This window comes from Octopus sinensis, linkage group LG20 (assembly GCF_006345805.1).
Source record: "Octopus sinensis linkage group LG20, ASM634580v1, whole genome shotgun sequence".
Classification (NCBI taxonomy): domain Eukaryota; kingdom Metazoa; phylum Mollusca; class Cephalopoda; order Octopoda; family Octopodidae; genus Octopus; species Octopus sinensis.
The window spans coordinates 21,353,041-21,497,219 of record NC_043016.1 but is presented as its reverse complement, the minus strand read 5'-3'; the positions used below and the strand labels follow the sequence as shown (position 1 = coordinate 21,497,219).

At 34.4% G+C, this 144,179-nt stretch overlaps 2 protein-coding genes and 1 long non-coding RNA gene across 6 annotated transcripts in view; all 3 read right to left on the bottom strand.

Moving 5' to 3' along the window:
• Window positions 1–2,598, bottom strand: part of LOC118767268 — a 12,590-nt gene extending 9,992 nt beyond the window's left edge. The window contains exons 1-2 of the long non-coding RNA XR_005003172.1: window positions 2,566–2,598; window positions 162–165 (exon numbers count right to left, since the gene is read on the bottom strand). This is a non-coding gene — a long non-coding RNA (uncharacterized LOC118767268). The remainder of the gene's footprint in view (window positions 1–161; window positions 166–2,565) is intronic.
• Window positions 2,599–26,417: 23,819 nt separating this feature from the next.
• Window positions 26,418–118,511, bottom strand: LOC115222470 (nuclear pore complex protein Nup98-Nup96). Of its 3 annotated transcripts, none has more exons than XM_036511690.1 (41): window positions 118,259–118,511; window positions 101,553–101,603; window positions 97,817–97,849; window positions 93,588–93,716; window positions 91,980–92,096; window positions 88,484–88,564; window positions 82,904–83,055; window positions 80,821–80,986; window positions 78,879–79,177; window positions 77,862–78,015; window positions 70,159–70,194; window positions 67,550–67,705; window positions 66,359–66,428; window positions 64,261–64,375; window positions 63,691–63,834; window positions 63,120–63,268; window positions 62,913–62,963; window positions 62,552–62,623; window positions 58,536–58,614; window positions 56,357–56,561; window positions 54,052–54,191; window positions 53,556–53,669; window positions 53,316–53,426; window positions 49,454–49,664; window positions 46,939–47,061; window positions 46,115–46,246; window positions 43,036–43,287; window positions 41,812–41,936; window positions 40,517–40,661; window positions 40,233–40,325; window positions 40,018–40,136; window positions 38,554–38,733; window positions 38,273–38,409; window positions 35,341–35,601; window positions 34,722–34,877; window positions 32,071–32,200; window positions 29,157–29,280; window positions 28,847–28,986; window positions 28,385–28,482; window positions 27,152–27,247; window positions 26,418–27,015 (listed from the first exon to the last, which is right to left on the bottom strand). In XM_036511690.1, the coding sequence occupies exons 2-41, from the start codon at window positions 101,590–101,592 to the stop codon at window positions 26,934–26,936; spliced, it is 5,217 nt and encodes a 1,738-aa protein (XP_036367583.1). In that variant the 5' UTR covers window positions 101,593–101,603; window positions 118,259–118,511; the 3' UTR covers window positions 26,418–26,933. The 3 variants fall into 3 exon arrangements, with proteins under 3 accessions (XP_036367583.1, XP_029648546.1, XP_029648547.1); XM_029792686.2 differs by having other exon boundaries at window positions 41,812–41,939; window positions 118,259–118,509; XM_029792687.2 differs by lacking the exon at window positions 70,159–70,194 and having other exon boundaries at window positions 41,812–41,939; window positions 118,259–118,508.
• A 5,802-nt stretch (window positions 118,512–124,313) lies between these two features.
• On the bottom strand, window positions 124,314–142,255 carry LOC115222583 (RWD domain-containing protein 4). 2 transcript variants are annotated; one of them, XM_029792864.2, is made up of 8 exons: window positions 142,044–142,255; window positions 141,127–141,262; window positions 136,080–136,142; window positions 135,764–135,844; window positions 133,385–133,494; window positions 131,410–131,455; window positions 130,095–130,217; window positions 124,314–124,591 (listed from the first exon to the last, which is right to left on the bottom strand). In XM_029792864.2, the coding sequence occupies exons 3-8, from the start codon at window positions 136,101–136,103 to the stop codon at window positions 124,394–124,396; spliced, it is 582 nt and encodes a 193-aa protein (XP_029648724.1). In that variant the 5' UTR covers window positions 136,104–136,142; window positions 141,127–141,262; window positions 142,044–142,255; the 3' UTR covers window positions 124,314–124,393. The 2 variants fall into 2 exon arrangements, with proteins under 2 accessions (XP_029648724.1, XP_036367436.1); XM_036511543.1 differs by lacking the exon at window positions 142,044–142,255 and adding an exon at window positions 141,365–141,637.
• Window positions 142,256–144,179: the final 1,924 nt, after the last annotated feature.

The following is a 144,179-nucleotide window of genomic DNA, read 5'->3' as shown; positions in this document are numbered from 1 at the left end:
GCCCCTGCAATCCTGTTCTGATTGTCGGCATTGGCACCTTTGTTGCCGTAGCTTCATCAGGTCTTGTTTTTGCATTTCCCAAGGTGTCAGGGTTGATCTCAAAGCTCTTCAGTGAGACTTTGAGCATATCCTCGAAGCACTTCTGTCCACCTTGTCTGCACTTGCCTTCTGTCAGTTTGCAGTAAAACAATCTCTTGTGGAGTCATATATCAGGCGTTCAAACAAGGTGGCGCCTGATCACCTGACTTGCACTCTCCTCAGCAGTGTCTAAATGCTTGGCAGATCAACTCAAGAGAGAACCTCTGTGTCATGGACTTTGTCTTGTCAGGTGATTTACAACAGCTTTCTCAGGTAGTTTATGTGGAAGCAGTTAGCTTTTTGGCATGGTGTTCATAAACCATCCAAGTCTCACAGGTGTACAGTAGTGTAAGCAGTACAACTGCTTTTTATATCTTCAACTTGATAACAAGCCTAATATCGACTTGATGACAAACCTCTCCCAAATTGATTCACATAGCTGCACGAATGCTGAGCTTCCTTTGGCAATGCATTTAACAACTTGATTGTCATTGTTCACAGATCTGGAAAGTCTACTGCTGAGGTACTTGAACTTAGCAACAACCTTCAAGATTTACCTTCACAGTGATAGTTAGTTCCACATACAGCTTCTGAGCAAGAAATTTTCCACTCCTCTGAGCTTTGCCTGCACCTTACTTTTTGTGATGTTATCGGCTGCTTTCTTGGAAGCTGATATGCTGTCTTGCTAAGATAATCTGTTGGTTTCACACTTTTGAATTTCTTAATCATTGTGTTGAACTAGTCGTGGTGTTTACATGTGTTCTGGCCCAGATGAGTGAGTGCAGTGTTGTACACCACACCTTTAGACACCACTCAGTCTTTCCTGCTCCCTTTGTTCAAGCATCAAATTGGCTTCACTTGCTGTCCAAGTCCTCACTGAGATTCTGTTTCACATTGTGCCATTCAAATTTGCTGATGCTTAGTTGTTTGTTTGCCAGCTTCCCTTATCGTCACTGCTTGGGCTGGATGTCAAGTTTTGCATGGATGAGTCTGAGATCAGTCCACCATTCTGCACTACACATAGCCTTTGTTACCTTAACATCCCTCCTGTCCCATCTCCTGACTATGACAGAGTCAATTAGATGCTAATGCTTGCTGTGTGAAAGCATCAAGCACATCTTTTCGCAGTTGGAAAGGTACAACACTGAAGCTCAAGAAGATTTATGACAAGTATGTTCCAATTTTCTTAGTGCAAGACCCTATTTGTTTTGTTCAATCTTCCAAGAATGTCATTTTAAAGAACTAACAAAAAAGACCATTTTCAAATTCTTCATTTCTTTACTCAATCCTTTTTGCCTCTTGCTGTTCAGTACATGTTTAATTTTTCATGAAGCCCTTGTACAAGTCTGAATAATATCAAAATGTGATAACTATCTTGCATCAGATCTTTTCCTAAAGATGATACCAGTATATTTCATTGATGTGTAGAAGTACGCAAAAGGAATACGGACACTGAACAAAATCAAGGAATTTTACAATCTCTAGAGTAGTGCTTCTTAAAATGGGAGGAGGTGGAAAATGTTTTATAGATATTGAGTGCAGAGGACAGTGGAAGAGCAATAGATACATCTTTTAATTGTCCTACCTCTTAAAAATATTTTCAGTTATTATTTTGTGTAAACCATCTGATGATATTAGGAAACCAAAATGTCCTTTGACTATGTACAAGAAGTATTTTAATGGCAAGCAATTTGTTGGCAGCTTTTTTTTTTGTAGTGTATGTAAGTTTTTCTTACTAGGGGACCATTGAAAGACTGTTTGTAAATGAAAGGGCGCAATAGTATAAATCATGGTGGTGCTCCAGCATGATGGCAGCTGCATGGCTGAAATGCATCCAGCATACACAGACACACAAACCTTTAGACACACACACATCAATGTACACATAACCACATACACTCACATACTCAAGCACATGCGCGTACACACATTAAAATGAACACAACCTGACGTACTTCTCCACGGTCACACACACACACACATATATACAATACACGCACACACACATACACACGTACATACACACACACCAGCACAGATGCCCACATATACCTCCAACAAACGATACTCATGCAGATACGCACACACTTATACACACATGAGCACAGACACACACACACATACACGCACGTAAGCGCACACACGCACACAAGCACACGCACGCACATTATGCCCACACAACTCAAAACCCCCACACACACACACATATACATTCACACAGACACACACATACATACACATATACATACATACATACATACATACATATATATGGGGTTGGCTGTATTACAGGCGTGTGTCAGTGTATGTATGTGTGTGCCTGTGGATTCACATACACCCACACCAATTTTTTTTCCATCAATCTTTCAATTATAACGTGTGTGCGTGCATACATATATATATACACACATATAAACCTCTACATTTGTACACACATGCACATGTATACATACATTCACTCGCACGCACACACACACACACACACACACACACACACACACATATATATATATATATACAATACACGCACACACACATACACACCTACATACACACACACCAGCACAGATGCCCACATGTACTTCCAACAAACAATACTCATACAGATACGCACACACTTATACACACATGGGCACAGACACACACACACATACACGCACGTAAGCGCACACATGCACACACACGCACATTACGCCCACACAACTCAAAAAAAAAACCCACACACACGCATACACAAATTCACATACACACCGATACATATACATACACACAATATATGCCTACACGCGCACACACACATACGTATACACATATAGGCACAGACACACACACATAAACATGCGCACACATATGCACGCGCACACGCACACACCCAAAACTCACAACCCCACGGATACACGCATATACATCCATATACGCTTACACACATACAAACGCACACGTACACGCACACACAACTACATGCACATATGACACGCACGCACATACATACACACACACACACACACAAATGAACCCATACATACATCCCATACACACGGCACACAATTATACATACATGTATACACACATACAAGCACATATGCACACATACACTAAGTAAAGCACAGTTATTCGCCACACACCCAAACTCTACGCATACACATACGAACACACACATACACACGCACACTACAAACAAAACACACACACGATACATATACATACATGCACACACACACATACTTCAAAGTAACAGTACTGACCTGTGGCAGGGACAAAAGACACCACTCCTTATTCTACTAGCCCTACTACTAGCCCTTTGTTTACAGCCACAACCATACACACATACACACACACGTGTCATCATTGCACATATACACACACGCAGACCTCCACGCACGCACATATCCACACTTACACACACATTCCTCCCTCTATCATTCTGCTGTCTTTGACAATACTACTCTTCTGTCTTTGAAAACATCTTTCTTCACCCTTTTCCTTCCGGTCTTTCAAAATATGACCTCGTGTGTACCGTTGGCGATTTTTTTCCTCTGTCTTCCCTTCTCTGGATCTTTCCTTCTCCTATGTTTCCGACGAAGAGCTCCGCTCAAAACGATAAACCCTCCTTCTTTCCTGAGCGTCCAATAATACTATATTTGTTTCACGTCCTCGCGTTGTTGTGTTTTTTTTTGAGTTTTCTAGTTTGGATTAACTATATATATATATATATGTATGTAGTGAATCTTGCATGCATGAAGTGAATTTGATCCACCATAGCCAAATTTAAATTAACACTGCAACAGAACTGTTCCCAAGGTGGAACAATGGTTTTTCTCTGACAGCAGTTTTACATTTTCCAGGTGCCTTCACCACTTGACCCTTTAAGACCACCAATTAAATCTATTGTTCTCAATGATATATCTATCCTTCTGGATCTTTATATAAGCAAGCACACCTCAAACAAAAATCAGTTCGTCACAGTCATGACGACTCAATGTAGTTAGTCACCTTGTGACAAAGTCGTGAGTTGAGAGAGAGCTAACATCAGTTAGTGAACCGACCACTAGAATCATGGAGGCAAGCAGACAAAACGGCCAGAGGGAAAAAGAAAGACAACGTCCCACACTCACTAGCTCCAATTCTGTTCTCTTACAACATCATTCTATCTCTCTCTGTAATTACTACTAAACAATGAAGAGGACACAAACTTTACTTCACATGCTTTTGGATGTATCAAAACCTGCCCATCGAGGCAAGATATTTGTAACATGCAATTATATCAACAAACTTTTTATCGTTGCATCTACTGACCATAACATATCATAATATTGTCTACTAATCAATTTAAAACCGTTACATATACATATCATCATCATATATATATGCATGTATATATATATACACACACAAACATATAAAAGAAGAAAATGGAAATTGGGAAGTTAATAATTGTTTTTAATTAACAGCAAATTGGTCATCTTCACTTACAGCTGTTTCTATTCATACTCAATAAACATTAAATTTACATTTATGCAACATGAGCATAATATTATCAGAAGTAAAAAACATGTACCTTTGGATGCTATATATGTGTGTTTGTGAATTCATTTAAGTAGACTAAGTCTGAGTCTGCTAAAATGAATTCACAAGCACACACATATAGCATCCAAGGGTACATCTTTTTTACTTCTGATAATATTATGCTCATGTTGCATAAATGTAAATTTAATGTTTATTGAGTATGAATAGAAATGGCTGTAAGTGAAGATGACCAATTTGCTGTTAATTAAAAACAATTATTAACATCCCAATTTCCATTTTCTTCTTTTAAATGAATATAAACTATGTTTTTATATACACCTATTATTTTAGGGAAATTAATTCCTCAAACATACTAGCTATTGAACCAATATTTCCTTGGATGAAACCATTCCTTCATGAGGTTAGCACAACCTCTCCCTCTCTCTCTCTCTCTCTACACACACACATATATATATATATATATATATATGTGATAGGGTAGTTAAGCTGAGACTAATCTTCGATAAATCACAGTCTGGGCTGGCTGATGATCAGAAAGACAAATTTCATGAGGTCTTTTTGAAGACTACCTCAATAACAAGTGACAGAGGCTTGGTTATTATGGCTAGTGACTTCAGTGGACAAGTTGGACAGCATTCCCATGGATTCTATGGTGTGCATAGGGGTTACAATTTTTGATCTACAAATGAGAAGTGAACAAGGTTGCTGGAGTTCTGTGGTGTAAATGATCTGTGATGCTAACTTCAAGAAACCTGTCAGCCACCTTGTCATCTATCAGTCTGGTGGAGACATAAACCAGATTGATTGCATCCTCACCCCCCAGTGAGATAGACAGATGTTTGAAAATGTAAAGTCTTTCCCAGGTGAGGAATGTACAACCCAACATAGGTTACTAGTTAGTGACTTTAAAATTAGAGCTGGAAGGATTCAGATAAATAAACTAGTCTGGACAGGGAGGTTATGAAAGCTCAAAGACCCAGCTAACAGACAGAAATTTAGAAATATTCTAATGGAAGCTTCTGACAAGAAAGAGGTGACGTTGGGAACATACAACTTAGAGCAGTGCTTCTCAAACTATATGATATGGTGTACTGGCAGGTTTTTTTTCCAATGTGCCAGGGGCCAGTAATATTTCTTAGTAATATTAACTTATACCAGAAACAATATATATAATGAAAATAATAAAAGTTGACAATTTTTTTATGTTATATTTATTTTGTAAACAAATAATACAGTATTACATAAGCATTTTATAATCTTAATCTTTGCTAATGTGAAAGGTGAACCTGCTTCTTCTTTGTCAGTTTATCTGCTATTGTTTCTTTCTTTTCTGGAAACTCGCAGCATACCAGCAGCTGATGGCTCGCAGACTGGCACCAGTCTGCAGACCGCCATTTTGAGTAGCACTGGCTTAGAGGACAATTGGAAGTTCTTGTGGGACAGTCTACTGAGGGCTACTGGTGCAAAGTCCCAGCTAGGCTAAGGGTGACATAGTGGTGGAACAAGAACGTAGACAACGCTATAAAAGAGACTGGCCTGAAAAGACTGGAATGATGGTGGAAGCAGAGAATTATATCAGGTGGTTAGAAAGAAGGCTTAGCAGCAGGTTTACATAGCAAAAGGAAAAGCAGAAAATGTAATACAGAATGAGAATCAATTGCTTGAGGTGTTCAGAATTGCAAAGCAGTGTATCAGAGAGAATAAAAATGTTGTAGGTGAGAAATGTGTATGAATGGATAATGGTATGCTTGCACTTAGTGATTCAGGGAAGAAAGAGGCATGGAAGCGCCACAATGAAAGATTGCTAAGAGTGGTTTCAAGAATGTGACAGAATTGCCTCGAAAATATTTCATCTGCACGTAAGAAATTCCTCTCTTCTCTCTTTTTTAAGCAACTTTGTGTGATGTTGAATTTAACTTCATTTGTGTCTCAAGTTATGCCATGCTGAAGTTTTCAAAGGAGGACGCAATGGTAAAAAAACTTTAAAAACTTTTCGTTTTGGGATTTGCTTTGCAAGATTCTTTATATGAGTTCGTGTGTTGAAGCATATTCTGTTGTGTCTGGGGAGTCATTCTCTTTTAGTGCCTTTTTATTTTATGTAAGTGAAAAAGAATTAAAAATGCACAATATTCAACTTAATGATTATCTCTCTTTAACAGTACATTTACCAGAAGCAAATTACATGTATAAATACATAGATATTTTTTTCTTCATCTCCCCTCAGATTCTTCTGCTAGATTCCTGCTGCCTTGTAGTTTTTGCTTTCCATATGCAGCTTTTCATTTTCTGGATCAACAAACTAGTCCTCACTGAGCTCTTCAGGTTGACTCCAAATTTCCTTTTTGATAGTTTCCAGTAATTGTTTCACTTGAAAAGGTCTTGATGCATTGATTCTTCATTGAGATATGCATAGCCTTTTTCTTTCTGATTCCACTGATCACAATCTTAACCAATACCAAGCAATGTTCACTGCCGGTGTTGCAAGGTGATACTACTGAAACATCCTGCAATATGCACTGTTTATTGACCAGCATATAATCCATTTCATTTTTGTATTGAGCATTTGGGGCTATCCAGGTCAGTTTCCTTCCTGTATAGGCTGTTCCCAATATAAGGCTTTCTTGTTTCTGCCATGGTAAACAAATATTATCCTCTTTTTTGTTTCTTTTTCACAAACATATTTCTCTCCCTGTTGTCCTTTTCCAACCTTTGCTTTGAAATCTACCGTCAGTATGGTGTAAGTTGATTTGTGTGCAAGTGCTTCCTCTTGCTCTTTGCAGAATCCTTCTACTTCATTGTCTTTGCTTGTATTTGTGGGAGAATAGGTTCAGATGATCCTCAGGGTGACATTCCTTGAGCAACAACTGTTTAGCATTACAATGCATGACAGTAACTGATAAGAAATAATTTTCAAAACCTGTTTATTTTTTCTTTACTTATGGTAAATCCTATACCACCTGATGCTCTGGCGCTTTCTGCTTTTCCCAGTCTCTCAACACTTCTATCTGCCTATCTCACATTTATTTCTTTCCTTTGATGTATTTCACAGAGCCCTAGCACATTGCATTTAGGTTTCCTTTTCTTTTCCAATAGTGGCTATTGCTTTCAGTGGCAATATTGAGTTGTTCTGACTCTTATTTCTAGCAATACTGGTGCTGATTAGTGCCTTATGTCACTTTAGTGACACACGCATATATATATATATTTAAATGGAGGAATGAATTATCCTTTGTTTACTGTTAACATGGAAAATTCAATAAACAGTTACCAGGGTAGCAAAATTCACGCAAGTAACACGGATGAAGTGACCTATTCAAAGGTAGAAACTCTGGGTTAATGTGCAGTAATTTGTGTATTATAAGTAAATAAATGGAGTTGAACGAAGATGTTATTAAAATTCTTTTACTTTTGACATATGTTTCGAAGACAACATGGTATTATTCCAAAGGAATAAACAGTGTAAAATGCAATCTTATGTCGAAAGTAAAAGAATTTTAATAACATCTTCATTCAACTCCATTTATTTACTTATATGTGTGTGTGTGTGTGTGTGTGTATATATGTATATATATATATATTATATATGGGGTTTGAAAATTGTTTCTTAAGGAGCTCATAAAATTTGTCATTTTGATCATCAACCAATCCAGACTGTGGAACATAGGCAGAGATAAATGAACTGTTGATTTATCAAAGATTAGTCTCAGCTTAACAACCGTATCGCATTTATATATATATATATATATATATATCCTTCTTCCCCGTCTGTCTTGATAGACAATGGGTTGCGCCAAGAGTGGGGCCTACTTTGATGATGTGCAGCGTCTGCTGTGACTGAACAGTCCAATTCTAGAGTGGCAGTTCTTGGTACAGTTGCTGCACACGAACATCGATGGGTACGTGTGGGGTATTGCTGCAGTTGTCCTCCTCCTGTCCCGCCTGTCCAACCACAGCTGTGCTCTCCTCTCCTCAGCCATGGAAACGCCTTTCCTCACCGTCCGACGCCAGGCATACCGTCGTGAAAGGAGGTGATGAGTTTCAGCAGTCTGGGAGGGCAACCTATCCTACCCAGGAGCGCAAACAGCCCCTCCCTGCAGACTGAGTCAAACGCCTTAGCCAGGTCGATGAAGGCCACGTATAGGGGCTGTCTCTGTTCTTGACTCTTTTCTTGAAGCTGCCTGAGTGAGAAGATCATATCAATTGTAGACCTCTCTGCACAATCTAGCATGTCCTGAGCAATTTTCTACAATTGACATGATGAGGTCTACAATATATATATATATATAAATTTAATTAACATGTAACAGGCACTAGCACATTTGCATCCACATGCACTCACACATACCAACACACACACACCCTCACCAGTGTTACTCTTGCTGCACCCAGATACCTAGGCACTACCAGTTTCCTGTCCATCCATGCAGTCAACCAATCTTACTCTGGCAGCACCACATGACCTGCCTTGACCAATAGCAGCTTATTTTCCAGTAATCATCTTGGACATCCTGTTTTTCCATTCAGTAATCTAATCCTGAAAGAGACAGGTTTCTGTTAGAGGCCCACAGAACTTTAAGTAACATGGAGTTGAATCAAACTATTTTAAATAATACATGTAACTCCTGCTAAATATGTTGAGGGCCTTTTTTTCGTTTTGTTCACTCACTCATACATATATATATATATATATATATATATATATATATATATGAAAGTGGTACAATTGCTTCAAACATGGTTGCACCTTAGTGGAATGCAAGGCATGCTCAGGCAGGCCATCTACAAGCCAAAATGAGGAGCCAACTGAGGTGGTTCTGTGAATAGACACAGCATCAGTGCATTTAATTTTAACAAAGAATTTGTCCCCAAGACAAAGCAGCAGAAGCAACTTCAAATGGAAATTGCTCAGGACATGCTAGATTGTGCAAACTGCAACCCAGACTTCAGGAAGGCCATCATCACTGGTGATGAAACACGGGTTTATGGTCTCTGCTAGATGTATTTGGTCATTTTGCATGAAAATAAAAATCTGATGAGCATGCACTACATATCTGTACTCTAGGCATAACAGCTGGGGATTTACATAGCTTACTGGCACAAAACTTTTATACATGCACTGAGAGGATGGCATCACCTCCCACCCAGAAGATTTTGCCCAGTACTTCAAAACATTTTCATTTTCGTTTATTTATTTTTCATTTATTAAGTGACTGTTAATTTAAATCTGTGAGTCATTATAGTGTGCATATGAGTATTCATATGAATTTGTGTAAAGTTGTCATTTTGTAGTTTTCTTTTGACATAAATTCCAGTATTTTGCCCTAATTATACCTCTATGGTATATCTGTTTAACATGCATTTTAGTTAAATTAAAAATTCAGTATTGGTCACATTTCTTCTTTATGAAAATTTTGTTATATAACCAGCTGAACCAATTGTGATATTTACACAAAATCTAAATAAATTTGCATTCTACTTGAATTTACATGTAATTAGAATTGCTTTGAGAGAAGCATTACTTAAGAACTTTTTGTTGTATTCCAAAATCCACATTAATATGCCAATAAAAATGTTATAGTTGTATAAAACCAGCCTAAATTTATTACTAATTAGAAATAATAATGAAGGTTAATGGTATTGGTAGATACAGAACATGAAATTGATAACCTACAAGCTAATAGGAAACAAAAAAATTTTGATGTAGCTTATGGAATACACTTCAGTTGTGGATGCTTTAAGAAGGAGGAGGAGGCAGAGGTTGAATAATGTGTGAGGCAAGGATTCCAAGGGGTTACCATTCCAAGGAAAAAAGACTGAGGAAAATATTTAATATGGAATCTTGGAAGAAAGTACAGAAAAGATGACAAGAGGAGGAATAATGAATAGGCAGAACGATTCTGGAGAGAGAGTGTATGCAGCTCGTATATGTGCCAAGTGGTTGAGCTAAGATATACTAGCTAATGAAAAATGCAAACTCATAGTAACAATATTCTTAACAATTAAACCTGGAAAAGTAGAGGACAAGAAAAACTCATTAAAATCAGAGCTTAAAATATTTGCTACTAAAATTAAAATTTCAAATTTTTTTTATTAATTCAATTAGGACAAAAAATAAAAAAGGAAAAGTGAAATTAATTAAATTTTTGAAAAAATATTAAAAAGACCTAAGAGGTATTTTTATCTTAAAGCTTAGATTACTTAATAAAAACATTTTTTTAATAGATTGATATGAAAATTTCATATAAACATCTACATCAAATGAATTTGGAATAATTGCAAATAGTTTTTATCTTAAATGATCAAATTAAAAAGATACAAAAAATAAACTTTTGGCATTATTAATGTTACTAAATAATGCAAATAATATAAAATATTAATTCAAACTTACATGTAATTTTCTAATAAAAAAATTAAGAATTTATAAATATATAATAAACAAAATTATAAAAAATTAAAAGTCAACTCAATTGACAATACACTATAAAATTCAATTTCAAATGTTGAAACGGTAATAATTAAATTTGTTTAAAATTTTGATTAAAAAACCGAAATATATTTGAGTGCAGGTATATGGTCTATTTTTTGGCATGCTAAATTATTTTTTTCATATCATGGTTGAATAATACAAGAACATATAAATTTGAAATACTTGACATGGTTTTTGTAATTTTGCCAATTAAAAAAATATCATTTTTAAAATAATCAATAAAATGCGCATTAAAAAATTAAATAGTCTTCTTGTGCAATGAATGAAATCAGGAGAGAAAAAAAGTTTAGCATGCCAAAAAATAGACCATACACCTGCACTCACATGTATTTCCTATACAAACTATAAAAAGAAGTTTTTTATTAAGTAAGTAATCTAAGGTTTAAGATAAAAAAATACCTCTTAGTTACTTCATTTTTTAAAAAATTCATTTAATTTCACTTTTCCTTTTTTATTTTATTTTTTATACTAAATGAATAAAAAAAAAAAAATTTTTAATTCTAACAGCAATATTTTAAGCTCTAATTTTAATGAGTTTTTTCTTGTCCTCTACTTTTCCAGGTTTAACTGTTAAGAATATTGTTACTATGTATCTGCATTTTTCATTGGCTAGTCCAGTATTTTTACAGGCACTGCAGTAACAGTAAAATTTTAATTAAAAATATATAAAATTGCCATTTTTTGCAGTCATTTTGAATTCAAAAATTTCCAAGAAAATTCAAACAAAATTTTGATTTTTTCATTTGACTAATTCTAATTTAGGAATTAAATTAAAAACGAATGATAATCATTGCAACTTTGCCTTTTCTGGACATAATGTACATACTGTAATTTCAGTACTGTACAGAGACGTTACAAATGAACATATTTAAAGAATTTTTAAAATAATGAAAAAAACAAAATGGGGTTACAAATTTAAGAAAATTATTTTATTTTAAATAAATTAAATTAAATTGATATTAAATAGAATATAATTACAAGTAGCATTTGCCTTTTCTGAACAGCCTTACTACAGACTTCAGTACTGCTCAGAGACAAAGCCACAAATAATCATATTCTATTTACTATAAAAGTAATTAGTTCATGTATGATTAGTGTCCCTTTAATATCACGCAAAAATTGATAAAAATTTGAGAATTAAAATTAAATATCTGTTTTTTCTAATGGATAAAATTTTACGAAACCTTTACCAATATATTCCTTAAACGTTTCTCTTTCATATTAATATAATTTCAGTACTGTACAGAGACAAAGTTACAAATGAATATATTTAAAGAATTTTTAAAATAATGAAAAACAAAAATGAGGATACAAATTTAATAAAATGACTTTATTTTAAATAAATTAAATTAAATTAATATTGAATCATATAATTCTGCTTGTTCCTTCCTTAGTTCATATGTCCGTTATGCTCTTCATATAATATATAAGAGGAGGAACAGAGAGATAGTGAGAGAGAAAGAGAGAGGGAGAGAGAGAGAGTGATGATAAAAGTGTGTGTGTGGGTGTGAACGTGTGACATTCTGTGTGTGCATCTATACATGTATGAATAGATATGTGAAAACTGTAAATGAGGGATGGGATTTTTATCTATATATCTAATGAAACAAATTTTAGAATTGAAATCAAATGTTATTCAAATGCAATCTGCTTTGGACAAATATATCTATTTAATAAAATAAATAAATAAAACAAATTTTGAAATTGAAATAAGATCTTACTCAAAATAAGGAAGTTTTTTTTTTTTTTTGCAGATGTGCAGTGGATGATATCTTCAACAATACATCGGAGAAAAAGAGAAGAAGCAGAGTAATTCTTTTACCAAGACTGCTTCCTGATCAGTGAAGAAGTTTTGAGACAACTTCCAGGTGACTGCTGCACCTATTGTAGTACAGTTTTGACAGATGATCCTGCTGAGGCTGAGTGCTATCCACTTGAATTTCTAAACTCTTTGGCACCATCAGGAATGCCTCCTCTTAAACTGAGTTTAAAACCCAGCTCAATAGTAATGCTTCTTTGTAACATTTCTATCCAGAATGGACACTGCAGTGGTACAAGACTGGAAGTGGTGGCCATGCATCAACATTCAATTGAGGCTTCCTTGATTAGCAGCTCACTAATTGGCAGACATGTCCTCACCCCCAGAATAAAGCTGAATCCAAGCGACCTTAACTTGTCATTCACCTTGGAGAGAACCCAGTTTCCTGTCCACTTGTCATATACCATGACTATTAACAAGTCACAGGGGCAGACATTTGAGAATGTGGGATTGTTCTTACCTCAGCCAGTGTTCAGTGACAGGCAGTTGTATGTTGCATGCTCTAGAACTTGCAAACTCTCAGATGTGAGGGTTAAGGTGATGGAGACAGACAGACAAAGGAGGAGAAGAGGGCAAACTGTTACTAAGAACATTGTCTGCCAAGAGTGGAGTGTTTTCAGAAATTCAGGAGACCCTTGATTGCATTAGGTATGTGTCGTTGGTTTATATGTATATACACACATACACACACATATATATATATGTAAATGAAATGAATATCTTTCAAAAGAGGAAACTATTTATATGTCGCATGTATTATATAGTTTTGTACATATATAGGCCTATTGTTTTCTGTATTTATATCGGAGGAAACTGGCATGACTCTATGTTGGCAGGGACTCTATGTACCACGGACTGATTGGCATTGGCAATCTTTGCACACATGGTGGACATTCCCAAGTATCTCTATGTGTCGTTTATTTTCCCAGCCTATGAGTAAAAAAGGATATGTTAAAAAAGGATAGAATTAATAGCTAAACTTTATGTATTTGTAAACAGAACTGTACAAACACACGCAATTTTAGTATTTTCTGCCTAAGTATCTCATTCTATTATATATATAGAGATTTTAACTTCTTTCTTCAATACTTACATATTTATAGAAAAAGTTTATTATTTACTCAACATTCTGTTAATCAGTTTGTGGAAATTCCATGGGTCCCGCTAGTCAATAATATTAATACACTAACTTTTTGTTTTTGTACGTACCTGATGTGTGTGTCACACTTACTTCAAAGAAGCGGCAAAGTGAGAGAGAGGACAGAGGAAGTAAGAGAGAAAGAGTGAGAGAATGAGAGAGTGAAAGAGACAGTGAATGGTGATGGTGTCTGTTTTGTGTTTTTAAATGTTTCAGAGAGAAAGAAAGAGAGAGAGAGAGAGGGAAAAAGTGAGAGAGAAAGAGAGAGAGAAAGAGACAGTGAGTGGTGATGGTGTTCGTTTTGTGTTTTTAAATGTTTATTACACCGCAAGAGAAGTAGATATATAGATATATATATATACACATTTTAAAATCAAAAGCGGGAGAGAAGAATGACACAAAGGAAGTGAAAGAGAGAAAAAGGTGAGAGAGACAGTAGATACATAAATACAAAGAAAAGTTCATATATAGATACAGAGACAGCAAATATTAGCTGTCAATTTCACTTTTCATTACCACACGAGGTTAAAATTAACTCACAAATGGCTTGAGTACTACACAGATATACATAACATTAATGTAGTTCTCAGGGAAATTCAGTCTCACACAGAATATGAAAAGGCTGGCTCCTTTGAATTACAGCTACAGCTCGAGACATATAAATATGAATGTACTTGTGTGTGTGTATAGTTTAGGTTAATTAAAATGTTTGATGGAAATAAACATAATTACCAAACATGCATTCATAAATCCATTTGTTATTTTGTTCTTTTGCATCTCAATTTGTACATTTGTACTCCTGATTATGTACAAGCACATATGTAAAACAATGTCCTTTAATTTTTAATCATTGACTGATGATATAGGAGGGTGAGAGAGAGAAGAGTGAGTGGTGACTCAAAGGAAGGTGGTGTTTGTTTTGTGTTTTCAGTCACACCAAATATTGGATACTTGTATCCTCAGCAAAAGAAAAACTGAGAGAGAAAGAGATTGAAGACACAACTAAAACAATTCCAGTCAGTGGCAAAGTAACATGTAGGAAGAGATAGAGAAGGGTGAAAATTTTGTTGTGGACTGACAACTACTGTCTTTCTGTCTGTCTGCCTTGCTCTCTCACTCTAGGTATGTGTTTGTGTATGTGTGTATGTATATGATTGTGCATGTTGCCATTTTGAATTCCTTACTGCAACTGACCTTAAACTGCTATTAAAGGCCTGACTACACAACACACACACGCACACATACATTTGTTTTAACCCATTTCAACTGCAACCACACACCAGATAACGTCATGTTTTGCTCCAAAATTTTAATTTTGAATTTGTTTTCATTATAAAATTACACCTCAGCTAAAAAACATCTTTTGGCTTCAGAATACAACGTTCTCTTTTTCTTTCTATAATTTTAAGTTAGAATTTCTGGCTCATTTGGTGATGTGTGTAAGTAAAAAAAAAACTTGAGGAAACACACAGACATATATATATATATATGAATGTATTTGTGTGTGTGCATAGTTTACGTTAGTTAAAACGTTTGCAATAATAAGTGTCGCATGGTGGAAATAAATACTGTCTAATACATTCATATATGTTTTTCGTTTGAAACACTGAATCATTTTGGAGATTTATTGATTTTTTTAGCAAGGTTTAAAATATGGATAATCGCATGAGAGCATTAGTGTAGAAGGAGAAAATGATTGTGCAAGGACCAGTAGGAGGAAATAAGGAATAAAATCATGCAAGGATGAGACAGAAGAAATGAAATAAGTTAAGAGGAGAGGGAGCGTATACTAAGAGATAGGAGGAAAATGAATCATCAAAGGAACGAACAAATGAGCTGGGACCAAAGAGAAGTGTATTTCCAAAATAAGAGAGAGAGATCAACAGAGTCGAGAACACATGAGTCAAGAGCAGAGGCAGCTGTACTTAGAAAATATGAGAAACAGAGTTCAACAAAGGCAACATATGAACAAAGATGAAAGGCAGAATTACCTTCAAGATATGAGAAACAGAGTTCAAGAAAGAATGAAAAATATGGAAGAAGCTGAATCACAGAATTATCTTATGACAGACAGAGCTCAAATAAGGAGACGGAATATAATAAAAGAACAACAAAATTCTCAATTTATGATTGGTGAGATGAACGTAATATGCCCGCACTGTCATGCACATAGATTTCCACAGGAAGCACTTAATTGATGCCATAATGGTAAGGTTTCTTTGCCAAATCTACAAGAAAATCCTGACCAGTTAAAGCAACTTTTGGAGAAAACCGACATTGAAGGAATGAACTTTAGATAGAACATCAGAAACTATATTTCAATGTGTTCATTTGCCTCATTTGGAGCCAATGTTACATCATCCCCTGGTTGTGGCCCAAACTGTTTCTGCTTGCAAGGACAAGTCAATCATCACGCAAGCAACTTACATCCTGAAAACAATGAACCTAGAAGATATGCTCAACTCTATATTGTTGATTCTAAAGAAGCCTTACAAACAAGAGCTGAAGTGTCTGAAAATATCAATTGCTTGCAGTCAGTAATGGAAAAGATTTCTTCAGTCATGCTGAATAATCCATATACTGCAGCATAGTTAACCCTTTCATTACTGTATTTATTTTGAGATGCTCAAAATCAAAATCTTTCAACATCAATGGAAATTGTAGCTGAGATACCAGTGCCGGTGGCTCGTAAGAGAACCGTCCAAATGTGGCTGTTGCCAGTGCCGCCCCGACTGGCCTCCATGCTGGTGGCTTGTAAAAAGCACCATCCAATTGTGGCCGTTGCCAACCTTGTTTGGCTCCCGTGCCGGTGGCACGTAAAAAGCACCCACTACACTCTCGGAGTGGTTGGCGTTAGGAAGGGCATCCAGCTGTAGAAACACTGCCAGATCAGACTGGGCCTGGCGCAGCCTCCTGGCTTCCCAGACCCCAGTTGAACTGTCCAACCCATGCTAGCATGGAAAACGAACGTTAAACGATGATGATGATGATGATGCTCTGTGTTTCTTTCAATTAATTTTAAATATAATAAAGAATTTAGTAAAATATCTTAGTTATCATTAAGCTAGTGTTAGGAACATAAATTGCGACTACGGTTTGGTGGTATATTTTAATGCAAAACTTATGAAAGCAAGACATTTGTACTACAGAGCCGGTTTTGGCTGGGTTGGTAATGAAAGGGTTAAATATGCGCACTGTTGAACAACAAGAAGAAAAAGAGCAGCCAGAGAAAATGTTAATTTGAGGAAAGTAACTATGTATTTCATATCAGGCCTAGATGCCAAGAGATACAATAACCCTGTTAATAATGAAATTGCAGCTGTATTTGTAGAAGATGGTGCACCTCCAGTCCATCGTGATATAGTTATATATCCACGAGCTGAACAAAGACAACAAATATCGTATCTCTCGCAGCATTTAGATCCTATGAATTATCCAATACTATTTGCCAATGGAGAACGTGATTGGCACATAAGTGTGGAACATGTGCAACAGAGGCAAACAAGAGTTCACAATAAAGTCACACTGCAATAATACTATTGCTATCGTTTAGCAATAAGGGATCAATTTAGTCCCATTCACAAATCAGGCAAGCTACTTCAGCAGTATATTGCTGATGCTTATATTAAAGTAGAAGGTTGTCGTCTGTATTATATCAGAGAGCATCAAAGTGAATTAAGAGTTGCTCTATATTCAGGGCTCATGGACCACTTGGCAAGAAATGATTATGATAGAGATCCTAGTGCCCTTGTTATTCTTCCCTCTTCATTTACATGCAGTCCAAGAAATATGCAATAGTCATATCAGGATGCAATGTCCGTTGTTTGTAAATATGAGAAACCTGATTTATTTTCAACTTATACTTGCAACCCAAGATGCCCTGATATTACAAACAATTTGGGTCCCACTGAAACAGCTCAAAATAGGCCTGATTTAGTGTCACATTTGTATAAAACCCATCTTAATGAATTGATGATTGATATTAAAGATAGACATTTTCTGGGGGTTCCTGTTGCTCACATTCACATTCTTGAATTCCAAAAATGTCACGTGCTAATTATGCAATGAGAAAAAGATAAACCAAGGACACAAGAACAAATTGATTCTCTTGTAACAGTGAAATCCCCGACAGAAACGAAGCTCTTCTTCATAAATTAGTGACATCTCTGATGATTCACGGACCTTGTGGAACACATAACCCTAGTTCTGTTTGTATGGTAAATGGACAATGTCAAAAGAATTTTCCTAAAGAATTTCGTGAAGAAAATATAGAAAACGTAAATGGATATCCAGCCTACAAATGAAGAAATAATGAGGATTCAGTTTGTGTTGGAAATTACATTAGCTGACAATAGATTTGTAGTGCTTTTCAATAAGTACCTTCAAAAGAAATACCAAGCTCATATTAACTTGGAAATCTGTTCATCGGTTAAAAGCATAAAATATATTTTTAAGTATGTTTATAAAGGACATGACTGTGCAATGATGGAATTTATTTCAGTGCAACAAAATGGTAATGAAATAAGACTGCATCAGCAGTATGATGAAATAAAACAATTTTTACCTGCTGATATGTTTCCGTCCCTGAAGAAATGTGACGCCTCTCCAACTATCCTATGCATAGCCAATCTCATACAGTGTGTTGTTAAGCTGTACATCTTCCAGGAGAACAGAGAGCATATTATCGACAGGGAGAGCAGCAAGGAGCAGTTGATAGAGCTTGAGAATGTGACACAACATTAACTTCTTGGTTCAAATTAAACCAAAATGATATAAATACATGTCCTTTTTTGTATTGGAAAATTCCTGAACACTATGTATTCAATAAAAAAAAAACACGTTGGACACACAGACAATGAGCATGCAGTATTGTCAACACTGTGAGTCCAAGAGATGTTAAAAATTTTCATTTGAAGCTGTTGTTACTTCATGTCCCTGGAGCCACTTCTTATGAGGACATAAAGACAGCAGGAGAAATTTTACCATTGTTTAAAGAAGCTTGCATCAGACTAAGATTATTGGAAGATGACGAAAAACTAATAAATACTTTCAGAGAGGCAGTAGCATTTAGAATGCCACGTCAGTTACTCAATTTGTTTGCCATGACTTGCTTATTTAACCATCCTCAAAATGCCCTTCAAATATGGAATAATTACAAAGAAAAAATAATTGAGCATTTAGTTGCAGAGCACGATGCAGCCACAGCTGAAAATTTGGCTTTACATTCATTGAGTGGTGTATTCAGAGAACACGGAACCTCTTGCAGCACATTTGGTTTGCCAGAACCCATTGGGCAAACATTTACACAGGATAATGACGTGCCTATTGAACCTGCTAATATAAATCATGAACAGCTTCAAGTGCTACACACTGTAATGGAGGATGTTGCTGCTGTCGATAAAAGCTAACTAGAAAATGGAAAATGTTTCTATCTAGATGCCCCCAGTTGTTCTGGAAAAACATATCTTTTCAATATGTTAAGTCATCTTACTGCTAATGGAATTACTGTAAGCATGGCAGCATGGACAGGTATTGCTGCTACATTATTGACAAATGACAAAACTATTCACAGCATCTTTAAGTTACCAGTGACACTTACAGAAAATAGTGTTTGAAATGTACCACCAGATTCAGAACACACTATCGAACTGAGAAGCATACAAGTTTTTTATAGTAGATGAAGCATCAATGATTCCCAGTTATGCTTTAAATGCCATAAATAGGTGCCTAAAAGACATCATGGGAAACGATGCAGTCTTTGTAGGAAAAATAATTCTACTTAGAGGCGATTTCAAACAAACCCCGAGCTCCTCCAGCAGCCTTCATTGATGCATGCATTAAAGATCACATTTATAGCATCATTTTCATCACTTTCGGTTAACTCGAAATTTGAGGGCAGATGTTAATGAAAAAGAATTTTATAAGTGGCTACTTTTACTTGGTAATGGTTTCCTAAACAGTATTCTCCAAGATGTTCCACTACATACTGTTGACATACCTACTTCTTCCTGCTATCAAACATCACTTGTTCCAGAAATTTTCAACAACTGCACGCCAGAAGAAATGGAAAAACGAGTAATTTTATCTCTGACTGTCTTGCAATAAATGAAAAGTTCTTAATATTATACCAGAGGCACTTAAAACGTACTTAAGCACAGATTCAGTATCCTGCAATAATGAAGAGAAGTATCCATTTGAATTCATAAACTCATTCACTCCATCCAGTATTCCTCCTCATCGCCTCAACTTAAAGGTAGAGGTTATTGTAATGCTGCTAAGAAATCTTTCGATCAGTCAAGGATTACGTAATGGAACTCGCATGAAAGTGCAAAGACTTCATGAATATTGTGTAGAGGCATCATTGGTAACAGGCTCCAACAGAAGTCATACAGTTCTAATTCCCAGAATTAAACTTAGCCCAAATGATGCAAATATCTCCCATTCACACTAAACAGACCTCAGTTTCCACTTCAACTTGCAAATTCAATGATACTTAATAAGGCTCAATGGCAAACATCTGAAAAAGTTGGAATACACTTGCTTCAACCAGTATTTTCTCATGGCCAACCATATTTTGCATTTTCAAGAGCATAAGCTATGAACAATATCAATGTTAGAGCTATGACACTCAATCGGGATAACAGACAAGGCCAAAAATGTGGTGTGACATACAAAACATTGTCTACTATGAAGTACTGTGAGGAAGACCACCGCACCATCATTACACATCCACGTTACACCTTTAAGATCGGGGTTACCAGTTAGGGGCCTGCTGGATCTATCTTAGTATACCAGCAAACCACAAAATCGCACCAGCTAGCATCACCACTACCTCCAAGCCCATCACATATATATGTATGTATGCATGCATGCATGTGTGTTTGCTTGTCCTACCACCATCACCATTGCTTGACAACTGATGGCGGTGCATTTGCATCCCTGTAATTTAGCTGTTTAGCAGAAGAGACTGATAGAATAAGCACCAGGCTTTCAGGGAATAAGTCTAGAGGTCAATTTCGACTAAAGGGTGGCTCTCCAGCATGGCCACCGTCAAATGACTGAAACAAGTAAAAGAATAAAAGATTAACAGAAAAACGTTCCGTATCCCTAAACCAAGAAGGTTCTTTGAATATGTACAATGTATTCTAAGGTTAAATATTAATCAGTTTATGCTTGTGTAACAGATATTTTGGTTGGATTATATAGTCATTGGTGTTACATTACTTTCTGTATTCTGTAATTGTCACAATAGGCCTGAAATTTTTGTGAAGAGGGGGCCAGTTGATTAGATCGACCCCTGTACACAACTGGTACTTAATTTATCAACCCTGAAAGGATGAAAAGCAGTCGACCTTGGTAGAATTTGAAATATTTCTCAAGGCACCAGTACACTGTATACAGATGCTTACAATTTTTGTTTTCCGTGAATTTCTCATGGGTCCAGCTAGTAGACAATAATTACAAGTAGCATTTGACTTTTCTGAACAGCCTTTCTACAGACTTCAGTACTCGTCATAGAGACTAAGTCGCAAATAATCATATATTCTATTACAACTTATGTTTCTATTTACTATAAAATTTAGTTCATATGAGTAGTGTCCCTTCAATATCACGCAAAAATCGATAAGTTTGAGAATTGAATCTAAATATTTTCTTTTCTAATGGATAAAATTTTACTAAACCTTTACCAATATACTTTAACATTTTTCTTTCGTGTTAATATCAATATTATAATTCTTAATCAAAATTAAAAGGATGATGTGGATTCAAAGTGTCGATGTCGGGCATTACTACCCGTCAGTCAGCCAGCTTTGTCTATACATTTTTTCTCTTAACTTTTGTTCTACAGCACCAGATTTTAAGTATTTTATGTCTAAATGTAGCTTATGAAGAGTCAAACATAATTAAAAAAAAACAAACTAAATTTGATTTCAATTAAAACTAAATAAGTGAGACTGCTTGGAAGACGCCGACAGTGACAAAAATGCTATGTTAAGAATATTATTCAACCACTACTGTGGTTGAATGATAACATAAGAATAATGTATGCAGCTAATCTAAGAGCAAATCTCAATAATACCCAAACAAAACCAATGCATTAGTAAAACTTAAAGCAATCATTAGACGAAAAACATGTGGGGAAAAATAGATGCTACAAGCTAATATTAAATAAAAGATATATTTTGCAAACTTATTTGGCGTTAGGAAGGGCATCCAGCTGTAGAAACATTGCCAGATTAGACTGGAGCCTGGTGCAGCCTTCTGGCTTCCCAGAACCCCGGTCGAACTGTCCAACCCATGCTAGCATGGAGAACGGACGTTAAACGATGATGATGATGATGATGATTACCTTCCTATTTTCCATTATATTTAAGAATAATTTTATTTACTGACGAACATACAAAGACAAAGGTATCTGTTAACCTTTTGATGCCTCAACACTAAAGGAAAAATTTTTATGATACACAAAAATAATGAGGGTAGTGTGGCTTAAAAGAGTATATTTGAATTTCAGTATAAAAAGTGTGTATTTTATAACGGGGCATTGTTTATTGAGTGTGATACAAATTATGTGATGTCATCATCATTTAACATCTACCTTCCATGTTGCGGCATGGTTTCTAAAACTGGATACCCTTCCTCACACGATCCACTTAACAGAGTTTTCTGGATGCTTTTTATGTATACTCTCTTTTATTCGTTTCAGTCATTTGACTGTGGCCATGCTGGAGCACCGCCTTCAGTCGAGCAAATCGACCCCGGGACTTATTCTTTGTAAGCCCAGTACTTATTCTATCGGTCTCTTTTGCCGAACCGCTAAGTGACAGGGATGTAAACACACCAGCATCGGTTGTCAAACAATGCTAGGGGGACTGAACCCGGAACCATGTGGTTGGTTAGCAAGCTACTTACCACACAGCCACTCCTGCGCCTAATGGAAAACTGATTTTACTTAGATTGACACATCTCATCAACTACAACAAATCGCTACATCTGCCAGTCCTTTGCCATTTCCTCAGTGAGATCTATTGTCCAAAAATACTTTCTCACCCACTTTGTCCATCTCATGTCTTCCTGGGTCTACCCCTTCCACAGGTACTCTCCACAATTAGAGCCTGGCACTTCTTTATGCAAATGTCCTCATCCATACGCATCACATCTGATGTCTCTTATACCCAGTTTTCCTCTTAAATCATTTACACTCTCGAGCATGCACACTGACATTTCCCATCCAGCAGAGCATGCTAACTTCATTTCTTTCAAGCCTTTGCAAGTCCTCTGTAGCCAATGCATGTTTCACAGCTGTACGTACACAGGCATCATACAATCTACCATTCACTCTGAGGGAGGGGCCCTTAGTTACCGACAAAGGTAGAGGCTCTCTGAACTTTGGCCAGCCTGCTCTTATTCTAGTAACTACACTTTCAGAACTTCCTCCACCAATACTAATTTGGGCCTCCTAGGTAACAGGAACTATCTACTACTTCTAATGATCCCTGAAGTATTTAAGGGATGTCCATTGCCTGTGCATTTTTAGTGCTTATTCTACCTGCACATTTGCGACTATGTCAACTTTGAAAAATAAATGCTTGTAGTTCCAGGTTCAGTCTCACTGCATGGCATCTTGGGTAAGTGTTTTCTACTATAGCCTCGGGTCAACCAAAACCTTGTGAGTGGATTTGGTAGATGGAAACTGAAAGGTCATTGTGTATGTATGTATGTGTGTATATATATATATATATATATATATATATTATATATATATATATATGTACACACACATATATATATATACATATATCATCATCATCGTTTAAGGTCCATTTTCCATGCTAGCATGGGTTGGACAGTTCAACTGGGGTCTGGGAAACCAGGAGACTGCGCCAGGCCCAGTCTGATCTGGCAGTGTTTCTACAGCTGGATGCCCTTCCTAACGCCAACCACTCCATGAGTGTAGTGGGTGCTTTTTATGTGCCACCAGCACAGGTGCCAGACGAGGCTGGCAAACAGCCACGATCGGATGGTGCTTTTTACGTGCCACCGGCATGGGGGCCAGACGAGGCTGGCAACAGCCACAATCGGATGGTGCAAGGCTGGCAACGGCCACAATCGGATGGTGGACCACATACACACAAACACATAGAATTCTTAGTCTGTCCGTTCTCTATGTATTCTCAAATGGCTTGACCAAATCAATTCAAATTTTACAAGGTAATAGTATTACAACCCACGACTGTCAACATAATTTTGTTTTTTCATTTACATTAAAACAATATAACATTTTATAGAGATAATCTTTCTATAGTCAACTATAGTAAAGGACATTTTATACAACTCATTTTGTATGAGTGTGTTTTTCCGTGTTAGGTACATTACTAAACATACAAACACCTAGACATACATATACATATGTGAATGTATGCCTGTCTGTCTGTGTCTTTCTTAGTATATGTATGCGATAACGTTTTATTTTCATTTCAATTAAAACACACATCTACACATTCATACACATGTGATGTGTAACAAAAACAAGGTGAAACGCTATGTATGTCTGTTTTACTATGTGTGTGTGAGTGTCATCACATTTTGTATATGAATGTGTGTGTTTGTGATACACACATCTACACATACATATTCATGTGACAACTCACAAAAACAATGAGGTGAAAAGCAATGTATGTCTTTGTGTGTCTGTCTTACTATATGTGACAATGTATGTACATGTGTGTCAGTGTACTAGTGTGTCTGTGAGTGTGTTTCCGTGTTAGGTATGTTATCAAGCACACACACACAACTACACATACATGTGTGACGACTGACATGCATGAATGCATGTCTGTCTGTCTTAGTACATGTATGTGAGATAATTTTTTTCATTTGGCTTAAAACACACATCTACACATTCATATCTGTTCAATACCTTGTTGAATTTCTGAACACACTCAAACTCACTGGGATGCCACTGCATAACTTCACAGTTGGATGCTCTCATTATGTTACTTAGGAATCTTGACCCATCTCACCTGCTTACTTGTTACTTCCATGAAGACTCATGTCTTAGAACAGGAGGGGTCACCAAACTTTTTTCCCAGCAAGCCAGATAACTGAGAGAATTACGAGTGCGGGCCACATAACCATTTTGTTCAATATAATATAGTGGATACACAAAAACTAAAGACAACCAACATATTTATTTACCAAAAGTTATCAAAGAAGGCAATGTTAGCAATAAGATAGATGTATCACACCCAGTGCACACATATCTGAATCTCACAAACTAAGCAGCAAAAAAAGGTTAGTGATATTTGTGAAACTGGTGTTTAGCTTTTAAGATATCATCCATCGTTGCTTCGGAATTGCTTTCAAACGTTCATCAGCCAACCTTGTTCGATGTGCTGACTTCACATACTTTTGGAAAATGTTTGCTCACAAACATAAGTTGTTCCAAACACTGATGACATGCCAGAGGCAAATGAACTCTCATTGCAGATACTTACACAAAAGGCACAGTGCAGCAGCAAGCCAGGTGAACTGACCCCGTAGGTTGAATCTGGCCTAGAGGCAACAATCATAACAAATGGTCACAAAGGAGAAAATGTTTTTATTCCAAAAATTCCTTTCCTACCTACAGATGTTCCATTTGAATTTAAGAGGTTTCAGTTTCCAGTTAAACTAAGTTTTGCTATTTCAATCAACAAATCTCAAGGTCAATCCCTCAAGGTAGATGGACTTGATCTCTCTACATGCTTCTCCCACAGCCAACTCTATGGTACTTGCTCGCAAGTTGGAAGCAGCAACAATTTATTCATTTGGACACCAACAAAAAAAAATTACACAATGAATATTGTTTACCCTGAAGTACTTCAAGATTGACAGATTTTCAGTTCTAAATTCCATTAGCATTATAATTTGGATTTTTAAAAATAAAATATAGATATTTTGAAATGATTATGAGGGAAAAAAATATATCTTCATATTTATTGCTTGATAATCTGAATAAGAACAGCAGTAACCTGGGCAACGCCAGGTCATTGAGCTAGTGTATATGTGTGTGTGCATGCACACCTTTATGTTTGTGTTTGTCCCCCACCCCCACCATTGTTTGACAACTAGTGTTGGTGTGTTTACATCCCCGTAACTTAGTAGTTTGACAAAAGATACCAATACAATAAGTATGAGGCCTACAAAGAATAAGTCCTGAGGTCAATTACTTTGACTTTAAAAAAAACCTTTAAGGCAGTGCTCCAACATGGCCACAATCAAATGACTGAAACAAGTAAAAGAATAAAAGAAATAGAAATAATATTAAAGCAAACAAAGACTTGAAACAGAAAATATTGCCATAAAACAGAAAGAAAGAGAAGATATGTGGTTGTATCACAAAATACTATTTATTTAAGATAGTTGGAAACACTAAGTTGCCTGATAGTTTCTCCATGAAAGTACTGTTCTTATACAAACAACCAAAGCCAATTGTTTTCTTTTGCTCATTTACCATTATTTTGAAATCAACAATAAAATTTAATTACAATAAAAAATATAAGCTTTTGAAAACAATAACCTTAGTAGAAATCAATAGTTGTGATGATCACAGTCCAGAAGTAAATTTGTTTTGCAACTGATTAATTTATGGAGTGCGTATGTTAATTTCTTTTTACATTACCACTTTTGAAAAGGAATATTGCATTTCGTATGGTGGGAGTGACAAAGGATAAAATTGTTATAAAATTTACACATACATGCACACAAACATACACACCCATTATATACATGTGTACATTACATTAGTAAAACAGACACATACTAACACATGTCTAAGATAAAATCAGTTGGAGTTTAATGTAGAGACTTCAGAAAGTTTAAGATACACAAAATTTTCTGCATCAAAATGCCATCAATTCACATGTTTCCTGCTCCATACTCTCATCAGGGATTTCCAAGTTCTCAATTTGGGTAGCTAAACGGCTGAAATAGAAGAAAAGGAAGAAAAAAAATTATACATATCTGTTATTTAGCACCAAAGCATATTTGTTAATTATTTATTCATTTATAAATAAATTTAGAATTAAAAGAGAGAGAGAGAAAATGGAATTTTACTAACTTGGTAATTTTAAAATCAAAATCATTCTGATGTAAAAGCATAGAAAATATTCTAAAAATATTTGCTGTATTTTTGGACATCTCTGAGATACACAATCTAGAATGAATTAAAGCAAAAAAACCAAAAAAAAAACAGAGTTATTAAAGAAAACAATTCAACCATCAATATTTAAATACTTTTTTCATATGAAGCATAACTTATGCAGGAAAAGTAACACTTTGTGAGAGAGTGAAAATGTAATAAGTACAGAATACAATAAATTAATTAAAACTTCCCACTATGGCTGACAACACGAACACCACTAACGGATAGTTAAATCACTAGGAGGTTAGCTTACCAAATACAAAACTGACAATGAGAGAGAGAGAGAGAGAGAAAGAGAGATGCATGATCTTAGCCTTAATAAATAGTAAGCTTAAGCAAACTATATATATATATATGGTGGATAATATAATTCATGGTTGTGAGAAGGACATATTTATAGATAAACTCTAACATATTGATTGCAAAGTAATTGTTTACAATATTTTATCTTCATGATAAAACCTTTGAAATTTAAGGCTATTTCTGATTCCAATAGCAAAAATAAAGCTATGTAGGCACAGGCATGGCTGTATGGCTAAGAAGTTTGCTTAGTAACATCTTGGGTGAGTGTCTTCCACTACGGCCCCATACCAGTGAATACCTTATGAATAAATTTGGTATGAATTGTGTGTATCTGGACATTATGCTGTCTGTACTTGAAGAGTTAGGGGTAATATCACATTGGTTGGAAACAGTTGAAAACTGCTAATAGAAGAGCATCTAACCAGAGATAATATGCTTTGTAAGATTTTGTCTGATCCAAACAAGTATGGACAAGAGGATATCAAAACAATGATGATGATGATCACAGACAGACAAACACATGTGGATATGTATGTATGTGCGTCTTTCATAGCTCGACAACCAGTGTTGGTTGGTTGTGTCCCTTGGTTCAGTGAAAAGAAGCTGATAGTATAACAACTAAGGAACAAGGATTGAGGTCAATTTAATCAACTAAACTCGGAATGTCCTATCATGGCCATGGTCCAATGACTGAAACAAGCAAAAGAATATAAGCAATTCCTCTGGTAATGCTCAAATAACATTCGAATATTGCCTAAAAACCATAGTTATAAAATAGTTAAAGAATATTTATAAAAATTTTCTGTTTCTACAATAATTTTATATATATGAAGAAATGTAAATTACCTATCTTTTGCATCACGACAAGGCAAATTACGTATTTTTGGGAAAAAACTGAGGAGAGCAGTTGACATCATTTCCAGTTGTGATAAATCAACATCTTTCTGCAAGAAAAATATTAAAAGTTTTTTTTTGAATTTAAAACATTTATTTTCAAATTCTACATACTAACTATCAATTAGCATAAATATATGAAGTGTAAGCTAAACAAATTTGGTAGACTTTTATGTTGGTATTTTGAAGTAGCTTTGCATGTGACTTACCAAGTAAACCAGATAATATATAAGTTGTAATTTATTTTCCATCCGTTTCTCACAAATGATACTACTTTAAGAGCAAGTAACTCATCCATGTACAGTGAATTTTCATTTGCATAGAACATATATAAATAAAATATGAGAAGGATGGTCAGAGTGAAAGGTTTTAAGTTTTATTCAGAAATAACTAAAATTTTTATTCAGAGCTTACTTTTTTAAATTTAGCCAATGCTTCATGTAAATTTATATAGCTTAAGTACACAGAACCTTCTGTGGACCAATTTTCAATCTTGCAACTTTGCTCAGGTGGTGAAAGAAGCTCTAACAGATTCTTCAAATGGTGGTAGTCATCTATTAAAAAAATAAAATTAATATTAAATTCAGGATTTAAACTGAAAAGAAAGTGTGTGTGTGTAAATAAAAGTATCTGGTAAGAGCTATTACATTATTTTACAATAAAACAATTTAAATTTTACTATCAAAATTATTTTTAAATTGTAATAATTTTAACAAATAATTACCATTAATTACAGCATAAGGAGCAATATGTTTCAAAATTGCTTCATGAGCTTTGTTATATCGTTCAGCTTTTATGAAATGCCATGCCATTTCGGTGTACTTATTATAATATTGAGCTTTGATTGCCTATCAAAAAAAAAAAAAGAAACAAATTTTTTAGTTTTACAATGTAATATTCTGAGGAAAATGTTTGCATTAAACCTTTCAATATCAAGGTGGCCGTAGCTGGCCAAGAAATTTAATGGCAAATGATATCAATCTGCCTGTAAACAGCTATAATAAGCTAGTCATATTAAAAAGAGAGAAATTTGTACTTGAATATAGCATGAATTTAAAAACTGTTTTTGTTAGTTATTTTAGTAAGATGTTAGACCTAGACACAGTCTTTCCAAAGAAATGAAACCATTAGATTATTTTAACTTTTCCTTTGAAGTGATTCCTGCAGAAACAAATCGCTATGCAGAATATAAACAAAGAGGGAATAAAGATAGTTTGAGGTTAGAAAGTTAGAAACCTGAGCGCGCGCATGCATGTGTGTTTATTTATTGAATTTATAGGGTTTTTTAAAATTTACCTGTAATTTTAATTTACCAGTACAATACTTGATAAAGTTTGATTAATTTGGAGTGTGAATCATTATTATAATAGAGGGACCCATGAATATTTCATGGAATTAATAGTAAATTCATTGGGTTACTCCTAAAAACCTGAATGCATAGCCTATGTTGTCTTTGTATGGAAAGATAATCACTCATCTGCTACTAATTGAAAAGTGAAAGAAATTGGAATATGAAGATTACTTAATGTACTTTATATACATACTTTATGCACAATTTTATAGACTTAATACTAAGCACTCATAAAATAAATATTCACTCTTATTTTCCCCATAAATAGAAAAATTTACATGGTCATAGTTTCATATGTAGAAAACAAAAATTTTATAGCAAAAATAATTATTTTATATGTAAAATATAGGAGTCAGAATTTCACAGGGATAAAAATTTAATGCAACATGGCATACTCTGAAAACCACATTGTTGGTAACTTTTAAACCAAGGCGATGGATCAAAGCCAATGCACGTTTTAATTTTCGTAGACCTTTCAATCCTATACTGCTTTGCAGACTATGTTCTTTGTGTTCTCCCTCTTCTTTTCCCTTGCTTGTTGTGCTGATAACTTTAACTCTCACATCAGATAATTTAAGAACCCTTGAGAATGCAACATTAAAATGAATGGCAAGTTTGGGATGTGCTAGTGATAGGTGATATAAAGAACTTAGTTCAATTAAAAAAATCACTTTTTTACTATGCACTCATCATTGCCACCTCCTCCTCCACTCTATCACCCTCTGCCTTTCTTTAATCTACCATCAGAACATCACCCCTCTGCTAAAGTTATATTCCTAACTCACCTCTATATCACTACTTTCAACTAGCATTTTTAACCACATAATAAATATTATGTTCTCCCTACCACATGTCATGGACACTTTTCTCTTTTTCTTTCTTTCTCTCTCTCTGCCTTATCCTCTTTTTCTCTAATCACATGAAAGCATTACCGACAGGCTAAGTAATATAATGACAAGCAGAATTATTATAAAATGTGTTTCTATGTATTTCATTTCCTAGTATTCTTCAAAGACAAGTTCCAGTTTTTCATTGTTTTACCTTTATGGTACACCTACCTCATTCTGCTTTATCTTTATGGTACACTTGTTTTACAAGCATTAAGTACAACTAACAGCTAATCCAGGAATTTGCACAATTCTTCTCTATTAAAATTTTGCTGTATACTCATTGAATATATTCATTTTATATGCTAATGTTTAAACAGAATTTAAATAATTTTATATTTTGCTGAATTTACCTATATTTAGATTTACTTTGAAACCAAAATTATGAAACAGATTCAGCTAAAAACCTTTTATTAAATTGTATTCCAGAAATCCCATTATGTTTGTAGTGGAACTACTTTCCTGTGGCGTAGTGGTCTTCCATCTATGTGTGATGTGCCTAGTGTGCAGCCAGCCATATTGTCTCGCACATAGATGCATGACTCACCATCTCTACAAAAGAGAAAAGAGTGTGCCTTTTGCAGTGAGTCAGCAGAAGAACTCAACACCATGACCGTCAGTAAACAAACTCTGTTCCAGTCAATCAACCAGCAGTTAGCAGAATACCTCAAGGAGAGTACAGCTATTTTCAGTTGGATTTCGGAAGGACACTACCCCTGACAGCATTACTTCAGCATGAACAGCTGCGTTATTTTCCCCATCTTAACCCTGTAAACTTTGTGATTACATTAAGCTTGCATTGCAAATCCCGTTATTATCTACAGAAGGAGGAAGCCTGTGTAAACTTCTTACTACCTTTATGCTTTTACCCAGTTATGTAATAGTAGGCCCAATGGCCTTCCTTGACACCTACATACAACAATTGTCTACACTCATTGCAACCCAAATAAATTACGTTGTTTGTTCTAATATAGTTTTTCGATTTATTTTCTCAATGTCTCACAGATGCAACTGTTTCATTGACTTTCAACACTGTCTATTTATTTGGTAACATGCTAAAACTGGTAACACTTTACGTAAGTTACATTCAAACACAGAAACATCACTGTTGCATGTTTGTATATAAAGAAAAAAAAGCTCCAGTTGTTTTATGAAACCAGTCTACATTCACATTTATTTTAATTGAAACACATAAGGGTAATATTTTGATTAGAAATATAGTAACAAAAGGGTTAAATGTAAGTGAAAATATTGTTCATACTGAAGAAATCATTAAATAAGATAGTAAAATTAATTCAGATCTAAAAATACCTAAAGTGTTTATATATCATCATCGTTTAGCGTCCGCTTTCCATGCTAGCATGGGTTGGACTAATTTGCAAGTAATTAAAAATACAAACCTTTGCATAATGAACCCATTCTCTTGGAATGAAAAATCTCTCTATAATAAAGGCTTCTCTTTCTAAATATTCAGTATCATGACATAAAGATATATGCCGCATAAGTGTTTCCATGACGGCAGCTTTTCTCCTACAATTTATAAAGAATTCAACAATTCATAGAAATATTTTTTCTTCTTTTTTAAAAAAAAGAATATATTATGAATGTTTGAAACCTAGCAGCAGCTAAAAGATTTTCATGTAGTGTTAACTTCAGAATGGAAGAAATTATGCATACATGTTCGCATTAATGTGTGTGCTTAGCATTACACAATAAAATTATATAATAATATTGTACATTCATAAATTAAAACTCATGAGATCATCAGAACATCATGGTTACACCAACAATTCTGCACTAATTATAAACACAAAATTTCCATTTAAATATACAATATATGGAAGGCCCAAATTAGGTTGAACTGGCTGATAAAAGAAAATAAGATATATTGCTTCTTATCAGTTAAGTTAAAAATTTAAGGAATTAACAATCTCTAATGTAAACAAATACAAGAATAAGTGAAAATAGGTAAAATAAAAAATATATTAAGAAATAACCAAATAATATAGTATTCAACAGTCAGCTTCAATATAAGGCCAGCAAGGCAACAATACTTCAGAGAAAGCATATGAACCTTTAAGAATTTTATTCACGCATAACAAACCTCTAATGAAATTTCTAGTACAATGGACTGGAATAAAACAAAAGACATATATACACACATTTACAGGAACATATAAACATACATATAAATATAAAAAAATACACTCATGTTTATATATAGAGGAATAGATAGGGTGGAAAGACTGGCAAGACAGTAGGGAGAGACAAAAAACATATATACTAAATGTGTGTGTGTAAGCCATGTACAGGGATGCAGTCAGTAAGGTGAACGTCAGCAACAAATAGTAATGAATTTGGTGTATAGGTAGGAGTTCACCAAGAATCAGTTCTCAGTTCCATCTTGTCTAGTCCTCAAGATCATAACAGAGGAATTTAAGACTGGCTGCCCTTGAATGCTCCTCTAAGCTGATGATCTTGTTCTTATAGCTGAATCACTACCAGAACTAGAGAAAAAAATTATAGGTATGGAAGCAAGGTCTAGAATCAAAGGGCCTTAGAGTTAATTTAGCAAAGCCTTAAGTCATAGTAAGTAGGAATATAGACTAATCACAAATCCCTTCAGAAGACGGCCCTGCTCAATAAGTGGAAAAGGTATAGGTAAAAACTCCATACGGTGTACCCAGTGCCAGCTATGGACACATAAGAGATGCAGGAGTATCAAAAGAAGGCTAACAGAGAAAGTAGTCTTTATGTGTGATAGATGTGCAGGTACAATAAACACTAGGTATGTACAGAAAATAGATTTCGTCAAATGCCAAGGGGGATACTTAGAAGTGGTAGATAGCTTCTGTTACCTAGGTGACCAGGCAGAGGAGGATGCCCTGAGAATGTAGCTGCGAGAAAGAATGGGTTGGGTAAAGTTCAGGAAACTTCTACCTCTGGTAACAAAGAGCCTCCTCCCTCAGCAAAAGGCAGATTGTATGATACCTGTGTGTGAAAAGTCATGCAACATAGCAGTGAAACGAGTTATGACTGCAGAGGACATGGGACAGAATTATTTATATCATGATGATTTGTGTCGGGTATCAAAATGCAGACATCATGACTACTGCTCATTGCTCTGTGAACACTGTAAAAGGTATCAGATGTACAGCTGCAATAGAGACTACAAAGCAGTGACCAGCAAAAAGGGGCACAACTGACATTCTGGCTGCATCCACATTGATGGAATTCGTCCCTACATCTTTGAAAAGGGCCTTAAGCTAAGTTCAGACAGCTATGTGAAACTGCTGGAAGGCCATATGTATGACAACAGAGATCTCCTTCTGAGTGAAAAGAAGACTGAATGATGCTTGTGTATAAAAAGCAATGCTACATCATAGTGCAGCAAGGACCCTAAATGCAGGAGACATGCGAAGAGGAATGAAGCCAGTATACTCTGTTCGCTGCGCAATGTCAGGATACATGTACAACTGAGTGCTAGTGTATTGAGAGAAAAGTTAGGCATGAAAGGAATTAAATGTAGTGTGCAAGAAAGAAGACTACATTGGTTTGATCATGTAATGTGTATGGACGAGGATAGTTGCATAAAGAAGTGCTGATCACTTAAAGTGAATGGAACTTGTGGAAGTGGAAAACATGCAACAAAATGTTGAAGGCTGACTTCAAGATGCTGAACCATAAGGAGATGAAAACAGACTGAAATATTTGGTGCCTTGTTGTGCTTGGTAAATGCTCTGCCCCACCTCCATTCTCACAGGCCTGTCAAAGCTTCCCCACCACAAGTCATTTATTCCCTAGCACTTATCACTTCTCTATCTCTTGTATTCTTTGGCTACTGTGATCACCTGAGAGCAGAGTAGGCATATACTACACCCACTCCCATTTATTATCTTCCTTCTCTCACTCACCGAAGCTAAATAGCAAAAACCATCAACATTACCAGTCTAAAAGGACTTGTGAAAGTCATGGGATGTGTCCCTTCTATCTGCTTAACAATATAAAAGAACAAGATGAAAAAAAATTGACAAAATGTCATAAAACTAACCTCTTTTCATCGTTTATATGTGCCAAAACAAAAATTGCCCACTCCCAAAGACCAAGTGATTCAAGTTGGGCTGCAAAGCTATGATTTATGCATTCTTTCTGGTATTCGGATAAATGATTATATTCAAGACTCTGTAATACTTGATATAGATGCCAACTGAAGGGGAGAAAAAAAGTATGAAATTGAGACAAAAAGATTTAATTTCAATAAATTAAAAATAAATGCAATATCTCAAAATGAAAGCAGTGTATGCCCATTTGTCTTTATAATGAGCCATAATAAAACATATACAGAAAGAAACTGTATATTTCTAAATCTCTCAGAGAGATTTATGCAGTAGCAGCACGATAAGGACACAGGAAATGTGTCAAGTCCAACAGGAAACGGTATTTCCTAGGGCTAAATAACAGTAGCATTCTTCCCTTTTATGGGACTGTCACATTAAGTTGACAACATGCTATCACTTTAAAACATATACGGTTTCAAACAATTTCATAAAAAATTAAGAACAACTTATTTCAATAAAAGATTGTGCACAAAGAGATGATTTCACCAGCCCTGCTCTCTCTATGTATATATTTAGATATTCATTAAGTATAAATATAGAATTGTTACTGACCTTAATCTATAATCAAGATGGTTGACTGTTGTTGATGCTGGTGATAAGGTCCGTTCAAGAAGATAAGCTTTATTTACATAAAGTTGTAATAAATGATAACATGTATCGTATATTTTCACTGAGTCACAGTCAGTATCATCGTTCTCTAAGTAAGATGGAACTGGTGACCTAGCATATTTGCCACATTGACTATCTCCCATTTGAGCTGCATCATATCTTTTCAGAGCTTCAAATATTACAGATGTTGGACTGCATGCATACCTGAAAAATAAGAATAAAACAGAGTATTAAAAAATATATATATAAAAAGAGTATTACAAAAATGTGTAAGTAAATGTGTGTGCACATGTATACACACACACACATGTACATACAAGGTGGTATTAAAATGTTCCCAGACTAGTTTTGCAGTGTGCCAACAGATGGCATCACCCAGTTGCATGTGCATTGAGAGCTAGTAGTGATCTTCATGAAGCAGTGTGTCAAGTGACATCACTGTGTTTACTTGTGATCATGTGTATACTGTAGTCTGTGATGATTGTTGTGATGGACGGGAAGTTGGAACAAAGGCCCAATGTGAAATTTTGCATTAAATTTAGGAATTCTGGGCCTACTTCAGCAAGCTTATGGCAACAAGGCAACGGGGCATAAGCAATGTTTCCGATGGAATGGGTGCTTCAAAAGCGGATGAATGTTCCATGTTGTTTTTTTTCAACATCCATGGTATTGTACATTGAGAATTCCCCCCTGCCCCCACTAGAATGTTAATCAAGAGTTCTATTGAGACATTTTAAAGCATTTGAGGGAGGACGACATTTGATGAAAGCAACTGGATCTGTGAAGTGTGAAGAATTGGATTCTTCATGACAACAATGCACCGTCACCAAGCTCTCCTCACTCATGAGTTTCTTGCCAAAAACAACATGGCATTGCTTCCGCACCTGCCCTATTCATCAGATTTAGCGCCTGCAAGCTTCCATCTCTTCCCCAAGATGAAAAGGCAGCTCAATGGTCACTGTTTTAACAATGTCGTTGAGACCTAGAACAAATCATTGCTGTGCAAGGTGACTATTTCAAAGAAGATGATCTTAAAACTTTTTTATTTAACATTACTAGTCCGGGAACCTTTTGATACCACCACACACAGAAGCATCCCTGCATAACAGCTATTTCAGAACCGAAGCTCTACTTCATAGAACAAAAATGCAAAAGATGCAGTGATACTTAGTGTGAAGGTAAAGGTTCGTTAAGGTTCAGCCTTCAATCCTCATAGTCTTACAGACCATCATACAAGAGTTTAAGACTGGCTGTCCCTAAGAAACTCCAGTGCGTCCATGCTGCCAACAAAGCATGCGGAGTTCTGTTTTGATTCGACGGTCATTCGGAATGCTCACAGCAGCCATATTCCTACCACTCTATGTCACGCTGGTGAGACCCATATTGGAGTACGGGATGCAAGCCTCTTCTCATTATCTCCTCAAAGACATACATCATCTCAAAAGAGTCCAGAAGCTGGCTACCCGCATGATTCTTGGTCTCAAGCATTTGTCTTATGAAGAAAGGCTGAAGATGCTCAACCTTTATTCTCTAGAAAAACGCTGCCGCCGTGGTGATCTCATTCTCGCTCACAACATCATAAGCAGAAAGTGTAACCTCTCGAAAGAGCTGCTCTTCACTCCTGCTCCAGAGCGTCAGCTGCGGGGTCACTCCGAAAAGCTCTATCTGCGACGATTTCATCTCAATCGAAGTAGAGGGGCTTTCTCCGTCCGGGTTGCTGATCCGTGGAATAAGCTGCCAGACGAGATAGTGAAGATGCCGACGACCGCTCGGTTCAAAGTCTCTCTTGACCAGAAATGGCCTGAACTCTTTGCATGAACATCCTCCCTGTATATAACTCCAGAGCCAAAAAATTAACTTAACTTAACCTAACCAATATGCTGATGATACTGTTCTCATAGCTGAAACTATAGTAGAATTAGAAAAAACTAGGTATGGAAACTAAGCCTAGAGATCTCAAGGTAGACTTAGCACATACTAAGGCTTTAGTAAGTAGAAAAGAAGAGAGGACCCTGGTACTTTCAGGAAAATGGCCTTATTCAATATACAGAAAAAATGTAAGTAAAAACTACAGACATTGTACTGGACTCAATGTAAGATATAGATACACAAGAAATGTAGTAGAATCACAAGCAGACTAACGAAAAAAAAGCTTTGTGTGTGATAAGTGTACTGGACAATATGTACTCTGAGTGCACCATAAATAGATCCTCTTGAATGCCTTATAAGTACATAACAACCTCTATATTGTCATTATTGTTGCTGTTATTATTATTATTGGTATAATTACATATTATAATGTATGACTTCTCTAGTACGCTTACCCTTCCCTCATTAATACATCTCTTGTATCCTGACTTTATATTTGCATTGTATATTTTATCCTGCCATCATCTTTATTGACTATAAAATTAAATTTACCATGCCAAATTCTACCCAATCCATGTGAACATGGAAAATCATCATTATCATTGTTTGACATCCGTTTTCCATGCTGGCATGGGTTGGACGATTCGACTGGGGTCTGGGAAGCCTGGAGGCTGCACCAGGTCCCAATCTGATCTGGCAATGTTTCTACAGCTGGATGCTCTTCCTGATGCCAACCACTCCGAGAGTGTAGTGGGTGCTTTTTACAGGAGCCAGAGGAGCTGGCATTGACCATGATTGGATGTGTGTTTTTTACATGCCACCGGCACGGAAGCTAGTCAAGGTGGCACTGGCATCAACCACGATGAATTTTTAAAAATATTTACAACTCCAAATTGTCATGAAGAATCTTATAATTACAGGCTGATTCACACAAACTTTTGTTTCTAAACTATATATAATAATTCACTTGTCTAATGGACTACTAAAACATTGAAGAAAAATTTACCAAAAGTGTAATCCAAGTGCTCTTTTCCAGTTCATATTTTCACACACATTGATTTGCTGACCACAAGTTTCAAAAATCATCTCTCCAGCGAGCAACCCAAGGATTTTCAACCTCTCTTTAGATATATGTGCACCAGCCTACACGATAGTAATAAAAAAAGAAAATTTTTTTAAGTAAAATAGTTCCAGTAAATCTAATGACATTTATCTGAACTTTACATAAAATGTTAGAAACTATTTAATGACAAACATGTATAAAAAATGAATAAAAAGTATACGAACCCGCTTATTGTAATTTTGTAGTTGTAACTGCATAAAATGTTTATATGTTTTACTAAAACCACTAGCTTGTGCAAGCAACAAAGCTAAGTATTTGTCTTCATTTTTTATTGCCAACATGCAAGCTTCCTGTATTTGACGCCCACTCAGGTGACTTGTAATACTTAATAGGTTGCCATTCTCCTGAAATAGAAATAAATTAATATTAGGAATTGCAACATTAGTCACAAAATGACTTTGTAGTTATGAAGCTTTTTTCACAACCATGTGGTCTGGGGTTTGGTCCGACTGCATGATATCTTGGGCAAATGTTTTCTAGAAAAATCTTAGGTCAATACCTTGTGAGTGAAATTGATAATGTTTATATTTCTTTCTATATACCTACTTTTATGTTGACATCACTTGAAAAACATAGTGCTCTGTGATTAAGTCCCAGTATATTACCATTTTGATACTGAAGTACCAGACTCAAGTAAGTACAGGAATTAATATAACTGACTAAAACCCCAGCAAGGCTGCAGTCCAACAACTGAAACAAAGTAGATAACTAAATACAAAGACATATCTTTTTCTGCCACTGCTCATCTTTGCAAATTTGATTATATTCTTATATTGAAGTTTGCTGAGCTGTTCATCTGAAACAGTTCTTATAACAGCTACACAAAAAATAGCGATGTCGCTTGATTTATAGTATGGTCTGATGTAACTAACAAACTTAGAATCAATGTCTCCTCCGCTAAAGATCCCCATATCTTCATTCAACACTTTTCATTTATTTTGAAACATTTCAACATAAGTTTTTGAAGAAACTACATAGTCCAAAAAGAGATAAAATTCACAACTATTCTATACAAAAGTTGTATGTACCAATATGAGCTACAAGATAGTGAAAAAGTCTCTGCATAGTCATTTGACTTGCTAGGTCACCATATCTTAACTCACTCAAATTATATTTTACAATAAATCTGGTTAACCAACAATATTTATTGTAGATACTATTACTGTGCATTCATGAATTGCACAAGAAGTTCATGTTCAATTTTGTGTTAAACAGGGTTCCTCTGAAGGATCTTTGGATTAATGATATTAAACAGGAGTCATAACTCAGAGGTAGGAGAGTCTCTCCATGTTGAGTCACTACTTCTCCACAATAGAAAGTCATATCTTCTTTCCCAATTAAAATGTTGCAGGAAAGAAACACAAACAGATTCTTCAAGCTGGGGTCAACCAGTAGGAAACCAAGGTGTAGATTAAGAATGAAATGGTTGGATGATATCCATAGTTTCAGTTGGTCATACTTGGGAATCCAGCCAAAAAGTGTAATGATAGTTGTTTCTGATAGCACCCAATGTAGGGGTGCTTAGGACTCTATCATATCAACCCTCCCAGGAATAGTAGGAGAAAATGGACAAATAGATGGATTAAATTATTTTCTGAGCTTATTTTAGTAGAATTATTGTGACTTACTTTAGTAGAATTCTTTTCTATTTCGTTAGCAATTGTTTCTGCTTCAGTTTCAGCCAACCATCGAGAAAATGCTTCTTTTCTGGCTTGGTGATATTCATAATCTGTGTCGATATCTGTGACTAAGATACACAAAAAAGTAAGTTTAAATTTATAAATATATGCTCTTTATATTGCCAATCTATTCCGAAGTATTTGAAAAAAACTTTTTTAAATACCTCTATCAAGTTCTAAAGGTTTTCCCCAAAGTGCAACACAGAGATCCCAACAAATCTTCATATGATGTATTTGCTGATAGTCTGGGTGAGAAGCTGAAGACCACAATAAAAAGAATATTAAAATATATCAAATGCATCAAACATTTTTGTAGGATAAAATATGGATGCAAAGAGAATTAGTAATTATTTTTTTTAAATCTCAACAATCAACAAACTTGAATAATATGATTGATAACATTTATGTATTATAAAACCACCAAAAGCAACAATGATTGGAGCCATACCCATATTTTTGTCATCTTGAGCAGCACATTCAGCATATTTACATAAAGCATTTATCCCGTATTCTGGAGCAAAATGTGGATTTATATATTCTTTACTGGATACAGAATGGCTCAGCTGATTTTCTAACATCCATTTCTGTTGAGACTGAAAAACGAAAAAAAAAAAAAAAAAAAAGAGTTAGTCTCAAAATTCTAGGTTAATTGGATTTTTAAGCTAATCGTACTTAGGTTGAAAGTTGTGGTCAAATAATTAGAAAAGGAAAATATCCAACAGCTAACTATTAATATTAAGATATTTTAAGAAAGATACAACTTGGTAATTGCTATATAAAATTTTTCCTTTATGACAAACTAACTACATCAAATACATTGATCAATCATGAATGTTAATGTTGAATGTGTTAACATTAATACAGTAGTTACTGCTTCCATGTCAAAAAAGTTTCTATTACAAGCAGCAATAATATTGGGTTGTCCGGAAAGTTCGTGCTGATTTATAGTAGCTCACATTTTGACTTATTTTAGAACATGGTTGAGTCCATAAAATAGGATTTGACTACACCTCCATTTAGAGCACAGTTTAAGCTATCTTTTCATGGAAGAAGGTTTATGCTCCTACAACCTGTGTTAATTCTGTAACCCTTTAAAATAGAAGATAAGAAAGTTCTTTTTCGGCACTTAATACTTTTCTTTTTCTGTAAAGAGAAAAATGCCTCACAAGCAACCAAAGAAATATGCACAGTTTACGGTGATGTTTCTTTATCCAAAAGAACTGTTTGGTAGGAGATGAATAGCTAATTGCAAGAATACTGACTGCCTCAGAAGTTAGTAATTAATTTTTTTTTTTAAATTAATTCTAATTAGATATGCTTTGAAAAGACCAGATATACCTATTTCTTTACTACCCACAAGGGGCTAAACACAGAGGGGACAAACAAGGACAGACACACGGATTAAGTCGATTATATCAACCCCAGTGCGTAACTGGTACTATGATAGAAGAAGGCTTGCTCTTCATTCTGTAGAAGATAAAATTCAAATTGGACCATGTTAACACCAAAAATTATTTAGATCAAAAAAGTGCTTTTTTTCTATGAAAATCCCTATTTTTTATGATTTTTGACTGCTGTGTCACCATTTTTCAGTGTATTTCAACTGGAAAAATGTTCACTTGAAGAGAATAAGTTGCATAATGCAAAATTTTACTTTTCAAAAATTCCAATTCTAAAGGGTCGAAACAAATCCAAGCAACACCGGGTGATACTGCTAGTAGTAATTAAAACGAGGTAACTTACCTTCACAGATTGATCATTATTTGTCAGATAACTGGACACATTAACTTTCTCTATTGACACGATACAATTTTTAGATACTGTTTTTCCCATGGCTGACAAAATGGAAAAATTATTCCCTGGAGTAGCTGCTGATATAAAAAAGAAAAAAAAGAAAATGTAAAAAAAAAACCTACCTAACTTTTTAAATAAATCAGATGCTATATCTAATTACTGGTCCTATAATCCAGTTTTACTGGATTGCTAATCACCTGCAGTAATTGAAACTATCATGCATAAGTCTACTTTCATCACTACTGCTACAACCTTCATTTAACCCTTTTATTATTATACTTTTATCTAAAATATCTTCCACCCTTATGTGTTTCATTTAAATTCTGGGACAATCATGAATTTAGACTGGTCTTATTATTAAACAACCATGACTTTGTCCATTGAGAGCCACACTTCACTCCAACCTTTCCTGATATTAGCATTTCCAGCACAGTTTTTTGTGGCATGATTTTCTTCCCCACTACTACTTTATAGAGAATGGCTGATTTTTACCATGGTTTAATCCAAATTGACCTTTCTGCTAACATATTTCTGTTGATAAACAATGCTTTTATTTCACTTAATTTTGCAAATAATGAAGTATGCTGTAAAATAACACTGTCACTATTAAGCTAGTGCTTTGAATATAAATTAGCATGAAATTTTGATAGGTTTATTTTTAATTTAAATCAATTTAACCCTTTAGTGTTCGCATCATTCTGCCAAAATTAATGCTTTTTTATCCACATTGTTTTGAATTAATTATGCATTATCTTGTAGCTATGAGACTTTGATGAGGTAGCTGTTAATTTTTAAAACGATATTGTAGGGTTGGTGTGAGAGACCAGATCTGGCCAGTTTGACCATAAAACAGGCAGAACACTTTTGGCCGGATATGGCCGGTTTAAATGCTAAAGGGTTAAAACAGTAAATTTGTTTCATAGAACTTGCTGCAATTTCAGGCAGGTTGGTATTAGAAGGGGTAACAATCAGGAAGAGTAGTCAGGCTGATTAACTGATCTATTGCAATACTACCCATATCTGCAAATATCATAACAGTTTATATCCAATGTTTTTTCTGGAATTTTTATTAGATAGCCAAGAATGACTACAACCAAAATACAGATATTTAATTTTCAGTCTTACCAGCATTATTACACTGCTTTCCATTTAATACTTTCTTAAATTACTAACCTTTTACTTCACTAATAGGTGGACCAACATGCACAAAACTCCAATTAGGTCCCCAACCAACTCGAAAGGAGTAGTTCCTCAATGAAGTAATTTCTATTGATGATTTTGTTTCTTGTAAAACAGAACTGCTTGCACAAAGAGTACATTTTCTGAAATTCATTCCCACGGCTGAATATTGACTGCTTTTAGGTAATAACTTAGTAACTTCAATTACATCCATCTTAGGTCTTGAAATATCAGATATTTTAGTACCTTTAAATATAAAATGAAAAACAATTATTAATTTTATTACTTGTTCATATAGAAAGATAAAGCATATAGGGTAACAAAGCATTGGCAACACTTATATTTACTATATACAAAACCAAGTACTGTCATGACTTATTATCTGGTTAAGTAACCAGACAATAGCTCCCTTTTTTGTCTAATAAGTCTACATCTAATATAATAAATGTAAAAACTAATTTCTGTGTGTCAGTGCGTCACATTTAGACACCCCACTCTCTCACTATGAGTATAGTAGGTATAGAGGCAGTAAGGGTGGTGGCAAAGACAGAGAGAAAGAGAGACAAAAAAATTTAGGGAGAGTTAATGTTTTCATTAAAAGTAGTAGTGTAGATGGTGGCAGTGGGAGTAATAATAAGGGAGAAAGAGTGGGTATGTGAGAGAAAGCGGGACTGAACACTGAATAACATACTGAATGAACTCACACAGCCATTTTTTTTTTTTTTATGGTAATGGGGTGATAGTAATAGTATGCCCTGTAGTTGAGGCAGGGGCAGCAGTGATGGTAGTGGTGGTGGTGGTGGTCAGGGATGATGGTGAGAGTAAGCAATGCGAAAGACAGTGGGGATGGTGGTGGAGGAGAAAGCGGCAAAGTCAAAAGTATTGATGGCGACATCAGAAGTCTGAATGGTGTATAGCAATTGCAGTGGTGGTGGTGGTGGTGATGGTTGAAACAATCAACAGAAAGGGAGTGAGAAAGAAAGAGGTTAGATAGAAAAAGAAAATTGTTGTTTATCATGCAGCTTTGCAATAAGATGCAGTAAGTTCCAAGTCGACAAATTATATCGCTTGATGAAAATTGTTCATTGCCTGAAAATAAAATTTAATATGCACTCAATGTATGAAGTGACACTGATGGGCCCAAGGCCTAATGAAGAGCCTTTCACAGGAGCTAGCTTAAAAGTCACCGTACCAGGCAGCTTTTACACTAATTACATATATATCTATCTTAGTTGAGGTTTGCAAATGGTGTGTCATTTCTAATCTGATACAGATAGCAAATTCAGTAAGCATGAGCTAACAAATTTTCTTATCACCATTGGACTGTTAAACAACTTTTCATTTTATTTATTTTTAATATAAACTGACCATTCTTTTCTATTTGCAATCTGCTTCCATGCATGTTTGTTGACATAAGTTGTAAGTATTCTGCAAATTTAATTTAACTGAAACCAGTGAAAAATATTTACATTGATTATGTTATGGAAGTGATAATTTCTATATTAAACTGTTATCCAGGTCATACTGATTAGCGCTACTATCCTTTTTCCAGCAAATCTGCAAGTCTCCCCTTCATATTCCATAGTCTTCTAAATTTTACACACCATTTAGTGAATATATCCTAAGTCACTACAGCTAATGCTGAATCAGGTATCCACTTTTGAAAAGAGTGGAATGTAGTAGTAATGGTTTCAAATTTTGATACAATGTAAGCAACTTCAGGGATAGCATCTTGTCGATTATATTGATGCTAGTGTTCAACTGGTAATTATTTCATCAACCCAAGCAGAATTTGTGCTCAGAAGGTAAGCATTTTGCCTGGTATGCTAACAATTCTGCTAGCTCACTGCCTTAATAACAATGATGGTGGTGGTGGTGGTGGCAGTAGATTTGGTGATGATGATGATGATAATAGGATGAGGGAAAAAATGACCAAAACAATTTGGACAACATAGATTTTTATATTATCACTAATATAAAAAGATATAGCTTTTTATAAATTGAATGCATTAGTAGAGGCAGCTTTGAGCAAGTGTAATTTTGGGTGGATTATTAATGAATGCCAAGTCTATTTAAAAAAAAAAAAAAAATTCTATTTAAGTTGGAAAGAAATAATACCTGTTATATTAAAGTATTTGAACAGCAAATTCTTGGTGTTTAAAAAAATCTGTCAGGAATTTGAAATTGTACATGAGAAAGAGAGATATTTATAGAAATGCTACAAATACACACACACGCACAGAGGACAGTTATCTGTGTGCATGCGTGTATGAGTATCTATTTATGCAGACCATTAACATCCATATGTATGTGCATGTAACAATAGCATTTAACTTTCTCTCACTATTTTCCCCTGATGATTTAATGCATGCATCTTAGTGAAATTTATCATGAAGATTGAACATTTCTCTATTTTATCATTTATATGCTACCACTACTCAAAGAAATTCTACAGCCCATTTTGTAATACAGTACCAGTTATACAGTACCATCTCCTCACTCAGCAATATCATATCATTTTCTTCATATGGTTTTAACTTCTACAAATATTTCTTACCACTGAAAGACACTCACTCATGTTGAATAAAAACAAGCCTAAAATAAATATTTGACTCTAACATGATTTTTAAACTTTTTATTGTAGAAATTTAGCCATCATGATTCAAGCAAGTATGGGAGGGAAGTGTAAATGATTTAAGGGGAAAATTTGGTATAAGAGACATCAGATGTTGTGTGCAAGAGAGAAGACTGCTGGTTTGATCATGTGATGCATATGGATGAAGTTAGCTGCATATCCTCCAGTCAATACCAGCATGGAAAACGACGTTAAAGCAATGATGATGACAGGCAGATCAGTAACATTAACTAAACTAATTTACAGGCGGTGTAGTAATGAAAGGGTTAATATACAGAAACTGGAAAAATTCCATATCAAGAACATACCATTATACACATTTTTACAAAGTAAGTTCAGAACATGTGTATTGATATATAAATAGATGTTCAATCTTTAAGAGCAATATAAATAAGTTGCAAGAATGGATTATTATTTACAAGTACTGTTAAAACCTACTTTGTGTGTGTTTTTGCAACTTTATATAATCCTTCCTTTTTAAGTGCGGTTTAAGAGTTGAACCTTTCTCTGAAGTGATGATAGGTGTGATTACAGACTTTTTTCGAAGGTCAAGAGTTTCATTAACATTTTCTGAAAATAAAAATAATTGAAAATGTAATAAAAAAAACATCAATGGCAAAAGTTCATTTTTGATATTCAGATCGATTTACTGTAACCACTTCACAATCCCATTTCTAATAACTATATACTCTTTTATTCTTTTACTTGTTTCAGTCATTTGATGGCAGCCATGCTGGAGCACTGCCTTTAGTCGAACAAATCGACCCCAGGACTTATTCTTTGTAAGCCTAGTACTTATTCTATGAGTCCCTTTTGCCGAAATGGTAAGTTATGGAGACGTAAACAGACCAAAATCAGTTGTCAAGTGATGGTGGGGGGACAAACACACACAACAGCATTAATCAGCCCAAGGCTACAGTAGAAGACACTCAAGCTGCCATGCAGTGGGACTGAACCCGGAGCCATGTGGTTGGGAAGCAATAAATTTTCAAAACAACTTTATACACATTTTGTGACAATTAAATTGATGCTTAGAATACAGCTTAAAAAACAAATTTTCGCCTAATAAAATCCATTTATGTAATAATGAGATTTAAATGATCCTAAATTAAAAGCATGGGTAACAAACGAAGGTTTCTTATTTTGTTGGCAATTATCAGCAAATATAAATATATTGATACAATAAGTATAATTATTTAAACTGTTAAGATCTATTCCAAAAGAAAAGTAACACATTGAAGATATGTATACAATTTACATACCACTTTCAGCATCTCCAAAGAAAGATGCCTTCATCATTTGCATGTTATTACTATTAACTCCCATTTCAAGTACAAGATTTTGTGAGAATGTTTCAGCTGGTTCAGCGTTTTCCATTGGTTCCACTAAGAATGAAAAATAAACATTCTGAAAGTTAAAAAATACATGCAAATAAATAACTCTATACAGCTCTCCTGAAAAGTCATTCCCTCATTTCTGCTGCAACAGATTAACCTTAGTTTGAGCCACCTTAAATCTGTAGTATAGATTGTTTTTTACTTCAATGTCTAACACCGATACTAACTTCACCATATGTCCTAATTGCTTTTCCTTGTTTTCTGAATCATCTAATATTATCTTCATAATGGAAATGAAATCTCGATATTGTTATTTAACTCAACTCACTCAAGTTAAGATTCTCTTTCTCCAGTAATTTCTACCAACAAAGCAATGGCGATCATTTTGATTTTTTAAGAGCAAAGCTTACAAAGACAATCAAATCATGTATCAACAATACTAAGCCTGACAATTTAAAATTTATTTTAAAAGAATTTTTATTGGAAACTAAGTTGAAACCAATATTGTTATATTTCAGAAGCCATACTTTCACTGGTTGTTGTTGTTGTTCACCTATATTTCCCTCCTCTTCCCTGAAACAGTGTTGTTTGTCTACATTCCTGACTTGATAGATCTGTTTCGTTTTACTTCTACCTTCATTTTAAGTTTTATGTCAATTAGTACTTTTCAGAATTTGCAAGCTAGTTCACATTTGAGTGTCATTGAAGTTTGTTTTTATTATACAAGGTGTTTCGTTGCTCAGATTTACCCTTTTTTTTTCTTCTTTTCTTTTCAGTGTGTTCCAGAATTTGTGCTGGAGCATGAGATACAATTCATTAGCATATTGGTTTCAAACTTTTTACTGGTTCCTTTATATATGCTGATTTCATCTCTTCAGCTGTATCCAGAGAATGGCATACAGTGGATGAAATCTTGTGCTCGCTCAAATTTCAGAGTAGACACCTGAGATATGTTTCTCATGTTCCTTACTAGATCTGTTATCAACTTATTTACTTTTGCATCTTGGGGTTAGTAGCCTGCGCTCTTAAACACTACGCCATATGCCTGTGGGCAAGTATAGAGTGAATTTTAGGACTTATAAATCTAATACTCTCCGATCCTTCCTTAATACCGGTTCTCATATGCTGTTCATATCTGCACTTGGTCTACTTAGGAGGTTGTTGTGTCCTAGCATATGTGCTGCTGCTTTTATTTTTAATATTTTCCAGTGGTGTTCTCTGTCTATTATTTTAACTTCATCCCACAGGGGGAGGTGGTCTCCAGTTTTCCATACATGATCAGCTATACTCGATTTATCAATAACTCCCCATGTCATAGCTTTGCGATGTTCATCTACCCTTATTTTGTATAACCTACCACAGCTACATGGGATGGAATACACACAGTCTTTGGTCATATTCTCTTCTATTGGTGGTTTTATTTGAAGGAGATATTTGCGAGGTGTTGTATTACTTATCAAATTGAAACCACTTTTATGTATGGTTTTGGAGAGTATCGTTGTGCATAGGGTACTTTGAGACATTTCCATAACAAAATATAGCATAAAAATATTTTCTTGGTTGATACAAATATAATTATTATATATCCCCTGCATTTGATTACAAATAATGTGTGAAAATGAGAAATATATATCAATTTTCAATATGCTACACACCTGTGTACCACAGACATTTGCCTATCATGGACTCAACATCCACTTCTCTCCACTGAGACTTTCTTCTATTTGATCTATTATTCTACTAATGTAACTAAAAAAGGCAGTACCCAATACATTATACCATTATCTTTTCTATTCAGCTAGTCATCATTTGCTCTTGACACTTATCATCACTCTTAGCATTGTGTAATTACGTCTCTAATACTGTCATCATCCTACAACCACTCTGTTTCTATCATCACCCTCTTGCAACCTTCATCCATCTGTGCTGATTCTTTTTCTCACTTAAGTTATGCATTTATTCAACTTTTCAAACATATTAACCTGATATGAATGAACAAATATTTCAGTACAGAAAATCTTCTAGCCTTACAGGATATAAGGTAACCTCATCAGGACTGTCGCCATGAAAAGTATATTCAGCAGACCCTATAAAGTGGATGGTGAATACTCAGAGATGACACAGAGCTGAGAGGTACCTTTAGACTTGTTGCAGATATGTTGACCACTCTAGTGTCAGTGCCATGATAAAATACGACTAGTAGTGATTAAAAGGGTATCCAGCCATAAAAAGCAAACCAAAAATAAAACTTACAAGTGAGAGATGGTTCTCTGACATGTTTAACTCATACCACCACCAAAAAAAGTAAACAGTAAATGATGATTATGATACTGAATATTTCATAGATAGTATCACAATATTTTTAGATGAAATTGCAAGATAAATGTCAGTATAATTGAAAAATTTATTAATTTCAAAATTTCAAAACTTAAACACTTACCTTCAAAAGATTTTTGAGAATAATCAAATCCAATTAAATCAGACATTTCAGCATCATCTTCTGTAATAAGCCCATTAACTGGTAGTTGAGAAGTCGACTGCATAGCAGAATCTGTATCATTAATTTCTAACATATCTCTCTTTATGAAAACCTGAGTTACATTCAGGTTGGTATCACCATTAGCTGCACTGTTGGGTGGTAGTCTTTGCTTCTAAAACAAAAATTATGTATGATTCAAAAAGAAATAGCTGAGATTAAACAGCACTGAAGAATAAAAGTGTAAACAAGCAATAATAAATCTCTGAGCAAAGTATAAACAGTAGCTGCACAACAATGTGAAGTATATTTGCTACTTAAATGTGGCTAACCCTTAAGGGTGGATCCTACTGTAGCTTGTAGCCCCAGGAGGACACCTCCTCCAGTTGGCTATTAACACACATTCTGTGCCCTATTAGTATTTGCATATCATTATTCCATAATAATGATTAACATATCACTATTCCAAAAGTAATAACCTTTGTGTGTAAAAGACAAAAATTATTAATTTCTAAGATAATCTACTATAATCTGATTCCCTTAAAATACAAATAAAGACACAAAAGAAAGTTATCAGAATATGAGACCAAAAAAAAAAAAGCAATACCTCAGTCAAATATATATATTACAGTGCCAGATATACTTGGATTATAAATATACTCCCATATATTACAACACTCTTTACTGCTCATATCTTTCAAATTTTACTGCCCTCAAAAGAGAGGGCATTCCAATACTAAATGCCTATCAACTGCAAAAATTTTAAAAGACACTTAAACAAGTAACGAGCATAACTAGGGAGGTAGCAAACCCAATTAATTAGTAGCTGATGATAAAGGACACCAAAACTGTGATAAGGGATAAACAAAACTGTGCAATAGATGAAATTTAAGATCTATGGTAGTTCTGGTGGATATTGAGTTTATCTTTGCTGTTATGTACAGAGAAGTACTTTACAACATTGAGGAGACCATTGACAAATGTAAGTGACGAATGCAAGAAACATTAACTAACAACAATAGCAAATATATTTAATTGCTTCCAGTAATATATCATGCAAACATTAATGAAAAAAGCAAGACTTTTCCTGCCAGATATGAAGCAAATGATAAAGAATAATAAAAAATGTACAATAAGATGGAAAAAGGAAGCAAATTAACCCGTAAGTCCTGAGAATAAGATAACTCAAGCAAGGAAAACACTTGCTCATTACTTCTCACAAGGTATTTCATGATTCTACATTTCCTTCTAAGATTTTATGTTACTGGTAAAATTATTTTTATTAATATATTTCTGTTAAAATACACTATCTTTTGCCACTAATTCTAAAATTAATGAAGAATCTACCAAAATAACCATGTTAATTAATAAGCTGGTGTTTGAGAATTACAATAAAATTTTGATAGCTTTTAGGTTATTTCACTCTAAATCAGAAAGTTTGTATTATAGAACCAGGTGTTATCTCAGGTATCTTTTATCTATGTCATAAAATTTCTCATATCTATTCCTATAAGCAAAAAGTTTTGCAATCATTAGTTACTTTTTGTCATGCAAAATCTAATATCAATGACACTTAGACCCACCAATGATATATATTTATATGCAATATGATTAATAACAAATTCTTCGGAAGATAAATATGGAGGTTTTCACACTCAGAATATTGAGAACACACCATTAGCCAAAGTATTAGAGAAAAGAAAAGAACTGACAAAAATTCTTCAACAGGATGAACCCACTGGTGGGAGCACTTACTAAGTAAAATTAATGTACAGATTGTGTTCAATCATACCACCTAATATAGTTTCTGGATATTTATAAGAAATAAATTTTTAGTTGAGTTTTTTTTGTTCATTAAATTTAATTCCATGTTTGTTGTCTTAACTTTTACTTGTTTCAGTCATTACACTCTCTTACTCTTTTACTTGTTTCAGTCATTTGACTGCGGCCATGCTGGAGCTCTGCCTTTAGTCGAGCAAATCAACCCCGGGACTTATTCTTTGTGAGCCCAGTACTTATTCTATCGGTCTCTTTTGCCGAACTGCTAAGTGACGGAGACGTAAACACACCAGCATCGGTTGTCAAGCAATGCTAGAGGGACAAACACAGACACAAAAATATACACACACACACATACATACATATATATTCCCCCATTCCCGTCGTCCATCTGCGACGATACTTCCGTCGTAACTGCTATCCTGTCTTTTCTCGCCCGCCTTCTAAGGCTACTGGTCGACACATTTTCTCTCTCTCATCGTCCACGATAATCCAGCGTTTGCAATACTTTTTTCGTCTGGCGTTAACAGCCCTTCTTATCTTGTTCTCCTTGTCCTGTCTCTCACTGTTATATATTTATTTTTCCACTGTTTATATATATATTTTTTACTGTTTATATGTTTGTACTGTCGTTACCGTCTTGCTTTTTTTTACCCCTCTGCGAAAAGATCTCAGAATTTTAATTGATTTGCTTTTCGCGGGAAGGAAGTTTTCTTCGAAGTATACGTCTCGCTTTTATCCTTCGAAACGTTTAGTAGATGAAACCTTAGCGACTGAAGAAGGGGATTTTTCGTTGTGCTTATTGTCCTGTATCTCTCTTTTTTTTGCTTGTCTTGTTCCTTGGTTTGTGTCTATGTGTTCGACGTCTTTTTGGTGTCCTGTACACATATATGCGTGTATATGTACATGTAGAGGTAGGTACGTACATATATGTTTATATATATGCATATGTTCTATTTTATTAACATATATATATATATATATATATATATATATATATATATATATATATATAACATATATATAATATATATACATATATATATATATATATACATATATATATATATATACATATATATATATATATATATATATACATATATACAACAGGCTTCTTTCAGTTTCCGTCTACCAAATCCACTCACAAGGCTTTGGCCAGCCCAAGGCTATAGCAGAAGATACTTGCCCAAGATGCCACGCAGTGGGACTGAACCGGAACCATGTGGTGGTTAGCAAGCTACTTACCACACAGCCACTCCTCCTTCACACTGTGAAGAATATTAGTCATACTTCTCAACCCCAGTACTTTTTTATTTTGTAAAGTTTGGTACTTATTCTTTTGTTTTTTTTTTTTGTTGTTGCCAAACTGCTGAATTACAAGGATGTAAAAAGAACACTTGTAGTAGGAGACAAACACATACACACATCAGGCTTCTTTCAGATTCCATCTATCAAATCTACTCACAAAGCTTTGGTTAGCCTGCGGCTAAAGTAGAAGATACCTGCGCAAGGTGCCATGCAGCGGAACTGAACCTGGAACCATGTGGTTGGAAAGCATACTTCTTAGCAGACAGCCATACCTGCGCCAATATTGTATGTATTATTATTTTATACTGCTCCCTTCTCTGATTATTTCACTATTGCTTGATCATGCAGTATATTCTCATAACAAATATTTTCCCAATATTTGAAACAGCTCTTATTTTGAAAATTACATATATATAAATTTATAAACTGTTAAGTATTTGCAAGTGAAGGTCTTAAAAAATGTTTGGATGCAAGAGGATAGACAGCTTGTTCAGTCATTTCAGCTCCAGTAGTTGCAAGGGAAATAAAAATTTAATCAGGAATATAAATAGATTTTTAATGAATCAGTAGATAATTAGATACAAAGTACTACACTTTCTTTTTAATTGATACAAAGTAGTAATGGACAGAATTAGCAAAGAATTTTAAATACTGTTAGAAAGTTGAAAGAAATTAGAGTAGATATGAAGGATAAAAATCAAAATTTTCACACAAGGATTAAATAATATAAACCAACCTGAACTGCTAAATTTCTTTGGTGAAGTTCTTTCATGGCTTTTGTAACATCACGTGGTTGATCATCTTCAGAATCATCATCTTTGAGACCATATTTGGAAAAATGCTTCACCTAATATAAGAAAATAAAAACAAAAAGAATTTAACAATATAATCTTCACATACACACACAAAGAAATTTGTCAAAGTTTGCCCTAATGGTAGGCAAGGAAAGAAAAGACATTTAAAAAGATAATCTCACCTCAAAAACCCATGATCCAGTTTCAGGTCGATAATCCAAAAATTGACCACCAAGATTTATTGTAGCATTTTCAAGCCGTGTTTCATAATTCATAATTTTTAGTCTGTCTGGACTCTGTAAATAAAAATGCCATTGCTTCATTCAAGAATTCAAAATTTTAAAGGAGGATAACATTCTTAAGTTTTTAATTCTTTAATATCTGTATGTATGTGTGTATATATATATAAACATTCAGGGTGAATGCTTGATAGTTGTAAGTTGTCCTTGAAGTAGTAATTGTACACGGCTGAAGAAGGCCATAGACACACATTTACATCAATTATGCATTGTTATAAAACCGTCTAATAAAGGCCCGAAACATATGTACCGCTAAATCCTTTGAATCATCATCATATTTTGATTAATATATATATATATATATATAAATTCTTTAATGTCTGTATAAGAGTGATTATAATAAAATTGAAATAATTTCAGGTAGTGTCCATGTACTCACTGAGATGATTGTTTTGGTTGTTTTATCCAGAGGCCATACACAATCCAAAGTTATTTCAGCTCTTTTATTCAACCCTTGCCCAATCTCAGGCTTCATTATGTCATCAGGATAAACTGTTACTTCTTTTTTACGGAAATGAACTGAAATGTATTTTGTAAGTTAACTTGAAAAATATTACATGTAAGTGTGACAACACAGCAGAAATGATAAAACACCAAGCAACAGTTTTCTCCTACATTTTCTCTTCATTTCAAAGCTTGTCAATCAAAATTAGTAACTGTACTTAAAAATAAGTCAGCTGTATGGTCAAATGTTTCTCATGAGGTTGGGCTGAGTTAAAGAATGAAAGGGAGACAGACAAATTTTTATGTTTACTAAAATGAAGAATGTTTTTTTAAGTTTTGAACATGGTCAACACCACAGCGAAGAAAGGATTTTTTTAATGTTTTCTAATTAATGAGATATGGGTACAAAAATAATAATAAAAAAACGTCACTGATGGGGTGGATTATAAGATCAAGAACCAATGGAATAATCGATAGAAATCAATTCACTGTAAACTCTCATTTGTAATATATGCTTCTTTCTGAGATGTGAAACACAGGTATTTCAAAAAAATTATATTCCACACTGATTGCAAAATATACACTAATGACTTAACTTACAGAAACCCAACATTAACCCTTTCGTTACTGCATTTTTTCAATTAATTTTAAATATAACAAAGAATTTAATAAAATAATTAAGTTATTAAGCTAATATTGGGAACAAATTGTGACTTTGGTGAAAGATTTTAATTCAGAACTTTTGAAAACAAAACATTTGTACGGCAGAGCCAGAGGCTCTAAAGTACAAATGTTCAACCAGGTTGGTATCGTAAAGGTTAATAAGAAGTTTCATCTATCATATATGTCCAATCTACACAACTATCCTTTGCATTTTTCAGCCAAATCTGTGCATATAAATTAATATGGTACATCTACAATGAATATACTCAGTTAAGTCTTCTATTGGAGAAAACAATATACCATCAGCTAGCAAACAACTTGAAATCTCATATCTTTTAAAAGACATTAATCAAGTGTGTGTGTATATGTGTGTGTACACATGCACATACGCATGCAAGGTATGAAAGTTATACACTACATAACTAATTTAAGTAATTACAATGAGCAACACTATCTTCATATGACCAAAAAGTTTAAATTGCAAATGCTTTTATATTACTTCTTGAATTGTAACCCATTTCAACAAAATTATTTAATTATTGGATTAGAGTATACACAAGCATCATACAATCTACCTTTTACTTTGAATGAGATCTTTGGTTGCCAACAGAGGTAACGGCTCTCTGAACTTCCTCCACCCTATTTTTATTCTAGAAACAATATTTTCAGAACATCTTCCACCATTGCCAATTTGGTCACCTAGGTAAAAGAAACTATCTACAACCTCAAGAGAGCCTCCTGGGCATTTGAGAGAGTCTAATTCCCATGTGTCCTTAGTGCTTATTGTTCCTGCACATTTGCACATACAAAGGCAATAATCTACCTGTGATTCCAGTGCACCTCTTATGTATCCATAGCTTTCACAGAGTGCAGCGAATGGAATTACTTCCAACTCCTTTCCTACGTATTGAGCAGGGTCATTTATCTGATGCAAAGAGAATTTTCTCTGCTTCCTTGCTAACAACTTTTGTATTAGGTAGGTTAACTTTAAGCTCCTTTGATTCCAGGTTTTGCTTCCATACCTGGAATTTCTTCTCCAATTCTGCGATAAGAGCGAGGTCATCAGCATAAAGTAGTTCCCATGATTATCCAGTTTTAAATTCCTGTTATGACCTGGAGGACTATGATAAACAAGAGTGGATTGAGAACTGAGCCCAGATGAACCCCTACTTGTACACTAAATTCATCACTGTATTCATGGCTGACTCACCCTACTGACAGCACTGCTGTACATGGCTTGTACAGCTCTAACAAGCCACTCATCTACTCCTAACTTCCTTAGAGACCACCAGACAAGCGAACAGGAGACCTTATCAAAAGCTTTCATCAGGTTGACAACAGCCAAGTACAATGGTTTACTTTTGGCCAGATATTTTTCTTGCAACTGTCTAATTAGTAAGATAACATCTGTGGTACTTTTCCCAGGAACAAACCTAAACTGCATCTTAACTAGTTTAATTCTATTCTTAATCAATTGAGCTATAACTCTCTATCTGTAACTTTCATGACCCATTCTACACACACACACACACTCATAATCCTGAGTAATCACTGTAATAGTAACAAGAATTACTTACCAATTTCATCAAAATTCATTCCAGCAATATTTGTAGGGCCAGGAAAAAACACACTTCCATACCCTTCTCTTCCAATTGTGAAATCTTCCACAATGCAATCGCCATTTTCATCAGTGATATCAGTCAATTCTTGCCAACTAGGCACAGTGTAATAACCAGGTCGCGTTAAAACAATATTGGCAGGATGTGGAGGAACATTGGAATACTGATGTATATGTATAAATAAAAAATGAGTGACATGTTGAAATAACATTTTTAAATAACACAAGCTTTGAAGAAATATGTTTATTATCACTAACAGATCTGGAATAGTACACTGATTTTGACTGTCATAGTTACAATGGGAACACTAGCTTGAATGTCTCAGGGTATAGAAATAATTTCACATCTCAGAAAATCAAACAAAAATGGGTTATTCCACAACCACCAAATAATTTATTTTCATCTGAGCAACCAATCTACCTCCCAGAAAGAGATTGTAATTTTCAAAAGCAATATAATTCACATAATTATTTATAACATGAGGAGACATTAGCTCCCAACTACTTACTAGATGTCTCTCCCTGTTCCAGTCTAAGGACAAATACATAATCATGCACATATTGGTCATTAAGAAACAACACAAACACTATCAGAAAATAAACACTTTAAAATGTAGGAAACACTTTAATTTCTGTCATACCACATTTTTACATGCAGCAGCAGTTTATAATCTTAATTATGATAAATTATAAAGCAAACGATTTTTTCTTGTTATGCAATATTATCAAACTTATTAGCTAAAATAGTGACCGAATATTTCCAAATGCAGAATACAATAACATAATAATGAATAACTATACAATGAAATAATTATACAAGATGAAAAGGACTGAGTTAAATATTATACATAGAATCAAACATTACCATTTAGAAGAGTAACTAACTCTGAAACTGGAAAACAACTCATGTTTAAAGCTATTTTCATAAGCTGACATGTTTTAAATAGAAATTTTAAGGATTTATAAAAAAAAAAGCAGAAAATCTAGAACAAGAGTAAAATTATTTTAGCAAAGAAAAATGTACTTATAAGCAGGAAAGCAAACAAATTACTAATCCTTTCAGGGCGTTGGCCCTGCTCAATATGTAGAAAAAGGATAGGCAGAAATTCCATAAAGTATACCTAATGCAAGCTATGAATGCATAAAAAGTGAGCAGTATTAAAGGTAAGTTAACAGAGAAAGTAGGCATTGTGTGGCAGATGTGCAGTCCAAAAATGTATAGGAAATAAGTTTCCACAATTGTCCAGAGGGATCCTTAGAAGTAGCAGACAGTTTCCATTACTTAAGTGAGCAAATTAGCAGTGAAGAAGGCTGCTCTGAAAGCATAGCTGCTAGAATAAGAACTGGTTGGGAATAGTTCAGAGAACTATTACCTTTGTTGGTAACAAAGGGCTTCTCCCTCAGAGTGAAAGGCAGATTGTATGATGCCTGTATACAGACAGCTATGCTATATATAGCAGCAAAACATGCAAAACCTTGAAAGAAATGAAGCCAGTACACTCCATTGGATGGGCAATGTCAGTGTACATGTATAACAAAGTGTAACCTCCAGGTAAGTGTAGTTTGGAGTTAGTGGGTTTCAAAGCCGAAAGCAAAGATGGTCACGGTGGTGGTGGGGGGCTTTCTGTATAAGAGTAATGCTCATAAAATCACTGTGTTATGAAGTAAAGAAAAAGAGGGTATTGCAGACTTGGATGCAAATTGGGAGGTAAGATGTGTGTGTGTGCGCGCGCACATGCACACACACAGTGTATTTATATTATGTTGATATATACATACACACTCATCCATATGGTCAATTTTCTAGATATTTTAGTTAAAGTTATTTTTGCCCATTAAGATTTAGATTGCTTTTTTGTTGTATGTAATCATATCCAAACTGCTAATTTATTTGTTTGTTTTTTTTGGTAAACTTATTCCAATATTCATTACTTGTTTACATTTCACTACTAAAGTTAATTGCTAAAATTAAAGCATTGGGAAGTGTATTTATATGAGAAATGTTTATTAGTGAAGACTTATAAAATCTGCTTTGAGTTCACAAGCAGAGATAAATAATAAGTCCTAAGAAGTTAAATTTGAAATGCAATACATGTCTGATGCAGAAGGAGATAGTAAAACAATTATAATTCACTTACCTCATATTCTGTTTCGTTATTGTTAAAATTATCCTGAGTGCTGTTTTGGTTAGAATCAACCGACTCATTCTCCTTTTCACTTCACAGATTAAAAAAAAAAAGTTTAAAATTGTATTATTACTTTTTAAATTGATAAAATTTTGAATCATTGAAGATATTTTTGAGATGTTACCTTTAAACAAATTTCTGGTGAGAGACTATCAATTTGAAAATGTCACCAATAGTTTATGATTATAAAGAGGTTAACAAAAACTGCATATTGCTTTCATTTATTAATTAATATTTGCGGGTAGCACATAAAAAGCACCCACTACACTCACGGAGTGGTTGGCGTTAGGAAGGGCATCCAGCCGTAGAAACACTGCCAGATCAGACTGGGCCTGATGCAGCCTTCTGGCTTCACAGACCCCAGTTGAACCGTCCAACCCATGCTAGCATGGAAAGCGGACGCTAAATGATGATGATGATTTATTTTTTATAATACAAACTAATTATGCTAGTACATCCACAAATGTAATTTTAATAATTAATAGAAACAGAGGCAGTATTAATACCAAAAGACAATCATTATGTCCAACTTAACATGGATGTTTTGTTAAAACAACTGAATATTATGTTATGTACATAGAGAGGACCTTTCATGATTTGTGGTGCATACAAGCACATGTATTTATATCACTGGCAGACAAGAATCATCTGCCACAGCCACCAAAACTGCCGGATCATGTGATTTCGACCTGTTTTATGCATCATGAGTCCATATGAAAGGCCCTCTCTAAGTAAATAATACAGTATACAGTGTTATTAAAATAAAAAATCCATGTTAAGTAGGACATAAAAAATTCCTTTTAGTATTAATACAGCTCTGTAGCTATTAATTATTTTTAATAAGCCTGCTGGCTATTTGTGACATCAGTGCCTGAAAAGACATTGGTATTTTATAGTGAGATTCAGTTGTTATGTTGCTACTGGACATTTGCCACTGACAATCCAAAACAGGGCAAAATCACGTGATCTGGCAGTTCTAGCAGCTGTAGCAGACAATTCTCGTTTGTCAATGATACAAATAAGAGTACTTTTACGCACCACAAGTCTTATGAGAAGTTCTCTCATGGTAAATAACACAATATTTTAATAAAACATCTACATTAAGTTGGACATGAAGATTGCCTTTTGTAATTTTAATGTTTTGAATATCCAATGAAATATATTTTCTCCATTAAGTTAGTGAATAAGTGTGGTAATGTTGCTGCAAAATTAGGAAGAAAAAAAAGTTTGCCATCTCACACATGCAAGAAAAATGTTTGCTGTCAGCGAACCTTGAAATTTTCATTTCATACATGTACCTTTCCAATAAAACTTTATTCTATAGGTTTCTATAAATTTTGTTTACTTGGAATTTTCTAATATCAACAAACCAGAAAAATGTTTTACAATCATTATTAGTAACTTTTGGCATATATTTTAGTTTTAAAAGTTAACACACTCTAACCCTTCCTAGATGTTTATAAAATGTTGGGAATATTTAACACACATAATTCTTCCAAACATCAGCAATAAATTTAAATGTCTTAACTTCCAGAAATATATATATATATATATATATATATATATATATATATATGTCAGTGTGCACGCACGACAGAGTGTAAGCACCCTGAGAGAAATGCTGGACATAAGAAGCATCAGACGTGGTGTGCAAGAGCGATGCTTGCGATGGTATGGTCATATACTGCGGATGGATGAGGAGAGATGTGTGAAGAAGTGCCACTCCCAAACAGTTGAAGGTATCAGGGGGAGAGGTAGACCCAGGAAGACATGGGATGAGGTAGTCAAGCATGACCTCAGAGCGTTGGGCCTCACTGAGGCAATGGCAAAGAACGGAGATCTCTGGAGATATGCTGTGACTGCAAAGACCCGGGCTGCTTCCTGCACCAGTTCCGCATAGCCCCTGCCCATTCAAAGTACCTTGGATTTCAGAACATCCCGCTGTGCTTGAGGAGACCTGTTGAGTCAAGTACATGAACATCGAAATAAATAACAATGGAAATAGAAGTTGTGATACCTGTGCCGGTGGCACATAAAAACCACTATCCGAACGTGGCCGTTGCAAGCGCCGCCTCGACTGGCTTCTGTGCCGGTGGCACATATAAAGCACCATCCGAACGTGGCTGATGCCAGCGCTGCCTCGACTGGCTCCAGTGCCAGCGGCACATAAAAAGCACCATCCAAACGTGGCCGATGCCAGCGCCGCCTTGGCTGGCTTCCGTGCCGGTGGCACGTTAAAAGCACCAACCGATCGTGGCCGATCCCTGACCCCCCTGGCACCTGTGCAGGTGGCACGTAAAAAGCACCCACTACACTCGCAGAGTGGTTGGCGTTAGGAAGGGCATCCAGCTGTAGAAACTCTGCCAGATCAGACTGGAGCCTGGTGCAGCCCTTGGATTCCCAGACCCCGGTTGAACCGTCCAACCCATGCTAGCGCGGAAAACGGACGTTAAACGATGATGATGATGATGTTATATATATACCAGCACTATGACCCGGTGTTGCACGCATATACAGCTGCGTGTGCACATACACGCGAGTACTGTCTAAATCTCCGACCAATCACATATAGCTAACTGGCATTCAATTGGTTTATCAAGTTTCGGGCATTTTGATAGGGTTTTGGATAGAAAATTCACAAAAAAGTCACTTCTATTGATTTTTTTTATGGCTTTGCGGGGTGACTGGGGGAAATGTAAAGATGTGCACAACCACCCTTGGACGGTTTTTAATGACCATAGAAAGTTCAAGCCCTCTATCTGAAAAATTGTGGATTTGTATAAAGGACACACAGACAGACAGACATTTTGCTGTTTATATATATATATATCATCATCATCATCATCATCATTTAACGTCCGCTTTCCATGCTAGCATGGGTTGGACGGTTCAACTGGGGTCTGGGGAGCCCGAAAGCTGCACCAGTCCAGTCAGATCTGGCAGTGTTTCTACAGCTGGATGCCCTTCCTAACGCCAACCACTCCGAGAGTGTAGTGGGTGATTTTATGTGCCACCGACACAGGTGCCAGACGAGGCTGACAAACGGCCACGCTCGGATGGTGTTTTTATGTGCCACCGACACAGGTGCCAGACGAGGCTGGCAGACGGCCACGCTCGGATGGTGTTTTTATGTGCCACCGACACAGGTGCCAGACGAGGCTGGCAGACGGCCACGCTCGGATGGTGTTTTTATGTGCCACCGACACAGGTGCCAGACGAGGCTGGCAGACGGCACGCTCGGATGGTGTTTTTATGTGCCACCGACACAGGTGCCAGATGAGGCTGGCAAACGGCCACGATCGGATGGTGCTTGTTACGTGCCCACAGCACGGAGGCCAGTCGATGCGGTACTGGCTACGGCCACGTTCGGATGGTTTTCTTATGTGCCACGTGCCACCGGCACTGGTACCACAAAGATACAAATTCCATTGATGTTCATCTATTTTGATTTGTTTTGATTTGATTTTCACTTGCCTCAACAGGTCTTCACAAGTGTCACAAGAAGGAAGGTATGCACAGGTGGACTGACTACGTCCCAGGTAGGGGCCATGGGTTATGGCCTGACTAGTCTTGCCGGGTCTTCGGATGGTGTTTTTATGTGCCACCGACACAGGTGCTAGATGAGGCTGGCGAACGGCCACGATCGGATGGTGTTTGTCATGTGCCCACCGCACTGACTACGGCACTGATGGATTTCTTGTGTGCCACAGGCACTGGTACCACAAGATACAAATTCCATTGATGTTCATCTATTTTGTCTATTTTGATTTGATTTGATTTGATTTTCACTTGCCTCAACCGGTCTTCACAAGTGTCACAAGAAGGAAGGAAGGTATGCACAGGTGGACCGACTAGTCTTGCCAGGTCTTCGGAAGGTGTTTTTATGTGCCACCGACACAGGTGCCAGATGAGGCTGGCGAACGGAGAGAGAGAGAGAGAGAGAGAGAGAGAGAGAGTGATAAACTTACTTCAGTTCAGTACAAGAGCTAATCTGCGTGCCATCAGATGTATTGTTTTCTTCATCCTTACCATTAGAGTTTCTGAAGATAGAGAAAACAGAACAAAGGTAATTATAATCTTAATAGACCATCTTTGAAATTCTCTTCATATCTGTTTTGCTTTTAAATTGGTACATATAAACTGACTAGATAAAGTTATCTATTGTAAATGATGCTACTTCTTGTTTTGTTTTGTTTTGTTTTGGTTTTTTTTTTCCAGGCAACATAATCTTAGAAAAATAAATTAAAACAGAAACACAAATTCAATTCAGTAATTTCATTTTCAAATTAACTTTTTAAAGAAAGATCAATTAAAAGAGAATCCACTTACATTATCACCTTTTCACTGGAATTGAAAGACACAGTGTTACTGGAAAGCCAACTGAAAATAAGCAGAAAAGAATTAAACAATTAGATGGAGGAAGAGATGAAGAGAAACATGCATAGCAGATGTTTGTTTGTGTGGGGGGTTGAGATATAGAGAGAAAATTTGAATGCAAGAAAACAACAGTGTGTTATGCATACACAATTAACTCACCTGTTTGTCTTTATATTACTGTTAAAACTTGTCTTTGCTGAAGTAGATAAATTTTTGACAACGAGTTTTTTGATATTTCGTTTTAATGAAAAATCTTCTCCATTGAACCCAAATTCATCTTCCTCATCCAAACCATCAAATATTTGCATCTATTTGAAATAGAAAAATATCAATCAATACCATATAGGTACAATTTCAAAATGAAGGTAGATTTAAAATATTTTCAGAAAAGTTTAATAATACATTTATTTAATAATACAAATACTTACAAAAACAAATACTATAAGCAAGTATTTGCTAAAATATCATCATTTAGCAGCCATTTTCAATGCTGGCATGTGTTAGACAGTTTGACTGGAGTTGGTAAACCAGAGAGCTGTACCAGGCTCCAGTCTAATTTTGGTTTGGAATCTACAGCTGGAGACCCTTATTAACACCAACCACTCCAAGCGTGTAGTGGGTGCCTTTTACATATCACCACATCACGGGTGCCTTTTACGCGTCACTGGCACTGTGAACAACTGTCACCAGTATTGTCCACACAAAAATTAAAAGAATTTTTTATACTTACTTTTTTCTTTGAAATCAAGGGTAATAGCGATTTTGGTTTAGCTCTGGCCAGTGGACGAGTTCCTACTTTATAGTGACTAGACAATACAGCTTTCTGTGCAGTTGGATTAGTAGGCTTAAGAACATCTTCAGTTTTGATTTTACTCTGAAATATGAAATTTAAACATAAAAACAGAAGGCATGTTTAGCATGAATCAAATTTGACAATTGAAGATATCTTAGCTACCACATAATTATATGAAGTAAGGCGCATAATTTCCCTGAGAATAATAACTGGATATAATGTTTAGTGTAAGGTTTAAGGGTAAGATAGATACAACATTTACTCTAAAATCTAATACATGGCCCAACCAACATAAATCCTCTTCCCAATGATTTATCTACCTAAAAAAAGAAAAAAAAAAAACCATGCAACTAAATACTATATTTCTTTAAACTAGCTTCCCATATCATTTCTCAGAAGTCTAATTTTTCATTACTTCATATTCTAAACACTTCCAAAATTTCTCATTTCAAACTACCATTTTAGCTACAATGATTTACTGCAACTATTTACTTAATATTTACTTACGTCATTCAAATTCATGAATAAAGATGAATCTCCATAAGGGTTATGAGTTAGAAGCTTTAAATGTTGCTGCAAATTTCCTTGTTCTGATGTTGATCCAGAAAGGGACAAAGCATGGCTGAGAAAAAAATTGAACATAAAATTAATAATTAAACACACACTCACAATAATGTATAGCCTTGCATTGGTTATACCAGCTATGTTTGGCAGGTATAAAATAACAAGCTAAACACAGAATAGAACTCAATTTTATATATATTTATTTTATATATTATTATCTCCAACAAAGGAAGGAGGTGATGTTTTTATTGCCATTGGTTTGTCTGTTTGTGTGATGATGAAATTTTGGTAGTGATCTGGGAATTTTTATGGATTCTTGAAGTATTTTTCATTTGTTATATTTACTTTACAAGAAGTATTACAAGGTTGCGTTCTTTGATTATCTCCCTTGAAAACACATCGTTTCCACATAACCTATGGTGGCGTTGCTGTTTAGAGACAGTGTTGATGATGATGATGGTCGAGATAAGTATGGGAGGAGGATAAAATAGTATCGGTGGTTATAATTACGATAGGAGCATTGTGATGTGTGATGCTGAGGTGATGGTGGTATTGCAGTGGTTATACAGGTTGTGGTGGTGAAAGTGATTGTCAACGTAACCGTCATGATGACATTGATGGCAGTGTATGTGGTTGAAGTGGAAGCAATGACAATGCTGCTGATGATGATGGTGGTTGTGAACTGCTTCAGATGATTCCTGTTTTTAAAGGTTTTTTTTTAATCATATGGCTGTGTTTTTTTTTTTACCCTTGGCTTGGGAAATTGGGTGATTTTCAGCATGCATGTATATGAGTGAAAATGAGCTGCTTGGCAGAGGTCTGCGCTCTCCAAGTGCTTTTCTAGTTTTATATTGTGCTTAGTATAGGTCAGTCATTTCACCAAATAAAAACAAACTACTGGCTCAATTTAGACAAGAACTGGGTGATTTCTTTAAATTCCTTATCACTTCATCAAAAATAGTAACAGAGTAATAGATCTTCTGTAAACAATCTTTGCGATGTGTTTTATTTACAGGGTCACCAGGGATTATTCTCAAATTGATAGCTGACTAATATATTTGTGTATATAGTACCGAAAATATAGAAAGTATACAAAAGTGCATTAATAACGCTTTGAACACATACTCTTATCTATTCAACCATCAGTTTAGGAGTGGAAAATATGATATAAAAGTTTGTTGAAAATGTAATGGGCCTGAATTTAGAATAAAATATATTATTTACTAGGACAATATCCCGGTAAATAATATATATTTCTTCTGATTTAATTTTAACAAAACAGAATTCAATAATGAAATTATTCATTTAAAAAATGATAATGAACCAACATGGTTTATATAGTTTATAGATCCAGGTTTTCAGAAAGTTCAGTATTATGTGGTGAATAGAACAAAGTCTGTATCAATCCTTTCCCAGTCCAAATCATTTTCATAAGTTTATCCAAAATGTCCATGCTTGTTTACAGATTTTTAGCTCTTGTTTCATACATTCTGAGCAATATAAATCTTTCTTTTCATAAGTCCTAAGTTACCCTAGTGACTGAAAAAAAGTTGGGAAAGTGTATCATATACAATGCATGGACACAAAGGAAATATGCCCTGTATATCACGTGATATACAAGACAGGCAAAGAGTTAGGTCAAGAAATTCCTTTGTAACACAGACAAAATGAAAAGACTGTTTTTAGCACATTTACAAGTTGTTAGCAGACAAATATACAAATTAAGTTAGCTCATCACTCCTAGCAACTATACATGTATTAAGTGTAATCCTGTATATTGGTAAGATTAAATGATAAGGTAGTGAATAAGTGATTTAAGAAAGAAATGATATCAGAAAGAACAAGAAGAAAAGGCTAGGTTTAATTTTAAAATGCTGGGCCTCATAAATGATGTGACAATAAAAATCAACATGCAACCCAAGTCAACACGAAACTCCCATCTTCCTACAAAATATATCAATAACTTGAAGCAAAACAATTACCATTAACTAATATCCTTGTTACTGCCATAATTTGAAATTAAAATAAAATATTCAATTACCTTCCTAGAGTAGATGTATTACCTCCAGGATTAAATCCTGATCCTGTATTATTAAAGGTAGAACCTAGTCCTGAAATTGAATTAAAAAATGCATAAAAGAATTTTAAAAAAACACAGAAAAAAATTTAAAATACTCACACTCCTACTTATACTGACTGTTCCATCTGAAATCCAAGTTACCAAGTTAAACTAACTTCCTGTATATTATAACCGACACCATGCAAAAAGGGTCACTTTTCATTCCATTCGTCCCCATGAAACAAACTAGCTTTCATATCATCCAGCATCTTCCAAGAGTTGGCAAAACACTAATATTTGACATTATTAAGGAACGAATTAACTAACTACTTACCAAATTGGGTTTTCCCTTGGAGAAGTGATCTTACAAATGAACTAGACTTCACTAAAAATCAGCCTTTTAATTCACTTACTTCCTGTGCATTTTTATTGCCACAATGAACTCTACACTTTTGAGACTTCTACAACAGAAACTATCTATTCTACACCTCTTTCAATGATCATTGCTTTCCTTCTCTTTTCTCTATACAGTCAATACTATTTATTGTATAAATTGACTACCCGATCATTTAATGCACCCCTTATTATATAACCTGCATTACTGTATAATGTTTATTTTTTCCCTAAAATTGCATCATATATCCTTCACAAAGAGCAATCAAAACAATCCTAATTACAACTGACTTCATAACCAAGTTATGCTGCTAAATATAAATCTACATATACAATCTACATGTAGCTATAAATCTACATTCAAGGGAACCCCTATACAGTCGCTCGACCTGCTAGATATAGAACCCAAATCTGTCTCAAATCCTGCCCTTCCTTCTTAAATAAAGGCTGCATTAAACAATATGGTTCCTGATATACATAAAAGTGGCATACTCATATATAGAGTTATATATTAGTCTATTCAATCACAGTTGACTTGGAGTTAAGCACCAATGACCCTCTTCTACTTGGATTAAGTACGAATTAGCTTAAATTTTTCTAAAACCTACACCAAAATCATTACTTCAAACCTGTCCATGACATCCAAATCCTGGGTGGGAGGGCAAGTCAGGTTGGTGTTAACTATTTGAACTTCAAACAATCAGACATGGAGGAATTATTCTATACTTAAGCAAAAACAATATTTTGTTATAAACTTAAGAAAGTGAAAGCAATATTTACCAGTTGAACTAGCACCAAGGGTAAGTCCAAAAGGCTTAGGTTGATTTCCAAGTGGAATGGCGCCAGTATTTGGAAAATTGAAATTAGTACTTTGGTTTAATGCATTATTTGTACCAAATGGTTTGTTATTAAAGATACTTGCTCCTGCAGATGTACCTAAATGTTAAAAAGAAAAATTTAATTACATGAACTGATTCCAAATAGAAAAATGTTTGTAATTTTTTAATAAATTTGTGATGCATAAATATATACTGCAGTAATCACTTACAAATAAAAAAAATTTTTTAATCAAATAAATGCACTACATTTCGTAAATTTTAAATACAAAAGCTAATTACAATATAAACCATAAAATATCAGTAATATAATTTTTGTAATATAAGTTTAAAAAAACCCCCCAAAACTTATGTATTGGTTTTCATAGTATACATTAAGTGAAATAGAACTGTATATTGGTCCAGACATCCAATTGTACAATGCTATTACATTTGGCCATTTCACTTACTGTATTTGATGACACATAAAACATACTTTTCTGTAAAAAAAAAATAAAGGCTCAAAAATTCACACTGTAACGCACTAAAAACTTTGTCTTCTTGAATATGCTCAGCTGAAATTGCAGTGTCTAATACACCCTTGTATTTTTTATGCCATAAAACACAGTACCTTTCCGATAATACTAAATTTAAATAAACAGGAAATTCTGACAGAGGATTACATAACTGATTTAATTGATACCAACTGTATGGCTAATTAATCCTGAAAAAAATGGAAGATGTTCACATCAGCATCATATGGACTGAACAAGCCAATGACCACAAACAGATTTTTCCTTACCTCTCTACAACCCATAGTACTCTATGCTTTCTTCCATGGATTGAATAATAAAAAAAAAGAGGGGCGGGGTATCAGTACCTTTCAAGTTTTGGGTCTCACAAAGGCAAAGTGGCTGATACCAGTGGCACGCGAAAAGCTCCCTTTGCATGTTGGGCCTCATGGAAACAATGACAAATGATTTTTGGCATTGTTGTTCTTAAGAAGAACCCATCAAGCCAAGTAAAATTGCAGTCATGGAAGATACTGGTGTTGTGCAAATGGCACCCGTCCAGTGGCATGTAAAAGCACCCACTATACTCTCAGAATGGTAGGTGTTAGAAAGGGCATCCAGCCATAGAAAACCATGCCAAATCAGACTGGAGTTAGGTGCAGCCTTTCAGCTTACCAGCCCTGGTCAAACTATCCAACTTATACCAGCATGGACAATGGGCATTAAATGATGATGATGATGAAGCACAGAAAAGTAAACACTAAAATGATGATGACAATATGCACATGTACATGCATGAATGTACACAATGACATGTGGCTGTATGGTTCAAGAGTTTGTTTCACAACCACACATTTTAAATTCACTCTCACTACGCAGTACTTTGACAAAATGTTTTCATACTATAGCTCAAAACTAATGCAGTTTAAGTGAATGTGGGAGGCAAAAAACAGTGTAGAAACCTGTCATGTGAGTGCAAGAAAAACTTTAAATCCCTTCCCCTGTTGTTTATTTAAATTCTGTAACATTCATTTACTGAAGTGAGTAATTTAGCCCAACCATAAATTTTATTATGGGAAAGCTTCAAAAAGGTCAAGGATTTTTTCCCCTGTTGTAATCTTTGCCCATTCAAATAAATACTTGAGTGCTGAGGGTTGCTGATGCACTCAGTCGCTGAATGCAGGAATCAATATCTCATCAGGCAGTGAAGCAATTCTGCAGCAGTTTCAGCCCTTTCCACTGTGACACCAAAGCTGCCAAGGGCCCCTAGCTATATAGCTGACAAAATTCTCACACAACAGCATGGACTGTGATGAGTCAATGTTGCAACTCTGGGCTAGATGTTTCTGCAATCCTAATGCATGATCTTTCCTTCAATAATCTCTTAAAGCTATCTGTTTTTAAATTATCATTGTAATTAACAACTCTACACATTACATTTCTAGCACAAATTACTATTTACAATTCAAGAAAACTAAATCATTTCTACAATATCAATTTTTACAATAATCTGACCATCACAAATAAATACAATGTAAGCATTTGAAGAAACAAAAACTCATTTTAAGGTGCTTTCTGAGTTTCTGACTTTTATCATTACAAATGACATAAATACAAAGTGAATAACAAGTGAACCACCACTACCAAAAACTGTATTGTTTTGGATTGATGAAAAGGATTTTATTTCTAGATGCAAAACAATTATTCCACATCAGTTCCTGAAGCCAAACACATAAATTCAAGATTACATAACAAATCGGGTTTCAACATGAGTGTGAAAATTCAGAATATTATTTTTAAGAACATTATTTTCTTCCCGAATATGCACAAACAATTGTTGGTAGTGGTCAATGTAAACAGCTCTCATAAAATGTTTTTCTATAATTCAGTAAACTATTAGGAATCTTAAAATTCCTAAGTGCAAATATGTATAAATAGAAGTGCTTATTTAATAAAATATACACATAAAATTATACCACATCTAACTTCTAATAACTGAAAACAATAAAAAAATTACTTATTCACAAAACTGAGAATACAATAAAGTATTCAAAATACCTACCAAATCCTGAGCCTCCAAATCCAAAATTAGTATTACCTTGTATTGATAGCATGAGAAAATAAAAAAAATTCATATATGCTATTAAATAATTTGGTAGTGAAAAACTAACTGTAACAATATTATGGTTTATTGCTTCCAATGATAAAAGGTAAATTTATATTGTTACTTCTTCACTAGTCCTCATTATCAGGCTATCTCCACTAATCCTCAATATCAATACACCACTGATCCTCAGTTGCATTACATTTACATTGCTCTTCAATATCATACCTCTCCATTGATCCTCAATATCATTACATCTCCACTAACTGCCAATATTATTACATTTCCACTGATTTTTCAAAATCCTTCTTGTTCATCTATCGGGGCAACAACGACTGTCTAGTCATCCTGAAGTAGGGGGTTAGGCTTCATGAGAGTGTTAGTGGCTGATCGGTCCAAGCTGCACTTGGAACTTTCTCCAGCCGGATGGATAGGGTATGGTAATAGTAGCTAAGAACTGGATGGCACTGGTTTTCCTGGCCTATCTGCATCGCTTAGCTGTAGCAATTTTATTGGTTTCACATGTATGAATTCCCTTGTGGACAGCTGATCATCACTTGCCCCTGTCCTTTACTATCTGCCCCCATGTGACACAGTTATGCTGAAGGCCTTTAGAGAAGCTTTTTAACTTCCTTTTCTGGCCTCCTTGGAAGTATTTGCATATAATTGTTTCTTCAGAAGTTGGTGGTCTGACATGCAAACTACATGACCTACCTATGATTGTATTGGGATGGTGTAGATGCTGGACAGACAAACAGACATGAGTTCATCAGTAGGATTTTTCCTTACCACTTTATACCAGGTTTTCTGAAGCAAGATGAGTGGAAATGGCTCAATTCCCTTACATGATGTTGGCAGACCATCCATGTTTCACAGTCATATAGCAGAAATTTGAGAACTATGGCTCAATACACCTTAATCAATGTATCTAGGGTGGTTCTGTTCCTGTTCCACATGTTCTCATACATCTTAGTAACACACTCTCCAGAAATGTTGTCACTGATAAATTTGCAAAGCAGTGCTTCTATTTGTCATTTAAAATGTTTAATAAAATAGAGTTCTGAATACAGAATTAAATTTAACTATAAATTTAACTTTTAAACCACCTCCAAATCCTAAACTGCATGAAAACACAGCTCAAATGTTGTTGGTTGGAGCTTAAGTACTTTTCTGCACAAGAAACAAAGATTTGCCTTTTTGTTAGAAAGACCTTCCAGTCAAAAGACTTCCTATTTGCAACATGTTTGTCTATTTTTTCTGTTTTATCAAACAAATGTCTCCAGCATATTTTTTTCTTTTGATTTTGAAGCATAATGGCAATTACTACCTTCTAGTGGTGAGTTAGAATTTAATGATATTATTTATTTATGATTTAATTACAGAAAAGAATTTGGACTTTGTTGTATAAAGATGACACTGAAATCATCATCATTATCATTGTTTAATATCTATCTTCCATGCAGTCATGGGTAGGATGATTGACAGTCACTGGCCAGGTAGAAGACTACCACAGGCTACTGTGTTTGTTTTGGCAGTTTAGCAGGGCTTTTACAGCTGAATGCCCTTCCTAACACTCAGCAGAGTGGACTCTGTGCCTTTTACATGGCACTAGCAAAGGCAAGGTTACTTTTGGCATGATTTTTACAGCTGGATGCCCTTCCAAGTGCCAACCACTTTACAGTGTGGGCTGGGTGCTTTTTACATGAGACCAGCACTGGCAGGGTCACCAAATAACTCACAAGACAAGGAATTTTGAGAGAGGTAGGGGCATTTAAGGAGGGGAACTTGTGTCAGATGATGGAAAGATTAGAGTGTAACAGGGAGACAGAACAGAGGGAGCATTGGAAGAGGTGATCCGGTATCAGGTAATGAAAAGTTAGAGCATAACAAAGAAATTAAAAGGCAGAAACAGGTGTCTTGCTATAGAGGAGGAACATGGTTATTTATTTATATTGAGAGAGAGAGAGAGAAGAAAGGGGGGGGGGGAGGTATGAGAAAGAGGACAGAAACAGGTGTACTGATGTAAAGGAGGTACTTGGTTACCTAGTCAGAGGGAAAATGAGAGAAGGAGAGTGATCAAGAATGAGGGCAGAAACAGGTACGTTTAAGGCGACGAGCTGGAAGAAATGTTTGCACACTGGGCAAAATGCTTAGCGCTATTTTGTCTGCCGCTACATTCTGAGTTCAAATTCCGCCAAGGTCAACTCTGCCTTTCATCCTTTTGGGATCGATCAAATAAGTACCAGTTATGCACTGGAGTCGATATAATCGACTTAATCCATTTGTCTGTCTTTGTTTGTCCCCTCTGTGTGTAGCCCCTTAAAAGCAGTAAAGAAATAAGAAACAGGTACGCTGCTGTAGAGGAGATACATGGATCAGAGCATAAATGTGATGGTAGAGTAAAGAAGAGAGAGGTACACAGGTCATAATACAAGCAGTCAGATATTGCTAAGAAGGTGTAAGAAGTGGGGATTGCAGTGACTAGCAAAAACCTGGGCATAAAAATGGGGTGGGGGGGGAGCAATATAATGAGCAGGGCAGTGAGGGGGAGAGGGAGACAATTGTAGTTTATGAAGAGGAAATGTAAGGAAGAGAAATAAGATGTAGTTTGGTCTCTTGGAGTAGGGTGTGTGAAACGTTTGTTGTTACATGTGGGTGGGACACAACGCTTCTACCACTCAGTTTTGCTCTATATCATCAGTTATTTAAGTGGTTTGAGGATTTATTAATTCTGAGCAAGAATGGAGTTATCACATAGTTGGCATGACATTGATGTATTTGTTAAGGACAGGTAAAGATTAAAAGTACAAACTGATGGATATTTTTAATCCTTCAGCATTCAGATCACTCTGTTAAATATAATGCTTATTTATGCACACTGTTGTGAATGAATCATACATTATCTTGCAGATTCAAGATTTTGATAATGTGACTGCTCTCATTTTAAGAATGACTGCGTAGAATAGATGTTAAGAGGCCAAATATGGTCAGTTAGAACATAAAACATAAAATATTTGGGCCAGATATGGTTGGTTTAAACATAGAATCTCTGCATAATGGTGAGTTTATGAGAGCATAATTATTGTAATAAGAGTAAATAACACTATTTTGTTGGGCTTTACAAAATCTCAAAATGGAGAGGACAAAGGCATATCTCAGAATATTTTTTCCAATGCAAGTTGCACAGCTTCAAATTACAGAGACTAACTCATACAAAAATTCAACTCTGAAACAAGAAATCAATGCCCAGAAATTGAAATCATGTACTAGTTTTCAACCAGTATTCAACCTACATGGGCAGGTGAAAGTGGCATAACAACAGGTAAAAACCATATTCACAATATACACTAATGATCATTATATGAGGGTGGGCTGAAAAGTTCATAGGCTATGAAGAACTGATGCTAGATGTGTATTCTTGCTTACATCAATTTCAACTCCTTATTTTTCCATATGAGTTTTCTCCAGGTGCATTGTGTCACCTTGAGAGGAGTGCTTAAAATAAATACTTCACAAAGTTTCTTTCAGGTATTCTAAACTGGAAACGGCCTACTTTTGATTCAGAATGAAGATAAACTTCTGTTTTCTGACACCATTTGCATTGTTATTCACTCGCCATGAGGTAGACAATCTTATGAATAAATTGTAGGCTTTGTTGTTGTCTGTTTATCTGGACGAAAGTGGCCACTCCTGCATCCAATGAAGCTTTTCTGGAAGAAATCATCTTTGATTCAAACTCAGATGATGATTTTGAGGGATTCACTTAGATATCAATGGTGAAGTGAATGGAGGTGATGATGAAAATGGAGGCTATGTTTATAGTAAATCCTGTCCTCTTCCCATCTTTCAGACAACTCCAAAGCAAAACCAAAGAATCACCCTGAACATGATGGAGCACATAAGATGCAGCCAGTGTTTGAAAAGCTTGTGCCACTTTGGCAGAAATATTTTTATCTTGGAAAGGATCTTTCAGTGGATAAAAGTATGATTCTTTTTAAAGGAAGAACAGGCTTACTAATCTACATTCCAGCAAAACCAACCGAGTGGAGCCAGGCTGACGTAAAAACTGGGTATGTCTACAACTGGCAGCTGTACTTCAGCCAAGAAACAGTATGAGCATCAAGGGTAGCTAGAGTTACACATGAAGTGGTTGCCTCCCTGTCAGAGAATGTGCAAAATAAGGACCAAGTCATTTACATGGAGAATTTTCGTTCCTTGCATTATTTCAGGATCTGGCCCAACATGGAACAGGGGCATGTGGCACACTGTGTGTAAACTGCCAGGTTGTACTCAGTGAAATCAAAGTAGTAAGACCCTAAGCAGACTATCTCTCCATCACACATAGAAATGGACACATTTTGTACATTCCCTGCTGTGTCAAAAGGCCTGTGAATCTGCTGATGACTGCCTAGTCTGCTGAGACCTTCAGAAAAGAAGTTTGTTCAAAGTGTCATGAAGATCATACCAGGATTGTGTACAAACCTTGTGCTGTGTAGCCCTACTCTCAGCACATTCAGGGAGGGTCACAACACAGAATAGACAAGCAGATAACATGTTACATGGTGCTGCACAAGCGGTGGAACAAAGTTCAGGCTAAAAATTGTACATTCTCTACCAGTTAGGTGTGTCTCACACAAAAGGTAAGAGGACAGAAGTCCCTCCCTCAGAAAGGCTGGTGTTAACAGAAGACCACCTTATCATTAATCCAAAACACCTGAATTCTGGCAGGCTTTCTTGTCCAAGTTGTGCTATTTGTTTGAACATAGACAAGAAGCACTACCAGACTCAGTTCATGTGCAGAAAATGTGATAGGGCACTCTGCCCATACCCCTGCTTCCAGAGGTACTACAAGGTAGACTGCATCTAAAACTCCACAGACAATATTCAAGGTATGATTAAAATATGTCAACACATTTGTTTTTTGTTTGTTTTGGAGGTTTTTTTGCAGTTTCAAAAAATGTATGTAGAACATAATGCGTTACATCAAAATATTACTCATCCATTCCTTTATTAGTATGCAAACAAACCGGGTCTGTACATGTGATACAATGCAAGTTATAACAATTTTAAAACAGTAGATGCTCACGTCTTTTTCTCCCTCAAAAATAATGCAGATTAAGGAAACATTTCTAGGGACAAATCAGTGTGCTAAACATTAATAACTGTATTGTTTCATTCCCAGTAAACTAACATCTGACCGTTCAAAAAAGACTTTAAAAGTAACTAATGGTAGTTTCTCTTGAAAACAGACAAAATTTAGCACTGTATCAAGTACATGCAGAAAAACGGTTTAGCCCCCAACGACATGCATACTGACATAGATGAGTGCTGGATTCATTACTCTGAGCCAGAGACAAAGAAACAATCAATGCAATGGAAACACTCCACCTCACCTGCTCCAAAGAAGGTGATGATCTCAGATTTTTGGGGTTGCAAAAGGAATTGTGTTTAATGACTATCTCGAAAAGGGGGACACATACCATTAATGGAGAGTACTTTGCCAACTTGCTGGGGCAGTTATAAAGACTATCAAGACCAAACACCAAGGAAAACTGACAAAAGGGATTTTGCTTCATCAGGACAATATTCCAGCACACAAGTCCTTGGTTTCAATGTCTGCTATATGTGACTGTGGCTTTGCATAGTTGATCACCCTCCCTATTCTAATTTGGCTCCATCTGACTATCATCTTTTCCCCCAACATCAAAAAAATACTTGGGTGGGAACCAGTATTGCAGCAATGATGACATCATATCTGCTCTTGAAGACTTTTTTGACCAACAGGATAAAAGATTCATCAATGGAAAACAAGCACTGCAACACCAGGGAGACTATGTTGAAAAATGCTCATTTGGTCACATTTCCTGAGAGTATTCTGGTCAGCCTATTAACTTTTAAGCCAACCTTCATATAGTATCAGCAAATTTCATTCAAATTCATGCATTAATTATATTTTTGTCATTTTTATATTAGATACAGGCATAGCTCTGCGATGAGTAGTTTGTGTTCCAACCACATGGGCTTGGATTCAATCCTACTGCATGGTACCTTAAGCCTTTTGCTTTGGCTCTAGGCTAAAACAAAAAGTGAAATAAGTCCACCATGTATATGTGTCTCCATCTCTTCACATCACCTAATAACTGTAAATGAGTACCACTGTTATACAAGCAGTGTCAGTCATCTCCAATATTCTGCAAGAACATGTTTGGCCAAGGAGAATACATTGCTTGGAAACCGGTGAGGATTGGCATCAGGAAGGGCATCCAACTGTAGAAAATGTGCCTCAATAAACGCCATCTAACCCATGCAAGCATGGGAAAGTGAACATGAAATAATGATGAAGATGACAATGACTAAATGTATTTCATCAAAATCTCTAGTTTCTAACAGAGCGAGAGATTTATATAGAGAAAGCACTATAGGACTTTAAGAAATAATAAGACTAAAGATATCATAATCCAGCAAGTATTAATAGATTTAACCCTTTTGTTACTATATTTCTAGCCAAAATACACCTGATGCATTTCAATTAAATTCTAAAATAATCGTGAACAACTTTTTTTTATATATCAACATATTTTGGAACATAATTTCTTGATCACATCTGTTTCATAATTTTTATCTCAAAGCAAATCTAATTACAGATAAATTCAACAAAATATATTATCTAAACTTCATTTACACATCAGCATAGAAAATGAGTTAATAGCTAATATTCAATGAGTATACAACAAAATTTTAATAGAGAAAAATTATGCAAATTACTGGATTGCTTTCACTTGAACTTAATGCACATAAGACAGTGGTACCATAAAGGTAAAATAGAATGCAATAGGTGTACAACTAAGGTAAAACAGAACAAAATACTGAAATTTGTCTTCGAAGAAAACTAAGAATTGAAATATACACCAACTAAATGAAATAAGCTCACATGCATACATAAATACCAAAAACACATAATTACATACAATCAAAATTAATTAAAATTTGTCACACATCTTACAGGGAAATTAAAATTACTTAAATAAAAACAAGGTAAATTTGAAAAAAAAAAAAAATTATAAATCAAATTTACACACATACACACACTATTCCTACAAATGCTTGGGTTTTTAACTATATTCAAGCAGATTCTTTCAAAAATACTTTCAAAATTACTTAGAATTCACACTCCCTGCTTGACAACATGAAAGTGGTATCCAGTTTCTGTCCATCATTGTGAAACATTTCAGAAAATAGAAGACAAAAAAATGGGGAGGGGGTGTCTTCAAAAATTCACAGCACTCAAATATCATGTAGAGTAATGGACCATACTCATGTAGAGTAAGGGCCATTAATATCCAAAGAAGTAAATGCTTTAAAATAACATTCTATTAGGTGAAAAGAAGTAATTTTGAAAATCATCATTAAAGTGGTTTAGGTAAAAAGTTTGCATTTATATTAAGAAGCTTGTTAACTAAAAATGTAAACTTATGAACAGTCTAGTGTTGCATTATTATGAAACAAATAGCAATGTTATTTTAGATGATACAAGTAGAACCAGTCAACTTCAAATTATTTCAAAAACGATGTACATGCAAAGAAAATGAGCTTATTTGCAAAATATGCTTAAATACGTTTAAAAGTATACATTCAAGTTAAATAACAGAAAAGTTATTCACCAAATACACCAGTGGTGCTATTTGTCCCAAATGGAAAAGGAGTTATTGTAGCTGGTTTATTGAAAGGGTTAGTGCCAGTATTCTGTAACTGGAAGCCAGTATTGGTACTTGGTGTACTGAATGGTATTTGCTTGTTTCCGAATAGGCCTCCACTCTGAAAGTATTGCAACAATAGAACAAGACTGAAGAAAATTTTTTTTAAAACATCTTGAGACGAATACATCACTAAAATGGCCAATAATTACCCCCAAAATGAAAAATTGACAAAGAAATCAACAATGACAAGCCCCCTTGAAATTGTACAAATATCTTCTTTTCTTATCCCTAAAATTTATATCAATATTTCCATGGTTTATATTTTAAGTTGAATAAAATCTTATATTGAAAAGTAACTATCTTTCCTTAAGCATGTAATAAAAGAAATGAGGATTTCAAAATGTCACCATCATGTAAGTAGTATTCTAGGAAATAGGTGAGGGTTGGTGACAAGGAGGACATCCAGTTGTGGAAAATATAGAAAGTTTTTGTCTGTCATACTTCTCTGAATATGAAGCATTCAATTTTATGTCAGGCAAGTGAACAGTAAAACTAACTGCACAAAAGCTGTGAGTGTAAAAAGTCTCCATCTTTTAAAATAAATGCAAGTATATTATACTCTGAAAGTATTGATTAGTGTATAGAAATCATAAATACATAAATTGTATAAATTAGAGTCTTTATCACAAGTTTTTACACCTATGTTGTTACTCATTATTTGATTTACCAAATTCACTAAATTTTCCTGAAAAATTTAAGATTTCACACAGAAATTTTTAGGGTGAAAACAACAGTTTTAATCAAAATAATCAAATATTTAGGTAAATACCAATGTAAATCATAGATTATAAAGCTAAAAATGCTTGCTAATTAAAGAAAATTTATAGATCAGTTTATGTCACCCCAACTTCATTAATTCAGTTTGTTAAAAAAAAAATTAAATTAAATTAAGAACAAATTAAATATAGTCAAGTAACTTACTGTTTGGTTTGTTGCAAAACCAGTTGTTCCAGTTCCAAATGTAGGTGTATTTGTAGTTGTACTAAACAGATTTGACTGCTGAGATGTATTACTAAACAAACTCTTGTTTTGTTGCTGGTTTTGGCCAAACAAAGAACTGCCAGTATTCTGATTCAGATTAAAGCTAAAACCTGTATTCAAGCTATCAGTTGGATTTGCAAACAGTGGTTTGGTTTGTTGACCAAACAGTCCTGTACTGGTCAGTGGTGCACGGTTTTGATTAAACAGACTTGTGTTGCCCCTAGCATTTCCAAAACCAGCTAGAAAAGAAATATTTATATATGGATAAAAAGGCTTTATCAGGATAAATTAATAGATGATTAAAATATATCGTTTTGGAAAATAAGTCTTCTTTGCATATCAGATCTAAATTGCAGTTTTCTTTACAAAAAGGAAAAATAAAAATTATTTAAAAAAAACCTGAACATTGAATTAAAAACAAAAACCGCAATTAATTTTATGTAAGTAATATATTTTTTAAAGTGAAACTTCAAAAACAAAAATTTGAGATACACTCAATGAGCTTCTCAAACAAATTATTTTTCATATCTCCTGTGTCACATAAACACACAGCATTGTTTACTCCATTTTACACAGGTCCATGTGTTGAGTTTGATAAACTCAAAAGTGTTGAGTTTATCTTTTGAGTTGATAAACTCAACACAGTGGTTCACTGTTCTATGTTGAAAATTATATTCATCAATTTCAGGAATGTGAGAATAGGCTCTCTACAAGTCACTGTAAATGGTGGTTCCTGGAAGAACCAACATATGCATTCCTCCAGTGTATCACAATTCCGACATGGCACCGCATAAGGAAACATGTCTGGTCTCATGACACACTCCTCCGAAAACCCACTGCTCATGTAATAAGCATCCTTCCTATGTTGTATTTACATGTTCAGAAGACTTTCATCTTTCTCAAAATCTTTCCAGGACCACCAATCTGAACTAGATTGCAGAGCAAGTCCTCTCCACATAATTCACAAACGCCAGCTGTTGTTATCAACAGCTGTGCAGTGGTAAGTATGGCTTGTTACTATGGATACAGGTGCAAGCCTGGGTGAAGCCAACCACAGTGTTGATCTCAGTAGTAGTAACAATTATTTGAACATCTGTGGCTTTTGATTAGCTAAAATTAGCTAAAATTTGCAAACTTTAAAGCTATTAACTTGTTTATTAATTTATAGCAAAAATTAATTTCACTTTCATAATTAGCATACAAAACTACATCAAATTTGAAAACAATTGAAACAAAATTAAAAGAATTGAAAACAATAAGCAAAACAGAAAAGATCCTACTTTAGTGGGATATAGAAATATAGTAACAATGGAATTCAAAACCTATGATAGAAATTGATAGTATTGATTATCAGTGTACAATATTTGTAAATATGTAGTTAAGCCAAAGTTAGCATTTTACAACACTAATTTAAATTTTGTCAATAAACATTAAATGTGTTAGGTAACAAAATGAAAAATATCTACTTTTATTTTGTATCTAACTTTTGTTCTTAAAATTACCATTATATTTTGGAGCTTTCTCTTCTTATATATTGAACCTTGCTTAGTATCAAACTTTTGTGGCATTTGGCAGATGAAATTGATAGATATTACTTGTATAGGGTTCTGATAATCACAGTCTACATTTGTTTCTACAAATTACTCGATACAAGATTGTGAAAGGTTATGTTAAAGTTGAGATGAACTAAGAACTCCATGAGTAGCATTTCAATATGTTATTCGTTTGTCTTTCTTCATTAAATCTAAAACTAATTTGCTTTCAAGTTTTCCTGAAATTGATACAATTTATAAAATATTAAATCCTCTTTCACTATCAAAGAAATTAAAATGTCACTATGAACTAAACAATTGAATTGAGAATTATTCCATTAATAACTTACTGGTTGTAGCTGTCTTATTCTGACCAAAGCCAAATCCAGTTGTTGCCTGACTAGTTGAGGTACCAAATAAATTTGAACTTGTTGGTTGTTGAGGTTGAGGCTGAGCAAGTGATTGTTGTTGTTGTTTTCCTTTACGACCAGCCTGATAATCTTCTAATCTGAGTTCCTGCCAATAAAATTGATAAAAAGGTTTGATTAAAAATTTAAAAAATCATAAACTCAAATTCTTATACTGCAAGAAACTGCAAATATTGGCAAACCTTGAACCACATGAAATTACCATTCAAATAGTGTTGTTTGAAGATAAAAAAACTAGACCTAAGTATTCTTCTTCTGTGCAAGAAACCAATTCAAGCCTCATTTTAGAACCTTTTCACCAAAAGACTTCCTGTTTGCACAATATGTGAAGAGTTCCAGTTGATAAAGAAGTTTCTTACATTCAATCCAATATGTAATTCAACTGATTCTGCTGATGATTTGGTGGATGAAATTTTTTCCTAATCTTCTTCATAATTACGACAATACAGATTGGATCTGCGAGCAAGCTATCCTGGCTCGAAAAACATGTTACTGTACATTGCATTAATAATAAGGTAGTGAATAAACTTCTGGGAGAAGTATTCACTTATAACTCAGTTGACAGGGTTGATGATGATCAGGATATTGTTAACTACCCCCATCGAAATTTAGAACTCACTAGCACCACCAGGTACAACTCCTCGTGATCTTCAGCTGAAAAAATGGACTCCTATTATGCTTTTACATAATTTGTCTCAACCAAAATTATGCAATGGTACAAAATTAATTGTGCACAAACTCATGAGAAAATGTGTTGAGGCAAATATTTTCACTGGTTGTGATAAAGGTGAGACTGTTTTCATTCCTTGCATATCAGTTATACCATCTAATGTCCCACTCCAAGAGTGTAGTGGGTGCTTTTTACATGACACCGGCACAGGAGCCAGTCAGGCACTCCTGGCATCGACTACGCACAAATGGTGATTTTTACATGCCACCAGCATGGGTGAGTGATATTTGAGATAGAGAAGCATTAAGATTGGAAAATACTCTTGAGAAAACAAAATTAAAGGAAATCAATTAACATATCTGGAGAAAAGATGGACTGATACCTTTCTTACATTACTACTACTTTCACATCACTAAATACCAAGCAGTTAAATTTCTTTGTACCACTGCATTGAGGAGGCTAAGAACTGTAAGAGAAGGAAGCATACTGACCTAGTGGAGATTTGCCAAAACAATGGGCAGCAAGTTAGATGTAATCACATCAAAGTAGGAGGCAAGGAGGGTTTGCAGGTCAATCCTGCAGACCTTACAACATGCTTAGCATCACAGGTAGCAGTAAGCAGAAAGCCATTAGGTTGACTGTGGAGGCACTAGATGTTGCCTCAAGATGGCTGTGGATCAAGAGGTGTGTGTGTCACCGATGGAGCAATGCAAGCAGGGTTAGTGATAACTGAACACAAATTGTTGCTTAATCAAACATGGCTGGATTGCCTGGGTGAGGATGTCTGATGCTGAAAGACACAGAGCACTTAATGACCCTAGGAAACATCAATGATGATATGTCCAGGTGCATCAAAGGATGTATGGGAAAACAATTATAAGTTTCCACCTGTCTGACTTGACACTGTTGTGAAAAATTAGTAAATGTTAACAATGACATAAATTCGCTGAAACAATGATGCGGGTATATATATATACTTTTTATATACTGGCCATGAAGAAAGGGAGTATAAGAGCGTTAATATACTGTACACTTTGTAAATGCCATAAACTGCAAGAATTCAGAAAATAGTTACTTAACTCCATATTTTAAAATGCAAACTATGGTTACATTCATACACACTACTGAGTATTAAGATATTCTGGTTCAAAGCTAATTCTTAGCTTTAGTTTTCAAATTTATTTCCTATTTTTCATGCTTAATATTAAGTTAATTATGAAACGAATATAAACAGTTAAAATATTCAGATTCTACCCACCTGCAACACCACACACGCACAAAACATTGAAAAACTGGCACCTGAAAGGTTATTAATATTTTACAAAATATACACACCTCTAAACATTTGTCTTCATACTCCTTCATAGCAGATATACACTGATGGCGTGTGTTAATATTATTTGTTATCCCGCCTTTAACCATTGTATCCTGACCAACTGGTGGTTGAAATTTGGTGCTTGTACCAGTAGCCGTGGAGCTTCCAAACACTGAGAATTAACAGAAAATAAACCATTTATCATACAAAATTTTAGAAACTGCTGGTGTGTTTTACTTCAGATATTTAAATTAAAGTTTACAAAACATTTAACTTGGACATAAGGGGAAAAGAAACCAGGAATACAAATTCAAGAATTTTTACATTAAAAAAAAATAAAAATATAACCTTAAGCATTGCATTAGACTAAATCCTAAGTGGACAGAGAGCCAGAGATGCAGAAAGTAGTGTGCTTGAAAGCTCTGGTATTAGTTAAGTAAAAAGATGTAAAATTGAAGTGAATAGTATATTGTTGGGATATAATGATTCTTGCTCTTGTTTACAGTAACTCATACCTAATGCACCCAACCTTATAAAAGACATAGAAATATCAATAAATTCAATTCTGTTGTGTCTGGGGAGAGTCATTTTCTTTTTGTGCCTTATTATGTAACACACTCACCGGCAAGACACAGATTGTGGCAACGAGGTGCCAAGATGCACCCACTCCCACCCCACACAAGGCAGAACCTGAGTTGAAGAATTGGTTTGCAAGATTATATGGGAAAGAGAATGAAGGGTGAACCAGAAGGTATAGAGTGGAAGGGTGGATAAGCAAAGATAGTTGGAGGAGACAAGGATACAGAAGAAAGTGTGTGGGATGCCAATCTGCAGGAGTAGTTAATATGATACAGTTGGGGGAGGCAGACTGTTGTTAGTGTGCAAGAGCCAGTGGAGCTAGGGTGGAGCTGCAGGCCTAATATATGGAAAGTGGGGACAAGTCACTGTGGGTGGAGAGTGCAATGTATAGGTTTCCAGAACTCAGTTTTGCTGAGTAGAGTGTGTTGCTTTATATAACTAGATATCTCAGTCATTTATCAACTCCTCCATCAGGTCCAGGGTCATGACGTTAGCCTTAACCACTTTACTATATGTCTTCCTGGGTATCCCACTTCTTCAAATTCTCACCACATTTTGTGATCAACAGTTCTTTATACAGCAGTCCTCATCCATATGCATCATGTGTCCATATTAGTGCAGTCTTGTTTCTTGCACAGTAACTGATTATCCTAATGCCCAGTCTTTCACTCTGTTCCTTTGTACGAATTCTTTCAAACGCACTCAAATTGCACAACCAGTAGAGCATGCTTGCTACATTTCTTTCCAGTCTTCTCAGATCCTTTGCATCTGTTATGGCAAATATCATGACACCCCTTGTAAGAATGGACTAGCTGAACTCATAGAGGTAGCAGCATGTTTGATTGAAAGAGAGGGATGAGAAATAGCAAGAAGTCTAAAGGTGTTGTTCAGGAGTTCGTGGAATTGCAGGAAATTGTTAAGAAGTTGTTCTGGATTGATTATATTTGTTAGCAGATTATTTAGGAATACATAATATGAAGTCAGTTGGTGTACCCTGTTTCATAGTATCGTATATCCCACAGTTATAAGTCCATGTTACAAAAGTGGCAACAAGTGATTCAAAGCTTACGTTGGTCATTACCAATTTTTTATGATACAAAAAATTTGTTAATGGAAGACCTATTAGCTGGCATATTACAGTTGCAAGAGTCGAACAGCAGTACTCAAGAGTCAAACAACAATACCCAAGAGTCGAACAGCAGTTACTGGAATTAATATGCATATCAGGAAACACTGCAAGTTTGTTTTCACCAGACAGCGTCGCAAATGCTATAACTGAATTTAATTATAACCCAGAAGAGGATATAACTTTTTCAGCGTACTTCAAAAGATACAAAGAAATCTTCAAGGCAGAATGCAAGTGTTGGACAGACAATGAAAAAGTGAGACTACTGTTACGAAAATTAGCTCCTTCAGAACATATTGCTATCCAAAATGTTCAGCGATAAGAGATCTCTGTTTAACAGTTGCTAAGAGTGTTTGAACTTAGTAAAGAGGATGAACATTTTGTTAGTTTTGCTTGAATCATGAATAAAATGTGCAAAAAACTTAAACTGAAGGAATTATATCTGGACAGGTTTAATTGCCTCATCTTTGTGCAAGGTTTGACAGCAAACAAAGATGCAGAAATACATACACAGATACTCATATAACTAGAACAGGGGGACCAGAATTTAACCCTGCAGGTAGTTGCAGAGGGATGTCAAAGAATTATCAACTTACGACAGGATGTAAAGAAAATTGAAGAAAAAACTTTTTCTCAAGTACAGACATGTTGACCAGTAATAAATAAAGGGGAAAAATGTTACGACCAAATCCATGCTATGGGTGTGGGGGTCTGCATTTTAAGAAAGACTGTCAATTTAAAATTCGGAAATGTTTTAGATGTCAAAAAATAGGACATAAAAGCTCACACTGCATAGCAAAACAAAAAAGATCAGAAAAAGAAAAATTCTTCTTAAAAGGTTTGCTCAACGGAATGTATGTGTATGTAAAAGTAAACAACGCAAGCATGAAACTACAACTAGACACAAGTGGCAACACTACAATTATTGATACCAACATGTGGAAGAAAATTGGGAAACCTACATTAAAGAAAACATTGAAAAGTGCATGAAGCATCACAATTGAAAGATTACACTTCTTAGATGAAATGGTAAGCGACATTACATTTTGTGATAAAACCTGTAAAGCAAAAGTGCTTGTGTGAAAAAATGCAACAAACATGTTCGGTATTGACAGGATAGAGTTGCTTGATCTATGGGACCTCCCCATAAATCTGTTCTGTAAAAACATAAATGATTGTTGTTCCAGTAAGAATAAGGCGTCAGATGAATTGAAGAAACTATTTTAAAATGCTTTTCCTGAAGTCTTGTCGGATAAATTAGTTTTGTATACTAAGACTGAGGCACATTTCCAAATTAAGGAAAGCACAACACCAGTGTTCAAACCAAAAAGAACAATACCTTTTGCTGTGATAAAACATGTCAATGAAGAATTAGACAGATTAGAGAAAATTGGAGTCGTTCAGAAAGTGGAATGTGAAAAATGGGCAGCTCCAACAGTGTGTATTAAAAAATGAATAACAAAATCAGGCTATGTGCTGATTTTTCCACTGGTTTGAATGAATGTCTGAAAACATGTCACTATCAACTATCTACCTTTTTTTTTTCTGCCTTTAGCCCTCCAACGTGGAGTATAGGCCACTTATAGTTGAATTCCATGTCGCATAATTTTTGCTTCTGTACTAATATTCTGCCATGAATATCCCCCTTTCTCTAGTTTCTTTTGTGTTGATCTATGCCACCTCTCTTTCTATATCCATCTGGTTTCCACTGTAAAGCATTTTTCACTACATTTGATGTTTCTTTTCTAATTGTGCTACCAATCCACTTCCATGTTTTTTTTAATATTTTCTCCCTAATCGAAACTTGATTTGTTCTTTGCCATAACTCCATATTGCTATATGGAGATGTTATGGCAAGTATCATGGCACCCCCTGTGGGAATGGACTAGCCGAACTCGTATAAGTAGCAGTGTGTTTGACTGATAGCAAGAGATGAGAAATTGCAGGAAGTCAAAAAGTGTTGTTCGTGAGTTCATGGAAAAGCAGGAAATTGTTGAGAAGTGTTATAGTTCATTGAGAGTTGTTTTGGCTACATTTGTAGGCAGAGTATTAGGGAACACATCAAGTGGAATCAGTTGGTCTACCCCATTTCGCAGTATCATATATCACACAGTTATAAGTCCATGTTATAAAAGTAGCATACAGTACTACGATACAAAAGTGGCAACGAGGACACATATGTTACAACAGCATACACTACCATGCAGCAATACAGTTCTATTAATTTGACAAAATAAAATTTGGATAATGATGAACTTTATCTGAAATTTAAACCTCCACTAACATTTAATCATCAAGAAATAAAGATCCAAAACAAATTTTTTGTCAACTATAATCTGCTATTATGGCCATGGGCCAATTTATAAGTGGAAATGGTTGGTAGAAACCATGGTGAATGCTGTTGTATGCGCACATGCATGTTCCACAGACCTATAACACCATGAGTTGCTTACATTCTCTGGTAAACAAAATCTCTTAATTTTAGTAGCTTTGATATGCATGCACTCATGGAATGAAGATATCTTATTTGAAAAACAGTTACAAATTGGCAATGGAATAGCATCCAGCCATAGTACATTTACTTCAACAACTTTTACTTAATCCATGACAATATGAAGAAACAGATCAAATTAAGATAATGATATACATGTATACATTAATATACTCATACTAACACACACACACACACACACAGAGAACATTGTCAATTCACAGCTTTTAAAGGATTTTAGCAATAGTTTCACTGATTAGACAAATTAAACAATGAGGAAAAATTTCCAATCTCAGATGCACATGCACACATCCATAAATAAAACACGCATATATATTGCTATTGTAGTAAAAGTCAGGTGGAACTGATGGATTCATTATTTTACACTTAAGGATGCAAGTTTCTGCTCCACAACTCATTATCCTGGTGTGGAAATGGTGACCTTTCTGGATGTTTGTAAATACTAATAATGCATTTAGTAGTAAATGCAACTGCATACATGTGGATTATACTTAGTTCAGAAAATAAAGTTCGTCTACTGAATTTATTCTAACGTTATGTACACATCCAAAAGTAAGATACTCGATGTTCTTAAATTAAACTCATTGTAAAAGCATATATGTAATAATGAAAATCTTTCACCTCTAATGAAAGTCCTAAAAAATTACGATCGATTACACCATGATGAAACAAGTATTGTTTTGGCAACTTCAGGAACTAGCGACACTGTTCATTGCAAGTCTAGCCTTAACTGGCTTCAGCTGACTGGCCTCAGTAAGGGCTTTGTGTCTCGGGTCATAGGTCTTTGGTAACAAGAAAGTTAATGTGGTAACCCTCAACAGACTGAAATTATGACAATATAAGTACTGCAATACAGTACTTTGCTGTACCTTGTTATCTAAAGTTTCCACATCTGAACTGAATACTCTTAAATCACTAATTTTATTATGAATACTATCCCCGACACTCATTCACTCCAATTATGTAGTCATTCTAACATTGTAATTAATTTCTCTGCCTACCTTAACCATTGATTGATGCCCAGATACATTAATCTTTTTTCCTATAAAATACACCTAGCATATTCTTTACGTTAATGCTCTTTTAACTATGCCAATGCATCAAGCAAAATCTAACACTTTGGTTTTCTATTTGTCTCTGTGATATCCCATTGTAGGTTTTATGCCTTTGTATGTACTAAAGAAAGCAAGCTACTTGTCTATCAAACTTTTAACATATTTTGAACAAAACCTACTCTTACAAGTGGTAAAAGTTTTTACATATATTTGATAAGTTTGGCAAATCTATAGAAATCTACACTAGAATTTCATAAAATATGAATACATATATATATAAACATAATTGCACACAAAAGTAATTTAAATTTAAAACAAAAGAACTTACTGTTGCTGGATTGACCAAATATGGTGGCAGATGTTTGGTTTCTGTTAAAGAGATTTGTATTTGGTGTATTTGTTCCAAAGGCTGTGAAAATATGAATATTGCTAAGATATATGAAACAAAAAAAAAAGACATTTGAAAATAATAAACAATTCATGAGTTTGATACTGGATAAAGCAAGAATATTCTTTTTTATTTGTTGATATGAGTGTATGCACTGTAGTAAAAATAAGGGTTTGAAGTGAATGCTGGAATGGATCAGGAATTAGTATTAAACATACTATAGCAGGCATGGCCAAACCACAGCTCATTGTTAATATATGTGGCTCATGGAAATGTTTTGTTTGCTTGTTTTTTCTTATCACAGTTAATATAAAAGTGGGATCAGAAAAAAATTCAAGCTTTATGATTATTCATTGGATATTCAGTGTACTTTTATGGAGAACTATAAATTCAACTATTTTGAATAAACTCAAATATAAAATTGAAATGAATTTTTTAATTTCTGCTCCCTTCTATTTTAGTTTTGTACTCTCTGACTTTCTCACCATGATTCCCATTCAAGTTGTAAGGAGGTAGATACATGTCATTTGCAAGTGGAATGCTACTTTCAACATTCTCTTCCAAAGAAGGCCACAGTGTGTTACACATACTTGAAAGTGACAACATATAGGAAAATACATTTAACGTCTCTTCCTTTCATTATCTTTCACTATTTGTCACACTTCTCTTTTCACAATGGCCATTGTCACATTTCTCTTTTGACAATGACCATTATCTACTAACAATAATATTGGTCTCAAATTTTGGCATAAGGTAAGCAATAGACAAGTTAATTCAATTACTTCGACCCAATTCAATAATTTATATTATTTTACTTCCTGAAGGAGTCTCCCGCCTCATAATTTATTTAGAAGAATGTAGGTAATGTTGTTACTGACTTAGATCCAAATTACACAAAACCTCAACTACAGAGAGACACATCCCTTAGACCAGGGTTGATATTACAAGCAAAATGATTTTAAAAATTCCTTTGCATTCAGTTAAATGATTCACAAATCAACTGACAGACAGAGGCAGTATTTATTCAGTGTTTCTTCTGAAATAATTATGAAGATGTTGGATTTGCTGGTCTTGCTGAATAAACTTGTACATGTTGCAACAGATGAAGCATTTGCAATGGTGATGAAAAAATGCCAGATTAATTGAATGCATGAAAAGTGATCCCAGCTTTTCAGAGTTTCTACCCATTGGAAGGGAACCAGGCTGCTGGAGTTCTGAGGTGCAAATTATCCTAAGATCTGCAATACTCTAGGAAACCTGCCAGTCATCTGTTCACCTACTGGTCTGGTGGGCACACTAGTCAGATTGACTACATTCTCACCAGGAAACAGGAAAGGTAGCTGCTTATAAATATCAGAACTTTCCCAGGTGAAGAATGCACTCCACAATATAAGTTAGTTGTTAGTGACTTCAGGATCAGTGCTAAATGGCTGCCCAGAAGACAACCAGTGTGGAAAAGAAAGGTTTGGAAGCTTAACAATCCTCTGAATAGACAGATCTGACCAGATCTGTGGCTGGTGCAAAGTCCCCTTCTCAACCTAAGGTGACATGGTGGTGGAACAATGTAGTCGACAGGGCCAGTAGAGAAAAGAAACTGGACTGGAAGTGTGGTGGTAGCAGAGAATTGTATCAGATAGCTAGAAGGGAAGCAGAAAAGAAGAGGCTTGCCAAAGTTCTCTGTCATGAGGACCAGAGACTTGTGTTTTGAATTGCAAGACAGTGTATGAGAGAATGTCCATTTTCCATGCTGGCATGGCTTGGATGATTTGACTGAAAACTGGTGAGCCAGAGAGCTGCACTGTGTTCAGATCTGATTTGGCAACATTCCACATGGATGATGGTTCACTTGCATTTAATGATGCTGGAAAGGAAGATACTTGGAAATGCCACTATGGAAGGCTGCTAAATAAAGAGAATGAATAGAAGAAAGTCTGCCAAATGTTGACCAACTGCAGGATCAGAACTAGAGAAGTTCCGGCTGTGGAAGCAAGGTCTAGAATCAAAGGGCCTTAGAGTTAACCTAGCAAAAACCTAAAGTCTTAGTAAGTAGGAAAGCAGACGAATCACAAATCTCTTCAGGTAGATGGCCCTGCTCAATCTGTAGAAAATGCATGGGTAGAAACTCCATAAATGTATGCGGTGTAAGCTATGGACACATAAGAGGTGCAGCAATATCAGAGGAAGGTTAACAGCGAAAATACCTAAGTGACCAAGTCAGTAGCCGGGGTGGATGCTTCGAGAGCATAGTTGTGAGAATAAGAATAGGCTGGGTAAAATTCAGAGAGCTCCAACCTCTGCTGGTAACAAAGGGCTTCTCGCTCAGAGTGAAAGGCAGACTGTGTGATACCTGAGTGTGAACAGCCATTCTACACAGCAGTGAAACATGGGCTGTGACTACCGTGGACATGCATAGGGTTGTAAGAAATGAAGCTGTATGCTTCGCTTGATGCGTAATGTCAGTGTGCGTGCACAACAGAGTGTAAGCATCCTGAGGGAAAAGTTGGAGTCAAGAGGCATTAGATGTGGTGTGCCAGAGAATCGACTGTGCTAGTATGGTCATGTGATGCATATGGACAAGGACAGCTGTGTGAAGAAGTGTTGCACTCTAACAGTGAAGGGAACCTATGGAAGAGGTAGACCCAGGAAGACATGAGATGAGGTGGTAAAGCACAGTCTTCAGATGTTGGGCCTCACACAGGCAATGACAAGTGACCGAGACCTTTGGCAATATGCCATGCTTGAGAAGACTTGTCAAGCTAAGTGAGATTGTAGTTATGGCTGATGCCAGTGTCACATAAGTAGCACACAAAAAGCACCCTTCAAACGTCAAGCAATATGCTGTGCTTGTGAAGACCTGTTGAGCCGAGTGAAATCACAGTCATGGCTGAAACCAGTACCATCTGACTGCCATGTAAAAAGCACTGTTCAAGTGTTGGGCCTCATGGAGGTAGTGACAAGTGACCGAGACCTTTGGCAATATACTGTGCTTGTGCAGACCTGTCAAGCCAAATAAGACCATAGTTGTGGCCAATGCTGGTGTCAGGTCAATAGCGCCTGCACCAGTGACATGTAAGAAACACCCACATGGAGTGGTTGGTATTAGGAAGAGCACCAAGCCATAGAAACATTGCTAAATCAAGTCAGTAACTGGCTTACCAGTTTTCAGCCAAACCTTCCAACCAATGCCAGCATGGAAAATGGACATTAAATAATGATAATGATAGATTTTCATCAAAATCTCTATTTTCTAACAGGACTGGAAAAGCACTACACAGAGAAAGCACTACAGGAATTTATGAGTAAAATTAAAGAACTATTATTTTATTATCCAATGAGTTTACTGTTTGCAAGTTAGACATAATATATTTAATTTATAACAAACTTTAAAAAAATTAAATAGAAATCAAGCAAGTAAAAGAATATGGGCTGCACTTACCAAAAGATGAAATTGGTGTCTTAGTACTGAATGCATTGCTAGCTGGTTGAGAAAACAAACTACTAGCTGGCTGCGGTCCAAACAAACCTCCAGATGTACTGGGTGTATTGCTAAATGCTAAAAGGAATACAAAACAGTAAAAGATAGAATGTGAAAAGATAATTCAACTGTTTATTTACAACACTTTACAAGAATTTTAAATAAAATGCTCAAATGAAAAATTTGTTTAAACACGACATAGAAATAGAATAATTTGAAAGCTTTAAAAAACATAAAATTCCTTCACAGGCCATTTTGCAAACAAAATATAGTTCTAAACAAACTCAACCCCATTAACATTCAGATTATTCTGTCAAATGTAATGCTGATTTAGTCACATTATTTTGAATTAATCATGCATTATTTCATAGCTTTGAGGTTTTGATAATGTGATTGCTTATTTTTAGTATGACATTGTTGGGTAGGTGTGAGAATCTGGCCACTTTGAACAAAAAGCAGGTAAAATATTTGGGTTAATATGGCTAGTTTAAATGCCAAATAGTTAAACTTCTGTTTTTAATAACAGTGACCTAAAATTTACATAATTTTTTTTCTTACTGGTTATTTCAAGCAAAACAATTTATTTTCAGGTCCAGTGTGGGGCATGTGCCAATTAAAGTGCATGGCTATATTTACCATTTATTGGTATATTCCCATATCCTACAGGGCAACCCATCAAGCAGAGTCCCCACCTTCGCAAGATACCTCCTCAACTGTTATGACCAAGTGGCATGTGGTTGACTAACATGAGCTGTTAACCAGTGGGACCCTTGGTGAAGAAAACATAATAAGCAGGGTCTAACTAAAAAAAAAACATCAAGCAACATGGCCAAACAGTCTGAGCTGCTGCTCCTGAATCATATAAGTAACAGAATGCATCCTAGTTTCTAAGTAGAGTCATTAGTCATCTATGAAATTCAACCACTTGTAACCCATAATCCTGTGAAGCGTCCTGGTACCAAAAAGGTTTCTAAGGGTCCTGGACAGTGTCCATGTATCACAACTATAGAGCAGGATAGAGCAGATCAGAGACTCCAAGACCCAAACCTTTGTCCTCCTGTACAGATATTGGCATCATCAAACACCCTCATCCAATGAGCCCACAATTGCATCAGCTCATCTAAGTTTTTTCATGACTTCAGGCTCAAAGCTAATGCCACTATCACACTGCTGAGAGATGTGAAGCAGCAACAATTTCGCCAGTCTCACTTACAACAGAAACAGACGAAGTGAAGTCCTCCAAGAAGAAACCAATAAAGAACTAGATCTATATAATGACCCAACAGACTGAGAACAAGTGGTTCTGCTTCCTCACTCAGTGAAAGAAGAGCACTCCTTAAGTCATCCAGAGATTCAGCAAGAATAACTGTCATCAGCAAAATCTAGGTCTGTAATCCTAGTTTCACCAAAAAATTTATTTTAGCAAAGAAAAAAAATAATAAACAAAATAAAATACTCTCAAGATGGGAATAAGACAAGTGTACAAAGAAAAAAGCATGAACATAAATGATTAAAAAATGTGTATTACTAAAATAACAAATGTGTATGAGTGTATAAAAAATGACATACAAAAGCCAGTGCTTTGCTGACCAAACGTTGCAGGTTGTCCAAACAATCCTCCAGATGTTGTGGTTGCAGGTGAGCCAAACAAGCTACTTGATGTATTTTGTGTATTAAAAGCAGTTGCTGTACCAAAATCTGTTTTAAAAGAAAAATTACAAGTAAAAATAACAGGAATTTAATAAAAAATTCATATGTAACAAAAAAAGCCCTATCCATAATTAACATATCTTACAGGATGACAATAAAATCAAGTTATTTAAAAATGGTCATTTTGCAAATGTTTCAATAGGAGCTGAGGAAATACCATAAAAACCCATGAAATTTATGCACTTTTTTTTTGCAAAAATAAAAAAAACTTTAGTGGGTGCATAAATTACATGAGTAGATCATTTCCAGAATTTTTTTTGAAATTTTTTCTGTTGAAAAAAGCTGTACAAAATGTAAGAATTCATACTAGAAGTTGACTCATTTAATATCAGGATAGGTTTTTACAGAAAAAATAGCTTAAATACGCATAATGAAGTTGACTTTTATTTATGCTGGATAGTATAATGCTTACTTTTTCTGTATAAATTAAATAAAACCATTAAATGGTTAACTAGTTTTTGAAATCTGATGTTCATGCTGGTAAACATAGTCCAGGTCATATTTTACATTGCTTGGAGTTTCTACCTATCGCAATGGAGCACATATTAAATGTCTCCTTCACGATAAATGAAATTATGCTAAATACAACTAAATTGAAAACCTTTTTTCCCTGGCTATATCAGCAATTCTGAAAACTTTTGGGTGCAAATTTTACATGAGTAGAAGCTTTTTTTTAATAAATTTTATCCTGAAAATTACCTGCGCAACTTACACAGGTGCCCAAATCATGGGTTTTTATGGCATATATGGCACATTATTTTTATTAATGAGAAACTCAATTAGTTCTACTTGAGCAAACACCTGCTTGAAACAATATCTGTGTTTCAGATATGGAAGCTAACAAATAAACTACAGATTTTGGTGGTAACCATAACAAAGCCAGTATGTACACAACAGCTTGGTTTATCAGGATTTATTATTGGATATTTTATTAGGTATTACTATAAAGCGCTGTACAATGGAGACAAGCACAGGGTGAACACAAAAAAACACGTATTTTACTTCATTTGCATGTCAAAATAAATTATTTACATGGGAAATTACATCATTTGAAAGCTTTGGATGTGAATGTTCTTCTCATACAGTTTAAAATAAAGTCTGACAGCTACATATGTCAGGGTATTTTTAGGCATTTTCAAAGTTTGTCCCATCTTTTTTTTTCTTTGTCTGCTGAACAGTAGCCCTTGTTTTAATTCAATGTGCTTCAGTACTATTACTCAAGTTGTGTTAAGAATCATACACACATGTAGAGGAATGTTTAACTTTATTTTGATATAAAATTCAACTGGGATAGGTCAGATAATAATTACTAAATATAAAGTGAAAATTTATCATAAATTTTCACTTAGAAAATATAATTTCTTCAAGATACCATAAGAAACAAAAATTTCTTGCTAAATCTTCATGGACATAGCTGATTCTGGCCACAGTATGACAAAAAAGTGAAGTTAGAAAAGAGTGGTATACTGACAATTTTTGTACACAACACAGATTGACACTACTTGTTAAACTGATGGATTCCCACTCTGCAAGAGGTCATACAGAAGACGATTTCAAGGCTTCAGGTATTATAGAGTTCAAACTAGCATGCAACCATTGTATTAATACTCATTTCTTATTCCGTTGTGTTAAGCGATGAATGTTCACCTTATGCATATTCTTGTACACATGAATTTCATATTTCTTAGAGAAATGTCAGTCTATTTTCATCAATAAAAATTATAAAGTGCAATGAATACTATTTTGGTGCAACTTGACACAAGTAGAATTCATGTCCGGAAACCTAATGGCATACTCAGATTGTTGAAAGAAATCATTAATAGGGCACCTGGAAGGGATCTTTATATATAACAAATATATTTTATTTTAACAACCAAAGGAAATAAGTTATTCGCCCCTGGAAGAGATCTTTATATATAACTAACATATTTTAACAGCCAAAGGAAATAACCCATTCATTTTCCTAAATCATTTGGTATACATCAAATTGAGTATGCTTATTTCTTAGTATTTGAACTGTTAGAGTTATTTTCGCAATTTATCCAGTACAACCCTTAAACAAGTAAATAGTATTTTCCTAAACAATAGATCCACTTATTTCAGTTAGTAACTTATTCACGAATATACCAACACTAGCGCTCCTGGGGGTAATATTTTCTGAGAATGCACAAAAGCCATTTTCAGAGTTATTTACTTTGAATTGTTATTATCTCCTATCTGATTAGCCTGTTATTACGTAACATGCTTCACGATTTTAGTATACATACCTTATTAGTATTTCCTCCTAAGTTAAATATACTCTTGGAATACATTAAAGCCCTTTTTGGGGCTACTTTATTTGAATTCTTACTATCGGGTGACTAATTTCATGTTATTACATAACTGACTTCATATTTTGGGTATTTATAACTTATTGGGAATTCCTAAAAGCAAGATCTTGTGTAAGACAGTTCGGTATTCTCTGTAAATGCACAAAAACTGTTTTAAGGGTTACATACTTTGTATTGTTGTTATTGAATTAGCAAAACAATTATGAGAACGGAACCAAGGGATAAGCCCCGCTTTTCCGGGAATTACTGGGTACATCAGCTAGTATCAAATAAATCTAAAAATCCCCCCCCCCCAAAAGGGATAAACTCTGTGAATCGGTGAAAATACCAGGATGTTTGAGGAACACTGACATCTTATAGAGGTAAGTGTCAGATTTTGATTAAAAGTATATGAGAATGAAGTTTGCATCTAGAACTTTCAAATGATAATTTTCCAAGGAAAATAGGTATTTTGTCATGAAAATGGTGTACTAAAAAATGAGTTTTTGCATGGTCAAACTGTGTGTCACCCCTTCAACATCATTTCGAAGGCTGTAACAAGAAACAAAAATGAGGGGAGATCCCTATAAAAATGGAGAAAATCCAACATATGTGGGCATCTTCATTAAAAATTTTGCAATTTATAGCCATTTTTAATAGCCTAATAAAAATGTTATGGAAATGCTGTCATGTCCCAAAATTTCATGACATTTACCTCCCTACCTACCACAAAAGTGCCAAAACTCAAGTTTCTGTGGCTTGTAGTTTAGGATTTAGCTAGGTCTGAAAACTCTGCAAAAATCAACCATTTGGTACATGTAACAAAATAGGCTTCACATAAATATCTAAAATATTGCCAAACAAAAAGTTTGCTTTCTGAGAACCTGAAAAAAAAATTAGGCAACTACTATACTATGGTCACTATTAAATTACATAATTTGAAACTGATTATAACTGTTTCAAAGATATGACATTGCAAATATAGCTTTTACACAAATTAGGCAAAATTTCAACCATTTCACTGACCATACAAATATTTCCTAAAATATTTATCCAAATTTCACAAATGAGGTATCAAAATGTTTCTTTCTGGATACTCTCCAGGAAAAAGGACAGTAGAAATATTTAAATATTTTCAAAACTTTATGATGCCTAATTTTATTATTGGTTCAATATTAATGATTATACAAAAGGTTAATATTTTATGTCAGGTGTAGCAGCTTCAAAGGTAAAAGAAGAAAAAAATTACATAGGAATTTAGCTAGAATTTTTCTAATCCTTCTTTTGTGATCACAATTTTTAGTTATATTTCATGGACAAATATCTTACTTGTACATCATCATATTCCAAATACACACATTAAACTCTTTCAAAATATTATAAAATATTAGATTTTGAGTGCTTATAGGTATAATGTTATAACATCTAGATATACCATATCAAATAATAAAGGCATAGCAATGTAGTTGAAAAGTTCACTTCTTGGGTTCAGTTCCAATGTGCAGCATCTTGTGCAAGTATTTTCTACTATAGCTTCAGATGATTAATGCTTTGTGAATAAAATTGCTAAATAGAAACTGTGGAAGCTTCTGTGTGTGGACACAGAAGCATGCATGCATTTTTAATCACTAAGATGAATAGCAAAATTAAAATAAGTACTGAGATCAATATGATCCGCTACAAAGTTTTGAAGACAGAGTCTCCGCATGGCTATAGTCCAATGATTGAGGTATGTTAAAAGTGTATATAAAATATATTTGCTAAATATTGAATACTTACTCTGGGCAAAAGCTGTGGTATTTCCAAAATTTGCTGCAGTCAAAAAGAAGCAAGAAAGAAAAATAACATATTTAATTATTCAATTTGATAAAAAGCAAAATTTTTTGGCTTGTTAAATATCGGTAATGTTGCCATATTAATGTGTGCATGAGAAAATTAACTAAAAATGAATGTAATAAAAATTATCTAAGAAATATCACTATAATTCTAGATATGTTTTCACCTTTAATCATATTGTACACCCATAGGTAGGAAATAACAGATTTTAGACATTAAATTACGAAGAAATGTCTCATAAATTTTATTTGTGTGTAAAATCACAGAAAAACAAGCAGGTGGTGAAGAGAGGGAGAATCATGATACAGTAGACAGAAGAAGGACAAAGGAGAGATAATGTGTGGTTGAGTAATTTGCATATGAGTTCCCATGGGAAACAAGCCTTAAACTCCTGTGATGGCCTACATAACTTTGAGGAACAGGAGCAGAACTGAAGACTGAATGCTGAACTCCTACCTTCACACTGAATTCATTACTGATATTGTCAACTTTCTTTTTATTTACTACATCTTTGTACAAGCCTCACAAGCCATTTATTTATAAGTAGTTTTCTCAGCAACCACCAAATTACTAAAACCTGTTGAACACCTTCTCCAAATCAAATGAGGTCAAGAATAGTATTTTTCCATAACCAAATATTTTTTCTGCAGTTGCCTTACTAGGGAGATTGAATCTATGGTAACTCTTCTGAGACTGAAGTTGAACTGCATTTCATCTAGGTCTACTCTGTCCTATGATTCTCTCCATGATCTTCATAACCTGATCCTGTAGTTTGATTCCACTTAAATATGCTTCTCAATTAGGCATGTCCTTGCTTTTGGCAGCTGTTTATGATGATACTGTTACACTCATCACTGTGTAACTGTATACCAGAGCATTATCATGGCTGTAACATAAAATCAGGTGCTGTATGAAAATTATCTTAAAAGTTAAATAACAAGTTTATTTTTCTAAGTTATTGTTGATTTCTTTGCATGCATACAACATAGTTACTAACCTGATAGAATATCTTCTAAAATGTTTTAAATGTATATGTACTTATAAAGTACATGCAGTGAACCCTGTTTATTTTTTTGTTTTTTTTTTCTTTCCAATAAAAGTTTGAGTTGAAAAATGATGTTAACTTATTTTGCACACTTAGAGAAAAAAAGTCTTCTGTGATCTGACACTCAAAGGAACTTTGCACTGTTTGTAACCTAAGTACACATGCCTTTTGCCTGTATACTATCAACAATTTCCTATTTTAAAATGATCTGGCAAATGAAAAACACCAGTGTAGGAGGCATCAGGTGAAGTATCTGTGACAAGTTTTTGACTTTAAGTGCAAGAGCAGAAGGGATACCACTAATCACGATGTGTAGTTGTTGTTGAGCCGACTGAATGTTGTTTGCCATAAAGTAGGACTTGAGTTGGATGAACCACACATATGTGCATCATCATAATAGTGGGGAAGCACAGCATGACTCATCTTCTGAAGGGGAAAATATGGAACACACGTGCAGAAGGAATACAAGCTGCTCAATACCAAAATCCAGAAAGTGTGATGGGGAAGAAAACTCCATGAACTGCAGTGGATAACCAGGATGGCATCTTCAAGCAAGAACATGAGACAAAGACAAGGATGAAAGTGAAAGGTGAAATCGTACCCGAGTGTAAAAAATACGTATAAATGATCCTGAGGAAAGTTTCAAGCAATGAAGGAAGATTACATGATGCCAACTTGAACCAGTAGAACGAAAATGTTAGAAGAATGTATGGTTGCCATGTTAGCAGAAAGAGATGGAAAATAGCACATGGTATAATTGTACAGAGTCGTAATCCAGGCAGTAAAGAGTTCTCCAGAATCCAAAAATTTTGGTAAAAATTTCTCGTATAGGAAAATGTGCAAGGTCACCATAAGAAGTTGTTAGCATGTGTTAAACCATAAAGAAAACATGCCTGAAGTTGAAAAATGTGAAATGAATGCGTATTCTGAGTCGGGTTCACCTAAGAGTTAAGGCTGTAACTTGGCCTTGTTACTGCTGGAACAGGAGGTTAATTAAGAAACAAAAACCCTCATATTACGAAAGGTAAAATGCATTCTTGATTGGAATAAATGAAAGAGCCATTCTTGAACTTCACAAATAATTTAATACCAATTCAGAACCAGGTAAAAATTCACCAATAAGATGCTTCAGCTGAAGCAGTACATAAATGAAGAATGTGTACATACTATCTTGCCGTGTCACATTCCATCTGTAGAAAGTAAATTAAAATATACAAGAGAATTTTGTATGCCACTTAGGTTTACTTCTCTTGTAAAAGGAAGTTGTGCACCTGATGTGTAGCTTAAATAGTTGTGAAGTACCTGGTGGCTCCTCTAATGTGTTTTTGATTCCTTGAGCCATGTGTAGCAAAAAATTTATGTGCTCTGAACACACAGCAGTGTCTAGCATGAAGTCCGGCGATCGAAAAGAGATCAAAATTCCACAGCTATTCAATATATAGCCCAAAGACTGCTGGCTTCCACTGGCAACTAAAAAACCTCCTAGAACATTCCATGGTTCAATGAGATCACTAAAAGGGACATGACTCCAATTTCTTGGAAGCTTCTAGAATGTTCGCCAAGGAAGATCAGTGTGGTTAGATCCCATGACTTCTGCCAGCGTAAATAAGGCAAAAACAAATCTATTTCAAATTACATAACACCTACAAGGGTTTTTATTTTTCTGTACGCATGGAAGCCACCAATTAGCTGGACAGTTAGCTTTTCACAAATTTCCAAATGGGTTTGTTTTCTCTCCCTGCTCTAACATGTAACTAGTTGAGGATTCAGACGAGATATTTCCATCATTCCATTGCTCTCCTCCTTGAATATTTCATTCTAATTTGATCAGTCAAGCCCACAATAAATTAGTATTTGGAATATTCTTTCAAACTTGAACTGAAGAAAAATTGGCTCGTTGATCATCTTGTTGCATCCTCGCAACCTTAGTGTTCACTCATGGATCCATATTTGTATATAGAAAACGAACAAATCTCTTCCAAACAGTGACACCAAACTTTCCTAACTGCATGGTTTTCAAATAACCCTGCATTTTTTGATGGCAAGTGTGCTTTCATCATTCTCACTATCATTCCCAATGATGCCTCAGTTTTCTCTCACACATTGTCTAGTAATCATGATCATTTCACACCTATGATTATCACATTACAGAACATGTGCAAATTTCTTCCTTTCTTCCTCACCTTTAGCCAAGTATCTTTATCACCTAGTTGCTCAAGTCATTTGATAATGCTTCCTTCCATGTTTTACCAAGCTAACTTTTTTTTAGCCCTTCTTATTCCTAAATGAATACAATTATCTTCAAAACACCTTAACAGTTCTAACAATATCTTTTCATAACTAAACTCTGAGAAATCGATTCATTATAAAATTCAGCCATAATTTGGCTACTCTCCTTCAAATTTTTTCCTGGGGTGAATTTTAAAAAACATCATCTCCAATCTCTAATAATTTGAGCAAGCTCTACATGAGCAAATTTGTGATCCAGTTCCCATTATCATCATCTTTTAGTGTCCCCTTTTCTATGCTTTTCTATTGCCTACTGCTCTTACAAAAATCCCTTTAAATCTAAACTTGTTCACTGCTTACCAACAGTTAAATAAAAAAGAAATGTGATATAAAAACAGTACTCACATGAATCACCAAACCCGAAGCCACTTAGCTTTGTAAACATCTGGAGATTTTCTGTAAAAGATAAAACACAAATTAGTTAACTGTAATATAAAATTTTTAAATGAACACTTGAAAAGCAGAACAGAAATCTAACCTGTCTACTTCAAATATATTGAAAGATATGAAGTTGCTCCCCTTCCAGATTACTTCAATGGACAAGATGGGCAACAACTCAACAGATTCCATGGAGGCTATGGCTCTGGTTTTCAACATGATGGTGAAACAAGGCTGTTGGAGTTCTGTCTTGCAAATACCTGATGTTTGGTAACTATAACTTCAAGAAACCAGCCAGTCACCTATCAGTCAAGTAGGCATACAATCCAGATTGATTACATTCACATCAGAAAACAGGATAAATAAATGCTTGTGAATGTAAAATCCTTCATGAGTGACTAACATAGGTTAGTAGTTAATATTTTGATTTTGAGCTAAAAGGACTTTGAGACACCAATCTGGAAAAATAGTTACAGAAGCTTCAAAATTCAGTGAACTGTCAGGAACTTAAGAGAACTAGCCGAAGCATTTGACGAGATGGAGACATATAACATACAAGACAACTGGAATATCCTATGGAAAAGCTTACTTGGGCTGCAGACTAAATTTGTGGCTGATGCAAAGTCCCAACCAGAACTAATGTGACATGGTTATGGAATAGTGAAGTAGACTGTATCATAAGAGTGAAGAAACAGGCTTTGCAGGTTTGGAAGAGTGGACATAGCAGAGAAATACACTAAGTAGCTACAAGAGAAGCTAGTCAATAGGTATTTTTAGCTAGGGGATAAGAAATGAAGAAGATTGCCAAAGTTCTAAAGCCTGAGGATCAGAAGCATTTATTGTTCCAGATTGCAAGACAGTTATCATCATTTAACATCCTCCTCCTATGCTGGTGTGGGTTAGATAGCTTGAGAGCAGCTGGCATATCAAAAGACTACACCAAGCTCTACCATCCGCTTTGGCATACTCAGTTCATCACTGTATCCATGGCTAACTGACAGCATGCCTCTACTTGTATAGCTTTCACAAGCCGTTCATACACAAGGCCAAAACAGCAATAGAACCAAGGGGGGCACCACTGGCTACAACACAAGCATTACACCGGTGCTCTTACTGAACATCAGAGGACTGTTAACACTTAGTAATAGGACAAAAATTCCTTTCCTGAGAGTTCTTGCTGCATGCAATCAAGCCTTATGCATAGCTCTTACGGAAACACACCTGAAACCAGATATAGCAAATGCAAAAATACACATATTTTGTATTACAGACCAACAGATACAATATGTTGTATTACAGACCAACAGAAAAGAAAGGAGTTGTGGTAGAGTTATGTACGTCCGCAAAATCCTCACACCCCAGGTCCTTTTGTCACACTCAAATTCAGTATGTGATATGCTAATTCTACATATAAGACAACTCAATGTAGTTATATGTGCTACATATCACCCTCCAGATGCTCAGAATCATGTAGGCAAGTTTGAAGACTGTCTTACAAATATAGAAGTTCTAGTTACATTAGAACAACACTTAAGTGTACTTCTTATGGAAGACTTCAATCTGCCTAATGTCAAATGGCCTGAGGGCCTTTCTCTCCCAGGAATGGCACGATGTGAACAAGGACAGGTGAAGTCCCTCCTGAACCTCATCAACACTTTGTACATGGAACAAATAGTACTCCAACCAACCAGGGGAGGGAACATACTGGATCTCTGCTTCACAACTAATATGGATCTCATTCGTAATGTGAAAGTGACACCGACGCTACTCTCGGATCACAACATGGTAGAGCTGACCATGTACGGACCAAAAGAAACCATGGACATGCAGCCTACAAGAAACTCTCAGAATCTTTCCAGCTTGAACTTCCATAAGGCAAACTGGAAACAAATTGAGAAAGAGATCCTCAAACAAAACTGGCCTAAATGTCACTCCTCACCAGATGTTGACATGAAACTTAAACAATTCATGTCTCTAATGCAAGCCATATGCTACAAATGTGTCCCAGAGAGAAAGGCCACTGTACACAAGGACAAAATCTCCAGGAAGAGGAAAATTCTTGAGATGGCATACAAAAATTTCAAATCACTTAAACAAATTGAAAGTAGTAAAAAGTCCCACCTGAAAATACAACTTCTGGAGATTGAAAAAAATCTCCAACTCTCCCATGAAAAAGAAAGAGCAGACAAAGAAGCCTGGGCTATAGACAATATAAAATCTAACCCCAGATCTTTCTACAAGTTTGCCAAAGAAACAGCTTCAGTGCAGTGCAGGATAGGGCCACTCCTCAAAAAAGATGGTTAACTCACAGGAAACCCAATGAGGATAAGTGAAATACTAAATGAGCAATTCAAAAGTATTTCCACTCCACCCCTAGTACACTTGTAAGTTAGGTGGTATTAGCCAATGGGGCCACCCCCAATTACACAAATAGTGAGCAGTTTTCCGCAAGGCACTGTTTTGGGACCACTACTGTTCATAATGGCCCTCGCAGACATGCCCTCAGCTACACAGATTATAGTTCATAAGGTAAAAATAATAATAATAAGTAAATAAATATACATATTGTTACTTATAATTAACAAATAACAATATAGGAATCAATATTTTTACAATAAAAAAATCAAACAAAATTCAACAATATTGTTTTAAAAAGAAATTCATGACTTATCTAAGAATATCTATTAACTGTATTTTAAACGTAAAAACATAGGACTTAGTATTTATAAGAAATTTAACTTGGGAAATAGTTTTGTAAGACAAAATCTTATTGAATAGGTAGCATTTTTTTTATTTGTTATGTAATATTGCATTTAAGTAAATATTTTTAATAATAATAGAAACTTTGGTTAAATCTTTGAGAGAAATATTAAATCTATACATAAATTGAATTAATCATATAAGTTTAACTAATTTGTGTGTATATATTTGAACCATTTTTCTAGTTTTAATTCTTGTAGTTATAGTTTGTAGTAGTATTATGTAAGTTAGCATGAAGTTTTTTAGCATATATCACATAATTAGAATAAGATTAAACTTAGATGTTTATTAAATAAATACATAAATAACTTAATGGATATAGAGTAAATTATAGTAATTTAGCTTCACTTAATGTATATTATGTATTTTAAATATTTTGTTTTAATTACTTGTACTTTAATTTTCCAGTAATGATATACTATAGTTTGTTATTTTCTTCAATGAGCTAAAATATATTTTCATAGATAAAATAAATATTTATATCTATTTATTCTAGTTTTATTTACACCACGTTTTTAACGAGGTAAATTTATTATAAACACTAAGTCCTACGTATTAAGTTTAAAGATTTAGTTAACAGAATTTATTCAATAAGGTAAGTCATGTTTTTATTTCAAGATATATTGTTGAATTTTGTTCGATTTTTTTTATTGCAAAATTACATATTTTTATATATATTTATATTTTCTTATAAGATAATATACGTACATTTAATTATTTTATTGTTTTTATTTTAGACTTGATGAGTGACTATATTTAAACTGAATTGATTTTATAGTTATCAATTTGAAAATATAGCCATGAAACACATGTCGTCTATTTACTAATTATATACTATTTATTATTTAGTACTTCATTTAGTTTTAGGTAAATGTTTTATTGTATCTTTAATTTTTTTCTATATGGCATGATTTAAGTATATCATTGTTGAATTGCTTCATGGTGTTCTCTAATTTATATACATATATATGTGTGTGTGTGTATATATACACATACATATATATACACACACATATATATATATACATACACACACACACATATATCTATATATATAAAAGTGAAGTTGTGTGAGTGTCTGTCTCCTACGATTTAGATTCCTAACTACTCCCACATTTTGCAGTGCAGTTTAACCAAATTCGGGTATCTTATAGTCGTGATTCATATCGAGCCCGTCTGGGTATTAGCGCGCGTCTACGATGAGTCTACGATTTTAAAAATAATTTACCATAATTTTTTTCCATTTTAACACATATTTTTTTGTGTGTCGATGGCGGCGGAGTTGGCGTCCATGCTCACACCTGCACCCGTGTTGCTTCTCCCCCTTCTTCCCTCCCTCGTGAAGCTGTGGGGAAGGGAGTGTAAGGAAATCAACATCGTAAAGCGTTGTCAAGGAGACCAGCGTTCTTTTAGAACGACTTCATGGCTTGAAGTCGCCAAAACAGAAATCGCTAAAAAAGCTGAAACAGATCCACAAAAACGGCAAAAACCGCCACACAGGGCAGGTTTCCTGTGCAAACAATTTGCACAACCGAATGTTTTAGTTGTTGCACAAATCTTTATATATAAAAGTGAAGTTGTGTGTCTGTCTCCTACGATTTAGATTCCTAACTACTCCCACATTTTAACCAAAACCGGGTATCTTATAGTCGTGATTCATATCGAGCCCTTCTGGGTATTAGCGCGCGTCTACGATGAGTCTACGATTTTAAAAATAATTTAACATCATTTTTTCCATTTTAATGCATTTTTTTGCTATTATATAAGGGAAGTAACTCTCTAAAAATGTCTACGATGAGTCAACGATTTAAAAAAAATTTACTATAATTTTTTTTCCCATTTTTAATGCATTTTTTTGGCTATAACTCTCTAAAAATGCTTTATAGTTATTTCCCTTACAAACCCGAGCAACGCCGGGCGATACTGCTAGTATATATACACACACACACACACACACATATATATATATATAGGAGTTCAGCAAAATTTAGATTCAGATGAATATGGTACTTAAGTTGAGGCACCAGATTTTAGTACAGTATTATCCATACAATTTCAAAGTAAGGTGATTAAAATCAAAATAAGCAACAAGGATATCCAGAGGTAATGCAGTACAATAGTTTCATGCAACTCCATTCAATTGAACAATGCAACCATTACATCAATTTAAATGCAGAGAAATCCTCAGCTGCACAAAGACATAGAATTTAATTAAATTAAAACAGGTGGATACATTAGTATAATTTTGCCTAAAATCTCTATGAAATTAAGGAGATAGACAAAGAACATTGTTGCCCTTCCTTCCACTTAGAAGCTACTAAGTTATCAGGAAGAAAGACTTGTTACAGATTTTGCTTGTCACTTTTATATGGGGTCAGTTTTAATTTATAAACTAGTTTTATCAAATTCTTGTATATCTAAGGCCAGGTCTGTTAGGGTTGAGGAAGTTGACAGAAATCACAGCAGGTAAAGTCATAAAAATCAAGATTTATTTGAAGCAATATCATGGGATTTGGTAAAAGAAAACTTAAATCAAGATGTTAGCTGACAATTAAGGGAGCTGGCCACCAGCCGACCATTCATAATGAAACAGCGGAAATCTTATGTAGTACTATAATTAAATATTTTAAGCAATACTGCTATATTGTATAATAGAAATATTAATAGAGTAAATATTAATAATAAGAATTTAAATCTTAATAATATTAATAATAATAATTCACCTAGTTGCAATTGTAGGATTAAATCCCGCTGTCTGTTATTAGGCCGATGTCTTAACCAGAACATAATATATAAATGTACTATAATAACTTCAACTAATAATTATATATACTTTGGATGTTCGATTAATTTTAAACAGCATTTATACAACCACATGTCGTTTTTTAAACTTAAACATAAGGCGAATTGTACGTCATTATCCAGTAAGATTTGGAAATTGAAGGAAAGTGGAATTGGGTTTAGCCTCAAATGGGAAATAATAAGAAAAGCACAGCCTTATAGAAATAGCAGATATGGGTGTGAGCTGTGTTCTATGAAAACATGAAATTTTTAAGCAAAAAGATAAAGGCAACCTGATTAATAATCGATTAGACCTTAAGGTATCATGTGTACATAGTGACACTTGTATCTTTAAATATTTTAGAAAGTAGCACTTAATTTACCTTGTGATTTAAAACCTATCATATACCTCTTAGTTTAAAATCAGTGCATAGTTTTGAATGTCCTAGAGCATAAATATTCCTTTAATTAATACAGAGTATTAGTCATCATAGATACTAGCTAAATAAGTAAATAAACAATTTTTAGTTGCTTTTAGATAAACCTAAATTTTTGTACCCCTATAAATTCATACTTAGCTTATATAAAACAATAGGGGTGTCTTCTCAACTTTAAATTAAACTGCTTAAATTATAATTTAATTAATTTATAATTAATTAGTTCTTTCACCTCAATGCTAAATCTTCTTGATAACCCAAAATTTTAACTTTATACGATATGGCTATATTGCTTAAAATAGTTTTTAGAAATTAATTTATTATCCCTTCCTTAAAGGGTTCCATCCTCCTGATCTTAGTATTTATATTAGCTTTTATACAAGCAGCCCTTCTAATTAAGTACCCCTAAGAAACTGTAATATCATGTACAGATCAACACTAATAACTTTTAAAACCTATACTATATTATATCTCTTCATTTAAAATTAGTGTATAATTAGCATGTTCTTTTAAATGACAATATTCTTTTAACCAATACTGGGTATCAGTCTTGATTGTAATAAGCTAAATAAGTTAATAAACAATTTTTAGTTCACAATACTTAAATTATTATACAGTTTCTATAAATCTTCTCCATTGAAGTTAATTAGTTATATATTCTTTGTAATGGTTTTAGTGATTAGGCTATCTTTCTTCCTTTTCTATGGTGCACCACCCCACCTGATCATTTTATTATTTTATAGTAGCCTTTAACAAATCTAATCTTTGTACACCTATTAAAGCATACTCAGCTTATATAAAACAATACCGGTATCTCCGCAACTTAAAATAATTAAATTTAATTAAATTAGTATATGGTTAACATGTTCTTTAGCTTCAGTTGCTCCTTTATTAAATACCAATTAATTTTTCAATTGATCAATCTCCAGATACCATCTAAGTTTATATTTAGATAAATAATAAGTATAAATACTGAACAATTTCTATGTAATTTCCTTTCTCTCTCTATTGTAAAATTTGGTATATACTCAAAAGTATTTATAGAAGTTTTACCCTTTTGTTATAATATCATTTTTAATAATCTTCTTGACTACCCTAAATTTTAACTTTATACAATATGGCAATATTGTTTGAAATGATCTTTAGAAGTTACTTGATTTAACTCTTCGTTATATAAGTAGCCCTTCTAATTAAATATCCCTAAGAAACTAAAAGAGTTACAATAATAACTTCTAAAACTTATAATATAACCCTTAGTTTTAAAAAATTAGTGTAAAATTAGAATGTCGCATAACAAATATTCCCATAGCTAATACCAGGTATCAGTCTTTATTGATACTAGCTATATAAGTAAATATACAATTTTTAGTTTAGTATATTTTGAATTATACATTTTCTATACATCTTCTCTATTGTGGTTAATAAGCCACATATACTTTATCATGGTTTTAGTGATTAACCCTTTCGTTACTATATTTCTGACCAAAATACACCCCTTATGTGTTTCAATTAATTTCTAACATAATCATAAATTTAGTCTGGTTTCATTAAACAACTATAACTTTTTTATTTATCAATATATTAACGGGAATTTTGGAAGATAATTTAATGAAATGTTCTCAACCAATTCTATACTATAATTTTTGTCACAAAGTGACTCTAATTGCAGGTAGATACAGGTAAATTCAACAAAATATAAAATTATTAAAATTTTGTTCAAACATCGCTTAGAAAATGGGTTATTAGCTAATATTCAATTGGGTATACAACAAAATTTTACAATAGAATTTGTTATTCTGGATAACTTTCTGATACCCATAATAATATTTATGGCAAAATAGTTTTAATTTCATTTAAGGTTGTGGGAAACCACTAACTATCCTTTCTTTCGCTTTGTTTACATTTAGCGTAACGGTTCATTTCCGCCGTAATGATTTCAAATAGGCTCATTCGAAAAAGTAAAAAGAAATAGTCTAAGGCTTTACTCTCTTGGGAAAGTCTGTGGCTTGGTCCAGTTTCTTCAGAAAAATCACCGAAAGAAACAGTTTTTAAATTTTCACTCCATTCAGGTGCCAATTCATTTTCTTTATCGCTGTCGGAGCTCTCGGATTCACTGTTTTCACTTTCGGAAAATGAAACATCAGATTCATTATCAAATACCATATGCTTTTTTTTTTCAGTCATAGAGTTAGATTTATGAAGGTCTTCAGTAGAAAATCCTTCAAATTCTGACTCGCTGCTTGATATAATGAAATTCGTATCCATTTTTTGTCAGAATTACAAATTTTGAAAACACAATAGGAACAAATTTCGGAAAAAAATCTCCCAAAATTCACGGAATTAAAATTACACTTCGATTTTTGTACAAAACTGTAGTTGAACTCTTTACGAAGTATAATACGTATTTTCACGAATGTACTAAAGAGATTTGCTCTGATATTCTCATTTAAATATGAATAGGTAAATTCAGGCGGCTTTGGGCGGTTTGGTCACATTAACCAAAATTTTTTTCGGGCGGTTTGGTAACGAAAGGGTTAAGCTATTTTGTTCCTCTTCTATGATGTTCTGCCCTATTTTATTTATTATTTTATAATAGCCTTTATTTATTTATAAAATAAATCTAATATCTGTACCTCTATAAATTCATACTTAGCTTATATATAACAATTCTGGTATATTCACTACTTAAAATAAACTGCTTAGATCATAATTAAATTAATTCATAGTTAGCATGTTCTAAGATTACACGCCCTTCTCATTGGTCATTTGAAGTTTAGACAGTGTCACTAGACAACTAACTGGTGCTGGAGCTTACCGAGTATTTAAAATGAAATTTGGCAGGATGGTCAGTCGCCTGCTGACACTCGATGCTGCATCGAAGAGGACAGAAGGAGAAAGAAGAAATGCACTCAACACCAGAGCTGAAGACACTTCCGAAAGTGGGGCCCCCGCCACGTCGAAAACGGTAGAAGAGTAGGGGCCGAAACCGGACATGGTTCCTCCTGATGATGTCTTTAGCCACTGGATCCTATAAAGGAGCTGTTGAGGTAGCAAACCATGAAACATGGTTGTAATTTCTCAATGAATGAATGGTGAATAGGAAGGTGGATGCCCCTTCTCTCTATCTTTGCTTCTACTCATCTATCTATCTGTCTGACTATCTATCTATCTATCTATCCATCTACCTATATTTCTATTTATCCATCTCCATTGTCTTGGAACGCAAAAAAACAAACGTTTTCTAAACTAAACCCCAAAAAAACATGTTTTCTATAAATGAATAAGCTGTTTGTACATTCATAAAATTGTATTTGAAAAATTCTAGAATGAAATGAAAGCGCTAAAAATAAGATATCAAAGGATTTGTTTCCAAAATTCTGACAACTTTTTATTTTCTCAATATTCAATTCTGTACATTACACCTAACACTCTATACATATCTCCTTGGATGTACAAGACGCCAGAATGAATGGAACACAATTCAAACTCACAGTTGAGAAACACCAAAAAATATAGAACTTCTCACAGAAATATCTAATAAGTTAAATTTACTTATTTCAAGACTAGATGCAATCTTCACAAATACAGATAGAAGTGTGAATGATACCCATACTGAAGGTGCTCCAACAACAGAGACCTCAGCAGAATTTGAACTCAGAACATAAAAACAGATGAAATACCGCTTCTAAAATACAAAATTTTGTCAAAAACATTAAGAATAAACCCTGTTCTATGTCACATATTCTACTGTATCAGAAGTTTGAAAGTGTTTAGTTAAAAAAAAAATTAAATAATCTGTATGTCAAAGTCAACCTCAGCAAAATTTGAACACAATAACATAAAGACAGATGATATACCATTAAGCATTTCACCCGGTGCACTAATATTTCTGCCAGCTCATTGTAAACATTCATTTTAGAAATATATTCTTTATTCTTAAGCGTTACACCCTTAATTGCTGACATGAAATTTCATGACATTTTACCCCATAACTCTTTTTCTGCTAATTTTTGTTCAATGCGACTAGTGATTCTGAATTCGTCATGCATATTTCTATCATATAAGCCTAAGAAAATTATACTTTTAATTTAAAATTAAAATGTTTGTTACTTGAAGATGAATACCTGCCTTAGTGCCCCCATTGAGGTTGCAGATATTTTGATGTAACTTTTTTTCTACTGAATCAAATCTCAAACTATTTATGTCAAAGTGTAGCTGAGGAGGTGTCCTCTTTAAAACTATTAACAATTTGCAATATAGTTGAGAACTGAATTAGTGGTGAAGCTTGGAAGCTGCTGTGATTGACGAACTCGTGAATTTAAGAATATATTCAACCACTGCTGTGGTTGAATAATATCCATATATACATGCATATATACATACATCTATACATATGCATCTATACATCTGTACAAATGCATGTATACATATACATCTATATATATATATATATATATACATATATGTGCAGATATATATACACATGCATATATATATATATATATATATATATATTGGTGAGGCCCAATGTTTAAAGGTCATACTTCACCATCTCGTCCCAGGTCTTCCTGGGTCTACCTCTTCCACAGGTTCCCTCAACTGCTAGGGTGTGGCACTTTTTCACACAGCTATCCTCACCATATGACCATACCAGCGCAAATGTCTCTCTTGCACACATCTGATGCTTCTTAGGTCCAACCTTTCTCTCAAGGTACTTACAATCTATCGAGTATGAACACTGACATTACACATCAATCGGAGAATGCTGACTTCATTCCTTGCAAGCTTACGCATGTCCTCAGCAGTCACAGCCCATGTTTCACTGCCATGTAGCATGGCTGTTTGTACACATGCGTCGTACAGTCTACCTTTTACTCTGAGCGAGAGACCCTTTGTCACCAGCAGAGGTAAGAGCTCTCTGAACTTAGCGCAGACTATTCGTATTCTAGCAACTACACTTTCAGCGCACCCTCCCCCACTACTGACTTGATCACCTAGGTAACGGAAGCTATCAACTACTTCAAGTTTTTCTCCCTGGAATGTGGCAGAAGTTCTTCTCTGCACATTTTCAGTGTTATTTATAGCTCTTTCGTGAGGCTTGATGGTTATGACCCACTGCCCCCCCTCGCAATGGGTGTGTATACTTATGACTCTTTTCACTATGGGTGATCTCATTCGGTGCTGTTTAGGCTTGAGTTTCGTGTGAGGGCACTGGTGGTGTCCTATAGGAACATTACTGTGAGTGGCGTTTGTGGGTATATACACCTGTGGTGCCCTATTGGAACATCGGCAGTGAGGTGGTGTGGTGGGTGGATGCACCATCGGGTTTGTCTGGTATGTTATGATTTGCCGGGGTTAACCTGGTAGATGGATTCACTGCCAGGCTTCACCCACATGGACACTACCTTGTTATGGTGAAAGAGCTTACATCCGTGCAGGTGCATACTAGTGGGTAGATGCTCTTGCGCGGACCAACTATAAGTGTCCAGCCCCAACGCAGTTCCAATTATTTGGTGGGGGGCCATGCAGCACGTAGTTGATCATGGTTGAGAGGTGTGAGCATTTCTGTCTGTGGATGGCATGCGTCCGCTTTTCGGCCTTCTAGTTGTCCAAAATCAGCTTTCACTTGGGTGTAGTGTTGCGTTGGTGGCCCTTGGATTTGAATGACTGCATCCTAGTTCGCGAACAGTTCACCAGGGTGTAGATCATTTTTCAAGGATCATACATGCATTAGTCGCGAATGTGCGATTCGGTCGATATTTGGTTGAGACTGTTGTCTTTGGGCAGTTCTGGTTGTATATCAGAATGGCCTCTTTCTAGAGTCTAATGAAACTCAATAGTCGACGACTGGTTTGCTACGACCCGTATTTATGGTGTATGCAGAGACCCGTTAATTATGACCTGGTTTGGGTACAGGTGGATTCACCACTAGGGCTGTTTGGCGTGCTTAGCCCTGCTTGTGTTGGTGAGGCCCAATGTGCTATGACCTGCTGATTGCCAGCTGGCAGGTGGATTCGCCATTGGGCTCTACCGGTGTGTGAAACCTTACCGTCTCGAGGGGGCACTACTAGAATTTGCTCTGCTTAAATCACACTTCTAATAACGGGTGGATACGCTGCTGGTTTGGAGCCCTTCATAATCTGCACTCGGGTGCCTGTCTGGTTGGCTAGGAAAGTGGTTTGCCTGCTTTTCCCGAGGGATGGTACTTCGCCTTCTTAATCGTTTTGACCACGTGCTCATGGCAATTGCCTGCTTTGCAGTTTGATTAAACAACTATAAGTTTAAAAACACACGGTTTGTGGGTCTAAGGACGGGGCCCGCATACCAGGCTGAGGGTGCTGCCCCTCCACGTTTGGCCGATGATATACCTTCCCCTGGGGTGGATTACGGGCCATTTCCACTCTAGGTACATAAGTGCCCCGCCGACTTGACTAAAAACTAGATGTACCCATAGCTTACACTGGGTACATCTTATAGAGTTTCTACCTACGTCTTTTCTACAGATCGAGCAGGGCCATCTACCTGAAGGGATTTGTGGTTTGCCTGCCTTCCTACTTATTAGGACTTTGGTTTTAGCTAGGTTGACTCTAAGGTCATCGATTCTAATCCTTGTTTCCACACCTCAAACGTCTCCTCTAGTTCTGATAGTAACTCAGCAATTAGAGCAAGGTTGTCAGCATAGAGGAGCTCCCAGGGGCATCCTGTCTTGAATTCCTCCGTCATTGCCTGGAGGATATATATATATATATATATATATATATGCACACACACATATATATATACACTGCGAAACACGTGTCAAGAAGTTATTCTACCAAAGATATACGTTTTATTTATTTTGCACATTACTTAATTATCATTATATGTTTTATCTTATATTTAATCTTTCTACAATACGTAATTTTTCTAAATGGCAACATTTAAGTTTTCATTATTGAATTGATAAAAGGTGTTGAGAATGATGGATGGTTGTAAAAATATATATTTATTTACATATTACATATTATTTTTTTCATATTAGCGCTTTTAACTACTCCTGTAGTTTCACCAGGAAACTACAGGAGTAGTTGAAAGCGCTAATATGAAGAAAGAATATGTGATATGTAAATAAATATATATTTTTACAACCATCCAGCATTCTGAACACCTTTTTTCTTTCATATGTATTAAATCTGTACATCACCCCTAATACTTCTAACATATATATACACACACACACACATTTATATATATATATATATATATATATACATACACATATATATATATATATACATCATATATATATATCTACACATCATATATATATATCTACACATCATATATATATATCTACACATCATATATATATATATCTACACATATATATATATATATACATCATATATATATCTACACATATATACACATTATATATATACATCATATATATACACTTTATATATTATATACAAAATAAGAAAATGGAGAAATACATCCAAATCAAATATCAACTACCAGATAATACCCAATCACATACTTTATTAAACCACCACATAAGAAACTTTACGGTCAAACATAATAATATAGAACAAAACAGTGTACATAAAGGAGTAATATGATACAATAAGTACAATATGTATAAGAGATAAAATATACTACATCTTACAGCTGTTTCGGCCATGCAGATAAGTACGTCTCATTTTACTTATATTAGCCATTTGTGGTAGGTCAATATGTAGTTATAAATGAGACATTTACAAAAATATCCTAAGGCCTCTTCGGAGATTATGAAATACAAACCAAGTTACATATACACTTATATAAGTGTGGGTACATACCCATAATAAATCATATACATATACATATGAGTGCATATACTCATACTCCTATACATATACATAATAATATAAATCAATAAACATACATACGTTCCATATTCAATGTTACAGTTTTTCAACTTAATATTGTGATATTACAATGTAGAAAACATACACATATTAATACCTAAATGCAGATATACAGAGTCAAGAGAACATTATATTAATTCATATTAATTTACAAAATGTCATTAATGTTAACATCATTACCATTATCATTACCACTAATGCTACCAATATCGTTATTCTTATTATTAATAACACTAATACTAGTAAAACAATATATAGATCCCATTATTAGCAATACAGTAGCAAAACTAAGGACCACAATAGTACTACAGTACCAAGCGAAGCATTAAATATCTGCATATACATACAAAATATGAAATAAAAGCATTCTGTTTACATGATATTAAGATCCACAAGTGCACAGATGTACATCCAAGTTCAAATTTATAATTTCAATTGTTCTATATTATTATGTTTGACCTTAAAGTTTCTTATGTGGTGGTTTAATAAAGTATGTGATTGGGTATTATCTGGTAGTTGATATTTGATTTGGATGAATTTCTCCATTTTCTTATTTTGTATTATGAATTTGTGGCAAAACATTTTACCTTTGCCCATATAATACAGTAAATGAATTAATTGCATCACAATTCTTAACATTTATGTATTAACTTTGTTGGGTACTTTACTAGCAGTATATTGGATATATGTTATCCCATGGAGGGTTGACAACCCCTATCTCAATTTGTGTGTATATATATATATATATAATATATTATATATAGGGTGATTCAAAGTTTGTTTCATACATAGGAAAAATTAATTTTTTTAATAAGAAATTGTTTATAAGATCCCCTGATCTGGCCCCTTTTGATTTCTATCTTTGGGGACATTTGAAAGGCATGGGGTATCGCGGAAAGATAAAAGACATAAATCATTTGAAGGAACGAATCACCAGATGTGCTATTAGTAGTTCACAATGAGTGGGGTTAACGCATTGCAATGTGTATTCAAAACAATGGTAACCATATAGAGACTTTTAAATTAAAAAAAAACTGTTTCTTATAAAAAGATAGATTCCTATGTATGGCGACTTTTGAATCCCCTGTATGAGTGTGTGTGTGTGTGTATATAATATATATATATATATATATATATATATATATATAATATATATATATATATTCACGTGTGCATATATATATATATATATATATATATACACACACACACGGGGCTAATACAATTTCACACCTTTCCTTGAAAAATGCATCTTTTGGGGGAAAAAAAACACTATCGGATTCCGGCGATAGCCATTCCGGAATCTTTTGTTGATTTAGATGTCGGAGATTACGAATATACAAAAAGAAAATTTTCCCACCCTATTTAAAATTTTGAACTTTTTCGAAATTTTTTCCCCTACGATGACGGAGAATTCCGAATATGCAAGAAACCACGCTTTCAAAATTTTAAATTCAGTAAGCATATAAATATGTGTATGAAGAGATAGGGGCTAACACAGTCTCCTATAGAACCGCCGCATTTAGTTGACAAATATATTTTATGAATAAAACGGACAGGGATAAATAGACGGATAAATACATAAATAGATGAAAAAGTTCAAAATTTAAAATTGGTGGAGAGGGAGAAATTTGAGCCCCTTATTAAACTTTATAACATTAATTATTAAACATTAATGTTTGTTTCTCATAAAATGGCACATGTTCGTCAATTCGCTACGATCTCTTTAAAGCATACAAAATCAAAAATTTTAATAGGGAGTAGGGGAAAAATTAAAATATTTTTCTTTTGCACATTCGTAATGTCTGACATCTAAAACGTTGGAATTTGAAAACATTTTTTTCAAAAAATGCATTTTTCAAGGGGAGGGGCGAAACTGCATTAGCCCATAATATGTGTGTAATATATATACACACACATATATACACACCATATATACATACACTATATATATATATATATATATATATATATATGGCGTCAGGCACATACACACACCTATACCATATATATATATATATATATACAAATTCTATCTATGTATATATATATATATGGCGTCACACATATATACATAAAAGACGAATCCACATTCAACCTTTGTACAACTGTATTACATATATTTAAATATATATATATATATATATGTCGTCACACATACACGCATATATATATATGGCGTCACACACACACACACATATATATATATGGCGTCACACACACACATATATATATATATATACACATTATATATATAGATATATACATATTATGGGGAAGGTAAAGTTACGCACACCGGGTGTGTAAGGTTAGGTGTTATGACTAGGGTTTAGGGTTACTGCGAAAACGGGTGGTGTGCGTATTCTTTACCTCCGCCCATATATATATTATATATATAAAGATGTGTACAGCTTATATATCTAAAAATGTGCGTTTGTTTTTGCGTGTTGTAAACATACATTTGTATACACGTACATATATTATATATATATATATTATATATATATATATATATATATATATATATATATATATATATATACACCTATGTAGGTACACACACTATATTTTACGTATGTGTAAACGTTTCGGTTTACAAACGGACTAACGTACGAGTGTGAAAGCAGCGCGCGTAATTTTGAGTTCTTTACATTAAATTCAGTATACATATGTGTTTGTGCGTGCGTGTGTGTGTATATATATATGTATATATAACGAAATTTAAATGTAAACTGTAATAAAATCTCATAATGAACGGGATATAACTACATTTCATCATAACAGGATGTATATAACGAATACTTACGTTGTTAAAAGATCAATAAAATGATGAATGATTAAAATGAAATGGCGGCAAGTTAACCCGGAAGTTGGTAGTTTTTCCCCTTTATAGGACTCTTTTGTAATTCTCCTGTGTGCTGCGTTGTAAAATAAATATTATTGTTCTGTTTGTTTGTTTACTTGTAATTCTTTTTGCATAGTACAGACAACTAAGTAACATCATTAGTAGATGTTGGAAAAGTAATAGGGGAGGTTGAAGTATAGTATCAGAATAAAAAAAGGGGAACACTAAGAGAAATAACTAAAAGCACTTGTGAACATGCTAGAAGTAAAAAAAACAAGGGCGCATTCCTTCGTTTTAACTCGACAAATCAAAACAAACATTCGGTTGTTTCCGTGACAACTCGACAATTTACTTCGGATATCTTCGTGAGCTCCGTGACAGCTGCTTTTGTTTTGGTTCTTTTCGAGTTGAACAAGTAAAGGAAAGTAACACATGAGAAAAGCGAAAAATGAAACACCAGTACATTATCTTGTATAGTTTGATGCAAGTTATTCTGCGACGCTCCCATCTTTTCAGATAGTTTATCTCTTCTTACACTATAATATGACCTTCTGGAAAAAAAATCTTGCGTGTGGCTTCTCTTAGATTTAGGCAATATCTCTTTCGCGTAGGTGCCTTGGATCTTTTCGGTTTGAACGGCAGTTTTTTAAAATAATTTCCACGTAACTAAACACTTTTAAACTTCGTATACTGGTAGAATGTGTTTATAAAACATCTTTTCTCGGATCTTTTTGAACGGCCTTTTGTAACATAATTTCTAGGTAACTGAAAAGTTTTAAACTTCGTATACTGGTAGAATATGTATATAAAACATCATTTTTTCTTGGCTTTATTGAGAAAATTCTATATGTTGTAACATATTCCATCTTTAATTTCGAGCATTTCGGCAATTTTAACCAATCGCTGACGTCCATTTAGGTAAATAACATTCTGTGCATAATGAATATGTCCCTCCTTTAAGAAACAGATTGGGTTTGTGAAGAAAAAAGATACCCTTCCCCCACCCCTAACCCTAAATCTAAAATAGATTGAAATGCAATAGATCGATACTAGGGTTATAATTATGGGTGACAATTTCATACGACATCGCTACGGAAAATGGGATTTTTTTCTAGCGGTGTCAAATGAAAATGTCACCCATAATTATGGCCCTCGTATCGATCTATTGCATTTCAATCTATTTTAGATTTAGGGGTTGGGGAAGGGTATCTTTTTTTCCTTTTTAAGGAAAATGGATATCCCTTTTTGGTAAAATATTCTACAAACACCTTTCAGCTGATTTAGACTACCATTATATCGGAATTTAATGTGAAAAGTAAGATTGTTGGTCATGCATACATATATACCAACATATATTACAATTTTTTTGTTTTTTAATTTTAAGTTCCATTTTGGAGATGTGTATCAGTATATATATGTGCAAGACCACCAGTTTTTTTTTTCCTATTAAATTCCGATATAATAGTAATTTACACCATAGCTAAATCATCATCTATTAATTTGGATGATAGAAACATCATCATCATCATTTAACGTCCATTTCCCATGCTAGCATGGGTTGGACGGTTCGACCGGGGTTTGGGAAGCCAGGAGGCTGCACCATATACTAATAGAGAAGCAAATCCCAAAATAGCCAATCTTAACTGATGAGGTAACGGAAATTGCTAAAACTAAAGTCAGTATTAAGAATTTTCAATTGGCATTTTTCGGACGATTAAGGTCCCTGTTATGTATATGTTTACATCTATGACTACAGCATTAGAGCATTTTAGCCCTTATTTCTATCAATATAGGTGTTTCTAACACCCTTGTCACATTTAGTGACAATTATAATTCACCTTTTAAGTGAAACATTGCAAACTGCTGTATATATTAATTTTTTGTACACACATTAACAAATCACTAAATCATTCATTAATTTAGATGACAAAACATATATGCTAATAGAGGAGCAAGTCTGAAAATAGCCAAATTTCGAGCCAGTCTTAAGTGATGAAGCAATGGAAATTGCTGAAACTGATGTCAGTATAAAGAATTCTCAATTGGTATTTTTTGAATCATTAAGGTCCCTGTTAGTGTATATGTGCATTGACTACAACAATTAGAGTATTTTAGCTCTTATTTCTAGTAATGTAGGTGTTTATAACACCCTAGTCACATTTAGTGACAGTTTTAATATATATTTTACATGCATACATACATATATATATAACAAATGGTAGATTCAGAAAATGGAATATATGAGAAACTTTATCGCTCATAACAATTATTTGGACCAATCCTGCATCAATCCCTTGCAACTGGGATATCATGCAAGTAGTATTGGTGCATCACTCAGTGCAGACGTTTCATGTCAGGTGATGTTATATGGGGCATCTCATTAAATCAACCCTGTTTTGCTCAGTTTTAATACAGTATGTTGTTAGTGGCTGTATGTTTAATCCGATGGACAGGTATATTCTATTTTCCATGTATATCATTTGTTATGCTTGTCATCGCATTACTTAACCCATTGGTAATACTTTCACATGATTAAAGAAAAAGAGGGTAGTTGCGTGCGATTATATTTTTAAAAAATCAGTTTCAGCTCAACTACCAATTTTAAAAATATAATCGCACACAGCACACAAAAACCACAATACGAAACCAGCTGTTCATGCAGGGATAAAAATTTGTGCCCGCTAAATGGAGCTTGCATGTGAGTATGTGTGTATATAGACGTGTTTTACTCAGTGTTTTTACACATTTTCCTGTATTTTTGCCTTTTAACCCTGTTTTTTCTTGTGTATAGACATGTAGTGTATCTGATATCCTCATTGTTTGAGAGACACATTAGGAATGATCTTGTTCGAGATTACAACCATCTTTGGCTAGTTTGACACTATTGTGTCCACTGCTCTGATTGGTTGGCATCTAGTGCAGTTTGTCTCTCTACTTATTTCGCACCAGTGTGTAAGCCAACAAATCATGGCCTTTGAATAAGGTCTCGTGACATTTTCCCTGATCCTTCATTTTGAGCCTACCACAGGTTATAAATAGGCCAGCATTCACTATTCTATGTCTTTCAACATTAGACCTTCTAAGGTCTAGTCACTGACCATGGAGCTACTCAGCCATGTTCCAGTTCGAGCGACAGACGACCAGTCAGCCAGCCAGCCATGAAGACGCTATTATATACCAGCGACAGACAGGATGTTCTCCATCTCTGCCACTGTCATCACCATCATCGTCTCCATCTCCACCAACACAGGTTTAAACTCACGCTGTTTGTGAATATTCACCCTGGTAAAACAGACAAAGTCTACCTGAAGAAGTATCTGTATCAAGAGACTCGGCATGGCACTGAGGCCCCAACCGCTGCACATGTGCCTCAACTGGCATCTGCCTCATGACCTCCAACATCTTGTTATAGAACTCTTGCTATCGTGTACCTCATGAACTGGTAAACTAATTCCATCTTAACTCAATATGCTGAGACATTTATCTTATGCACTATATTTCTGTTTTATGTGCATACACTATTATTTGTACTTTCTGTCACACACACGAACACAGACACTTGTCGCATGCGCACATACACAACACCTCGCTAGCACTCACACACTCTCTCTCTGTACACATTGTAAATAAAGTCTTCTCTCTCAACAGTAGAACGGTTTGTTGTCCTCATTCATTCCTTTTGGCACTGTATTTTACATCATGTATTTGGCTTCTAATTTCATTAGGGGCGACCATGCGGCACTCAAAAGGAGACATTTGTCACCGACTCCTTATGTACAGTCGTATCCCTGCAGACATATGCATGATCCTTTTTTGTGCATGCGTGTGTGCGTATATAGGCTTGTGTGTATGCATGCATACAGGTATGTGCATATATAGACATGGTTGACTCTTTGTATACTCCTTTAGATGAATGTATACCTTTAGGCACACACACGTGGGTGTGCACCCCAAAATATTTTCATATTGATAAAGATCTATGTAATGATCTTTTGTAGACATTATTTAAAATTTTGGAGAATATGATTATTGTAAACAAAGTACAACTGAATGCTTTGCTCAGAGCAGACTTTGTAAAAATACACTGACAAGCAAAGAAAATGTCTCTTGAATGGTTTTGTAAAATGTACAGGTTGAGTAAAAAGTAAGCAACATTTTGAACCATGAAGAATTTGTACCTGATTTTTGCAGAGTTTTGAATTTTTTGAGACATTTTTTTACAATTTTCTGATCATGCTCATATATACTTGCCCAAATGCACCAATAAATTAACATTGATATTTTTTCACCATTGTTCACAATCATCTGGAATGGAACTATCAAAGCACAATATTCGAGCAATTTTGCTATTCAACTTCAAAAAAAGGATGTAAAGCAGCTGAAACTGCTTACGATATCAACAAAATGTTTGGTGAGGAAATAACCAATGAGTGATCAGCTTGAAAATGGTTTAAATGATTTCACAGTGGAAACCTGAGCCTTGAAGATCATGAGCATAGTGGATGCACTTCTGTCATCAATGATGGTCAATCAAAGACTGTCATTGAGAAAGATCCACATAAAACCACTTGAGAACTGGCAAAAGAACTTCAAGTTGGCCAGAAAACTGCCCGCAACCATTTGCATGCAATCGGAAAATCAAAAAAGCTCGACAAATGGGTAGCACACGATTTGAATGAAAATCAGAAAATGTGCAGATATGAAATTTGCTCATTGCTTCTCCGTAACCAGACTGATCCATTTCTCAACTGTATTCTAACTTGTGATGAAAAGTGGATTCTGTACAATAATTAAAAACATTCTTCGCAGTGGTTGGACCAAAATCATCCCTAAACCTGACCTCTTCGAAAAGAAGGTTATGGTGACTGTTTGGTGGTGTACTGCTGGACTCATCCACTATAACTTCTTAACACCCAGAAAAACCATTACTGCAGAAACATATTGCTATGAAATTGCCAAAATGGACAAAAAACGTCTACTCTCCTGTTCCAGATTTGTCAACAGAAGAGGGCCAATCATTTTTTAATACAAAACATGACATAACATTTAAAAAATAATCAACCAATGTGGTTCAATTTGTTAGTTTGTTGATCAAGTTTTCTCAATTTTCTGATTATTTAAAGAATTTTTTACATAATGAGATTATAAGAATTTTTTACATAATGAGATAAAGAAACCAAGAGTGTGTAGATATTAGAACATTTTTAGATAGGTCTTACAGCTGTTTCCAGGATATTTATTAATTGTATCCCTTCATCGGAGACAGTGTGAGAGGATGGTTAAGTAATAGTTAATTTAGATAGGATACAAAATAGAGAGTGAGGTGGAGGAAAGAAGATAGATGTGAGATATGTAGGGATATTAAAGTTGTAGATCCATTTTTTAGGCAGAATGGTATATATGTACGATTCCAATACCTTATGAGTAAAATCCAACAGAATTTAAAATGGGTCCTTCCAAATAGACAGTTTAAATGTTCACATTTCTTTAAAGTACAAACCTAATAATTTCTGATAACTTCCTATAGATGTCCCTTTCCTTCAAATATGTAAGATGGGGCATTAATGTAATTGGATAAGAGGTATACTGAATGATAAAAATGTCATAATTGACCTAAAGGTATAATACAGTATGAAGGATCTGTAAATGCAGGGAATAAAATACATTCTGCTCACCACAACTGCCCCAGGCTGATAAAAAAAGACAACCCTGGTCTTGCTTCCCTCACATCTCTCCCGCTTCCTGCTTTGGTAGGACCCCTTAACCATTGACATCACAGCCCTTTCCTTCTGGTTAACCTCATCTCTACATATACCAAACCTGACTACAATCCCTGAGCCTCAAAAACGATATACAGAAAGATAACATGTTGGTAACAAGTCAAATCCCGCAAGGATAAGAAAATAAACATATAAAATAAATATTGTATGATTATAATGCCAAACTATATTGATCTCTTTACACTCTCCTGTTAACATTTTTAAAAGTATTTTCTGTAAAACACTGAAACAATGAATTTTTTAAAACAAATGTGTCAACTTTATTGCAGCTTTTTTTAAAATATACACATTTTCTTATAATGATAAGGCAAAGAAATTAATTTGTATGCAGCTTATTTCCAGTTTGACTAAGATGCTTGATAACATCAACCCAGTTGGAGCCACGAACAATTTCACCTTGATTTCCAACTCTATCAAATAATTTCTTCTTTTGATTTTTGGTTAGTTGTTCTTTTTTTTTCTTTACTTCACACTGTTTTTCTTGTTTAGAATTGTCCTCTTTTATGTTCTCAACCTTGAAGGAAAAAGAAAAAAAAACAACAAAAAGATGAAAAACTACTTACTGAGCCAGACTTTGAAAATTAAAATCTTTAGCAATTCTGTACACTTAACAATCAATGTTTAAAATTTGATAGTGGTATTGTTAGGTTATTGACATTTTATATCTTATATACGTATTTTAAGTTTCTGCTCATTGAATAACTTGGGTATTGCATTACTACTAGCAGAATAAAAGTTATTAGTAAAATCTGGGTATATTTAAGCATAGAAAGTTGATAACCATCCTCTAGCAATATTGAGATCGATCTATCACATAAATCATACTATTCCAGTTTTTTATTTATTTTTTTATTTTACTGTTACTTTTACTTTTCAAGTCTTCTTTTGACCTTCAAGTATAATCTCTGAAAGGTATTTCTCTTATTTTCCATAATGACACGAGCAGGAAATCATACAGTATGTCATTGACTTAGTGTTTTATCATTTCCTCACTGAGGTTCAGCAGCCTGCGATCTGATCTCAGCAATTTTAATTATTCTCCTACTATTAAACTGATTAGAAATAAAATTGTTGAAGTGAAACAGGTAAAGTAGCAGGCTTGAAAAAGATGAAAATAATTTTTCTTATAAAAAAATATTTTAGTTAATTTTTTTTCTTGTTTTCTAACCAATGAAGTGCATTTATAAAATGGCTTTATCAAGAGTGTTTTCTTCCGCAAATGCACAGACATCATATGTTAAGGACAGCTTGATTCATTAGCATTCCATCACTAGTAGACATACTTCAACATCTAGTTCACAGGATCCTCTCTCTCTGTTTTTTTACTAGAGCTGGTTGGTCTTGTACCTCCACCTCAAAGCATCCAAAATCCACTCATCACTTCACTTCTTAACACCCTTGGTGCATCCAACTGCCACTTTCTCTACACTAACCACAATATCCAACCATTTCTTCCCCAGAATCTTCTGGAACTTCTTCCCCACAGGTGTTAAATTTCAACAGTTTGAACAGAACATTAATATTGTCAAACTCATTGGTCTTGGAGGGCCTGCAATGGTCATGGGCACTGCTTTTCCTCTAGATTCAGCAAGAGAAAAAGAGCACTTTATGACAATTTTAAATGCAAGCAAACTCAGAAATTATTTTGTGTCTCAGTTCACAGAAAACATTTTCAGAAATGTTTCTATTATATGAATGAAACCATTTTTTTATTATAAAAATGCTAACACCAGTAAAATAATGCCATTAATGATAATTTATTTTAATTTTGGCAAAAGGTCAGAAATTTTGAGAGGAGGGCAAGTCAATTTCATCAACCCCAGTACTTGACTGATACTTTATTTTATTGACACCCAACTACTAACAATAATAGTGAGTATTATTAGCATTGTTCTATCACTAACTGGGTATATTTTCATTTGCCTGTTTTAGGTTTCTGACAATAAAAGATGTCATTACTCTTTCTAGTCTTCTTTAAATTGAAGCTGGGTCTTACAGAGCACAATTTTCTAATAAAACACGAAAGTATTATTACTACAAGTAAATAGCTAATTAGCAATTCCTTCTTTAAAACTAATTTTTGTAATGAACACTTGAAAAGTGATTATGATGCTAAAGTACTAATCAATGTCACCAATTTAAATTCTATTACAAGTGAGATAGTGTTCCACATCAGAACAGTTACAAAAATAAACAATTTATTTAAGTGTAGAATCAGTTTTCTTATTTTATTCAATTACTATTTTGCATATTTTGATTAAGAAATAAAAAAAACTTATTTTAAGCAAGAATACATTGAGAGTGAAATGGCACCTGCTATATCTCTCCTTATGGTCATTAGGACAGTAAATGGTAAATATATATATATGTATATATATACACACATACACATGTATGTATGTACGTACGTATGTATGTATGCATGCATGTGTCTATGTATGGATGTATGTATAGCTCAAATTTATAGAAAAATAACAGACGAAGGCAAGTGTATTAGTTTGACACTCGAGAAAAATGGAAAAGTCTTTTGTTTCGAGCCTATGTTCTTCAACAGAAAGGAATAAGAGGAAATAAATAGAGAGAGAATGAAAAAAAATGTGTAGAATTCAGCGGTCCAATATATATGTATGTCATCATCATCATTTAACATCTGTTTTCCATGCTGGCAAAAATTTGATGGTGTGATCGAAAACTGTTAGGCTGGGTAAGCTGCACCAGGTTCCACTCTGATTTGGTATGGTCTCTACAGCTGGATGCCCTTCCTAATGTCAACCACTCCTAGAGTGTAATGGGTGCTTTTTCCGTGCCACCAGCAGGGGCGCCAGTTACAAAACACCGGCATCGGACACGACTACGATCTCACTTCATTTGACAGGTCTTCTCAAAGTAAATGTTCAGCGAAGAATACAACGAATGTGCATTATTGAAAGTTAGTTCATACTGAGTTAAGAAAAAGGGTAAGAGAGTAAAAGAAGTTTTATTTACATTTTGTTGTTGCACATGTTCTCTTTTTCATTGTGCACTGGTCTCTTCACTTTCCATGGTGTTTATTGGGAATCAACAAATATTTTGTGTATATATATTTGGTTTTACGCGAAAGGATGTAATTTTTGATTGGTTATAATTTTGATGATGTCTTATTCTTTCTAGTGGATGTATTTGATCAAAAAATACATTTTGTTTTGTTATTAGTGTTTTGATTGGTTGGTTGGTTGGTTGGTTCCCTGTACATAGGAACAAGTTTTGATTGGTTGTAGGTTTTGTGATGTCACTTTATTTTGATAAAGAACCTATTTTTGCTTTGGTCAAGTTTAGTATTCTGCTTGGTTGACTTCCCTGTAGGGACTTCTTCTCTCTCTTGTTCATGTATTCTATAAAAACTCAATATGACTGAACTTTCAATAATGTACATTTGTTATATTCTTCGCCAAACCTTTACTTTGTTATTATCTATCATTGAATTTTATGTGAACATTTAATCATTTGATTGTTTAAACATGTTTGTCTGTTTCAATTGCATTAACATATACATACATTTATACATACAGGGTATGTAAAGTATTTGAAGACATACCTTTTTTGAGTCATTGTTGCATTTTTTGCTAACTCTGTATAATCTTTGTTTCAGAAAATAATAATGGTAGACACTCAGCTTACTCAAGAAATGAAGAAGCATGCTCTTATTGTGGTTATAAAGGCTGAGTAGAGTGATTTAGAAATATCTTGATTTTTAAAAGTTGCCAGATCTTTCATTTACAAAGTTTGTAAGGAGCTAGAGACAGAAGATGGAAACATATCACCAGTATCAAAGCATAAAAAGCATTCTAAATGCTCTGAAATCATCAGAACACCTGAATTTATCCAGTAAGTTCAACAGACCATTGATTACAATCCCAGAAGGTCAATTGCAAAAGATCTCCATATGTCAGAAGGAACAGTCAGAAATGTTGTCCATGAAGACATCAGATTTAGAAAACCACTACACCAGATCTAAAAGGCTCTTAAACAAACTGAAAAATCTAGCACAAGATTTGATTTGGTTTTTCTCAAATGAGAAAAACTTTGAACAAGATCAAAAAGTTAAGATATGACAGATGGTTATGTGCAGACCATTCTGAAGTTCCGAATGTTATGCATACAAAATTTCCTACAACTGTCATAGTTTTAGGAGTTGTTAGTAATGAAGGACATGTGATGCCTCCTTACTTCTTTCCACAAGACCTTAGAGTTAACTCTGCCACCTACATTGAGGTCCTGGAAATAATTGTTAAGCCCTGGGTAGACAGTGTATGCAATGGAAGACCATATGTGTTTCGGTAAGACTCTGCACTATCACACACAGCTCTAGGGATCTTTTCACTTTGACTAGCACATTTAAAAAATAGTTATTTGTAACTAAACACTTATAAGCTTCGTAGAATGTGTTACATAAAACATCTTTTTCTCTTGGCTTTCTTGAGAAAATTTTGTAGTTTGTAAGCTATTTGTTGTTAAATTTCTGGCATTTTGGCAATTTCAACCAATCAATGATGTCTATTGAGGTGAATACAATTACTGCTGTTGTTTGTCAACAACAACTTCCTGCGGTGTCTACTTAGTTTGTCACTGCTGTTTATGACAGAAGCGTGTGTATAAAATTATTCGTTTGGTTTTAGCTTTTTAGTTTATTTTGTTTGTTTTGAGATATGTGTGTATATAAAATTATTTTGTCAGTTTATTTTGTTTGTTTTGAGATACGCGTGTATATAAAATTATTTTGTTTGTTAATTGTTAAACTATTTTCGATTGCTTTGGTTTTAGCCTTTCATTTTTTTTTTCTTAATTGTTAAAGTATTTTCGATTGCTTTTAGGTTTACTTTGTTTTTTGAATTGTTAATTAATTTGTTTTTTGAAAATGGTTAGTCTAGGTGAGTTGTTTGATGCAATAAAAACGGAGGAAGATGTTGAAGCTTTCTTGTCAGAAAAGGGTATTATACCCAATACTAAAAATTGTAGAAAAGGGCACCTAATGAAAAAGAAATTGGTAGAGAAGAATGTTTGCTGGCGGTGTAGTCGCAAAGGTTGCTGTGAGAGAGTGTCTGTCCGAAAGGGGACATGGCTAGAAGGTACCACACTTCCTCTGCGGATTGTAGTCATTTTTTATTGTACTCTTGGGTCAAGGAACTGACTACAGTGCGTTATTGTGTAGAAGAACTGGGGATGAGCCACAGTGCAGCTGTGGATTATAACAATTATGTGCGAGAAGTATGCGCACATGACTTGCTCATGAACCCAGTTGTAATAGGTGGTCCTGGGAAGATTGTCGAGATAGACGAGACAGTCTTCTCTAGGAGAAAGTATAATTGAGGAAGGTTGCTACATCAGCAATGGGTATTTCTTCACAACCAATGTTGTGTTTACATTCCTGTAACTTAGTGGTTTGGCAAAAGACACTGATGGAACAAGTACTACTTACAAATAATAAATCCTGTGTCTATGTTACTCAAAAACTCTCCCCTTCCACTCCTTTCTTTTCCCATAGGGCTAGCCAAGTATCTCCCCTATAGTAAAACATCGCTGCCTGTCTATTATATTTTCACCTGACACAAAGCCACTTCTCTCAGTACTACTCACTCTCTGGCTGGGCAGCTAACTGGTCTGATGTCACATAAAAAGTACCCAGTACAGTTTCTAAAGTAACTGGCGTTAGGATGGGAATCCAGCCATAGAAACCATGCCAAAGCAGACAATGGAGCCTGGTGCAGCTCTCTGGCTTGCCAGCTTCTGTCAATTCATACAACCCATACCAGCATGGAAGATGGATTTAAATGATGATGATGATTATGATTATGTTGTAAAGAGATGGTAGATACATAAACACAAATGGCCGTTTATAATTAACTTTACAGATGTATTTAATTTCACTTTAATATGGTTAAAACAAAACCAAACTGTTAAGACAAAAGTTAACGCCATAATTGACTGATCTTTATTACAGAATGAAAAATTACTAAAAATAAAAACAATAGTACATTTACCTCAGGTTCAGCAGTAACAGGCACAAGAACAGTAGTTGGTTGATAAACCATCAACATGCCAATATTCTCCTTAACCCATTCAAAAAGTGTATAAGTCATTGCACACCCTAACATTTCATCTGACTGAAGAAAAAAGTTATTAAATGTTATTTAACACATTTTGGTTTAAAGACTATCAACAATTTAAAAGTGGAATTTTTGAAATTATATACTTATTCAAAATAGCATATATGTGATGAGTATTAAAAATGCATTTACTTGTAATCCATTTCAAGTTATATTTAGCAATCAGATAAAAATTAGGTAACCACTTACATTTGCTGAATTTTAACTAAGTTTACTAAACTATTTTCTTTACACATAAATCAAGATTAAAAAAAAACAACTTAAAATAACTAAATATGATTAATTATTTAGAAATTTGTTAATTTTACAGGCAAGTTTTTAAATGCGTAACTTGAAATAAAATGTTCAATTTTATTTATTCATTCCAATTATGAATGTTTAATAATTGAATGCTGCGAGTTAAAATCACCATTTCTTTTTCAGTATTTGGCTATTTATCATTTTTTTGTTTTAAATAGTTTTGATTTACTGTCAGATGACTTTTGACCAACCCTGTAAATAGAAGCAGGGGCACATTCTTAAATGCAACATTGATGTGAAAATGTCCAGCCACATCAAATCCCAACTATAAGTAAAACTTTTTCTAAAATATAATTTGTTTTGCATCTTACAAGCAGAGCAGTTAATAATACAAAAAATTAAACCCTCATTCACTTAATATTTTCTGATTTATCACTGAGAAGTCCATTATAGTCCACATTAAATACTTAACTCAGAAACAGTCATCCTTAAAAATATTTGACTTTTTTAGAGAATTAGATAGTAACTTGATAGTATGTAAATAATGCAATGGATGCAAGAAATGGAAGCTAGATTGCTAGGATAGTTTGCAATAATTAATTTGTTGTATATAATAATATAAAAAGAGCTGGAGAGTTCCCTAGTGATGGCACCCTGGACAAATGAAAGAAAGCAAAAGAGAATCAAATGAATGTTGTTCTTGTTGGCTCGTTTCTACATTTTAAAGCCAAAACAGTAAATTTTATAATTTCTCTCTTTTCTATTGCTAATCATGTGACTCATCAAGACAATGTGTGTTGTAAGATTCATCAGATATTCAACCCCATAAGCTCACAACTTTTATTCTCCCATTGGATTTGTAAATCCGTATCAGAAAATATGTGAGATGAAAAGTATAGTTTGCTGTCAACTTATAAATATGAAATAACAAAAAAATTGCAGAACTTACTTTCTCCTTAATTTGTTGAAATAGGAAATCTTTGCACTGTTTCTCTCTGAAGTAGAAAGTAATGTGAGAAAAGACACAACCAACTTATATAGTCTATTGAATAATGATAATGCATGGAAAAGTTATCTATTCCATATACAAATTAGAAGTAATTAACAAGAATTTTAACACGGGTATACAACAGTATTTGAAAAGAATTTTGGCCAGAGGAAAGCAATTATATCAATTAAATTTCATAACTTTTGCAAATGTTTTCTAGGATATGAATACATGCTCTTTCACAATTAGATTTATATGAATTATTATTTTCTTAAGGAAGACTTACATCCATAAATTGTAGTAGATGAAATGATTTGTAGAAATACATTTTAGATGGTGTTATAAAAAAAAATGTAGTGTTTAATTAGAGAGTGTTTTTAGCTCTGGGTGGAATGCAAAAATCTTCTTGTGTTATTTTACATAAAGCTGCAGTTTGAAACATAACTTTTGATGTATTTCAAAACAATTTTCTACATAATTTAAACAGATTTCTAGGATTTATTTTCTTGGAAGATCATTCAATAATATCAATAATTTCATTTACAAAGTATTTTAAATAGAAAATGCTTCTGTAGCTAAGAAGCAAACATTGAACAAGCTTTAAAATGAGGTGTGTATTTTAATAAAGAACATTAACCCTAATGGTTATTCTTTAATCAAATTTAATACTTTTCTTGAAATTTATTTTGCATGAGGAACAAAAAAAATTAGTTAACAAAAAGAATAATCTATTCAATGCAGCGAAAGATCAGATTAAAGTTTTTTAACCTCTAATGATCTGCATAATCATATTCTTTTATTCTTTTACTGCTTTCAGCCAGAGGCTGGGGCCATACTGAAGCACCACCTTTAAAAATTAAATATTGGTTTCAAATTCTGGCACAAGATGGTAATTTTAGGGGAGGAGGGGTATATTGATTACATTGACGTCAGTGATCAACTGGTACTTATTTTACCAACCTTGAAAGAATGAAAGACAAAGTTAATCTTGGCAGAATTTGAATTCAGAATGTAAAGATGGAAGAAGTGCCGCTAAGCATTTTGCCCAGTGTGCTAATGACTCTGCCAGCTCGTGTAGATTTTATAATTATACATAATAATGATGTACATTAAATTAAGTTTTATACTTAATGGTAACAATTGGTAATTGTTTGACATATCTTTTTGTTTTGTCTAAATGGCAACAGTTTCATGTAGATAATTTTAGCATTGAAATATATACATACACTACATGAAGAAATCCATGTTCACATATAGCTGATCTTTAGCTGCACAGAACATCAAACAGTAAGTTTGTATTCTGAATATAGGGTACACAGAACTAATTACTTACACATTTAATTTGCAAATGCTAAGTAACTCGAAAAGATTGATTTACATATTGTATGCTGAACTGTCAAAAGTCTAATGAAAATTAATATAATATTTTAAATATTCTGCAGAACACACCCATACAAATACCTAATATTTAAAATCTATGAAGAAATCTTTGTTATTTAGCAAATGACTCTTATTCTATGATAAACAAATAGTTATTTACTTTTTTATTTAAGCTCAAGATCAATTGTTAAAGAGGAATATAGTTGATTCAATTGACTGCAGATGGAATAAAAGTAAAGTCAACTCTAGAAGGATTTGAACTCAGAAAGTAGAAGAATGTAATTAGGTACTATCATTTGGAATAATTCTCAACTGCTTCTGCCATTTTGTTATTTAAACATCTTTAGCAAATATTATGAGGATATATAACAACTATTTTACACAAATGGTAGGCAATTTTCAGAAAAGTACTTCATCTTAGAATATGAAAAAATATACAAAAACGAAAATTTCATTTGTATATTGATACACAAAAGTAGTGATCTAAGATTACATGTATATGAAATTAAATGTTTTCTTTGGTCACAAGAGTATACAAAAATTCTTAGTTACTTACAAATGATTATTATAAAAAGCATCCAAATTAATACAGGGAACTTCATCAGGATATTTTTCTCCCCAACTGATTTCAATCAATAGGGAATGAGATGTTCCATCTTCACCACACTAAAGTAAGAAAAAAAAAGAGAGCTAAAGAGATACTGTTTGAAATAAATTGGCTGTGAGATTAAGTTGCTTGACTTAATTTTGATTACAAAATTATATCTTTACAAAGAGAAACTACCATATCGAAGGAGATTGTTACTTGCTTAAATTCAGCTCTAGACAAAAGTTTACAAAATTATCTAAACTATAGCATAATAATTACTAATTATAATATTTAAATATATTTATATATAATGTTTTTTTAAGCATAAAGCAAGCACTATCTGATCAAATATGACAAACGCTTAACACTCAGTCTATTAAAGGTGTGGGTATCTTTTCTGGGAAGTGGGCTACATGAGACATACCTCATCATCAAGTAGGCTACACTACTAAAAAATATCAAGGCCATTTAGAAAGTCCAGCAGGCTGCAGGTTGTCCATGACCAGTTTATTACTTAGAAATTTTTGTTGTCATTGTCATCACCATATGTCACTCTTTCCATGCTGGCATGGGTAGCTTGAATTACAATTCACTTTGTAAGAGATTATTTTTTCTTCTCATTTTCAGCAGTTTATTTTTACTCCTAGTCTTTTTAATTTCCTCTTGCTCATTCTTATGAGCATTTTTTGCTTTTGATATTCTATTCCTTTATCCCAGTACTTTCAATGATACAGCTATTGGTTTAAAGCAATTGTGATATGCAGCTGAAATAGTTTGTTGAAATATTTATGTATACAGAATGATATTGGATAATTATGGACACTAGTTTAGTTATGCTGACAAAGAAGAGAGCGAGGCCAGTTGATTACATTGATCCCTGGATATTTATAGACTTGAAGGAGGTTTGTCAAGTAAAAGCAGTGTGGAATTAGTTCAATGCAAAACGAGCAGCATAGGCCAAGGCTTTCTTTGCTCACAGAAATATATATGCTGCGCAGTGGAGAGAAAGCAGATTCTGCAAAGTTGGTAGAAATACTTTTAACAAAGGACCTAAAGGCTTGGTTGTAATTTGGAAGGTATGATAGCCTGAAAGCTGTACAATGCACAAAGTCATCTATTATGGATCAGATACTAGTTTGTGGATGTACTGTCGAATATAGACCACCCAAATTTTTTTGGAGGGGTGGGGTGGGGGCAAATTTCAAGCGTTGCTTTTTGATTTAGCAGTTTCAGCACAAGTGTGTATGAACTACTTAGGGTAGTTGGGTCATTGGGATTTTGTTGTATGCAGGATGTGAAGGGATATCCCTAAAAGGATTGTTTCAGTCACTTGTGTAGAAGAATATCTTCCAGCCCTTGTGTATATTTACTGTTGAGATGAATTAACAAGCTAACTGACTGGAGAAATCTCAAGAGTGTTACATAAGTAATGAGAAAACATAATAAGGACAATAATTAGACTATTAAAATATCTGAAATGAGTTGAAGCCATTGTTATTAAGATTATAATTTTCTAATTTGTTTTAATGCTATAGTTAACATATGTAGCTGGATATGTATATGACCCTGGAGAGCTTGAAAATAGGGGTTCATAGTTTGAGCTATGAATCCCTATTATAGACATTGTAAGATGAAGTTAATAGTCAGCAATATCATAAACTTAACAACTAGAATATTGCCAAATAAGAAACTATTTTGTATACTAGGCAACTACAAGTAGATGTTTAACCATAATAGAATAGAGCTGATGTAAAGGTGTTCCAGCTGATATGTGTCCATTTTCCTTGTATATCTAGAACTGTCCAATTCATCTTCATTTTTTGAAGGCATCTCAAAGAGATTTGGTTGCTATTACTTGCAAATTGAGCAACCATTTTGCTTTTACAACTTGGTATTTTCAATGAAGATAGAAAATGTGAATGTGAGAAATATGAATGCAACATGGGATTTGCACCATTCATACATTTACCAAGTACATTAGAGATGCGAAGTTAATTAAGATTGGGCATAAACTTCAAACTCCATGTTTGCCACTTCTTAATTGGGTAACAAAAGTTGCGCATAATAGTCGCAAATCAAAACCTGCCGTTATTACAAAGAGTTGTAAATTAAGAATGTAAATAGTCTAACAAGAGGCACAAATTTAACTATGCATGTGTAAAAATGACTGCCAGGAAGAATTGACATATAAAGTAAATGCCTTTTTAATTTCCTGGCTATTCTTGCAAGTACACAACTAGAAATACTGTCTTTAAATTCATTGTCCTGGTATAAGCACTGAAACTTGTGTTTACCTATTCAAAATTTCCCTGCAAAGTTAAACATGTTGCCAATAGATATAATTACCTTATACTGAAAGGTTGTATCACTAATTTTTTTAAAACAGTCATCTCCAACATAAATGGATTCCAAGACTTCGAGCTCCTCCTAGAAAGCAATAAATAAAAAATATTTACAAGAATGTTAATACAAAATAAAGATTGTCATTAAAAATTATTAAATGTTATTTAACACATTTTGGTTTAAAGACTATCAACAATTTAAAAGTGGAATTTTTTGAAATTATATACTTATTCAAAATAGCATATATGTGATGAGTATTAAAAATGCATTTACTTGTAATCCATTTCAAGTTATATTTAGCAATCAAATTTCTATTTACCTGTTGTAGCTCTAGATAATTCATATTTAATCATTATTAGAAAGTATCCACTCATGGAAGAAACTGAAATGAAAAAACATAAATGGAAGTATATGTTATATGCTAAATGACAAACTGAAGAAAACAAAAATTATTATTATTAAAGAAATAAGATTTCAAATCAGAATTCTCTTCCTACAAAAGGGGAGATGATGTCCAGCAAGATGAAATACTTTTTAAAGAGATTCCCACATCATAGCTTGCTTACTTTCCAGATTTGTTAGTCACACATGTAGAATAGTATATAGCATTCTATATTAAATTGGGGGCACTTAGAAGAAAATCATATATTTTTAAATGTATGCCATCTTTTATACTGTTTTGCTGTGGAGTCTCAACATAGCTGTAAAAGGCAGACAAATCTCCCTCAAATCACACAACCACCTTAAAAAGGGAAGCTGATATTGTCATAGATATACAAAAAGATATGCCATTCAGCAAGAGTCTAACTTTTGGGACAAATATTATCAACAGCTTTTATGATAAATACTTAGGAACAGTTTGGAGTTTGAAAGTAGCAATTTTTTAATGTAAAGGAATTTAAGTTCACTAGACATTATTAGTAAATAACTTCTACTGGTCAACAAGTAACATTGGGAAAAAATATATTAAATTGAATTCTATAGAATAGTAAAACATAAAATGTGATCATAAAAAAGGCTGTTGATGTAATTCTAATAGATACATAAGTATATTCTTTTATTTGTTTTATGTCCATTTCCCTTACGAAGCATGGATTGGATGAGACAGTTTCACAACTTGAGGCCCTTCTTGTTGCAAGCAAGGGTTTTTATTCTACATCATTGAAAGTGCATAGCTATCAAATAATTTGTTGAAGAAGAATTATTAAATTTCAACTGTTGTAGCTCACTTGTGTGCAGAATGTAAACATACACACAGACAGATGTGTATGCACAAACATGAACATACCAGGCTTTGCATAATTTCACTCATGAAGAATTGGTCAGCCTGGACTATAAAAGAAAAATCTATTCCAGGGGCCATGCAGTGGAAATGAACCAAAAACCCTATGGATGAGAAGTGAACTTCTTAACCAAACTGCCATGCCTTTGATATCTATAATGTTTGATCATCTTTTACAAACTAGATAAAAATTTTGGACTTTATGTATTACACAGACACACCTGAGAGAAGTCATTATCAAATTAATAAAGCCCACAAAAATAATACTGATACATGAAAATTTTAAGGTATAAAAATATAGATAGAATAAAGTAACCTTATCTCAGAAGTCAGAACATGGCATCAAGGTCTAACCCCTTATTTTGTATCTCCGCCACTCACCTCTCTCATTATCTTTTAAAGTCTTTTGTCTAAATCTGTCATCCAGTCTCTTAAAGATTATAAATTAAGCATAATTGCTTTGTCTTTTAGAAATTGTACTGAATATTATTATACCCTTTCCTCTAACTTTTCAACTGCTATAAATACTCTCCTCATCCCTTCCTGTCACCGTAATGTTTTTCCTATATTGACAACTAACCGGAGCAAGTTAATTCATTCTTTTAACTATTACTAGTCAGGGAATCACAAAGTGGTATAAACTGGTGATTTTTGGAATGTTTTAAATGTGTAAATTGTGTATATTCACCTGATGAAAACGTTTTTTTTTCACATGACATAATATCCCTGATCATCAATTAAAAAATTTGTTGGAAACAGCTGTAGTGAATGAACCATTATCCATCTATTATTATCATTATATATTAGTCACTTCATTTGGAACCCCTACTTCTACCTGGAATTCTTCGCTATACTCATTGCCTACTGCATTCTTTTTGTTTTGTTTGTTTGGGCACATGTGTGTATGTATGTACTCTGCAGCTATGTGTATGCATGTGTGCACATTTGTATGTATGCATTCTGCATATCCATGTGCTTGTGTGTTCATGCTTATGTTCGTGTTTTTGTATACGTGTGTGTGTGTATCTGTGCGCACCCCTGTCTCCTTGTGTGTGCCTGTGTATGGGTTTGTGTGACTATATAAACTGTGGGTATTGGGGTATGACACCTATGTATATTTCCTATTTAGTACTGGGGATGTTTCATTAATGAGGTTGTACTCCTGTATTTATCTGAGTGTTGGGTCCTTGGATAAAATGTGGGTACCAAGTTGACCCAGTGTGCCTCCATGTTGGTAGAGTATGGAAGATTGTTTTTTTGTTGTCATATTGTCTCAAATGTTCATTTAGTCTCTCTGCAATGCTTCTAGATGTTTCACCTATATATATTACGTTCTTGTCTTTACAAGCACCCGCTATGCACCTTATGTTGTACACTACATTTCTAGTTCTACAGTTAATACTAGAGTTCATCTTACATACCAAGCAGTTATCATTGGTGCATGTCCTACATAGTTCTGATCTGATGGAGCTCTCTGGCTTTTCGACGATCTTAATGTTGAGTTTAGCTTCTTTCAGAGCTCTCCTAAATCTATGGGCTAGTTCTCCATGGGTTGTGGCCTCTACAAACATCACTCCTTGATATTTGTCAGTCTTGTACCACGTGTTCACTCTGCTTTGTCACAACCTCTTTGTATCCTATTCCAGTCTTTACTTCTATATCTATATCTAGGGCAGGTACTATTGGTTTTCATTACTTATAATGCTATCTAACTTCTTTCTAGACCCTGTATACCCGAACCCTATCTTTCTGAGCATATCCAGAGAATTGCATTCAGTGCATGAATTTCTGTACATTTCTTTGTTTCATAGGGTTTGCATAGTGGGGACACATTGTTCATTATCCTAAATAGGTCTGCTATCTGTATGTTGATTTTCATGTGTAACAAAGCTGAGTTCTTGTAACCAACATATTTAGAATCCAAACTACATAGTAGTGAGACATGTGCTGTGATATGCAATGGCTTGAAAGAAATGAAGCCAGAATGCTTCGCTGGATGGATAATGTCAGTGTGCATATATAACAGAGTATAAGTGATTTAAGAAAAAACTGGGTATATAAGGTATCAAATGTAGTGTGCTGGTATGGTCATGTAATGCATATGAATAAGGACAATTGCATCAAAAGCTACTGATCTCTAATTGCAGAGGAAACATGTGGAAGGGGTAGACCCAGGAAGATGTGGGACAAAGTGGTGGGGAAACTTTTTTCCTCGAGTGTCTAATTAATATTTGCTGTGGACATCCACTAGGTTTTTGGTTTTTGTGTTTGAATCTGTCATTCATTATTGATTTGCCTACACACACATACACATACACGTGTATATGTGTGCAGACATGTGTGGGAGCATGCATGTAGGAATGTCTGTGAGGAGTGTGCTGCACATAGATGCATGTATGTGTGTTTGCTTATGTGTGCATGTTTCATATATGAAAGCGGAATTAGGGGTTTGGAGAGATGCACAAGGTCAAGGGGGTCAGACAACATAAGCACTAGTGGTTGGAACCAAAGTAATTTGGAAAAATAAAAAAATAGAGTTGGATTTCCGAGTAAATGTTACATAGTCACTTATTAAATGTTGTTATTACAGATTTCTTTTTTGAATTGCTGAAGATCCTAATTTTTTGAAGTTATTACACTAGTCTCATAAAAACAAAAACTTATATGTATATATATATATATATATATATATATATATATATATATATGTGTGTGTGTGTGTGGTGTTATCTTTCAGTTTCCGTCGTGAAATTGTGAAGAAATTTTATTTGAATGAATCAACCCTAGTACTTATTTTTTTAAAGCCTAGTACTTGTCTATCAATCTCTTTAGCTAAAGCACTAAGTTACGGGGATGTAAACATACCAACAGCTGTTGTCAAGCGGTGGTGGGGGTCAAACACAGATAAAAAGACACACACCCACGATATTTTTTCTCTCTCCATTTTTCCCCCCTTTCAATCCTTTCTGTCGAAGATCATAGGCTTGAAACGTCAAAGACTTTTCCATTTTCCCCGAGCGATAAACTAATACACCTGTTTGTTCCTTCACGTGTCTTCGTTTTGTTTTTTTCCTGCAAATTTGAACTATATATATATATATATACACACACAACAGGTTTCTTTCAGTTTCCGTCTAACAAATCCATTCACAAGGATTCGGTCGACCCGAGGCTTTCGTAGAAGACACTTGCCTACAGTGTCACGCAGCGGAACTGAATCCGGGACCATGTGGTTGAGAAGCAAGCTTCTTACCACACAGCCATATTTGAAAGTAAATTACAAATAGAAAACTCATTTCAAAATATGTGTATAATTTCGTGATTTAATAACTTCAAAAAAAACAAAAAAAAGTGCAGCAATTAAAATTAGAAATTTAAACACTGTAACTTTTAAACATTTGCATATTCGTTTCGCTCAAGATATAAAAGTGTAGCCGGCATTAAACATACACACACACACCAAAAAAAAAAGTCAAGATGCAATAAATGCTGTGTATTCGAAGGCTTATTGCATATAAAAAAAAACAATGACTAACGGGATAAAAACTTGGTTTGGATAAAGTTTGTGTTGCACAACTTTGGTAGTGGGTAAACACTTGATGTCAAAACAAGTTTATATTTGTATTTCGCCACATAAATCTCCATACTGAACCTCACTACATATTTACGAGCATTTTCAAAATCAGGTATTTCAGTATTCAAGCTTCTTCCAAAATTAACCGAAGATGTCGAAACACTAAACAGACAATCTTTCGCGAAAGAAAAAAAAAACCCTGCAAAGTAGAATATAATTCGTATTCTACAGAGTTTAACAAAAGGTAATATTTAGAGACTGCTGGGTATATAATACGCGTGCAAAAGAAGGCAATTCAACACAATTCTCTTAATGACACGGGATAAAAATAATCGTAATTACGAAAATATTTCCGATATATAACTTTTAAAATTGTAACGATTAGATTTATTTTTAATATCAAACCTGAAACAAAAGCATTTCGGAAATACTTTAGATTGTTGTATATTCTTCGTGTAAATGTGATTTTGTTTAAAAAAAAAAATAGTAATTAGTTACACTAACACCTACCTGTATAAAGTTATAGATGGGCGCCATCTTCGTTACAGAGACATTAGGTGGAACCGGAAAGAGTAGCGGTTTGAATTGCCCTCACTTTTGGCTCTCGGCAAGAGATTTGGGATAATTTCTGTCGTAAAATTTACTGCTGGAAATAATATAAATAATATCGTTTGTACGTCATGATAGTTCTACCATATTCATTTTTAAAGCTGACTTTATGAACGGTATGCGGAAATAAGTTCATTACCCTTTAGATCGTATTATAATAATAATAATAATAATAATTAAAAAAATGCATTTGTCGGTTGCGTTGAATTGATACTATTCGGCATTTTTGTTTCTTTCTTTTCCCCTTTCCTTTTTCCAGCATTGGATTGCGATCTGCGGAAAAACCCACCTCGAAGGGTTTTTAGTCGAACAAATCGACCCCAGTATTTATTTATTTACAGTCTGATACTTTTTATACTGGTTTCTTCTGTTGAAGTGTTCTGTTACGGGAACGTAAACAAGCCAACACCAGCTGTCAAGTGGTGTGTGGACGCGCGCGCGCACACACAGACATACATGCATTTTACATGAGACGGACTTTTTTTTCCAGTTGCCGCCGTCTTCCACCAAATCCTCTTGCGAGATAGTGGTCGCCCGGAGATATAGTTGGAGACACTGGCTCAAGATGTCACGCAATGGGACTGAACCCGAAACCATGTAATTGGAAGCAAACTTCTTACCGCATTCCCAGGCCTTTCTTATTTTACCTTACATGTTAAATATTTTTGTTTACATATTTCACTAATAAATCATCTGACATTCATTTCCGTTTCATAACAATCGTCTTTCATAAACAATCAATCGAACTTTGCGCAATAAATCATTCGGATTATTATCATTATACAGATAAATTAGATCACGACCACGTTCATACTTACTGTATTTGCCGGCATATAAGACACACGCATAAGACGTACCCCTATTTTAAGTATATTTTGTGGTAAACATGAGAGAAATGTATGAAAGCTGATAGGCTGCGTGATGTCGCCGAAAATCATCATCGTTGGTAATTTGTTTAAATGTCCGGGTTACAAATGTGGAAGATTGTTGGTGTGGCTGCACTTTCTAACGAATAGTCTCTGATGTGGAGAAAAGTTTACTGGTGGTGAAATATTGGTTTGTTATTTATCTGTATGTTGACACATCGTAAAACCAAATCCAACATTAACACGTGGCAGTTATGGTACTTGTACCGAAAGATCGCCCAATATTTATATTTTTATAGTTGTTTGCCAGTAGTGTATAGTGGTGTGCTAGAAATAAATGTACTTCATAATTACATTAATAACAGAAAAGGTGGGAATAATGCTCTGTCCACCTAATCGAAGATTCCTTTAACCCAGAGCTGAGCTGCTATCAAGGAAATTTGTCTTTTCATAGGGCTTGTTGTTTGTGCATTCAAAGTGTGTCTCTGGTTTGTTTACGACTAAGAATTAGCTGGCTACTTATTTGTGTGATGAGAGATGAGGACCTTACGTTTATACTGTACATACTGGGAGAAGTGCATCGATGACAAAGTAATTCTCTTAAAAACAGGGACCAAGAATCCTGTATTTGTCTATCTTCTTGAGAACTGTCATGAAACTCTGATTCTGGCACGAATTTGCCTTTATAACCCCTGTTATGAGGGAACATGAAAGAGCATTCCATAATATGGGGTGATATTCCAATAAGCTGATTGATTAGTATTCAAAGCACATCACCTCAGCTAAGAATGATGTGAACCTAGTTACTAAGGCTATTGGTTTCGATTCTAGGCCTTGCAACATTGAATATAAATTCAGTGTTGTGACAGTATACTGGACCAAAGTAGGAAACCATAAATTTATCTAATGATTTGTAGGTATATGGTATTTCGTTATGCAGTCATATTACTTTTACTTGTTTCAGTCATTTGACTGCGGCCATGCTGGAGCACCGCCTTTAGTCGAGCAAATCGACCCCGGGACTTATTCTTTGTAAGCCCAGTACTTATTCTATCGGTCTCTTTTGCCGAACCGCTAAGTGACGGGGACGTAAACACACCAGCATCGGTTGTCAAGTAATGCTAGGGGGACAAACACACACATATATATATATACATATATACGACAGGCTTCTTTCAGTTTCCGTCTACCAAATCCACTCACAAGGCATTGGTCGGCCCGGGGCTATAGTAGAAGACACTTGCCCAAGATGCCACACAGTGGGATTGAACCCGGAACCATGTGGTTGGTTAGCAAGCTACTTGCCACACAGCCACTCCTGCGCCTATTATACTATAAAGTATATTAATTGTTTCTTATAAGTCAATACCATGTTTACCATATTAGCAGTGCTTTTTGATATTATTTTAAGGTTATTTCTACAGATATTCTATAGAAATTATAACCAGCATTGATTTTTTTGTTACGTTTTGTATCGAGACATCAGATGTGGTAACAGTGAAATCAAAGACAAAAATGGGTTATGAGTGTATATGTCATATATCACGGGAATGTTGCCCTTCATCAGCACTCATCTAAACCATTCTCACATCCAAACACATTGCTCATATAGCACACATGGGTGTTCCAATCACATGGTTTCCGGTTCAGTCCCATTGCGTGACATCTTGAGCCAGTGTCTCCAACTATATCTCCAGGCGACCACTATCTCGCAAGAGGATTTGGTGGAAGACGGCAACTGGAAAAAAAAAGTCCGCCTCATGTAAATGCGTATGTGTGTGTGCGTGTGCGACCAAACAATACTTGACAACTGGTGTTGGCTTGTTTACATTCCTGTAACTGAACAGTTCAATAAAAGAAACCAGTATGAAAAGTATCAGACTGAAAATAAATATAGCCACAGCATACAGCGGTGTTACCAATATATATATTAAACGTATTCCCGGCGTGACACAGTAGAACATGGTAGACTTATAAAAACATTTAATATACTTTATAGTATACTAGCAGTATCGCCCGGCGTTGCTCGGATTTGTAAGGGAGATAACTATATAAGCATTTTTAGAGAGTTACTTCCCTTATAGATGC

Coding starts and splice junctions, on each gene's coding strand:
- LOC115222470 (XM_029792686.2), bottom strand. CDS start 101,592: ATGTTTACAAAGCTAAGTGGCTTCGGGTTTGGTGATTCAT. Junction 66,429..67,549: donor CCTTGGTGCTAGTTCAACTG/GTAAATATTGCT, acceptor ATTCAATTTCAG/GACTAGGTTCTACCTTTAAT. Junction 46,247..46,938: donor CTTTGGAGATGCTGAAAGTG/GTATGTAAATTG, acceptor TTTTATTTTCAG/AAAATGTTAATGAAACTCTT.
- LOC115222583 (XM_029792864.2), bottom strand. CDS start 136,103: ATGAATTATCTAGAGCTACAACAG. Junction 135,845..136,079: donor ATTATCTAGAGCTACAACAG/GTAAATAGAAAT, acceptor ATTGCTTTCTAG/GAGGAGCTCGAAGTCTTGGA. Junction 133,495..135,763: donor ATACAACCTTTCAGTATAAG/GTAATTATATCT, acceptor TTCTTACTTTAG/TGTGGTGAAGATGGAACATC.